The 144,179-nt window shown below is 37.9% G+C and overlaps 1 protein-coding gene and 1 pseudogene across 2 annotated transcripts; one reads left to right on the forward strand and one right to left on the reverse strand.

Annotated features, from left to right (window-relative positions):
- Window positions 1–1,835: 1,835 nt before the first annotated feature.
- LOC136156559 (small nucleolar RNA U3) lies at window positions 1,836–2,037 on the forward strand (annotated as a pseudogene).
- Window positions 2,038–25,210: 23,173 nt separating this feature from the next.
- CHD1 (chromodomain helicase DNA binding protein 1) lies at window positions 25,211–100,427 on the reverse strand. Of its 2 annotated transcripts, XM_065919493.1 has the most exons (37): window positions 100,287–100,427; window positions 97,104–97,303; window positions 73,890–74,091; window positions 72,775–72,897; window positions 71,716–71,780; window positions 69,434–69,583; window positions 69,019–69,296; window positions 67,792–68,017; window positions 67,524–67,624; window positions 67,134–67,312; window positions 66,156–66,283; window positions 65,066–65,282; window positions 64,307–64,396; window positions 63,223–63,413; window positions 62,356–62,544; window positions 60,901–61,063; window positions 59,881–60,033; window positions 57,912–57,983; window positions 56,946–57,095; window positions 53,642–53,790; window positions 53,168–53,264; window positions 52,961–53,056; window positions 51,264–51,440; window positions 47,195–47,355; window positions 45,835–45,876; window positions 45,017–45,147; window positions 43,767–43,905; window positions 43,400–43,550; window positions 42,001–42,123; window positions 41,320–41,448; window positions 40,616–40,879; window positions 40,124–40,264; window positions 38,138–38,316; window positions 31,034–31,130; window positions 29,145–29,196; window positions 28,185–28,395; window positions 25,211–26,768 (listed from the first exon to the last, which is right to left on the reverse strand). In XM_065919493.1, the coding sequence occupies exons 2-37, from the start codon at window positions 97,154–97,156 to the stop codon at window positions 26,423–26,425; spliced, it is 5,415 nt and encodes a 1,804-aa protein (XP_065775565.1). In that variant the 5' UTR covers window positions 97,157–97,303; window positions 100,287–100,427; the 3' UTR covers window positions 25,211–26,422. The 2 variants fall into 2 exon arrangements, with proteins under 2 accessions (XP_065775565.1, XP_065775605.1); XM_065919533.1 differs by lacking the exon at window positions 40,616–40,879 and having other exon boundaries at window positions 100,287–100,425.
- Window positions 100,428–144,179: the final 43,752 nt, after the last annotated feature.

A 144,179-nucleotide genomic window follows, 5' to 3' on the forward strand; every position in this document is an offset into this window, starting at 1 on the left:
TTTAGAAATGAGTTCAAGCATCTCTTATTTACCCATCAGTGGAGATTGTTGTAAAAGTCTCAGCATGATTCTGTAGCACTGCATGTAAAAGAAAAATATGAACAGTTTCCACCAAAAAACTAACATAAATTCATTTTTTAAACTGTCAGCAACTCTTCATGTTTGAATATGGTCATTAGATAGGCTTGGGAAACTCCAAAATATTCTCCCAATGCTTAAAAATGTCTGTGCTTCTGCACGTTTTAGGCTTCTTAAAAAGACAGTTTACCTAAGTAGGAGCTCAGCAAATCCCAGATGGTAAATACATAGGTTCTGGCATGCCAGGAAGAGCAACAAAGGTACTCAGTTCAGTTCAGTCACTCAGTCATGTGCGACTCTTCGTGAACCCATGGACCGCAGCACACCAGGCCTCCCTGTCCATCACCAACTCCCAGAACTTACTCAAACTCATGTCCATCAAGTCAGTGATACCATCCAACCATCTCATCCTCTGTTGTCCCCTTCTCCTCCTGCCCCCAATCCCTCCTAGCATCAGGGTCTTTTCCAATGAGTCAGTTCTTCGCATCAGGTGGCCAAAGTATTGGAGTTTCAGCTTCAACATCAGCCCTTCCAATGAACACCCAGGACTGATTTCCTTTAGGATGGACTGGTTGGATCTCTTTGCAGTCCAAGGGACTCTCAAGAGTCTTCTCCAACACCACAGTTCAAAAGCATCAATTTTTTGGCACTCAGCCTTCTTTATGGTCCAACTCTCACATCCATACATGACCACTGGAAAAACCATAGCCTTGACTAGACGGACCTTTTTTGGCAAAGTAATGTCTCTGCTTTTTAATATGCTGTCTAGGTTGGTCATAACTTTCCTTCCAAGGAGTAAGTGTCCTTTAATTTCCCAGCTGCAGTCACTGTCTGCAGGGACAAAGGTATTAGAAAGCTGCAGTTTTTCCTGACAGGAGCTTCCTCCTGACTCACTTTCCAGTTTGGTGGAGAGGTAGATTTCCTTCACATCACATTCTCCACGAGCAAAGATTCAGTCCTTTCCAGCTCCCGACCCCAGGGTGCGCCTTGCTGCCTCGCATCAGTAAGGACAGTCCCGATGATCCCCAGCTTCTCTGAATGATGAGGCTACAGAGCCACAGGAGGCTGCTTCAGTAGAGAGCACTTTGACTCGGTTTGTGATCTCGTGTTGTGAGGGTAGGTCCGTGAATTCTGGGAGTGGGCTCAGGTGGCTCTGTGAAGAAGGTTTCCTTCCCTGAGCTACCTTTGACCTCAGTTTAAGAAATGTATTTATAGTTGGAACCATGTCCTTTTAACCTGACCTTAAAGTGAATTGAACAAACCAACTGACAGTGCAGTGATCATCCACTATGAAGCCCCCCCCCCCCCTTTTTTTTTGTTACAGGAAAAATGATGCATTTAGATCTTTGGGAAGAACTGGATAGGGACCAAGGTGGTGGTGGACATGTGAGAAGAAATTTTCAGAATAAACAAAGATAAATGGTTCATGTTTTAGAGGAATAAGTAGGTCAATGTTCCAGGCACTCCATTCCATTAATCAGATTGGCAACAGTATCAACAAACTCAATTGCTAGCAAATGATTATCTGATTAAAATGGCATGAAGAATATGCCCAAATAGGTAAACTAAATTTTATAAGATTTAAAATACTCCTAATGCATTCTTTTCTGATGGTATCAGTAGTATGTTGGGTAACATTTTGCCAGAAAGAAAAAAATCTCAAGGATGTGCTTATTCTTTACAGATTATACACCCGCTTGTTGTCTTGTGAATTACACTGATCCACTAAAAAAAAAAAAAACAAAAAAAAAAAACCAAAAACTATACATTCATGGATCATTTCTATAGTTTGTTACTGAGGAAGTTTCTCTGTATGTGCAGAGCAGCAGAAACCACGAGGAGGACACGCAGCGTTCTCTGTCGAGCATGAAGCTGGCTTCTGCCGCTGCCGTTAGCCATTGATGATCATTCTTCTTTTCCTTCTGGAGAGTAACAGGGAAACAGTGTAGCCTGAGTGGTTTAAAAAAAAAAAAACTAAACAGACCTCAGATATCCTAAAAAATACACTAAAAATATACTTCCTAAGATTGTATGGTTTTTCCAGTAGTCATGTATGGATATGAGAGATGGACCATAAAGAAAGCTGAGTGCTGAAAAATGATGCTTTTGAACTGTGGTGTTGGAGAAGACTCCTGAGAGTCCCTTGGACTGCAAGGAGATCCAACCAGTCCATGCTAAGGAGATCAGCCCTGGGTGTTCATTGGAAGGACTGATGTTGAAGCTGAAACTCCAGTACTCTGGCCATCTGATGCGAAGAACTGACTCATTGGAAAAGACCCTGATGCTGGGAAAGATTGAAGGCAGGAGGAGAAGGAGACGACAGAGGATGAGATGGTTGGATGGCATCACTGACTTGATGGACATGAGTTTGAGCAAGTTCTGGGAGTTGGTGATGGACAGGGAAGCCTGGTGTGCTGCAGTCCATGGGGTCGCAAGGAGTTAGACACGACTGAACTGAAGATCGTATTGTGTTACATTATCCATGTATTTTGTTGTACCATTCCCAGATGTTTAGGGTAGATAATAAAATCACTAAATGAAAACTGGATGCAACTTGCTTAAATATCAGATAAGAAAGGAGTGTTCTTTTCACTCTACCCAGGGAGTATGAAAATGACCAAGAGATGCATTGACTAAGCCCCACCCTCTCGCTCCAGGGACAGGCACGTGAAGTTGCAGATGGACACAGATGAGTATCTGGGACATTCAAGCTCCAAGCCCTGGGCCTTCAATGCCTCTGTCTCCTGCACTTGAATGACTCACTGCTACAGTCTGGTTTTTCTGGTCCCCGTTCACCTGCAGCTCTTGCTTAACCAATCTATCATGTATCAGCAGATGGCTTTCCCAGCAACACTTCTGCAATCTCTTTCTCATGAATGTGTTTGCCAGTCAGCTCTCCCTTTGACACCTTAGTCAGCATAATACTGTTTCCTGTATAGATGAATGCTCCATTTGTCCCAAGAGCAGTTGTCTAGCAAACTCAACTATCCTGAACACAGGCCAGAGTAAATAGGAAGATAAAAAGACAATGAGCCACTAAGGGAAACTTACAGAATATGTGCACAAAATCTTGCTCATTTTGTTCAGAGAAGAATCTCTAACCATCAGTCAGGGCTTAGTTACTTCCGTTTTACATACAACTCAGACTTGCCATTCAACTAACTTCTTGTGTAGCATCACAAGAAAAGCGGCAAATATGCAGAGCGGAGAAAGATGGCTGGTGAAACAGGTACACTGGCAATAACCGGAAAAAATAAAACTGACAACTGCTTTGGATGCAAAAGTGAGAACTTCAAAATTGTACAACAGAATGAAGGAGCCATCACTGTGCATCAGAGTGTGAGAAACTCACAACATCCCCTGAGGCAGCACTGACGTGCTTCCCAGTGGAACGGAGTCATCCAGAAAAGGTTAAACTACTATTTTGAATTCCAGATAAGAAGGCAGAATGTGCATTGCCCATCGCATAGAGTTTTCCAATGAAAATGGCTGAAGTAAAGGATTTCATTCATTCCTTTATGAAATAGACATCGACTGCTTACCATGTGCCAAGGAGGCTTCATCCCCTGCCTTTTCTTTTTTTTTTAATTTAGATAACTGCAGCCTGGAAGATAAGCAATCTGCTCAATCCTAATGACCTTCTCAAAGTTGCTCCTAGACTAAGCCAGGCCACACAGATAGCGCGTCACCACCCCAGTGCACTTCCTTCTGCAGGTTTGCTGCAGCCCCAGATGGCTCTCAGGGGAGAGTGTGTGATGTGTCTGAAACCTGTGGCTTCATTAGCTGTGAGACACTTAGTGGGAACAACAGATGTTCAGACCTGGGACGCATTGTCTCTGTTCTTAATATAAAGAATAAGGCCATCTCTTGTTAAGTTCTGGGCTCTTGTGAGCCATAGAACTGACTGCCTTTGCCTTGGTACCAGAAGGCTCAAGCTGAGACTGTGATCCACTTCTCATCGGGGTGTTATTTTGCACGCTGTGTTCTGATTCCATACCTTTTGTTTTCCACTTGCCTCATCCATCTCACTAATTTTTAATATGTATCTTCTTGCTCTACAAGTGAAAGTGAAAGTGAAAGTCGCTCAGTCGTGTCCGACTCTTTGTGACCCCATAGACTATACAGTCCATGGAATTCTCCAGGCCAGGATACTGGAGTGGGTAGCCTTTCTCTTCTCCAGGGGATCTTCCCAATTCAGGGACTGAATCCAGGTCTCCCGCATTGCAGGTGGTTTCTTACTAGCTGAGCCTATAGTTTGTTTTATTTTATTATTTTTTAAACTTGTACAGAAGTCACTGTGTGCTGGATGCTATTCTAAGCCCTTTACAAATATTAACTCATTTCTTTCTCATAATTATGCATGCACTATCCATTTACAGATCATTAAAAGCTGGCACTGAGAGATTCCCTATCATATGTATCTCTTAATCTACAGAAAGTCTTTTTGGAAAATAAGAAAATACATTGCAATCCTTAAACAATTAGCTAGTAAAATTGACTGGAACATTTACTTAAATGCTCATCTTTATTTCCCAGCAGGGTCAGATATACCAGACATAGAAGTGTATATACTTATATTCAAGTGATTTGAAAGTGTTTCTAAGATTTTTGAGGTTCTTAAGACACATCATTATCTAACCGGGTCACTGGCAGCTAATAGATCATTAACAAAGAGCGATGAAAATGTAGTATGCACAATGCAACTAAGAATGAAAGTGGAAATACAGACAGCGAGCAGAACTCCAGGGTGAATATAGAATGTGAATCTGCATGGGTTAGAGGGAAATTAAACGTGTGATGATTTTGCACAAGCAGCCAATTAAGGAGCGTGTGATTAAGTACGATGAAGAATATAAGATAAATGAACTTTATTGGAAAATTGATCCACTGCCGCCAGTCCCAGTGCATTATCTGTTAAAACATTTGTCTATAGTGGCATATAACCCTAGAGGTTTTCTGGCACAATGACTGTCCTTATAAAATCAATCACAGTTTTACAGAGCTATGCCAAAGAATATTATTCATTACATAAACAGCTGAAATTTTTTTCCTAAGGGCAGATAAATGACCAATGTGACAGATTGATATTTGTTCATGTTTATATATCTCCTTCCCTTTATTGCTATGAAGACTTTAAAACCAAAAAAGGTCAATGTTGTGTGCTTTATTGGAGAGAAGGCGGAATAATTTTGAAGAAAAATGTGTTAAAACAGCCTGATCACTAGGTATCTATAACCAGTGGTCATGTATGGATGTGAGAGTTGGACTGTGAAGAAAGCTGAGTGCTGAAAAATTGATGCTTTTGAACTATGGTATTGGAGAAGATTCTTGAGAGTCCCTTGGACTGCAAGGATCCAACAAGTCCATCCTAGAGATCAGTCCTGGGTGTTCATTGGAAGGACTTATGCTAAAGTTGAAACTCCAGTACTTTGGCCACCTCATGCGAAGAGTTGATTCGTTGGAAAAGACCCTGATGCTGGGAGGGATTGGGGGCAGGAGGAGGAGGGGACGACAGAGGATGAGATGGCTGGATGGCATCACCCACGAGATGGACATGAGTTTGAGTAAACTCCAGGAGTTGGTGATGGACAGGGAGGCCCAGCGTGCTGCGGTTCATGGGGTCACAAAGAGTCAGACACGACTGAGCGACTGAACTGAACTGAACTGAACTGAACTGAAATGAAACAAAACAGTGTGAAACTGCCTCAGAATGGGAAAAATAAGTTAGGAAAACATAATAGAGGCCAGAAGTTGAACCAAGCATAAACAGGAAGTTGATATATAGTGGAATTTATCATTCAAATCAGTGGGAAAGGAATGAAATATTTAATAAAGTGTGTTTGAACTGCTGCTTATTCATATGTAAAAAAAAGACATTATAACCTTACCTAATTCTTTGTTGTTGTTTAGTGTTAAACCATGTCTGACTCTTTTGCAACTCCATGGACTATAGGCCACCAGGCTCCTCTGTCCTTGGAATTTCCCGGGCAAGAATACTGGAGTGGGTTGCCGGTTTCTTCTCTAGGAGGCAGAACCCACGTCTCCTGCATTGGCAGGCAGATTCTTTACCACTGCCACCAGAAAAGCCCTCATTCTGGAATTTATTTTCATCTACCTCACTCTAGATGAAAATAAATTCCAGATGATTTAAAGACATAAATGTCAAAAGAAAAAACTTTTTAAATTTGAGAAGAAAATATAGATAGATTGATTCATGACCTTAAATTAAGAATATCTTAAGCCATATACTAAAAGTACAAGAAGCAAACTACACACACAAAAAAGATTGATACATCTGAACTATTTAATTTTGATAGAAAATTTTAAAGCATATTTGTGTACAAAGATATTAAAAATGAATCATTATTAACTTGGGAGAGGCATGGAGGGAAAGATTCTGGGAAGGTATTCAGGAGATTTCAATTATAGCTATAATATTTTATCTTTCAATATATATAACTTAAGCATGTATGGCAAAATGCTGTGGTCTGACAAAATTGACTTACTGGTATGAGTTATATTGTTTTCTATAATTTTGTCTATTTTATGCTCAAAATAGTTTATAGTAAAAAATATATATATATATTAAAGAATGCTTAAGAGGCATGGCTGATAGACTGTGAGGTCCGTCATATGTAAAACCCAGTTCCAGAGGAAATGTTTGATACATTCAAAGAGATAAAGGCTGAAGATTTTCTAAAACTGACGAAAGAGGTGAATCAAGACTTAAATCAAGGCACACCGCTCATGAGTTCTCATGAATACACACTTTTCTTAAAGAGCAGTTACGTTTGAGCTGAGATATTTTTGGCTACAATTTACACCAAAAGAATAAAAGTGTGTGGCCTGAGATAGAACAAATGTATTATGAAACCTGAACGCCAACAATTGAATGTTTTTATGTGCCTGCCAGTGAACAAATGGCTACTGGTAAAATTCCTTATTCAGATGATGCTGTTAGATGTTATGTAATATAAATGGCACATAATGCGGGTGAGCAATCATTTTCTTCCGTGCGCTAGCTGATCATTTGCTTCATTGTTAATTGCCAGTGGTCAAAATATGGTTCAGATTTTGGCATCTATGCAGAACCTATAGGGTAGAAGTATTTGATGATTTACTGTTTATTTGCTTTTTACTGAAAACCCAGACTACCGAAGAACTGACTTTTTGTTAACTGGTTTCTCTTTGAGCTGTGATATGGACCAGGGGTTAGCATACTATCAGGTCAAGTCTGATTCATCTTCACCTGTTAGCCTCCAGCTAGCAGTACCTTTTATATTTTTAAATGGGAAAACAAAAACTTAAGAGTAAATTTCCTGATATGAAATTGTGTGAAATTAAAATTTCAGTGCTCATAAATAGAACTTTTTTTTTTTAACACAGGCACTTTCATCTTTATATTGTGAATGTTACTTTGATGCTACATTTAGACCTGCAAAACCTAAAATATTTTCTCTCTGGACATTTATAGAAACAGGTTGCCATACATTGACTATAAATGTATCTCAAAACACTCCAACTGATATGCAGGAGGGAAGACACATAAATCGCAAATAACTTATACATTAATGCCAATTTACACAATGCTTTATTTATAGATAGCAGTTATGTAGAAAATGTGACATGCAGTCATGATTCAGCACTAAATGAAGCTGTGAAAATTATTATTGTAATTAAATTGTGGTGATGACTATAACTGCTTTCCTCACGTTATGTGACAAAATAATAAGTAGATGACTCAGGTTTTACATATCACGGTAAACTAACTTTTATAGGAAAAGTTGCTCTCATGAGTTTTTTTAAAGAAGAGATGAAGTAAGACACTTCATCATGACAATGAAAATACCAGTAGCGGTAATATTTTTACTTTCATGTTGTATTATTACTCTATTGAATAGCCAGAATCTAATAAATCAGGACCAAAATTGCACAAGTTTTAAGGTTGAAATAAGCATTTGAATGAAAATAATGTTGAAGATAAATTTTCCTAAGACAAAATTTTTGTTCAAATCACTGCATTGCTGAGTTTGACTCTTTGTAAGCACTTGATTTTTTTTCATCCTTCAGAGAATGAAATTAATGAGCTATTATAGTGTAAACCTTATCACCACCTGAATGACACGACAGAGCTTGAAGAAATGTCCCAGAGCTAAATGAAACCTACAAGTTCATCTTTTATGTTCAAGCAGTCAACTTTATAGGTTTTCATTGTTACTGTTGTTATTTTCTGTGTAATAACTCATTTACAGTGTCCAGCAAAGTGATTTTCAGTGAGGAATCTCTCTAAACTTCAGTATTATACACAAACACAAACATGGAAAACTGATTATTATCAAATAGCTTCTCCCATTCTTAATGATACATGAATGTGGTTTTCTAATTCAATTAAAATAAAGATTAAGATAAGAAATACCCCGGATATGGAGCCTCACTGTGCTACTTTGTGAAGACTGTGCATACTGTCATTTTCCTCCATGGTTTGAAACAAAGATGATTAATGTTTTAAGTATTGTCCTCCTTTTATAAATGGTGATAAATTCTTATCTTTTGATCTATCTGAAAATTAGTGGCTAAACTTTGCATATAAAGTGGCCCACAGCCACTGTTGGGTTGCATAAAATGTTCAAAATGGAAGAAGTAATTTTTTTTTTTAAGAAGTAAATGGTGATAATGTCATAAAGAAAATCAGAAATTAAGTGAGAACTGAAGGACAGGTAAGGCTGCTCATAGATTTATTTCAGGGCCCAGAAAATATACATGCAAAGGTATGGAAAATGAGGTAAATTTTGGGTGGTGAGTAGACCAGTTTCTGAGAGTGAAAAATTAGTATACGGGAGGTGAAAAATGACTGCAAAGGTGACTTACAGGGAAATTTTTTGATTCCTCAGTGATGACTTAGAAAATTCCATTTATTTTTGAAGTTTTTGAGCTTTTTCTCATTCCAAAGGTAGAAGCATATATGACCTTAAAGAATTTCCAGGTCAGACTGTAAGTGTCTGGCACAAGGAGAAGAAGATATTCCAAATATGGACAAGGATTGGTAACCAACATGTTCTACTAAATCACTGGTTGGAAAAAATAAAAAATAAGTTCTAACTTACAGTTTTAAAACCTTCTCTAGTATTACATTGCAGATTTGGAAAAAGAAAAACAAATTTTTTTTAGAAATACATTTTCAAAACCTTAATTCTTATTTATTTATTTTTCGCAGAATGCTACTGGAGAGCATGCTCCACCAGAATAAGGGGATTGACCCAGAGGAACTCGGGGTTTTAGGAGCCAGGGGATCTATCGCAGGAAGGAAGCCAAAAGGATTCCTAAAGGAGGCCACAGTCACGCAGCCAGCTAGAGGCAGCTCCACCCCAAAGGGGAAAGGTGAGGCGGCTTTGGAAGAGACTTCTTCAAGACGGTGAACTTGTTTCAAGCCTAACACGTCTGAACATATTAACTGAGGATTTATAGAATTCAGGGAGTTTGGAACTGAGTTGAGTAGGTAGAAAGCTATTAAAAATTCCGAGGAAAATAAAATGTTGTGCTTGTCAGTCATCACAGCATAGTGCCTATGTGACTCAGACTGTTTACGTGATTCTCATAATGCGGGAACTGAACATGTTTCCCTTTAAACCTGTATCTGCTCAGGAACGATTGGGAACTCTGCGGGGCGCAGATGGAGGCAAAATCGAACTGAACTCTCATCTTTCATAATGGAAAATTATGATAGTTAATGCCTACAACTGTAAGATTGAGCAGTAGCAATACCCTCGGTGTATTTCAGTGTATGTCAGTTACAATTGTAAAATGGAGCAAGAGTTAAAAAAGGGAGCTAAATGATGCTGGAGGAAAGTGGGTAAGACCCAAACTGTTCTTCTTCATATTGGAGGTGTCTCTGTGTTTCTATCATGAGTTTTTAATTTTAATAAAAAGTGTATTTCAAGCAGTTAAAATGCAGAATGCAAAATCATATCTATGATGATAGGAACCAGAGTTAGAAGAAGGTGTAGACTTACAAACACTTTGATTTGGAGAAAGAAATTTCTTCATTGGGCTTTAAAAGAATATGTTTACTTAGATAAAAAGCAGATTCTGTGTGTGCTTCTCAGTTTTCATCACATTTTCTCAACTGATTTCAAATATCCAGACGTGAGAAAAGTTCTGTTTTTATTTTGCTTTAAGTTAGTAAGGACAATAATCTTCCAGCTGATGTATGTGAAAACTTTTCTAAGACATACATACACATGATTTCCAGTCCTCTTGTTTCATATGTAATATTTCTTGGAACTATTCTGCCCGAAACCCTCCCTTTAGTTGGAGATCATGTTGGTTTTTCTTGCCCACTGCCTCTTTGTCATCAGCCTTCTAGTGGACATGTGAAATGCATATCCCTCAACCATCCCTTGTCTTACCATGGAACAATACCCTGATTTGAAAAACCTCTGGAGCATCAAGCCAGGGCATAGCTCAAAATATTACTCAAGCAAGTGAATGACACTAGTGAAAAGATAACAGTCATTTTGCAAATCAAATAGCTTATTTTTGTTATGGAACTTTAATATTTTAATCTTATTAGAGTATAGTTGATTTACAATGTTATATTAGTTTCAGGTATACAACAAAATGATCAGTTATACATGTATTCATCTTTCTTAGATTCTTTTCTCATATAGGGTATCGCAGAATATGGATAGATTTCTGTGTGCTGTGCAGTGGGTCCTGGGTGGTCGTCTGTCCCACATGTGGTAATGGACGTGTGTTCATCCCAAGCCCCTGATACATTCCTCTCATCATGTTTCCTCTTTGGTGACATAAACTTGTTTCTGTTATCTATAAGTCTGCTTCTGTTTTGAAAATAAGTACATTTGTATCTTTTCATTTAAATTAGATTCCACATATGAGTGTATATGCATGTGTCTGACCTACTTTACTTAGTTTGGTAATCTCTGGGTCCATCCATGTGGCTGCACATGGCATTATTTCATTCTCTTCTGTGGCTGAGTAATAGTCTTTTGTATATAAATGTACTTCATCTTCCTTATCCATTCCTCTGTCAGTGGATTGCTTCCCTGTCTTGGCTATTGTAAATAGTACTGCATTCACCATCAGGGTGCAGTATCCTTTTAGATTATGGTTTTCTCCAGACAGAGCCCAGGAGTGGGTTCACTGGATCATCTGGTAGTTCTATTTTAAGGTTGTTAAGGAACTGCTGTAGTGTTCTTAACAGCGGCTGTACCAATTTACATTCCCACCAACAGCGTAGGAATGTTCTCTTTTCTCCACACCTTCTCCAATATTTATTATGTGTAGACTTTTTGTAACCATTCTGCCTGGTGTGAAGTAATACCATATTGTAGTTTTGATTTGCATTTCTCTAATAATTGGGCTGAGAATCTTTTCATGTACTTTTGGCCATCTGTATGTCTTCTGTGAAGAACTAGCTCTTTAGATCTTCTGCCCATTTGTTGATTGAGTTGTTGGCTTTTTTGACATAGAGCTGCACCAGCTGTTTGTACATTTTGGAGATTAATCCCTTATTAGTTGCACCATTTGCAGAAAGCAAATCAAATAGTTTTCATTTCTTTCTTACCACAAATTAGGAAGATCTAAATCAGTCATCAACTATTAGATCATTAAAACATTTCTGATGATCAGTAATATGTGACTTTCCTCACATAACCTGGGTGGATTCAAATAACTTTGTGACATTTCCAAAGCAAAAATTCTTCCTTTTCCACCTACTAGTTAATGATGTGATCGAGTTTGGCAGCATAATAAGAATAAAATTGATGCTGAATTCATTTTATTCTAAAATAGATATATCCTCATCCTTCTCATTAATATCTGCATTTAAAATACATTCTTACTTTTTAGTTTTAATAATTAGTTATCAACATTTATAATATATTTACTCTATTGTGATCAATTGTATGTTAGTAATAACTATAATTATGGTCACTTAAAATTTTTAAAAACTATATTTCAATTTATTTATGATTTTTGTTGCAGAGAAGTGTGAGGATGATGAAGAAAATCCTTCAAGTATATACATATTCTGATGGAAGTGGAATTTATATACAAGTTAAGAAGAAAAGAGAAAAATACATATTTTCTAATTGCTTAAGAAAGCATTTTCCATGTAAACTTTTTAGGGGTTAAAAAAAGAGAGCTATTGTTTAATTAATTAAATGCAAGGATAAGACCAGGCTGGGCAGGGGTAGAGGGGAACCACCCGGGGTCCTCCCTCCCCTCCACTCACTATTTAATTTTTAAATGGATGATGATATGTATCAAATTGCCTTGCTATTTTATTGCCTTTGGATATATGCAAAAGGTGATATAAATTTTTATCAATATTTCAAATATACCTGAAATTATATCCTTTATTATAACATACAAAAATTATGTCCTTATTTTGAAATTTACTAAATGTGACTTAATCTTTTTGAAGAGATTCTTAATTTTAAAAACGTTTTTAAAGAATCTCCAAGCAAAATTTTGCAGAACAGCAGTCGAGTCTTTTCTGCGGTTCCGTTTATTGGGTGGATTCATACTGCCCTCTGGTGGCGACGTAGCAGCACCGGCAGCCGCAGCTGGTGGTTAATGGTTGGAACACATGAAGTACATATTTGGACAAGTGGCATTTTAGAAACAGAAGCCCATTTACTTTTTGCTGAACAAATAGCCGTTTGTTGTAGAGATGACTACATCTCACATATTCTCACAATTTTTTTTAATGAAATGTGGCTCTCGTGACAGGATTTTGAAAATTAGGATTTGACACCCCAGTGAATCAAAAAAAATTACCTTACCCACCAAGCAAGATATTTTGCTTTCCAGAGACATCCAGATAATATTCAAGGGTCCCTAGATGTGATACAGACACTCCATTAGCTGAATGTAAAATCAGTCCATAAGTTCAGGGTTAAGAAAGAAATATTGTTTAATTAATTCAATGCAAATGGGGAGTTTTACCTTTAAGTCTCCCTGCAGCGTCCTCTCTGCTGGCCAGTCTATGCTCCGGGAGACTCCATACCCTACAGAGAAAGTATGGCATCATGCAAAGAGCAGGACATAGTGAAATTTGAAAGAACTGTATCTGGATTTTACACCCAGCCATCCCTAGCTGTGATCTTGAGAGAAGTGACTTCTCTTGGTCAGTTTCTACAACAGGAAAATGGTTAAACTACTGGGCTGATAGGTGCCATGAAAAACTAAAAGTATATATGTAAAGTGCTCAGTAACAGCAATCAACTGTTCTTATTCCTGTTTTATACATTTGAAAGACAAGCAAGTCTGTCCATTTAGGGGATTAAAAAAATAGTCACAGGGAGTCATTTGATGGGGTATTGGTCATTTTTAGTTAGTTACAGGAGTGCCGTTACATGTATCTTCCTTACGTGTTTTCTTTCCCTTGCAGAGAAATATTTCATTTTTCATCATAATTAAACTTCTCTCTTCTCCATTTCTTAGGTGTCTGAACTTGGTTTGTAGTAGTGAGAAAGTAAATGCAACCTCCAGAATTACCAGCCTGTGAGCAACCCCAGCCGCACATAACTCACTCTTCTTTTACTGTGGAAAGTAACTTTTAGGGACCAACTCCTTCCCCTGTGCTTTGAAGTTCTCTCTTCATAAACTCCCACCTTTATATAGGCATGATCCTTGCAGTTATCCCCTCCTCCGCATCATATTTTTTCTTTCTACTGCATCATTTCCATAAATGAAAAATATTCTCAAGTATCTGCCTCCCTTTCACCCAACCTCTGCTCCTAGGAAAAAAATCTTCCTCACATTTCATATAACCCTGTAAATAGTGGCCTCTTTCTCTGTTCCCCTTCACCACTGAATTTCTTGAAAATATCTGTGCATCACAGTTTCTATTTCCACACTTCACATGCTTTCTTCGTTTGCATTAATATCCTTCCACTTGGGTGAGATTTGTCAATGTCAGGAATTTAATTCTTTATTAGCAAATCAAATAAAAACTTCTCTAAACTTAACAGCTATTGACAGTTGACCACAGAAATGAGAAAAAACATGGTATGTGAAAATGGTATGTTAGGGATGACTTTGAGGTAAAAAATGTAAACTCAGTCAAAGTAACTGGATTTGTTTGGAAAAAGATCTAATATTTTCTTACAAAATAAGAGCAATAAATACAGCTGAAGCCCCATCAGATAATGCACTTGGCTGCTCTGGTGTCCCGTTTTTGCTGCTCTCTGCATGTCTGCCTCATTCTTCTGCTCCTTTGAAGGCAACCAGTGTATACCTTTCTAGGTCAAGGGATCAACAAAGACCCACAAGAGTCCCTAAGTCCCTCATAATGAGTTCCCATGAGAAACCTGATCAGTCCTGCTAAAAATGTCCTGCATCTTTTCTCAGTTAGCTATGGCCAAGGAGTGGCAGGATCACGGTGATGGTTAATTTCATGTGTCAGCTGAGCTAGGCTACCAAACTCAGTTGTTTGGTCACACACCAGTCTAGAGGCTGCTGGGAAGGTATTTTTTAGATGTGGTGGTGATGGTGGTTTAGTCGCTAAGTCATATATGACTCTTGCAACCCCATGGGCTGTAGCCTGCCAGGCTCCTCTGTCCATGGGATTTTCCAGGCAAAAATACCAGAGTGGGGTAACCATCTCCTTCTCCAGGGGATCTTCCTGATCCAGGGAATGAACCTACATCTCGTGCATTACAGGTGGCTTCTTTACCAACTGGACCATTGGGGAAGCCACACTTTTAGATGTGATTAACATTCGAATCAATATACTTTGAGGAAAGCCGATGACCCGCCCTCCACCAACCCCATCATGTGGGTGGGCTTCTTTCAGTCTGCTGTAGGCCTTAAGAGCAAAGACTGAGATTTCAAAAATAAGAAAGAATTTCACCTCCAGACTGCAACAGAGAAACCCAAACTCATTTCCGGGCTGTGGGCCTGCCATAGGAATTTTAGACTTGCCAGCCCCACAATCACGTAAGCCAATGCCTTAAAATAAGCCAATCTCCGAGAGACAGAGAGAGAGAGATGGGGGAAATATATTTTTCTTTTTCCTCTGGAGAACCCTGATTAATAATCATAAAGTACAAACTTGGCCATAGGAGTCCCCCCTTTGATTGGAGAGCAGGTTTAGAACACAAGATAAAGGCAGAGTGACCCAGCTGTATTATATTTAGGATTACCATACAGTCTCAGATTTATTTGTAACCAGTTATGTTTGCTCAAGTAGAAACTGACCAACAATAATGTTAAAATGGGCCTTCCTTGGAAGCTCAGCTGGTAAAGAATCCACCTGCAATGCAGGAGACCCAGCTTCAGTTCCTGGGTCTGGAAGATCCCCTGGAGAAGGAATAAGCTACCCACTTCAATATTCTTGGGCTGCCAAGGTGGCTCAGATGGTATAGAATGCACCTGCAATGCAGGAGACCTGAGTTCAATCCCTGGGTTGGGAAGATCCCTGGAGGAGGGTGTGGCAACACACTCCAGTATTCTTGCCTGGAGAATCCCATGGACAGAGGAGACTGGTGGGCTACAGTCCATGGGGTCACAGAGTCAGACACGACTGAGCGACTAAGCAGTAACAGCAGCAGTGTTAAAAATTAGCACGTGTTCTTTACTATTTATTGTGTCATCAACTCAAATAAATACAATTATTAGTTACATAATTTAATTTCAATCTCTAATCAGTGTTGACATGTTATCAGTTCAGTTCAGTCGCTCAGTCATGTCCAACTCTTTGTGACCCCATGACATGTTATAGCTAGAAATAAAATGGGAAAAATACTTCAGAACCCTCTGCATTCTTGGAGCAGGGAAGAGGGGACAGTTTCAAAAGATATGCTATGTACAAGAAAAGTTCATTGTAATGGAGCAAAAAGGTGAGAAGCCCAAGGAAAGGAATAGGAAGGAATCTGACCTAACTTTCTGACAGCAACTAGTCACTAGTAAACCATTTCCTTGCCCTCTTCCTTTCAGAATGGGAAAAGACTATCTTGAATTCCATACTAAATGTAAAAATACTTATACAGAAGCTAAAATGACTGAAGAAATATAGGTGAGGTGGTGTTTTGTTTTTGTCTGTCTTATTTTCACATCATTTATAATTAGGGTAAAACTTTCGTTAACTAGAGTTCTACTGACCAGAAAATAAGTTATGCAGGAGCTGAGGTGTGGAGAAACGGTGTGAGGAAGGAACACAGGTTGCTAAATTAAACAGTCTGGGGTGCTAGACAACTGTTCAGTTCAGTTCAGTCGCTCAGTCATGTTCGATTCTCTGTGACCCCATAGACTGCAGCACACCAGGCCTCCCTGTCCATCACCAACTCCTGGAGTCCACGCAAATTCACGTCCATTGCGTGGGTGATGCCATCCAGCCATCTCATCCTCTGTTGTCCCCTTCTCCTCCTGCCCCCAATATCTCCCAGCATCAGGGTCTTTTCCAACGAGTCAGCTCTTCACATCAGGTGGCCAAAGTATTGGAGTTTCAGCTTCAGCATCAGTCCTTCCAATGAACACCAAGGACCGATCTCCTTTAGGATGGACTGGTTGGATCTCCTTGCTGTCTAAGGGACTCTCAAGAGTCTTCTCCAACACCATTGTTCAAAAGCATCAATTCTTCAGCACTCAGCTTTCTTTATAGTCCAACTCTCATATCCATACATGACCACTGGAAAAACCATAGCCTTAACTAGGCAGACCTTTGTTGGCAAAGTAATGTCTCTGGCTTTTTAATATGCTAGGTCAAAACTTTCCTTCCAAGGAGTAAGCATCTTTTAATTTCATGACTGCAGTCACCATCTGCAGTGATTTTGGAGACCAGAAAAATAAATTCAGCCACTGTTTCCACTGTTTCTCCATCTATTTGCCATGAAATGATGGACCGGATGCATTGATCTTAGTTTTCTGAATGTTGAACTTTAAGCCAACTTTTTCACTCTCCTCTTTCACTTTCATCAAGAGGCTTTTTAGTTCTTCTTCACTTTCTGCCATAAGGGTGGTGTCATCTGCATATCTGAGGTTATTGATATTTCTCCCAGCAATCTTGATTCCAGCTTGTGCTTCTTCTAGTCCAGCGTTTCTCATGATGTACTCTGCATATAAGTTAAATAAGTAGGGTGACAACATAGAGCCTTGATGTACTCCTTTCCCTATTTGGAACCAGTCTGTTGTTCCATGTATTAGTCAAACACTGGAAACTCATTTGTGAGCTGATCAATACAGCCATACAGCAGAATTTTACAAAGCAGTAAGAAGGAACCGTGGATACATACAACATGAGTTAATCTCAAAAACACTATGTGGAACAGACAAAAGAGACAAAAGTTAGATTTGAGTGCATACACTGGATGATTTTATTAATTTAAGTATTAAACTCTAGCTGTTTCTTAGTCTCTAACTTGTGTCCAACTCTTTGTAAGCCCATGGACTTCAGCATGATAGGCTTCTCTCTCCTCCATCATCTCTCTGAGTTTGCTCAAATTCATGTCCATTGCATCGGTGATGCCATCCAGCCATCTCATCCTTTGTCACCTACTTCTCCTTCTGCCTTCAATCTTTCGCAGCATCAGGATCTTTTCCATTGTCAGCTCTTTGCATCAGCTGGCCAAAGTATTGGAGCTTCAGCATCAGTCCTTCCAATGAATATCTAGGGTCGATTTCCTTTAGGATTGACTGGCTGGATCTCCTTGCAATCCAAGGGACTCTGAAGAGTCTTCTCCAGCATCACAGTTTGAAAAGATCAATTCTTCAGTGCTCAGCCTTCTTTATGGTCCAACTCTCACATCTATACATGACTACTGGAAAAACCATAGCTTTGACTATACAGACCTTTGTCAGCAAAGTGGTGTCTCGGTTTTTTGGTATGCTGTCTAGTTTTGTCATAGCTTTCCTTCCAAGGAGCTAGCAACTTTTAATTTCACAGCTGCAGTCACCCTCCACAATGATTTTGGAGCTCAAGAAAATAAAATCTATCATCGCTCCCACTTTTTCCAGTCTATTTTTAGTGAAGTGATGGGAACAGATACCACGATCTTAGTTTTTTGCTTTTTTTTCTTTAATCTTAGTTTTTTGAATGTTGAGTTTCAAGCTAGCTTTTTCAGTCTCCTCTTTGACCCTCATCAAGAGGTTCTTTAGTTCCTCTTCACTTTCTGCCATTAGAGTGGCATCATCTACATATCTAAGGTTGTTGATATTTCTCCTGGAAATCTTGATTCCAGCTTGTGATTCACCCAGCCTGGCATTTCATATGATGTACTCTGCATGTAAGTTAAATAAGCAGGGTGACAATATTCAGCCTTGTCATATTCCTTTCCCAATTTTGAACCAGTCAGTTGTTCCATGTCGGGATCTAACTGTTGCTTCTTGAACAACATACAGGTTTCTCAGAGGGCAGATAAGGTGGTCTGGTAGTCCCATCTCTTTAAGAATTTTCCAGTTTGCTGTGATCTCTACAGTCAAAGATGCAGAAGCAGATGTTTTTCTGGCATTCTCTTGCTTTCTCCACGATCCAGATAATGTTGCAAATTTGATCTCTGGTTCCTCTGCCTTTTCTAAACCCATCTTGCACATCTGGAGTTCTCAGTTCACATACTGTTGAAGCCTCACTTAAAGGATTTTCAGCATAACCTTCCTAGCATGTGAAATGAGAACAATTGTACAGTAGTTTGAGTATTCTTTGGCATTGTCCTCCTTTGGGATTGGAATGAAAACTGACCTTTTCCAGTCCTTTGGCTAATGTTGAGTTTTCCAAATTTGTTGACACATTGAGTGCGGTATCATATTTTAGGATTTGAAATAGCTCAGCTGGAATTCCATCAGTTCCACTAGCTTTGTTCATAGTAATACTTCCTAAGGTCCACTTGACTTCACATTCCAGGATATCTTGCTGTAGGTGAGTGACTTTACCATCCTGGTTTTCTGGGTCATTAAGATCTTTTTTGTATAGTTCAGTGTTTTCTTGCCACCTCTTCTTAATCTGCCTCTGTTAGATCCTTATGATTTCTGTCCTTTATCATGCCCATCATTGCATAAAAAATATTTCCTTGCTATCTCCAATTTTCTTGAAGTGATCTCTAGTCTTTCCCATTCGATTGTTTTCCTCTGTTTGTATTGTTCGTTTAAGAAGGCCTTCTTAGCTTTCCTTGCTATTCTCTGGAATTCTGCATTCAGTTGGGCATGCATGCATGTGTGCTAAGTTCCTTTAGTTGTGTACAACTCTTTGCAACCCTATGAGATGTAGTCCACAAGGCTCCTCTGTCCATGGGGTCCTTCAGACAAGAATACTGGAGTGGGTTGCCATTTCCTCCTCCAGGGGATCTTCCCAACCCAGAAATCAAACCGGCCTCTCTTCAGTCTCCTGAATTGGCAGGCAGGTTCTTTACCACTTGGGTAAGCACCACTTGGGAAGCACTGTTAGATTTATCTTTTCCTTTCCCCCTTGCCTTTCACTTCTCCTTCCCTTAGCTATTTGTAAACCCATCTCAGATAACAACTTTGCCTTCTTGTATTTCTTTTTATTTGGGACGGTTTTGATCCTTCCTCCTGTACAATGTCACACACCTCTGTTCATAATTCTTTAGGCACTCTATCTAATCCCTTGAATCTCTCACCTCCACTGTATGATCATAAGGGGCTTGATTAGGTCATACCTGAATGGCTTCATGACTTTACCTACTTTCTTCAATGTAAGCCTGCATTTTGCAATATGGAGCTGATGATCTGAGCCACAGTCAACTCCAGATCATCATTTTGCTGACTTGTATAGAACTTATCCATCTTTGACTGCAAAGAACATAATCAATCTGATTTGGTATTGGCCATCAGGTGATGTCCTTATGTGGAGTCGTCTCATGGGTTGTTGGAAAAGGAGGTTTGCTATGATCACTGGTTCACTTGACTAAACTGTTAGCCTTTGCCCTGTTCTATTCATATTCCTGGACCAAACTTTCCTATTATTCCAGGTGTCTCTTGACTTCCTACTTCTGCATTCCAATCCTCTATGATGAAAAGGACTTCTCTTTTTTGCTGTTAGTTCTCGGTGTTATAGGTCCTCCTAGAACTGGTCAGCTTCAGCTTCTTCAGTATCAGTGGCTGGAGCGTAGACTTGGATTACTGTGATGCTGAATGACTTGCCCTGGAAATGAACCAAGAGTATCCTGTTGTTTTTGAGGTTGCACACAAGTACTGCATTTCGTGCTCTCTTGTTGACTATGAAGGCTACTCCATGTCTTTTAAGGGATTATTGCACATAGTAGTAGATACAATGGTCAGCTGAATTAAATTCTCCTATTCCCGTCCATTTTAGTTCGCTGATTCCTAAAATGTCACTGTTCACTCTTGCCATCTCTTGCTTGACCACATCCAATCTACCTCAATTCATGGACCTAACATTCCAGGTTTCTGTGCGATATTCTTTACAGCATTGGACTTTACTTTCACCACCAGACACATAACTGAGCATTGTCTCTGCTTTGGCCCAGCCACTTCATTTTTGCTGGAGCTATTAGTAATTGCCCCCTGCTCTTTCTCAGTGGCATGTGAAAGTGAAGGTGAAATCGCTCACTCGTGTCCAACTCTTTGTGACCCTCTGGACTGTAGCCCACCAGGCTCCTCTGTCCATGGGATTTTCCAGGCAAGAGTACTGCAGTGGGTTGCCATTTCCTCCTCCAGGGGATCTTCCTGACCCAGGGATTGAACTCAGGTCTCCTGCACTGCAGGCAGACTCTGGACCGTCTTCTTCCAGGGGAGCCCCCTCAGTAGCATACGGGACATCTTCTAACCTCTGGGACTCATCTTCCAGTGTCGTATCTTTCTGCCTTTTCATGCTGTTCATGGGGATGCTCTAGCAAGAATACTGGACTGGTTTGCTGTTCCCTCCTCCAGGGGACTACATTTTGTCAGAACTCTTCACTATGACCCGTCTCTCTTGGGTGGCCCTGCAAGGCATGGCTACATTACTTCACTGAGTTATGCAAGCCCCTTCCCCATTACAATGCTGTGATCCATGAAGGAGAGCAAGGTCACAAAGGTTAAATCCCCCAAACAATGAACACTTAAAAACTGAAATTAAAATAAAACACAATTGCAGAAAAATATGAGTTACTAAGGTGTAAATTTAACAATATTGGTCCACTGAAAAACCACAGCACCTGATGAAATTAAAACCTAACAAAGGAGATATATAAAGTGTAAATAAATTACAAGTCTCAATTATTGTTAAATGGTCAGTATTCTCCAAATTGATTATAGATTCAATATAATCTCAATAAAGATCCTAGTAGGCTTCCTGGTAGAAATTGACAAGTTAATCCTAAAATATACATAAAAAAGCAAAGGAATTTAGAATGCCAAATGATTTTGAAAAAGAACAAAATTTTAGAGTTCATACTATTTGATTTCATGATTTACTATAGTCATCAAGGTAGTGTGGTGTTAGCATAGAAATATAAACTAATAGACCAGTTTAGGGAATTACGATACTGGTAATTCCAGTACCAGTTTCTGGGTTCAGAAACAGACCCACACATAGAGGACAGTCTTTTTAACAAGTGGTACTAGAAAAATGGGATATACATATTCCAAAAACAAAGAACAAGAAAACTTACCCCCACACACAATTTTGATCCATACTCATACTATAATATATACAAAAATCAACTTGAATCATAGACTTAAAAGTATAATCCTCCTAGAAGAAAACATAGAAAAATCCTTGTGACCTCGAATTAGGCAAAGATTTCTATACACAATTAATGAACCATTAGGGAAAAAAGGTGGATAAACTGGACTTTATCAGAATTTTTTAAATTCTGCATTTCAAAAGAGATCATTAAGAAAACAAAGACATAAATCATACACTAGGAGGAAACCTTTGCAGCTTATCTAATAGATGACTGGTGTCAACAGTTGTTTTATAAAATTGGAACAAAAATTATGGAACATTTGGAAGTTTCTTTTCTAAACTGTCATTGGTGAAGAGTTGAAGCAAGTTTTACTATTTTAAAATTAGGTATCTACTAGTTATCTTTAGAATCCACCTGCCAATGAAGGAGACACAGGTTCTATCCTAGAGTTGGGAACATCCCCTGGAAGAGGAAATGGCAACTCACTCTAGTATCCTTGCCTGGAAAATTCCATAGACACAGGCGCCTGGTGGGTTACAGTCCATAAGGTCGCAAAGAGTTGGACATAACTGAGTAGACACACATTAGATATCTAAGTGGAGATGACTTCATGGGGAGTGGTTAAGTTGAAGATACTTAGCACAGAAATAGAGAGAGAAGGAAAAACAGTAAAGCTGTTGAGACAGGGAACTGAAGTTCAAAAATTATAGGCTAGAATACCATAGGAATTCCAGAAAGTAAAATCAACTGGGCAGAGGCAAGACCTGAGCAAATAAATTAAAAAAAACAAAAACAAACACACCTAGACTTAGCACAGTGAAACTACAACACCAGAGACAAATCTAAGATTTTAAAAGTAAAGAGGATAAAACAAGCAACAAGTGCCAGTTCAACTCCACAGCTCATTCTACAGACTGGAAATCTAACGGCAGCCTACAATGTTAAATTACAACTCAATGCACATTTCTGCATGTGAAGTGTTAATATGTGCCATCAATGCAGTCAGTGATCATTTAATAGGCTCATTATAAGCTAGGGAATTCCTTGAGACTGTTTATACCTCTTCAATTTAATATTTAGATCAAAACTCAAATGTACAGTAGAATATGGAATTACCATTAAACATTTCATTCATTTGGGAGTTTGATTTACCAATCCCATTTTAAGTAAAGGTTAGGTAAGTTTTTTTTTTTATTTTAACTGAAGGACAGGGTGGCTAATGGCCTTTTACAACAGAAAATCTGGCACATGAAGCCCCCCTGAAGATCTTGTATAGGGACCTGAAAACAATCTGAAAACTATTTTTTAAATTCTACTTTACCAAGTAATCTCATCTTCCATTATTTAACATAAGTATTATTTCCTAAATCTAGGTCTTTCTTTATAAGGAATCCAAAGATTATCTGTAATAAAATCAACCTATTAGGTAGGTGCTAAAATAAAGTAAAAAATTAGCAAAGCATTCTGCAAAATCACTATCAATATATAGACATTTCCAGGATAAAATATAATTTTAATTGAACTTTCTTATAAATGTCTAAAAGTAAATGCCTTAACAACTTTAGCACAGAAATTTTGCCATTTTTTCAAGATATTTTTGTTGGTGCACTATTATCTAGTTGCTTCCTTTTAAATGTGTTCCATCCATTAGTCTTGCGTAAAGTGCCACAATAATATGTAATAGTTTGCATTTTTAAATTGAACGTTGAATGTAAATAATCTGTTTAATAGAAGTATCTATGTTAATATGCTTAAATATATCAATTCAGAAACTTTAACAGTATAGTCACATTTACTAGTTCATACTGTTTCAGATGAGGCTGGGAAAGTCTACGGAAAAAAATCCTATATTTAAAGATTAGTTGCTTTCTCAAATCCCACCTTAAAAACATTCAAAGTTATTTATATTCCAACAATCATTTTCTAGTCAGAAACAGTAATGTGGTGCAGACAGTATTATGCCATCTACCCTTTGTGTATATTCTGGATAAATCTCAAGGAAATGAAATCTGGGTAAACCAACATATAATCTACACAAACCTTCCATTATTTAACCTCAAAGACAGATCTCAAGAGAAATTACATATGTGGTCTACATTTTATGCAACTTCAAAGGTTCTCATTTTATTAACCCACTCACTCTGAAATTAACAAACGAATCATTCACACTCGTTTTTCATAGCTTTCCAATCTGAAAATTATTTTCTAACATACCCTAAACAAAAAATATTTTCTTTATACGCAAACAGACCATTGCTTTTAATAAGAATCATTTATTGTATATTTTTAAGGTGGAGGGTTAATTAGTACAGTACTATGCATAACCTCATTCTTAAAAAATTAAACACAAACGGATAAAAATGGCAAATCAGAATGAGCATGTAAAAAGACAAAAATTAAGCATATTTTTAGAGAATGTTTCCTGTCATACCTAAGTACTGATGTTTTTCTCCATTTTGTCTTTAAAAATGTATGGCTTGTTCCTTTTCTACGTAATTGCTGATTCTTACAAATAATGAACATATTTGCCATCAATTAATAAATGTTACATACAGTTGTAGATTTTTCATTCAACTCAGCTGATTAGTTGCCTGAAATATTCAACTAAACACAGCACTGTTAAGAAAGTTGAGTCCATTCCATTTGTCTCAAAAATGTAGTATTGAGTTATGAAATTTTCACAATAGTATATAATGCGAATGTCCCAGCTATGAAGTGATAAATGGAAATGTCAACCCTGATCAGTTAGCTGTATTAATATTATGACTTTAATAAGCATTATAATTTTTTTATTAAATGTTATATTGTGGAATAAAGTAATCACTTATACTAATAGTGGAAAAAATGATAACTCTTACAAAAATGTATACCAGCATTAAGTTGTTTTATCACTTTTATAAAAATTGAGTTATTCCACAAGTTATCTGACATACCAGGAAATGACATTCAAGATAACTATCTAAACAGGAATCACTGCTGTTAAAAAAGGGTTGGGGGGATATAGAAGCTCTGTTTAGTACACATAGTGTAAATTTTAGACCTAACTGGATAAAAGGAAAATATTAAAAATATATCTATAGACAAATATCTGTACATCACTCCCACAGCTAATCTACAGACACATTTAAGAAGATTGTAGGAATATATCAATATACTTATATTTGTCAAAGTTAAGGTTCAAATGTGTTATATCACAGCACACATCCAAGAGTGTATGCCACAAGATTAAAAAATTCCCACTGAATATAACAAAATAAAAAAAAAAAATCTGTAAATAAATATAAGGCATTCTAAAATAATATCTGCAAAAATCAAGAGTCCAGCAAAGATTTCTATTATCTAAATTTTACTTCATATATTCATATATTCTTCAAAATAGATTTTTAATTGTAGTGCCACAAATTAACAATGTTCAACTGCTTACCAAAATACTCTTTTCTGGAAACTAAATGTTACTACTTAAAAAAAAAAAAAAGGTGCTTGAGGGAATAAGAATGCAGCAGAAAATTACAGGAGCCCACATATCCTTTTTCTTAAATTTAATTTGTCATATATAAGGTTTTTATATACAATCAGTGTGCATTGTAACAGTTTTTATTAAAAGTCAATCAAGTTTATCTAAAATGTTACCTGGCTGCATAGCACATTTGACATTATTGCCCACATGAAAAGGAAAACAAATGGATTTACAATAACTTTTGGCCTTTTGGATTCTGAAAGTGTTCATAGACCTACCCTTTTAAACCAAATGCATCTGAAACAAATGTTTCCAGAGCATGCAGTTTAGATTTTACAGATCATCTCACCATTCTGTTAGACAATATTGACTAAAAAAGGGAAAAGGAAAGAAATAACATGTATCTAATAAAATAGTCAATATAAAAAGGACTGTAATGGAATTAAGTGGCCCCTTTCCCCATTTTTTTACATTCTAAACAATGATTCCATCGAGACAAATCATTAAAAAGTGTTATTACACTGATATATATATATATATATATATATATATATATATATATTTAAACAATAAGAAGGCCTGAGTTGGTAGGGAAAGGGAACAGTCAAAAAAAGCCTGAGAAGGGGAAGGAAGTAAGGAAAGCTCATTTAATTCATTTACAATAATTTACAGTCATTGTTTGTGTGTGTGTAAAAAGGCATAATAATAGATCACAAACAGGAAATTCCTGGCTATTTTACAGATATAAGTACAGAATTTAAATATTCAAGCTTGTGATGAAAAGCGGCAAGGTGGTCGCAGTGTACAATGTAAACAAGTAGCTTTGGAAAGTGAATAAAGTCCTTGAGTGTGTTTTCTTTATTAAGAAAAGAACTCTCTTTCATTCCTTCCTGAAACATGATCACAGGTAAGAGTAAAGTTCATATACAAACATAATTTAAATGGACGTCAGTCTAAAATCACTGACTTAAAAACAGTTTTATCCAGCCTACATGGAAGGGCAGTGTTGAGGTCCCTGTAATAGTAAACATTTTCCATTTCTTTAAAAAAGAAAAAAAAAATAGTACTACAATATTTGTAGTACAGTGCAGCATAATCCTTAAATATAAAAATATTTTCTCTTCTGTTGGGATAATAGACCTTGCATCCTGGAAAGAAGTAACAATACTGCTACTGACAGAAGATCTGTTTATCTCTTTCAAGTCACGTAAGGCAATCACTGTGTTGGTTTATGATATATGGCTGAAAGAAAAGTCCAGAAAGACAACATCAGTTCTTGTTATGTTTTCCGACTAGTCCAGGCATGCTCAGGTGTACTTCTGTGTTCAGCTGAGTGTTCAAATGGGGATCTGGAGCCATAAGGTGACCTCTGGTCTAGTGGAGATCGAGGGCCACTACTGGGAGCTCTATGGTCCATCTGCCAATCTGAGTGATACCTATAATCCCTGGAAGATTTATGGTGTGTATATTCAGAACTTGATCGATGGTCTGAATGTAACCGGTGATCTGAATGAGAACGATGATCAGAATGAGTTCTGTCTTTTAAACTTCCTTCCAAATTTGATCTGTGGTCTCTACTCCTGTGATCATCCAGTTTTCTGTGTTTCTCTCTATCACTGTAATATCTAATAAAAGAGAAATTAGGAATTTTAAATTAGCAATGCTAATGAAATGTTTCCAAATAAATCTTATTAAAAATAAAACAAAAATAATGCATACTTCTAATTGTATACAAATTCAGTGTTTCATCACAAAATTTCCTAAGTGAGTTCATTAAAAATCACTGAAAAATTATCTCTGCATGTCTTTGGAAAAACTATTCCATTCATAAAACTAAAGTGAAACCATACAAAGCACTTCAGATGGCATCTAACTTCACATGGTCATTTAAGATTGGTTGCTACTTTTTCTTCTATGCATCATTTGCATTAATGCATCTTTATTGGAATTAATTAATTAGAATTAAGATAACTATATCCATCTAAAATACCCTTGAAATCAGAGCCTTTTGAGTCTGCAGCAGGTAAAATAAATAAAAATCTCTAAAATAGTCTATGATATATATATTTACAAAAGAGAACTTTTACTGGTTGGTGATGCCTATTAAAAGCTTCCTTTATCTCATTATTTATATAGGAAGATTTGATATATAAATCACTGTGAAATTTATTCCACACATAAATGTGTGGCAGTCTGCTAAAAATCTATGGGAGTTTAATGAAAAGTAATTTCTAAGATGTTTGCCTTTTCAAATAAAATACACCAAACATAACTTAATGGTTTTTTGTTCACAAAAGGTCCTTATTATAAGCAATATAAACTGTTATGCAAGTCTGTGAAATTATAAACATTTACCACTACAAATATGGCTTTTCTTTCTCGCTGTGTGCTTTTCTAAGTTTATAATGTGGCCGTGCTTCTTCAGAAGAAATTTCAGTGAGCACAACTAAAATAAAAACAAACCTTTTAATTTCTTAATTTCTGATCTTTTACTCTTCTGGGTATTTTTATTTGGCTTATTAAATGAAAATATTCCCTTATCAACAGGAGTAAAATGTATTCTGTTATTATATTCTAGTGTTTACTACTTAGACTTCAAAAAAACAGTAACTGGAGAAAACTTCCTGATTTCAGAACTATCTTCAGATTGCTTTGATTAAATTTAACCTCAATGAGTTGTTTTCACATAATTATTCAAACAAAAATTAGTTTTTTTTTAATGCAATGGAACGTAGAATTCACCATCACACTTCAGCCACAGTTCACCAGTCTTTTATTTTACCTCACTATATTTTGAAAAGTATTTTAGCTGATATTCTCCAAACCAACAATGAATCCCACGACTACAGAACTCCCTACACTAAATACTTTCTTACTGTATACTCTGACCTTAAATTTATAATTAAAAACCCATTTTTTCTTATTTAACCTTTATTTTACATCAGACGTGTTTTGATTACCTGAAAACTGAATTGGTCAAAAAAGTCAAACACAACAAATAAAGACATCAATATGCAAAATTGTAAAACTGTCAAGTTTACCTGCTGTCTTGCTTGTAGTGATCCCAATCACGATGATCTTTACCATTACTAAAAGAAGAATAAGGTCTCTTTCTAGAGTCACTCTTCTTGTACGAATCTCCCTGATGTCGGTCTTTATGATGATCATGATATTGAGATAAGTGTCTGTCAGATGAATAACTGTCCCTGCTGCTGTCATCATGATTTGTATTCTCTTTTAATCTTTCCACATCTATTAGATAAAAGTGTCCAACTTCCGTTAATGACTTAAAAAAATACATGATAAACAAAAGTAATTTAACTGCTAGATTATAAGAACTCCTGTTTCAGCTCCAACCAACAAAAGTGAGAAAGTCAAAGTGTTAGTCACTCACTCCAGTCCGACTCTTTGAGACCCCACGGACTGCAGCCAACCAGGCTCCTCTGTCCATGGGATTCTCCAGGCCAGGACACTGGAGTGGGTAGCCATTCCCTTCTCCAGGGGATCTTCCCAACACGGATTGAACCTGAGTCTCCTGTACTGCAGGCGGATTCTTGACTGTCTAGTTCCCAAATACAAGCAGTTCAAGCCCTTAGAAAATAGTTTATAGAAAGCCATACTAAGGCTTATGAATAGGTTTACTTTAATCTGAAATGTGAAGAATCACAATGAAAAATGTAAGGTCCATTTCCTTCTCAGACTATACGCTTATGACTCTTGCACAGAACAATTAATTACTCAATTAGATTAATATAATTAATCTATCAATATTAACTAATCTGTTAATATTCCAAATAATTTTTAAAAATATGCTCAACAATTCTATAATTTCTAGAAACTGGTACTAGTGATTTATGAGAAGTTAATAAGCTGAAAAGGATTATTAAGATACTACATTTAATGTGGGCATATATCATCTAAAACACCTCACCCTCCCAGCAAAAAAAAAAAAAGTCAGTTTTCAAACTGACTTTCCAAAACAATTAACAAGACTGACTTACCTGGATTTCTAGTCACTTGAGTATTCAAGCTGCTATTCTGGTCATTATTTTGCTAAAATAAATACACATATGTAAGCATCTTTTAAGTGGCTTCAAACAATGTTGTAAAACATGAAAAAGAAAATCCTGATGCTATAAGAAGTTCTCCCCTATTAGAATGTACAAATGTAACATGAGCAGATATTTTTCTTTTCATTTATTTTTATTAGTTGGAGGCTAATTACTTTACAATATTGTAGTGGTTTTTGTCATACATTGACATGAATCAGCCATGGATTTACACGTATTCCCCATCCCGACCCCCCTCCCACTTCCCTCTCCACCCGATTCCTCTGGGTCTTCCCAGTGCACCAGCCCCGAGCACTTGTCTCATGCATCCAGCCTGGGCTAGTGATCTGTTTCACCCTAGATAATATACATGTTTCGATGCTGTTATTTTTTAAAAGCAGAAACTATGGGTCCCATGACCTCTTTTTTAAAAAATTGAAGTAACATTCATACAGTTGAGTGTGGGAACAGGTGTCCTTTCTATTTTTCTTCTGTGTTTGCATCATTTCATTAAATTGTTTTTAAACTTAGTGGAAGGTTCAGGTTTTTCAAAAAGGAATCAATATTACAGATAGAATTGGAACCTTCTGCACACTCCACATTGGTTTTATTTCTGTTTTACTCTCCCCATCTGTAACAATCATCCTGAATTCACTGTTTAGCTTTCCTTTATGTGTTTTTATACTTAGCACATACATGTACCAATAAATAGATATATTTATATAGCTTTGTTTAAAAAAAAAAAAAAAAAGAAATTGAAGTAATTTTAGACTTGAGAGAAAAGCTGCAGAAATAGTACTGAGGGTTCCCACATGCTTTTCACCAGTTTCTCCTAATGTTAATGTTTCTTATAGAACCACAGTATACTAATCAAACCTAAAAATTTATATTTTAATACACTACTCTTAACTGAACCACAGACTTTATCCATATTTCTCGTTTCCCACTGAGGTTCATCTTCTCCAGAATCCAATCTGGGCTCAGGTGCTCCTCCAATCTGGGACAGTTTTTCTTGTCTTCCAAGACCCTGACACTTGATGAGTACTAGACAATTATAGAGTATTTCTCAACTGGGGTTTATTTGATATTTTCTCATGGTTTGATGTGTGATTCCTTTTTGCCAAGAATTCCACAAAGTGATATACCTTTTCAGTACACAGTACAGGGGGTTCATGATGTCAATATGTCTTATCACTGGTGATATTAATCTTAACGGCTTGTTTAAGGTGGCGAAGGCAGGTTTCTCCTCTACAAAGCTATGATTTTTCTCTTTGTTATACTGCAAGAAGATCCAACCAGTCCATCCTAAAGGAGATCAGTCCTTGGTGTTCACTGGAAGGACTGATGCTGAAGCTGAAACTCCAATACTTTGGCCACCTCATGCGAAGAGTTAACTCACTGGAAAAGACCCTGATGCTGGGAGGGATTGGGGGCAGGAGGAGAAGGGGACGACAGAGGATGAGATGGCTGGATGGCACCACCGACTTGATGGACATGGGTTTGTGTAGACTCTGGGAGTTGGTGATGGACAGGGAGGCCTGGCGTGCTGTGATTCATGGGGTCGCAAAGAGTTGGACACGACTGAGCGACTGAACTGAACTGAACTGAATCAATAAAGATCTTGGAGGAGATACTTTCAGACTATGCTAGTGTCTTGTTTTATTGCCCACTAATTTTAGCTTTCCTTGGAGGATCTTACCTGCAACAATTTTTACTGTGGTATTAATACTTTAATAGAGATTTTCTATTTCCCTTATTCCTTCTACATATATTAGCTGAATTCTTGTATAAAGAAGAATATCTGTTTTAATAACATAAAGAAAAATGATGCATTTACTTACCTGAGATTCCTGCCGTTTTTTAATAGCATGCTTATATAATTTATGTAATTTTCTTGCATCAAACTCAGTAAACTTAGATACAAAAATCCACAGGTTTCTAGAAGAATAAAAGGCAAATTAGTCTGGTGGAAAATACTTAGTTTCTAATGAAATCCCTTTAGTATACACAGAAACACACACATCTTAGCCCTCTCTGGAACAAAGTCTCAGGATGTTATTTCTAGCATTAAAAAAGAAAAAAAAAACAAAAACCTCCATAAGTGGATAAGATTCCCAATACAACTAGACAGTGTTAACTTTTACTTCTCTTTCAAATTCTTTCATTTTATAAACTTCAGATTTGAAAAGCAGTAATCAATCCTAATTTGAAACCACAGAGAAGTAAACTTACAAATCAGGACGGGATTCATATTATGGTTCAGATTAGATATAAAAGGAAGAAACTACGTTAGTAGTTCAAGTAAAATATCATCAGAAAACATGGATTAAGCTTGTGAAAGAGAAGTCCTGAATAATGCATTAAAAGGCTAGTGTCATTTTATAACTGTGATATAATGTAATGTCATAAGAGTAACGTGACCAGACACTGTAAGCCCAGGACAGTATTCCATGTTTATGCCTCTCTTCCCATCCCAACGCTGGGATTAGGATTAGTAATTGACCATGGTAGTCCTTCACAAGTTCAGATGCAGTCTTTGGATTCGTCCCAACACAGCTTCTTCAGAGCCACTGCTAATCAGTGACATGTGAGTTGAAGTCTGTTTGCCATCACTATAATAGTAATAATTTCATATATTTACAATTTTTCTTGACCCTCTAGCTTTCCAGTAGGTAACGTTAAAGATTTTGCATCTTGCTTACATAAACAGGGTAAAGAAATTACTAAATAGCCAATGATGAAGGTTTAGTGGATTACCCAACATCAATATCTTTACTGAGCTCAAGCAACCGATTTTAAGGGATCTTTTTTTTTTGGCTGTGCTGGATCCTTGTTGCTACGTGGGCTTTTCTCTAGTTACAGTGGATGGGGGCTGGTCTTCAGCTGTGACGTGTGGGCTCCCCAGTGCAGCGGGTTCCTTGTCGCAGAGCCATGGGCCTAGGTGTGCAGGCTTTGGCAGCTGTGGCGCACAGGCTCGCGAGTTGCGGGGCTCGGGCTCTGGAGCACAGGCGGTGGTGCACGGGCTGAGCTGCACCGAGGCATGCTGGGTCTTCCTGGGTCAGGGATTGAACGCATGTCTCCTGCACTGCCAGGTGGATTCTTTACCACTGAGGCACAAGTCCAGATTTATGTGATGTTTTAAAAATAGTAAAACCCTGTGTGTGCAAATAATGACTTCCCAAAAGAAAGTCATCCTTCAGTGATGGTAACAGAAGAAAGAAAGTCTAAAAAGGAAAAATCCTTAGCTAGAAAATAACTTTTCTCATTCCTTTATATGGGAGGAATAAAATTATATAACAAAAGCACTTAATTTGGGGATTTCTTAATAGTCAAGACATATTTCTCCCAACTACCAAGCATCAATTGCCCAGGACTACAAAACATAAACTGTTACAAAGTCTTGAATGAGATAACTGCATAAAGTACCTTACTTGTAACCATCCTTCAGGTAGGCAGTCAAATGTAGCAGAGAACTTTTAAAATAAACAAATAGGGTAATGAGACTAAGTGACTAGGTAAGGCCAGAAGACAATGTTCCTAATTGTTTTTCCACTAAGATCAAACATTCCCAGCCTTTTGATTTTGAACACAGATATGTGTGAAGAGCTGCTAGCTAGTAAACTACTAAACTGCTAGGTGTTAGTAAATTTTGGAAATCAGAAATCTGTGCATCATGCAATAACTACAAAACTATCCCAGCATATGTGCGTACAGAGATGGATATCTGGTGATTTCTAAAAGAATTCTTACCAGTGTTAAGTCAGTTGTGGCTTTCTCAAGGGCTTTCTTTTCTTTTTTAGTTTGTCACAGCTATTTGCTTAACTGCAGGATAAGATGTACCTATTCTTCATCAATATTTGGGTTTATAATTTTACAAAAACAATAAAAACTGTATTGTAGTTTAAAGAGCAGTCACTCAAACCCTTATACTTAATGTGTATATATATGTGTAATATTCTCGAAATTTGTTTCTCTTGTAATACTTCATATAGCCTGTAAATTTTGGCTACTTAAGTAAAATATGCAGCATATTAACAAGGCTTATCAAGTTATCAAGACTAATATTAGCAGGCTAATTTAAACTAATGGAACATTTTCATAATACACATGCATAATTATTTTGTTAATTTTTCAACATCATGAAAGTTTTCATACATCAAAGATACAAAAGAACTTTACAATGATCACCCATATACTTAACACCTAGATTCTCTTATTAGCATTTTACTCTGCCTACTTTATCACATATCATTCCATATAGTCATCCCTCTGTCACTCTCTCTAATTTCTGTTTGCATTTCAAAGAAAAAGTATAGGTATTAATATATCTCCCCCTAAACACTTCATGCATATCAATAAGTAGAGTTAATATTACTTAGTTTTTTTTATTTGAAACATTCTTTAGACAATACTATTCTCTGTAATCAATTATCAATAAAATGAAAGAAGGAATAGCTAATATCAAGTCATTAAAGCTATCAGATAGTGGTTGGGGAAATCAAATCATTCAACAACTTCAATACTAAATATATTAAAATCTTTGTAATTTATATATTAACTAGCCAAATCCCATTGTCATTCATTGTTTGACATTAAACTAAAACAGCTTCTTTTGAAATTAAAATATCAAAAAAAGCAACTGAGAAAAAAATGGGTAGAGAACCTGAGTATTTTTCTAAAGAAGACATACAGACGGCTGACAGGTACATGAAAAGATGCTCAATATCACTAATCATCAGGGAAATGCAAATCAGAGCCAAAACAAGATATATCACTTCACACCTAACAGTTATTATAAAAGAGGAAAAACAAGTGTTGGCCAGGATGTGGAGGAAATGGAACCCTCATGCACTGTTGCTGGGAATATAAATTGGTATGGTCACTATGGAAAACAGCATATTTAGTTCCTCAAAAAAATTAAAAATAGAACTACCTTATGATCCAACAATTCCACTCCTCTGTACTTCTCTGAAGGAAATGAAAACACTAATTCAGAAAGATATATGCACCGCCATGTTCACTGTAGCATCATTTTACAAAAGCCAAGACATAGAAGCAACCTAAGTGTCCATCCATAGATGGATGGATAAAGAAGTGGAATTCTCTCACTCACAGACACACACACACAAAGAAATATTACGCAGACATAAAAAGGAACACAACCTTGCCATTTGGGGCAACATGGATGGACCCGGTTGGGTAGAACATACAACAGAAACAGGCTCACAGAGAACAAACTAGTGGCTGCCAGAGGGCACGTGCACAGAGCCTGAGCGAGACAGGCCAAGGGCATTAAGAAGGACAAACCACCAGTTACAAAATCAACACATCACTGGGATGTAACACACAGCACCAGGAATAGAGTCAATCGTATAAAACTCTGTATGGTACGTAATGTATACAACTACCGAAGCACGACGTTGTATACCTGAAACTAACAGTGGAAGTTAACTATACTTTAATAAAGTAAAATGCAAGTTTTGTCTTGTTTAAGAATAAATGAAATTAAAATTGTGACTAATGTTATTGGGTTCTATTAATGTATAAAGTACTTGAGTTATTCGTTAAAGATAATGAGTACATTCTAGTTTTCACTTTGTTGTTTATTACAACAAAAGGCTAAAAAGAAACAGCATGTCTTTATGTGCCCCCCGCCCCACAAGTATCAGCATGTCTTTAAATTTTTAAGAATAAAGTGCTAGGGAAATGGTCATCAGAAGATGTTAAAATGTTCACTATAGGTATGACATTAACCTTGAAATAAAATTTATAAGCAAACTTCAGTTCAGTTCAGTTCGATCGCCCAGTAGTGTCTGACTCTTTGCGACCCCATGGACTGCAGCACATCAGGCTTCCCTGTCCATCACAGGGACAAACTTAGAAAATTAAATAATACCCGAGTGAAGTGAAATTCACAGCAGATGAGAAAATTCAACTAGTCCTTAATTTATAGACTATCGCCATTAAAAGAGTAAAGAGGTAGGGAATTAATAAACTGTGTTTTTGTTAGTAACTTCTCTTTAAAAATACCTTTTCCATAGAAAAAAATCTAGTTGAAATCAGATTCTGGTCCTAATTATATCACCTGCTAAACTGTGTGATCTTGGGCACAACTCCAGACCTGGAACAAGTGCAGCGTGAGTGCCGTGCTAAAGTTCGTGCACTACACGCCTCCTCTGCCATCCCCCAGGTCCTGGCCCTACAAGGGTGTTTACCTGAGTCCAGTTTGTTTTCTTCTGTAAAGTGGAACTAATAACTGTTAAGACTTCCTAAACAGAGCATTTTTAGAGCGATCTTAGAACGATGCATAGGAAAGTACAAGTGAAACACATTATTATGCTTATCACTAGATTACAAGTGATTTTTAAATAAAAAACTACATTTTCCCCCAATTTTTCTCCAAGACAGCACTGAGTAAAAACTAATTTGCTCTTGAAATATTCCTCAGTTAGGGTCTTTCTGTTCTCCTTTACCATTTAAAGGAATCTGGTATAATCAGAGACAGTGGCAGCAGGAATAAGTACCAAAGAATATGAAATCAAGGTAGATGAGAGTGGGAGGAAAAACAAAAGGTAAGTTGCCCAGCTATGTAGAAAGACGAATAAAACCTTGAAAGTTAAGGGTGAACACAAAAGTCTCTTGGCTATTTGGTCTCTCTTCTTTTAGAGGTTTTTTCCTCCCCCTTTCCTAGTAATTAAACCTGAAGTAACTACTTGTATTAGTCAACATGTAATTTCAACAAGATGCTGCACAGTTCTAATCTAAAAAGCCAGTAAAATCGATAACTCTGCCTTCTTCATAAGCTCAAAAATCTAAACTCTAATTACAAGAAGGTTTACAAACTGGTATGTAGTACACAAGTATTTTCAGAGAGAAACTAAGCTCCTTTTACACTAAAGGTGGGAAATAATTTTAATATAATCCTTTAATTAAATTCAGCTTTAAAGATAACTCACTGCATTTCTTTTATTTTCTAATTTTATCTCAAACAATCAAGAATATGTTCAGGAATCAATGACACAGAAAATTTAACTTTGGCTCTTAAATATGAAAAGACAGAGAATGTGGCTATATTCTCACTTAATCCTGGTATATATAGTTGAACTCCTACTGTATTCCTATCCTGTAGTTCTGTACTTTAGAGGTCACTGTATGAGTAGAAAAGAATTTGAAAAAATGGAATAATTCTCTTTTATGATATTTAAGAAAGCATTAAGCTCCAGTAGATATATTCCAACCATAAATAAACTATTAAACTAGACACTATGAATATAGTACTTGAGAATTATTGCCTCTCATTCCTCATAAAAGGGCTTCCCTGGTAGCTCATGTGGTAAAGAATCTGCCTGAAATGCAGAAGACCTGAGTTCTATACCCGGGTCAGGAAGACCCCTGGGAAGGGATAGGCTACCCACTACAGTATTCTTGCCTGCAGAATTCCATGCGCAGAGGAGCCTGGAAGGAAACAGTCCATGGGGTTGCAAACAGTCAGACATGAGTGAGCAACTAAGACACACACACTCTTCATAAAAATCTTTCATTTTTCTTCAACAACGGAAAAATATGCAGTCTTAACATTTTGCAGGTGATAATAATGGGGGGCTCATACATAGTGGTAACTGTTCAAGGTCATAAAGTCAAAAATTAGGCAAGTTGCAACTAAGTATGCATGTCGTGTGATGCCAATTTCAGTGATTATTCCATGTCATTACAGGCACATGGCTTTAGACTCTTCTTACCGTCCAGGCAAGGCTTCAGTTTCTTTAGACATGAGCTCAGCCTCACTTATTTACAAAAGCCTAGTGATCATGATCAATTTCCTATTTCCTCTTTCTGAAATGAGTCCTGGTTGAGTTTAAGATGGGGATAAGGATAGTTGTTTTTTTTTTTTTAATTTAGTGTAATCATCATGTCTCCTGCAGAAATGTGCAATAAAGTGTTTTGTTTTGATATACAGCTGCACTGCACATAGCAAAGAATTCAGTAGGTTAATAAATAGTTGTCCATAACTAGTTTATGCTCATTTTATTGTTTTCCTAGCCTGTCTAGTAGTCTGGCTTAACAGTGACCTGCATTTGGTAATCATTAAGTGATTATTACCACTTATCACATTATAGTATCACTTATCACATCATTTCATAGTTCAGATTTACAATTTTAAGATCAAATGTGTTGCTACTACTTCTAAAATGAAGGGGAAAATAGAGTCTGCATTTTACATTGCTTGAGGAATATAATAAAAATTGATTTATTTTTACAAGGCTTTATAGTCATATTGAGAAGATGAACTGCTAAATTTATGTAACACATTGGCACACCAACAGTTGAAGATATTACTGAGAATAATTTGGTAAATTGGGAAATTTTTAAGAATAAAATGCAATCTGAATGTTAATGAAACACCTTTCACTATTTATCTAAAGGCAGAGATGCTACCTGTGGTTTATCATTATGCATAATTAAGGAATCACTTATTTATAAAAAGTTTTAAAGGAAAAGAATGAAAACAATCAGCCTCCCCCGAAAACATTCTGTAACCTAAACTTCAGGAGGTGAAAAATAAACTGAAATACAAGAGACAAACAGTGAAGTGAAATTGCTCACTCATGTCCGACTCTTTGGAATTCTCCAGTCCAGAATACTGGAGTGAGTAGCCTTTCCTTCTCCAGGGTGTCTTCCTGACCCAGGGATCGAACTCAGGCCTCCCACATTACAGGAGGATTCTTAACCAGCTGAGTCACAAGGGAAGCCCAAGAATACTGGAGTGGGTAGCCTATCCCTTCTCTAGCAGATCTTCCTGACCCAGGAATCGAACCAGGGTCTCCTGCATTGTGGGAGCATTCTTTACCAGCTGAGCTATCAGGGAAGCCCTAGACACAAGTAAGAGACAAACAGACAGTTACACAATTACAAATTTAACATGTCCTGAAGAATCCATCACTTACTTTCTCCACTGCTTGATTTGTTCAGGATTCGTATACTCTTTCAGACACTCCGTGATATGGTCTCCGATTTTTATCAAGCACTGTCTAGTGTGTTCCAGCTGCTCTCTCTCCGAAAGGCCCCTCTCAGGCCGATCAAGCTGCTTCAGTGCTGCTTTGACCGGCCTCATCCTCTCTTTACACTGAAGTAGGAAAAGAAGAGCAGAACTGCGCATTAAAGGCATGGACTCAACACAGAGCCACTTCTTCAAGTGACACTTTTACAGGAGTAAATCTAACATGAAATGAGTATTAAACCGCACCTCACAGCTCTTAAACGTCAAGAGTTTTCCCCTCAGACTTTATTCAGAAAGCAAGGTTTTCCATTATAATTTAAAAATCAATCTTTGTGTAAGTAAAAGCCTTGGATTTTACTTACTTTTTAAAAAAACAGTTACTTTTTACACTGTAGCACACCATTCTGAACAGTTTTAATGTTAAAAGATAAAATATTTCAGAGTATAACTTAATATTCTATATTGGCTCTAATACAGAATAAAATGTAAAAGAAACTATATAATACACTGGAAAAGCTATAACTTCAATATAGCTACAAGTATAAACTGTCTCTTCTAATTCCTTAGAACGTAGCTAAAGATGAATTTTGCTGCTTTCTAGTCAGGGATGTCAGGGTATTTGATAGAAACCAATCTTTTTCCTTGGCCTACATATCACTAGAACGCTAGTAAAAGGACAACATACCAAAATCTGTACCATTCAATAAAGTCCGATTTATGTAATAAAAACTATTAACCTTATACCAAAACCAAGCTAAAAATATTGCTAAAAATCAAACTACAGAAAAATTCTATTGTATATAAATGCAAAAACAACTTTAAATTTTATAGTAATTACATCCATGAGTAGCAAGTAGGGTTACTTCTGGGTATGCAAGGATGGGTCAACTACAGATGATGTATTTAGTTGACCTAATGCCACCACTTATTTGAAAAAACAGAAATCCTCACATCCCTGCTGGGAAGGGCCTTTCTTATAATCAGGTGTCTACCTTATATGTGAAAATTTGTTTCTGAGTACTTTATTGTTTTATTGACCTATTTCTTCACATCAGTTGGGAAACTTTCCATCTTTTGTCAGGAATAATTTAAATAACACTGGAAACACTGGGAATTATGTATTCTTTAGTTAAAGTTAGAATTCAGCCAAGCCTGACTTTTTAAAAAAGGGAAAACATTTCTTATTTAATTTTTATGTTATTTATATTTGTTCTCTACATTTTCTATTTCTTGTTCAATTTTGGTAGCTTATATTCTGCTGTGGGTGCATGCTCAGTTGCATCCAACTCTGCAACGCTGCAGGCTATAGCCAGCCAGGCTCCTCTATCCCTGGGATCCAGGTAAGAATACTGGAGTGGGTTGCCATTTCCTTTTTCAGGGGATGTTTCCAAGCAGGGATTGAACCTGCATCTCTTGTGTCTCCTGCACTGGCAGGCAGATTCTTTACCACTGCGCCACTTGGGAAGCCCCTTGTAGGGTGAACACATACTATATTCTAGGCATTGTTCTAGACCCAGAAAATAGAGCAGTAAATAAAATGAAGACCCTGCTTTTATGGAACTTGTACTCCAGTAGAATAGAGCCAACAAATAAACAAGACATAGTGTTTAAAATGGTGACAACTATGATTTAAAAAAAAAAAAAGAAAGACAAGGCAGGGAGCTTTCTACCTTGTATAAGATTTCAGACAAGGATAATGTTTGAGCAGATATCTAAAGAAAATGAAGGTGTAAGCCATTTTAAACAAAGGGAAGAGCAAGTAAAAACATCCTGTAACTTGTCTGACATGTTCAAGAGAAAAGTAAGAACTCCAATACTATGAAGTGCAGTACTACCAAATTCAAATACATTTCTAAATTTAAAGTTTTAAAAGATCAATATAAACTCAAATGTTACAGGCATTTTTCCAATAACCAGAAACTTTACTACTTACAATGCTGAATGTCTTCTGATCCAGCTCTTCAGATTCTTCCGCTATGGGCACTGGTTCCCCACTTGCGGTGATGTGGACCGGAGCATCCGACACTGAGGATTTCTTAGATCTTTCCTTGCTTTCAGACTTGGATTCACTCAGCTGGTGAAAAGAGAGAACAAATACACAACAACAAAGGCAGAAGTGATCACACCTCCAGAAGACAACTTACTCTCACTGTAGTCTATAAAGTTTATTCACATTTAACATTTTGACTATTATTTTATCTTTTCTCCACTTGGGGAAACCAAAAATAAAGCTATCCTATGATATTACTTATTAGGTAAGGTATCTAAAAAAGGACTTACACCTGTTTTCTACTCTACTAGATATGCACATGTATTTCTAAAGAGCTGTTACTGAGATTAACTGGGCTGACAGGCAGCTTATTCTCCTAAAATGCAAATATGCTGATTGTGTCACTTTCTACATTTTATATTATGATTTGCATACCTTTTCTTCTTTTATGTCTTTTTCTTTCTGTATAGCTTCTTTTACTTTGTTTTCTCTTTTCTCTTTAAAATCCTTTTCCTTTATATCTTTCTTATCCTCTTTTTCTTTTATCTCCCTTTTAAGTTCTCTTTTATTTTCCTTTTCTTTTGCTTCCCTCTTTTCTTCTGGTTCCTTCTTTATACAAACATCTGGCTCAGTTTTTTCTTCACTGTCTCTTTCTGTTTTAACTTTTTTGTTTGGATGTTTCACAGAAGTGATTTCATCCTGAAAAGTGCAAGTATGGCCAATGTGTTACTAACCAAATCTTGACAAAGACTAATTCTTTTCTTTGCATGACTACTGATTGCATGTATGTGGATTCTGAGAGAAATAATCCAGAATCCCATTAGTAATGATACATGCAATAAAAATTAAGATAAGCCAATCCCATTCAAAATTCGTAACAAAATGAGACAATGTCTTCAAATGGCAAATGTTTGAAAAGGAAGGACCTTTGCTCTCTCCCTTTAGTGACATGATATTCTACTGGATGGTAGATTTCTATTCTATAAATGAGACTACACAACAAACTATAAAAAAGGACTTCAGTATCTAAAAGTAAAATTTTAAGCCTAAGTTCAAATTTCAAATGTAAAGCATACTGAAAACATACCATGTGCCCTTTTCTATATATAACAGGTTGCTTTTCTAAAACACATTCTTACCTTATCATCATCTTCATCAGACTTTTCTGAAGGCAAGGGAGAAGAATCACTCTTTATTTCCTCTTTCACTTTTATAGACTTCATTGCTTTATTCTTCTTACCTCTTGCTTTTCGCCTTTTTGAACCTCCCTAAAAATAATTATTTTTATTCTCACCAATCCCACAGATTCCATTAAAAAATCTTAAATACTAAATCTACTAAGCTAAAAGAATAGACATTCCTACCCAATCCTTAGTCTGTTGGTACTAAGTTACACCAATCTTACCTCTCTTTTACTGCCTTTTTCCTTCTTTTGTGGAGCACAATCAATAAATAAGCTTGGTGATCTTTAATACTTCCTATTCCTTAAGCTGCCTAATGCCTCCAAATCCAATTACTGCCCTGTCTCCAGTAACGGAGGCTTGACCTCTCAAAAAACACCGCATTTCACTCCAAAAGTTGCTCCCATACTAAATACTAGGAAAAAAGAGATTCTTCTTCTGAAAGACATGACTCAGTAGAGTTTTAACCTGAATGCTGAGATCAGTTGGCAAAATACTACCATATTCAAACAAAGCTACTTAATTATAGATAAACACACTGATGAACCCATGTTAACCACAGGAATCTAGGGTGATGGGGTAAACTAGGTTTATCTTATCCAAAAGTAAAGTGCTCTTAAGCATCGTATTTTAACTTACTGCACCAGAAAGCCTCTGAGCTTCTTTTTTTGCAAGATCTCTACTAAGTAATTTGATGAGGTAGTCTGCACGTGTCTGTAATTGCTTTGCTTGTGGCTTTTTATCAGGATCATCTGGAAGAATCTGAAAAGCAATTAATTTTTTCATCTTGTCTTTAATAAATAACATGAAAAATAATATTCATTTAAAAATGCCTTCTCATAAAAAACATGCATAATGTGCTAGCAAGTTATAACTCTTGAAAGAATAAACAACATTGAATGTAAAATACATTTTTTATACCTATGCCACAAAGATTTCTTTCTCTGGAAATGAATTCTAAATACACAAGAAAACTATCCCTCTATTTATAAAAAGACTACACAGTATGAGGTTAGAAATTTCTTTCAAATACATAATGGTATATTAGCAGTCAGTGTTATTAAAATCATAGTGTTCCTAGATTTCCTTCCTTCTAAACAGTGTATTTAACTGTGAAGTATACAAAAATCCCTAGAATATAAAGTATTGTCCACCTAGAAGAGGACCCAAAGCAGGCACTGTGAGAAACCTTTTACAATGAAAATATAAACTAATTTTGCTTCATAGTAGCAAATGACAAATAGCTGAAGGCTCCCCCTAGTCCATGAAGAAGTAAAATATAAAAAGATAAAGTATAAGAACTGGGCAGGCCTCCAGTGTCTCCCATTCCAGGCAAAGAAACGACTGTAACGAGTGTGTGCTGTGCCGCTCAGTCATGTCCAACTCTTCGCGACCCCACAGACTGTAGCCTGCCAGTCTCCTGTGTCTATGGGGATTTTCCAGGCAAGAATACTGGGGTGGGATTGCCATGCCCTCCTCCAAGGGATCCTCCCAACAGAGGGATTGAACCCGGGTCTCCCGTATTGCAGGCAGATTCTTTACCATCTGAGCCACCAAGGAAGCCCAAGAATACTGGAGTTTGTAGCCTATCTCTTCTAGGGGAACTTCCCGACCGAGGACTTGAACCAGGGTCTTCTCAATTGCAGGCAGATTCTTTACTAGCTGAGCTACCAGGGAAGCCCATAACGAGTGTGATAGCATCAAATCACCAAAAATCCTAAACACTGGTATTTAAATATACACAGACACACACTCACAAAACAATCCTTTTCTGCTCTTGATTAATACAGATAGTTAATGATTAAATGAGAGGCTTACTTTCTAACCTGATGCTGTGAAAATAACAGAAATGAAATTTCAGAGGTAAAGCAGATTCTAGACATCATTTAAATTCAACCTCTTCATGAAAACCAGATTCCAAAGAAGTCAAGATCACAAAGCTAACTTTCCTGACCCTGAGCTGACTTTATTTCTAACGTAATTTAAAAGCAAACTCCAATCTAACAAGAGTGGCCAACAGAGTCAAGTATTTCAGTACCTTGTGTGTCAGACTGAGGTCAGGATCCATTTTAATCATTTCCCAGCTTCCATATCCATATTCGTAGATACCAATTAACAAATTGGAATCATCTTCTTTGCCCCAGTCTATATCAAAATGAGCTGCCTTCGTGTGACATGGGATGATATACCTATCATTAAAGTTAACAACCACTGTCAAATTTATAATTGCCTCATTAAAAATTTTGAAAACCATATTTGGTCATTAGAACTTCAAAATACTGTACTTTATTTTATTTTTAAAAACATTTCATTCAAACTGGCTATGGAATAAAAACCACTTCTAACATACACTCATGTCCAAATTATTGAGTAACAAGTATTTTACAATGGAAAAAATAACTTACTGCTTTCTTTCTTCTGGATCTGAAGGAATGGATTTGTGCAGTGGTATTAATTCTTCTTCATGGGAGATGACCAGCTTGGCATTCACCTGTACCCCTGATATTCGGAATGTTGGGCCCTTTACTTTTCCAAGTCTACCACCTATATTTGGAAAAGAATATTAAAAAGCATAAAATATATAATTCTACAAAATACAAAGCAATGTATGTTATTACTTATATTAAAAAGTAGTAGTATTTATTTACCCATATTTTTAAGTACTACTTATTTGTATTAAGGGGAGAGGCTTGCTGGCAAACCTTAAATTTCACTCCAAGTCTTTTCACTACATACTAGTGATTACAATATAGCGCAAGAGGATTCACAGAAAGCATTTCACATACTACAGCCAACACATGTACTGTGCTGTGCTGAGTTACCAATCATGCCCAACTCTTGGACTGTAGCCCGCCAGGCTCCTTTGTGCATGAGAGATTTTTCAGGCAAGAATACTGGAGTGGGTTGCCATTTCCCCCTCCAGGGGATCTTTTCTGACCCAGGAATCTAACCTGCATCTCCTCAGTCTCCTGCATTGGCAGGCGGGTTCTTTACCACTGCACCACCTGGGATTAACATGTCAACCATTCTAAATGAGAGTTTCAGTATGATTTTTTTTCAGTACATCTAATTATTGAATCTTATCTAATTACTTTTATTTAGAAAGATAAATTACAAAGTATAATGAAGTAACTATGTTAAAACCAATATCACATGTTTATACTTCTAATATCTCATCTATACTATACTAAAAATACAGTAAAGAACCCACCTGCCAATGCAAGAGACATAAGAGACATGAGTTTGACTTCTGGGTCAGGAAGATCCCCTGGAGCAGGGCATGGCAACCCACTCCAGTACTGCTTGGAGAATCCCATGGACAGAGAAGCCTGGCGGGCTACAGTCCACAGGGTTGCAAAGAGTCGGACACAACTGAAATGACTTTGCATGCATACTAAAAATATAGTAGAACTAACAATTTCTGATGTTACCTCTCAGCAAGAAAATATACCAGGCAGAGAGTTTCTATTGCCTTCAATAATACAGTTCTGTTCCCCATTTTCTATTACCTGGAAATGGCCTTACTTTGTTCTGTAAAGCATCTTTTAAGATTAATAAATAGGTAACTTAACACACACTATCAACCAAATTCAATAAAAGCAGATTTTAACAATTTCATTTATCTCTCTTCAAATCACTTTCATTTTAATATCACCTGTTCGTTCTGTTCCTGAAGAGTTGTCCTTTAAAGCTTTAATGCAACCATTATGTACCAATTCTCCTAGTCGTCTGAGGTCTGTCTCTGACTTATCGACTAATTCAGCATCTCGAGCAATTGCATCTAATCTGTAATAAAATAATACAATTTTCAGGTAAATGCAGAGAAAATGAAGCCATTTAAGAGACATAAGGGTAAAGTTCTATAATTTTTTTATTATTACACAGTAAGCAGATAATATGAATAATGATAAATGTTCAAAACATTTTTCTCTTCATCTAAAATAATTATGTAAGTATTCCAGTGTAACTTCATACAGGTCCTCTCAAAATAAAATAGAAAATATCCCTATTTTAAGGAGGAGTTTGGGGGAGAAAAAGAGAATTAAACCAATTTGAGTCTCTGCAACTCTATACTTGAGATAGTAGTTACAGCAGTTATTGAGAATAACTGATAAAACTGGTCTCTGAAGTCAGAGGCTAGGTTAGCAATTTAGCTTCTCTCTGGATGAATCTGCTATTTTTATAAGATTGTAAGGAAAAGATAAGAAAAAGCATTTGAAAAGTACCTTACAATTATAAAAATGCAAATGTTTTATAGACCATGTATTTTATAGAAAACATTTGTTGATAAAATTTTAGAGACTAGAAAGAATTAAGGATAGTACTAAAACACTTTAAAAAATCTATTTGAAATTTGCTTTCTACAGGCTAATTTTGTAAAAACCTGTTGCAAAAAATTTAAGAATAGTATAAATAAAACTGACAGCATGTAACACATTCTGTAATTCCACTAAGAATGACAAATGTGTTTACCTTTCCAGAGGGCCACCAAATTTCTTGTAGCTCTTGATAAACCTAACAGAAAATAATTGGTTTAAATGTGGGCTTCACTATTTGTTACAAAACAGATATACAGAAATAATACTTGTTAGTGTAAATATTATCAATAATTCAAGGCACTATTACTAACAAAAATGAATAAGCTATGCTAGAATCAAAATGTTAAAAGGTTAGATACCAATAAAGATAAGACATATTTTAACACCCAGGATAATATTTAGAAACCAATATAAATAAAACAATAGAAGCTAAATTTTATTTTAGAAATTACTTTATTATTTTCACAAGACAAAAAAGGGTCAAGGCTATCAGAGGAAGTGTCTCCAGAATTCTCAATCATATTACACCTCCTCACATTTCAAGTGTTGATAAAAATTTACTGAATATAGTTTTAAATCAGATATATGGCATTCTACCAACAGTGGAAAAATAAGTATTACTTAGGAACAAAGCTACCCAAGTGGTTGATGGATGAGGGAAAATATCCAGGAAAAGTAGAAGTTGCATTGCTTCTTCAACTAAAGACAGAAAGTCCAGCAAATCAGGTGGCCATAAAAGTACCCTAAATAAAATCTAACAATATATTTAGTTTTCTGGTAGAAAAAAATGAGGAAGAACTTTATCAGACAGGTCTATGATTTAAAAGAAATGAGTTACAATAGTTTGAAAGAAACAACAAACTCTCAAAATACAACAATGAACAACCTTTCACAAATTTCATACACAAAAATATTACATAAACAAAATAAGCTATTATCCTATCCTCCGTAAATAAAGCTGTGTGTGTGTGTGTGTGTATATATATATATATATATATATATATATATATATAAATAAATACAATTTGAAATAAAACTACAATTTATCTGAAAGGCCAATCTTACCTCAGTTCCTATTTGGACATATCAAACACTTTTTAACATGGTTATTTTAAAAAAAACAATCACCCCAGCGTAAAAAAACTAGAAAAATATGGGACTAAATTACTCCCACATAAACAGTAATGTTGGGAGTCATATACAGTGAGAATTTTTAATAAATAATGTATTTAAGTATACATTCATTATTCAAAAGGACCACTATTCTGAACCACATTAATAAAACCAAAATAATTTAGCAGTCCAAATAGAGTAACAATAAATAACACAGCAAAGATTAGATGCCAAACTTGTTTTTGACTCATAGTTACAATGAACAACCAAAATCAGAACCACCCAATCCCCACACAATTATATCTGCCTCTTCTAAAACTTTATATTTTGTGGAATTTCTGTTTTAATTTCACCCACTACTAAAACCAAGCTGAAGTAAAAATGGTCTTATGTCATCTTACCGCCGAATTTCTGCATCACTAAATCCTTTAATATTTTCCCGAGGGATAGTTCGTGGTCTTCCACGTTTCTTTGGCCTTTTTCTTTCTGAAATTGAATCACTATCAGATCCAGAGTATCTCCTACTTCTACTGCGCCTCCCTTCACTTCCATTGAAACTAATCTGGAATTTGAAAACAAAATTTTGCCCAAGTTTAGGTAAAGCAGGCTTCTGTTTTAAGAGCAATGAAAGCATTATGATTGACAAAATTAACAAGTACATATCAAAAATATTCTATAAAAAAATTAAAAAGCCAAAAAAAAAAAAACCACCCAAAATACAGCAGATTAATGTCAAAGAGTTATATTAATAGTCTTAATGCTTAGAACATTCTAGTAAAACAGCAGGAAAATATTCATTTTCCTTTTGTAAAAATATGTGAAAAGTTATTAACAGTGATTAATCAAATAACAAACAGAATTATACAACCTCTTGGTATATTTTTCAAAATGTGAATTAAAGTAACAATGCAGTGTAATTAGTTAATCCATCAACTTGACCAATATTAACTTATTAATACTAGCCAATACTGGTACTGGTAAAGAAAAACAAGATAGTCAAACACCTCTGATGGGTATTTATACAACAGAGGGCAATTTGATATTGTATCAAACATCTTAAAAATAATCATTCTGCTAACCCGGCAACATCATTCCTAGACATTTTTTCTGATAGCAGAAATGAAAAGGAACACTTGCCAATAAAGTCATCTTTATCGCAAAGGTAAAAAAATCTAATCTACAAAACACTGACTTCTATTACACACATCAAATCACAAGGCAATCAATAGGATTAAAGTAAGGAAATACAGATTATAAGAGGTAGAACTCGAATACTGGCTTACTTGTGAAGAGGGTGAGTGGTAAACATCAAGTATCATACAAGAAGGTAAGAGAAAAGTCAGCTAACATTTGCTAAAGACTCAGCTACTGTGAGAAGAGAGGATTCCTGGGGACAAAAGACACAGGGAGAACCTGCACCCAATCGCAGGCACTTCTCCACAAACCTCCACTAACTTTCACCAGGTGCTCATGAGAAAGACTAGAAATGGGGCTGGAGATTAGAGAAAATTCTCCTTCAGGGTAAAGGCCTGGAGAAAGACAGAGTCATCTTTGAGGGGACAGCCAGGAAGCCTGGCCAGATCATTCTCACCTACAGAACTGAGGACACAGCAGACCTAATATGCTTGTAGGAAAAGAAAAACCAAAAACTGGCAGGGCACAGTCTGGGGTGTGTTCAGACGCAAAGTTTAAGGAGATAACAAAAAATTCAACAACCAAGACATAATCCTGAAATAAAACAGTATTCTAAAATAACAGAAGCTAATGCAAAGCCTCTAAAGTTTTTCCTCTTGCCACAGGACCCAATATAGCTTGGCATGGCACTGCTACCATTATTTAAAAATCTAACGCTCTGTTCATTTGAGCCATAAAATAAACACCAACGGATTTCTAAAAATTCATATCATACAAGTATGTTCTCTGACCATAAAAGAATTAAACGAGAAATCAACAATGAAGATACCTGGAAAAATCCCCCAAATATCTGAAAACGAAACAACACGCTTCTTAAAAAACCTATGCAAAAGCTTTTAAGTTTAATTAGGTCCCATTTGTTTATTTTTGCTTTTATTTTCAATATTCTGGGAGGTGGGTCATAGAGGATCCTGCTGTGATTTATGTCGGAGAGTGTTTTGCCTATGTTCTCCTCTAGGAGTTTTACAGTTTCTGGTCTTACATTTAGATCTTTAATCCAATTTGAGTTTATTTTTGTGTATGGTGTTAGAAGGTGTTCTAGTTTCATTCTTTGACAAGTGGTTGACCAGTTTTCCCAGCACCACTTGTTAAAGAGGTTGTCTTTTCTCCATTGTATATCCTTGCCTCCTTTGTCAAAGATAAGGTGTCCATAGGTTCATGGATTTATCTCTGGGCTTTCTATTCTGTTCCATTGATCTATATTTCTGTCTTTGTGCCAGTACCATACTGTCTTGATGACTGTGGCTTTGTAGTAGAGTCTGAAGTCAGGCAGGTTGATTCCTCCAGTTCCATTCTTCTTTCTCAAGATTGCTTTGGCTATTCGAGGTTTTTTGTATTTCCATACAAATTGTGAAATTATTTGTTCTAGTTCTGTAAAAAATACCATTGGTAGCTTGACAGGGATTGCATTGAATCTATAGATTGCTTTGTGTAGTATAGCCATTTTCACAATATTGAGTCTTCCAATCCATGAACACGGCATATTTCTCCATCTATTTGTGTCCTCTTTGATTTCTTTCATCAGTGTTTTATAGACAAGTGCTCAGGGCTGGTGCACTGGGAAGACCCAGAGGGATGGGATGGGGAGGGAGGTGGGAGGGGGGATCGGGAGGGGGAACATATGTAAATCCATGGCTAATTCATGTCAATGTATGGCAAAAACCACTACAATATTATAAAGTAATTAGCCTCCGACTAATAAAAATAAATTTAAAAAAAAGAAAGAAAAAAAACCTATGGGTTACAGAGGAAGTCACAAAAGATATCAGAAAGTATACTGAAATAAATGAAAATGAGATCACAACAAATTTCAAAATTTAGGAGATTCAGAAATGGCAGTGGTTAATGGAAGTTTGCAGCATTAAATGCTAATGTTGGGACTCCTTGGTAGTCCAGAGTTTATGTCTACCAATGCAGGGGGCACAGGTTCGAGTCCTGGTCCAAGATGATTCCACTTGCAATGGGCCAAGTGGCACAACTCCTGAAGCCCAAGCACCCTAGGAGCCTGTGGTCCACAAGAAAAGCCACCACAATGAGAAGCCCACGAACCACAACTGGGGGGAAGACAAGCCCGAGCAGCAACAAAGACCCAGCACAGCCATAAATAAATACATAAACTCACAAGGCATAGAAAAAGCAGGACCTTAAAAAAAATGCTAATATTAGAAAAGGAAAGTCTTAATGATCTAAGCTTTTATCTTTAGATACTTAAAAGGAGAGCAAAAGAAAAAAGAAAGAAAAAACACACAGAATGAAACACAACGAAACTTTAAACAGAAAATTAAAAAATAAAACCAAAAAGTGGCTCTTTGCAAAGATGAATAAAATTAACCTCTACTTAGAATGATCAAGAAAGAAAATGCCAATCAATTCAGTTCAGTCACTCAGTTGTGTCCAACTCTTTGCGACCCCATGGACGGCAGCATGCCAGGCCTCCCTGTCCACCACCAACTTCCGGAGTTTACTCAAACCCATGCCCATCGAATCGATGATGCCATCCAACCATCCCATCCTTTGTCGTCCCCTTCTCCTCCTGCCTTCAATCTTTCCTAGCATCAGGGTCTTTTCCAATGAGTCAGTTCTTCACATCAAGTGGCCAAAGTATTGGAGTTTCAACTTCAACCTCAGTCCTTCCAATGAATATTCAGGACTGATTTCCTCTAGGATGGACTGGTTGGATCTCCTTGCTGTCCAAGGGACTCTCAAGAGTCTTCTCCAACACCACAGTTCAACAGCATCAATTCTTCAGCACTCAGCTTTCTTCATAGTCCAACTCTCACATCCACACATGACTACTGAAAAAGCCATAGCCTTGACTAGACGGATCTTTGTTGGTAAAGTAATGTCTCCGCTTTTTAATATGCTGTCTAGGTTGGTTATAACTTTTCTTCCAAGGAGTGTAAGTGTCTTTTAATTTCATTAACAGAATGAAAAATAAGAGAAATCACTAAATATCCTATAAACACTAAAAGGATACTTAAGAGGGTATTATTATTAATAACTTTATGCCCATAAACTCAACAACTTGGATAAAATGAACAAATTTTTTGAAACAACCAAATACACTCATTCAAAAAATATATTGATAGTTGTATATTTATAAAATTTAGGTTATAGTTAAGAAGGAACACTTTCCAACTCATTTTATGAGACAAGCGTTATTAAATCCGATGAAGTCTTTAGAAGAAAAGAAGCACCAATATTTCTCATAAAAAAGATAGTCCAGGTGTAAATACTCTTTATAATACAGAAACAGCTTTTAAACTAAAAAGTCACCTGTTTTGCACAGTTTCTCATTCTGGGGAGCATATAAATTTCTTCAAGTTCCTTTTGTCTTTCTTCTTCTTCTAATCGTCTTCTTTGATCTTCAGGAATGATTTCTTCCCAGTTCTTTGAATTTCTTTCAGGCTCCAGCTCAATATCATCCTCATCCATATTTGAAAAGTTGGCAACCTGATAAATTCCAGAATTTTAGCAAAATAAAATTAAAGAACTATTCATCCTTAAATTATATTTTTTCTTTCTTAGCAGGAAGGACGAAGCATATCAGAATAAGATAACTTAAATAGTCCTAGGATAATGAATATGACTATGGGTTAAACCAAATATGATTGCTAAATTAAGTTTATTTCTTTATGAGGTCAAAGTAGATCAAACCAAATGACTTCTAAGAATTATCTTCCAGGAATGAGTCTCTTTTGCCCTGCTGATCAACAAAATTATTACTATAATAGAACTAGATGAAGTTAACAAAGTAACAACAAGTTTATAAAGTATCACACTAAATCACTTTCTGTAGTAATTACCACACCAGCCCATTAACCACAAAGTGTTGCAAAACAACTCAATATTCTTATTTTTACGATCATAAAAAAAGTACTTGAAGAGCTGATGACAAGACACAAGGAGCTCTGAGACCATAAACTTATTTACGTTCCCGAAGCGCTAGTTTCTTCATCTCTAAAAAAGGAGAGTTAGCAACAGCACACTAATTTTTGTGAGAATTAAATAACAATACATTTAAAGAAGTGTGCAGAAAAAAAAAAATATAAAGAAGTGTGCAGAGTTTGGTATACAGAAAGCACTCTTTAAGGTTAACTGCCAATACAGGTACATTAAAGCTTACAGGCAACTGGAAATACAAGAAAACTATGCTCTGTGTGTGCGGCACATTGCAGGTACTCAGTAAGTATTTGCTGAATGAAGGAACAACATTAATTGATCCTTAAACACCTAAGCTTGTTGAAAACGGCGAGGATGTGGAGCAATCTGGTTCTTTACACTAAACATCTGGGGCACACCTTACTCTAAGGACGGCTGACTTATGTTGCTTCAGGACTCCCTGCTACCTTGTTGGCCCTCACCTAACCTGGGATGTGCTTCACTGGGGGCTCAGCTGGTAAAGAAGCCGTCTGCAATGCAGGAGACCCACGTTCAATCCCTGGGTCGGGAAGATCCCCTGAAGAAGGGATGGAATGAATACCCACTCCAGTCTTCTTGCCAGTAAAATCCATAGACAGAGGAGGCTGGCAGGCTACAGTCCATGGGGTTGCAAGAGTCAGATGTGAGTTGGCAACTAAACCACCTAACCCAGGGGTATCTATCAATATTACTGTTTACTTTGTCTGATTTACTTGTGTTTTCTTAGTTAGGATAATGCTTAATCTAATGTCAAAAACTGCTGCAATAAAAATCAGCTAAAAGTCTTCAGTTATGAAAATTATCTGGTACGTTTCAAGTCATGTCACTAGAAGAAGAAAGAAGCTATTCCCTGATAGCTCAGTTGGTATAGAAGAAGAAAGAAAAATTTTTATATATCATTGCAGATTTTAAGACAAAGATGTTAACATTTTTTAAGATTACCCTGCTGATCCCACCTAAAAAAAAGATGAATAAAATACTAAGTGACAAAAGAAAAACCCCACCTTCTCCATTTATATAATTATGAAAAAAAAATTAAGAAGAAAATCTACCTTGAACTGAGAAAGTAATTCATCTCCTACAGTTAAAGGTCCTGCTTCATTTTCATGAGTTTCAGCCCTCTTCAAGATTTCATCTATATCCATTTCCTAGAAAAAGAAATCTTTACTTTAAATATGCTTTATTATGTTTTAAGATATATACATTTTACATTTATAGTTTTAAAAATGACATTTTGAGACAAGTTTTTTTTTCTTTACCTGGGGCTCTTGTTCTTCTCCTTCAGGCTCCTTAAAAAGTTCCTCAGCACCAAACTTTAAAATGGCTGATAACTCTTCTTTATTGAAAGGAGTAGAACTAAAATTAGGAAAAACAAAAATTACTTAACACTAACAGTCACAAATTTAACACTTACATAGCACTTTCATGAGTTATTGGCATAGTCACCTTTATAACAGTTAATATGACATAGTTAGATAAGTGAAAGATTACTAGTACACTTATTTTAAAACTAAAGAACTTGAAGCCTAGGGCCTTCCCCCAAGATTACAAAACCAGAATGGTGAAACCATGCACTCACATGCATTCCACTGACCGGGAATTAGCTCAGTGCTTTGAAAAATAAATAACACTAAACACAGTACTTCAGTGATCTGCTTACACTATGTAACATTTTGGGGAAATGAGCATAGTATGATTATGCAACAGCTTTTTTGTTAAAGGAAAGTAACTACCTTGAAGGGGCAGAACCTGTGTGTAGTACTGTCTTTCCAGTTGTGTCCATTCTTTGAATCACAAGATGATCTAAAACCATCTTCTTTTTGGCCCTTTCAAGAATATCCTCTTCAACTGATCCCTTTGTAACCAGACGATAAATATTCACCTGTAAAGATACACACGATGAAATTGAAAATACAGTAATAAGGATTTGTTCTGCTAATGTTAAATGCCCAAATACTGGTTACAGAGTCTGAAATTCAGCCAACGTGACATTTTCACTGGTCAAAAGCAAAAAAAGCTTCCTCGATTTAAAGATTATTTGAGACTATGTCCTTCCTTATATTTTGGTCAGTTTGCTTTTTCTTTTTTTAAAGCAATGACAGTAATTTTTTAAATTATATTTCACCTGGGAAAGGGGATGGTGGCAAACTTAGGACAAGCTTATACCAGTTCCCTTAATTCTGATTGTTTCATCATTCTATATGATCCAAAATTCCACAAGTCACTTTTCAAGTTAATGATGAAGCTCTGCAATTAACAACAAAAAGCTTTGCAAAAGACAAAACTGAACGTGTAGTGATTTTGCTTCGCTTCTCAAAGTCAGTGGTTCTATATCACACAAAATCACCATTCAGGGATATCTTGAAAATTTATGGAACCACTGTTAATTTTCACAGTGACTAGGGCTCACCAGCATTTAGAGCACTGGGACCTGGAATATTAGGTATTCTTCATTAAACTGGACATTCTGGCACAATGAAAAATTATTCTGTGCCCTTTAAGTCTTCCAAATGATTTTTTAAAACTGTTTTAAATTTATCTTGAGTCTAAATAGTTCCAGATAGGGAAAGGAGTACGTCAAGGGTGTATATTGTCACCCTGTTTATTTAACTTATATGCAGAGTACATCATGAGAAATGCTGGGCTGGAAGAAGCACAAGCTGGAATCAAGACTGCAGGGAGAAATATCAATATCGTCAGATATGCAGATGACACCACCCTTAATGGAGAACGCGGAGAACTAAAGAGCTTCTTGATGAAAGTGGAAGAGGAGAGTGAAAAAGTTGGCTTAAAAGTCAACATTCAGAAAACTAAGATTTTGACATCTGGTCCCAACACTTCATGGTAAATAGATGGAGAAACAGTGGAAACAGTGTCAGAGTTTATTTTTGGGGCTCCAAAGTCACTGCAGATGCTGACTGCAGCCATGAAATTAAAAGACGCTCACTCCTTGGAAGGAAAGTTATGACTAACCTAGATAGCATATTAAAAAGCAGAGAGAGACATTACTTTGCTGACAAAGGTTCATCTAGTCAAAGCTATGGTTTTTCCAGTGGTCATGTATGGATGTGAGAGTTGGACTATAAAGAAAACTGAGCACTGAAGAATTGATGTTTTTGAACTGTGGTGGTGCTGAAGAATCTTGAGAGTCCCTTGGACAGCAAGAAGATCCAACCAGTCCATTCTAAAGGAAATCAATCCTGAATATTCATTGGAAGGACTGGTGCTGAAGCTGAAACTCCAATACTTTGGCCACTTGATGCGAAGAACTGACTCATTAGAAAAGACCCTGATGCTGAGAAACACTGAACGTGGGAGGAGAAGGGGACAACAGAGGATGAAATGGTTGGATGAGGGGCTTCCCAGGTGGCCCCAGTGGTAAAGAACCTGCTCGTCAGTGCAGGAGATGGTTGGATGGAATCACTGACTCAATGGACATGAGTTTTGAGTAAACTCCGGGAGTTGGTGATGGACAGGGAGGCCTAGCGTGCTGCAGTCCACGGGGTCGCAAAGAGTTGGACGCAACTGAACTGAGTCTAAATGATACATATTTTAATATAAACATGAAGCTTTCTTACAAAGTTACAGTACACATTAATTTTTTCAGTAATAGAATTACTGTGTAAATCTGTAGATAACTGAATACTGTATTATTTAGATCTTTATCAAAAATTATTGCCAAATGTGCACAGTATTAGGTCACCAATAAAACTAATCTGCATTAGTAACCTACAACTACTCACTGTGTAGTTGCTGCATGAACATGTTTAAAAGGAGATCTTAGACTCCTTTGATCAGATTTAGAACCAACTACTACTAAAATAGCAAGTACATGTACCATAGGAATCTTACATGTCATCAATAATGAAATAAAGAATCCACCTCATTAATAATGAAAACATACTTCATACATATACTTAATAATGAAAACATACTTCATACATATACTTACATTAAAAAAATTTTTTTAACACAATGATAAGAAAGTTGATTGCATTATTTTGTGATCTTATTCAGGTATTCATCCCAGAGGTCTACCACACACCTTTCTATAGTATTTTCTCTTATTGGTTCTTTTCCTAATATGTCCTCTTTCTTCTACCCTGTATTAGAGGATGTGGTAGCCAAAGTCTTTAAGTAGTGCAGTGGTATGTTTTGTCTAGCCATGTGTTGAGGATTTCAACGTGGGAGGTATCTATCAGTGAAAGCAACACTTTCTCCCATTTCATTCATAACACAGAAATATGTTATCTCTTCACAAATACATTAGGCCCAGCTCACCTCTAAGAATATCCTATTTCCTCACTTTCTCGTTTTTTGACAGTCTGTAATTTGTTTCCGCTTCTTGTCATCCTTGTTTCAAGTTTCCCTCTCTTTTATGAGAATTATTTGGGCAAAACATTGTTTTAGTTTTATATTATGGATTTAGTTCTCAGTAGAAAATATGAATGTTTAAAAAGTAAATAAAATGTTCTAAGCCCCTTTGTGTTACTTGTTTATCACCTCCTGCTTTGAAGAAGTTTCAGGACACTATCCCAGATGAGGGTAAATGTAATTAAAATACAAGAACCAAGATATCAAAAAGATGACAGATGGTTTTTTTCAAGGGCTACTACAAGTGTTCCAGAGAGTTATACAAAAATTATGAGAATGGCTATTTTGCAAGGAGAATCTTATGGGTACATGATTAACAAAAAAGGAACAATGTATGATGCAAAATCCCTTTCAATAGTTAAAATAAGTATATGAAGATATTTTTAAATGTATATTTTTATATACTGAATGAAAAACATTATATTCTACAGTTGTGAACAAATTATGATCAAAAAAAAAGTACATGATCCTATTCAGGCATAGTTTTCTCAGTTCTCTCAATTTCCAGGTGATTCTGATAAATTCAAGCTCCTCAGCACTCTATGTATTCAATAACAATATGCCTGTTTCAACAATCTTACCCGAAGGATAAACCAAAATAAATTCTAAACACTGATGATAAAAAAGACTCTAAAACAGTAAAATAAGGAGGACAAAAAATACCTGTTTCTTTTGCCCAATTCGATGAGCTCTAGCCTGTGCCTGAAGATCATTTTGTGGATTCCAATCAGAATCAAATATAACAACAGTGTCAGCTGAGGCTAAGTTAATTCCTAAACCTCCAGCTCTTGTGGAAAGCAAAAAGCAGAAATCCTGTAAGGAAATATAAAGGCACAATTTTAAATTCTTAATTGTGATTGTGAATAATCAATGTGAGAATTTTATAACTGAATTCTTGAACTTAAAAAGTATTTTACCAGGCTCCCCTGTTGACTCAGTAGTAAAAAAAAATTCTGCCAACGCAGGAGACATGGGTTTGATCCCTGGAGTGGGAAGACCCCTCATACTGTGGGACCACTAATCCCTGCGCCACATCCACTGAGCCGGTGCTCTGGAGCCTGTGAGCCACAACTCCTGAGCTCTTGTGCGGGAGCTACTGAGCCCTGGGCCTCTGGAGCCCCAGTTCCGCAACAAGAAAAACCACTGCAAGGAGAAGCCTGCGAGCTGCAACGCGAGAGCGGCCCGTGCTTCCCGCAACTGAAGAAAGCCCATGTGGAGCAATGAAGGCCCGGCACTGCCCTAAATTATTACATTTTTTTAAAAGCTATTTTACCAATAAAAGTGAAACACAGCTTTAAAATTACTAATAAAATGTATCTGCTGCTGCTAGCAAAACCAAAAACCAAGACTCCCAAATACAAATATATATGGGAATAATAAACAACAATTCATAAAGAATTCTAAATCAAAATGGTCTAGTTTATTTAGACGCAAATTAACTGTCCTATATTGAAATAGTATTGATACAAAAAGGTAAAATTCCTCACGTTTAACAGATAATATGGATTTCAAAAACCTCACTTGTAAATCAAAACTGGCTACCACCAATTACACTTTTCTTAAAAAACTACAACTATGACTAAAATAATGACTGAAACAATTTATTTACAATTTTAAAAGCATTCATACCTCTGATCCTTCAGCATTAAAATGATCCAGAGCTTGTTTCCTCAGCTCCCCTTTGATTGATCCATCTAATCTCTGGAATAAAACATTAAAATACTGCATTGTAACAGAATAAAAACTTTTAAAAGGAATTAAAACCAAGTATGAAAAAGCAGCACTGCTTTTGATAAGACCAGGAGGTACTTACAGGTAGGAAAGCAATGACTAAGCAATCTGTCTCCAAAGCCTGTGTTCTTAACCACTAGAACTACTTTTGCTAATAGTAAATAATAGCACTGATCATCATTTTACCTGAGACCCACTATAAGAATATGTTTTACATGTGAATGAGTACACAGTATACACTCAAAGCAAGTTTCATGACACAGTGTACTGTGACATACCCTCATTATTTTATTATCTTATTTTTTAAAAAATGTTAGTACAACATTTAAACAACCCATTAAACTGATCCTCAGATCCATTAATGGGTTAGAGCCCACAGTTTTAAAAAACACTGATTGAGTCCAGCGTGGTTACGGACCCACACATCAGTGCCACCTGAGAACTTAGAAATGCAAATTACTGAGACCCATTTCAGACCTACTGAATCAGAAACTGTAAGAGGAATTCAGCAAAAGCCCTCTGTTTTAAAATATGAGAATCACTGATTCAAGGCCCCATGGGATCTAGTTGAATAGCCCACATTTGAGCATCTTTACCATTCACCAGTGCCTTGAGCAAGTAATTTGCCTTTTTCCTTGTCAGTTTCCTCTTCAGTAAATGAACACAGGAAGTACTACTTCCTTCATACAGTGAGAGAACACAGTAAAACACTTTGCACAGTGTTTGACAAATTCTATGTTGAGTGTTTACTAAACATTAGCTAAACAAGAGAAGTCCAAAATCAAAAGCTTTTTTAAAGTACCAAGTTTGTTTTTCATGAAAAATTAGAACTAGTAAAACCTTTCATTCTTTTTACTTTTCCTCCTAAATGACTAGATGTATCTCAATCATGTTGATATCACCCAACACCTGTTCTTCATAACACTTACCAGAGTCATAATATTACATTTATTTGTCATTGCCTGCTTTACGTCTGTCTCCCACATGGGACTGTCAGCTCCAGTAGAGCAGGGATTATGTGTGTTGAGGTTCATCATTCTAATTCTACTTCTATTTTACTGTCTGCACTAAATACAGGTCATTTATTAGCTGCATATGCTAGTTGCTATGTTCTAGGTATTATTCATAAAATTGCTCTAAGGATTAAATAAATCAGATGTAAAGTACTAAGACTGACTTTTTTAAACATTCATATTTGTTGTTGTTTAGTCAGTTGTGGGCAACTCTTTGCGATCCCAAGGACTGTAGCCTGCCAGGTCCATGGGATTTCCCCAGCAAGAATACTGAAGTGTTTTGCCATTTCCTTCTCCAGGGGATCTTCCCAACCCAGGGATTGAATCAGCATCTCCTGTACTGACAGGAGGATTCTTTACCACTGAGCCACCGGGCAAGCCCAAACATTCATATTAGCTGTAATTATATTGAATTAATTTCAAAATAAATATTGAAGAGATGGAATAGAAGCCCTTTTAGCTCTTTGGTATATTCTCTAAAGTCATGTATTTTTATTCAGCAAACTATGCATTAGAATAACTATGAGCATACAATCTTCAGAATCTGCAACAGTTCAGGTAACACCAGAAGTACTGCCCTCTCCTATCCTTCCTCAGACTAAAGCCTAATACATAAGGCTGCCCCTTTAATTTGAACATTTAAGAGAAACACAAAGAAAAACTGCTTTGCTGTTAAATGTAAAGTCAAGAAGAAAAAGAAAAGGAATAATGACAAAAATTTTTAAACAGATCTATCTTCTCAAAAAGAGTATGGGTTATATAAAATCTACTCTTCATTTACAAAAGAATTTCAAACATACCCAGCGATTAGACAAAATTTAAATCAACAAAAAAAGACAAAATGAAAAGCTTACTTGAAAGGGGAACTGACGATACTTCAAATATTCTGCAAGTATATCTAACATCCGCACCATTTGAGAAAAAATAAGAACTCTATTGCCTCGCTCTCTTAGGCGAATTAACAGTTTGTCAAGAAGAATTAGTTTTCCGCTACTACGGATTAAGTGCTATAAGGAAACAATAAATTACAATTGTTATAACATGTTAAATCTTAAACTGTATCAAATGAAACAAATGTCTCACAAGACCAGTTTCTTCATTTTAAATTAAGATTTTTAATTTTCATAATGTTGAAGCAGTTTATTTACGTTTTCAAAATTTTTTAGAACCTTGATCAATTTGTCCTACGACTTAAGCTAAATTTTCCTTGCCATTTAGCACCTAGGATTTGCTGCGTTTTCTGGAGACCCCCCCAAAAAAAGCACTGTTTTCACTCTATTTGTTAGATATCACACCATTTCTCCAAAAATCTTAGCTGAAACAACTAAGTGACAACTAATACACTGAAAGAAGAAACAAGTCATCAAAGGTTCTGAAAGAGTGAGAAATGCTTTCTAATTTATAGGCAGCGGTCACTGACAGCACTTCAAAGCGATACCACAGCTGAATGACAACTGTGCCTTCCTCACACTCTTCGTTTGTCTTCCAGAAGTGATAGGAAGAGGAAGATCCAAAGTTCAGATGCCCTTCTTAAGACTACCATTTGCCATGTCACAAATTCAGCACAATCACTATTATTGAAATTTTCCTCACAATGAAAAATACACAAAAGGATTTTTGCTGGATAAAGTGTGACAGACCAGTTACATCAGCTTTTAAAAAAATGATCAAAATGACTAAATGGATAAATTATAACTTTAAAATATTTTTATAAACACTAAAAAATAAGCAGCACCATTATTTAAATACACCATTAACCAAAAAGAACATCTAACCAATATATTGAAAGCACTGTGCTATTTTCACTTAAAACTGAAATAAACATTTTTAGACTTTTGCTTTACCATGAAGTAATAAAATTTTAAAATTCTTACTTGTAAGGCCTCCTGTTTATTATAGAATTCATTATTATCTGGTGGTTTAATGAGGTAGCAATGGTTACAACATTTCTTTAGCTCCATCATAATATTCAAAAAGCCTGAGGTGCTGCCCTTGGAACCTTTGCTGAGGGCTTTGTAATTCCTAGTTAATATCCACCTGTTCAAAAAAAAAGATTATGAAAATGATGTAGCAGAATAATTACCAGGATGAATTCTAAAACCATAAAAAAAATTAAGTACCAAACCAAAACTGCACCATTATGAAGTTCAACTCCAAAGAAAAAGGACTAAACTTTGTTCACAAAACTATATGAACCTCACTTGTAAGACTCATGAGAACACATAGTTATCTGAACTATTAACTATACACAGTAAAGGCTTAACATAACATAGTTAATTAATAGTGCATAATGCATTAATAGTGCATTAATCCTTTACTCCCAAATTTATTTTTAAAATGGTCAACTTTATAATCTATCTTAACTTTCCAACAAATTTTGCTATGCTGGGCAACTAAGGCAGACACCTCACACATCCTGAGGATACCTGGTTTAGCCAAACTGCCTTCTCTAGAACAGTTACACAATACACATGCAACTTAAGAGAGAAATTATAAGTGGCTATTTTATTACTGCAAATTATGCATAACATTTCCTCTCACCATGATTTACCTTGTCTAACATCTTTTATTTTCTTCCTTTGTACAAGGTTAGTTTTTGAAGGAACTTGAAACAATTTTATCTGATTTGTCTCAAAATGACAGAATAGGGGAAGTGAGGGTGCCTGGCTATGAGCTGAAGACCAAGCTTGAGTGATGGAGTTTATTATATTAACCTATTTTGTATATGGTCTGAAGTTTTCCATAACAAAAATGTAACATTTATGTAGTAAATGTATTTTTAAAGTGAATGGCACTTATAGATTTATCATAAAATGTGTTTCTGAGAGTTCAAATGCATGAAGCAGAGCTTTATGCAACTGAACATCTAAACAGAAACTAGGACGGATATTTCTTTTTGATTCTTTGAAGTGTTACTATACAGATCCAACATACATAAATTATACAAAATATGATTTATTAACATTTTTAAAAAAACAGAGGGGCCTAAAATTTTGTTCTAAGTTTGTTTCTCTGGCTTATACTTCCACTTGTCAATAACATAATTATCAGAATTACATAATAATACCTTGGAATCATGGCAATCCTAAAACTTAAAAAGAAACCTTCTATAATGTAACATAGTACAAAATAAAGAAACACAATTAATGATGTGCTATAAGATGAATTAGTCTTGTATCACCCGCGATCTTAGACATGCCATTAAATCTCTCTCTGCCTCACTATGCCATAGAATAAACCTATTCTAAAATTCAAGACTTGTTACTATTCTCTAAGACCCAATCGGGGCTGGGGGGCACCTCAGAACATTTGCTCTGTTTACAGCTTACTTGTAATATTGTTTCTGTAAAGCACTCATTTCCATTCTTAAAATCTGTTCAACCTTGGCAGGAAGAGATTTTTCCACATCTTTCTTAACCCTGCGCAACAGAAACGGCTCAAGCTCCTTGTGGAGGCTTGCATAACCATATTCTCTGCCTTTGCCATGTTCTTCTTCAAAATCTTCCCAGGAAGAAAACCTTAAAAATTTAAGCAAATGAAAGAATCAGTGAAAGAAATCAAATTGCATTTGATATTTAACAGCATAGTCAGACATAAACAAAATACAGATTTTTAGGGGGGGAAAAAGTAGTTAAAATTAATCATTTTTAATAACGATCCTTCCAAGAAATCTATTGTATATCTACAGATGGAAAATATAATAAGCTATTTTATGAAAAACTGTTTACTTTCCTTGAGTTAAATATAGAAATATTTTCAAGTATGAGAGTAATTATCACTAAAATATTTCTCAAAGAAAGTTATAAAACTACTGAAAGAAAATATGTGTATGACCTTGGGCAAGTTATTAGTCTGCTTTCCCTAAAATTACTAGAAAATGGAATTTTCGAACAATACCTTGTTATTGTTATTGCTACTGTTTAAGAATGATACTATTTCCATTTTTAAGGGATATTCTGAACAACAGGCAAAATCAACTGTTATAATTTATTATCCATGGCTCAAGCTTATTTATTTACAAAATTGAAAAATCAAAATATTATTTCAAATTCTATTCTGTCCCATTTCTTTTCTTAATAATCTCTGATTCAATGTTTGGGACAATAAAACCTTCTTTTGACCTTATTATCTACACTAATTATTTTCCTGCTAAACTTAGCAAATGAAACTAACATTAAAATTGTATCTTATCTTACTTTTCTGGCATAATGAAATGTAGCAAAGACCAGAGTTCTTTGAGGGAGTTTTGCAGAGGAGTTCCAGTGATAAGGAGACGGTGATTGGACTTGAAATCTATTAAAGTTTTATATAGAAGAGAGTCATCATTCTTTAATCGATGTGCTTCGTCCACACCTATAAATGCCCAATTCAGACCTCCAAGGAATGCCTTAAAATGAACAGAAGAACATAGTTAATATTTACAGAGAAAAATGGAATTCAAATCATTAAACTGAGGCAAGTTTAAAAACAAACTTATGTCCAATATTTCAAATAAAAATTATGTACTATTCTAAAATTTATTGGAATCTTCAAGTAACTCAGAATGAAAAACAAAAGTTCCTTCCATGACTAACTCAGCCATTAGAAAAACAGTATAATTATCGAGTGAAAGTTTTTACTAGCTTACATACTGAAAATAAAACCTATAGTGTCATTTTAAAATTTCACAATGCTTATAGCCTAAGTCCAGTAAAAACCTCATTAATGTTAATTTGTACAAAATAAATTTGGAACAGTATCTAACTCCAAGTGTAGTTACAATTTACTGCTATGATTTTTATGAATTGTTTATTTACAATATATACACAAAGGTCTCTGACTTATGGAGATGAGCCTGATTCTGCTACTTAAAAGTTGCATGACTTAGGCAAGTTGAACTTGAACTTAGGCAAGTTCATCAACCTCTTTGAGACTTTGACTTTTCTTCACAATAGGGACAGAAGTGTATTATAAAGTAATTATGAAGAATTAAAGAAGACAATAGCTATAAAGCATTTACCCAGTGGTAGTGTAATCCTTTCTCCTCTTTAAAGACCTTACAAATCAACAGACACTATACCAAGCTAGTTTCATATCCTTTGGTTTGTTTTTACAAGACTTAAAAATGTAAAAATCAACCTTACCTCAAAGATCATAAAAAAAATAAATGAACAGATAAGCCGGACTTGATCCACAGACTTTGAATCTGCTGATCACTGATTTATGTTTATCTTTTTATCCTATCCACAACGTAAAGGAAAAACTGATACACACCAAACAGAAAAACAGATTAATACATACCTTATCCTTCAACAAAATTTCATAAGTTGTTAACAGTATATTAAATTTTAACCGTTTGGTCTGGGGATGCATCCATTCATGAGTTCTTATCTATCAAGAAATTTCAAAGAAAATTTAAAAATAAACATCTTTTAAAAAGTATACTTTTACTTGAATATATGAAGCAAAATCCACTCAAAATACATAAAACCCATCTATATGTTTATATAATAAAATAACTTTAACAATTCTTTATACAGTATAAGCTACACTGATCTTACTTATAAGTAAAATATAAATACTCCAACATATCAAAACCTTCTATAAAAAAATAACCACATCTTTTTTTAATAGCCACATTTTTAATATATGCTTGTCACTGAAGGAACTGCTCATATGACCAAACAAAAGGGACTTCTCTTTTGTGGATAAAATCTGTCTGGGGTTTGCGTCACAATATAACTGTGAGGAAAGTCTCATGTAGAGGGACAGATGAAGCAGAGCAGGCAAGGGTTAAAGCTGCGTGACTGGATGTGAGGACGCGGGGACTTCATTGTGTTCTTCTGTGGGTTTCATGTGCATTTCAAACTTGTAACAAGGCAGGAAAAATATACATATAATAACACTAAAACAAAAAGTAATGTTTATTAAGCCAATCAAACGTGATGAATCTTACTGTGTAACAAGTTTAATGCTGGAAACTAAGACTTTATAAAGACCAAAGACTTGTCCTCAAAGATGAGTTTGTCTAAATTTCTAAATTTGTGGCAAACAACTTACCATGTTTCTGCTGTTGATGTCACCTAGATAAACCACAGCATTCATTTGAGAAGCCCATGTCTGAATCTCCCTTTGCCAGGAAGTGAGAGTGGAGAGTGGTACGACTAACAGAAAAGGTCCGTACAATTGGTGTTCATGAAACAAATAGTTCAGAAATGAGATCGTCTGTATTGTTTTTCCAAGGCCCATTTCATCAGCAAGTATGCAACTATTACCTCTGCAAAATGAAAAACAAAAATCATGTATGCAATAAAGGTTCAAATTTACAAGTAACCTTTATACACAATCCATGTACAAATTTATATGAAGTTAAATCAGATTAATCTGATAGGTATTATTTACAATATACATTTTTATTAACTGTAATAGTATAAGAGAGAGTTTATGATTTCAGAACATAAAAGCAGCTTGAAAATTAACAGAATTATTTACAGTCAGTTATGGAGATTAGGACACAATCCATCTACAAGTGGTAGAGTCCAGATAAAACTACAGCTACACTAAAGTTTAAAAAACAAAAAAACTGCACCCTAGTCACCCACACTGCCAAAAACAGAGTAGGGGACACAAGAGAGAGGAAGAGAAAAACAGAAGCCGAAATAGCTGTTAGAAATAACTGGAAGAGAACCAGTCCACACTGTGAAACAATGTATACATATTCTAATTTCAATTAAAACATATTTAAATACTGCAACAATCAAAAGCTTCTTTTTCTTCTTAATATAAGAAGTACTGTTTATACAGGGCTTCCCTGGTGGCTCAATGCTAAAGAACCCACTTGCCAAGACAGTAGAGACAGGTTCGATCCCTGGGAAGAGAAGATACCCTGGAGAAGCAAATGGCAACCCACTCTAGTATTCTTGCCTGGGATGTTCCACGGACAGAGGAGCCTGGCAGGCTATATAGTCCATGGGGTCACAAAGAATTAGACACGACCAAGCAACTAAACAACTGTTTATATAATACGAAATTCAAAGACCTATATATAAATACCAGAGGGTCTTATCCTCTATGCTGGTAGAAATCTTTTCCAAACCCCGTATTTGTAAAAATTTTATCCTCTTAAATAAACAATTCAAAATATACCTACTTGCACCAAGAGTGAGCAAGCCAATTTAAACCATTCAGTTGATAATCTCTTAATTCTAATCCTTCATGTCCTCCAATATAGGATGGCTGCTTCTTTAGGGCTACAAACCTTGGCCTTTGTTTTAATACCTTTTGTAGAAACAAATATTAACATAAATTATTAAACATAAGAAATCATATTAAAAGATGAAGATCTCAGCTTTTACCATAAATTTTAAAATTTCATCTCAAATCATCAGGCTCAGAAATTCCATGAAAATATATACATGAGGACTGAAAGAAGTCTGTTTTCTATAACAATGTACAGTGAAATATTCTGGTCTTTTTTGGGAACAAAAAGTGACAGAGCTAAGTGAGTTCTTGCTGAAATACTTGGATCTCACATACTTCACAAGTAAAAGCTATGTTAAATTTAGTCATTTAACCACAGTTCCAGCCCTGACCTAGAAATAAAACATAAAACTGGTTTAACTTTCCATTTGATTTCTCATTTCTAAATTACCCTTATGAATTTAATTAAATCTTGTAATAAGAAAACAAATTCTAGTAGTACACAGACCCAAAACTATCACTAGTAGTAACTTTTAAATATTAGGCAAGGCAGTCCTTGACACTTTCTTATGGGGACATCCCTCTTTTCCTTTCCTGTCATCAATGATATTCACTACCTTTTAAATCAAGCATATACATCTAGTTTCCAAGAAATTTTCCCTTTTTGATCTCCCTAACCCAGTCCCCACAACTGCCACCACCAATTTATTATCTTTCTGACACAGTTTCAGTCACCAAGTCTAGAAGACAGTGCCACATCTAAAATGGCACAGTAATTACAGGAATATAATTTCCTGTAGGACCTACCCTCCAAGTAGTTCTCTCCTGTAGCTTGTATGAAATCAGGATCCAACTCTCTATGTGGGCTTGTAGTATTTATGATGCATAAATACAGTTTCAATAATTAAAAATGGCAAACAATACTCACTTTGCAGTCTTTAAAAGGAGTGGTTTTTGATTGATTCCTGCTGAAATACTCATCTATGCATGCTTGAAACTTTTTGGAAATAAGAGCGCCATCTTCCCAGCTGCATTCTGAGTATGGAAGGCCCTGCCATTTGCAATAATAATCAGGATAGCCAGCAGCTGACTTCTGATTGGAATGAGCTGTGAGATAAATCAGACATATTTTATGCTGAATTTCATCCAAGGAATAATTCTTGGTAAAAACTATACAAGTAAAAATAAGCCATCTGGTTTACACTATTATTATTATAAGAGCAAGATACTGTATTTGATGTGCAAGCAAAACTTTAAGTTTTCAGATGACTTCAAGCGTGGAAAGATAAATGTTTAATTAGAATCATTTATTACTAACCAATTATTCGCTCCACTATTTGATACTGCTTATGGAGATCATCTGTAAGTTCTTGCTGGCAATTATAATATTCCACATCTTCTGGAGAAGCATTTTTCAACCTGAAAGATTATTAACCCAAGAACAAAGTTAAAAATCTCCCCTAAATCCCATCTGTAGCACAAAATCTCCCATCTTGTCACTCAAATGTGAAACAGTTTGAATAATGAAGAAATTGAAACAAATAAATTTAAGCATCACTAATTTTCAACTCCAACATAAAACATACCATCTTTTTGTTTCCTGATCTTTTTTCTTATAATTATCTAATTTTTTCATTCCTCTAACATTTTGCTGCTTAAGGGTTTCCTCTGTCTCCCAAGTATTGTGGATATGTGACCACCCTTTCCATTTAATTAAATACTGGGTCTCTCCTGGTTCCTTATTCTTTTCAAATCCTGCATTCGGGTCACCATCCGCTTCAACTGCATAGATGGTTGTAGTAGCACCAGTAGCTGAAAAAAAAAAAAGTACAATACTTCCATGTGATTCTGTCATAGAAGTATTTCAACTCAAAATTTCAAGAATATAAACAGAAAAATATGTGCTCTTTTAAATAAGTAACAAACAGGGTATAAGTTTATAGGAATCTACATCATACATTCATAAAAGAAACTCTGAATTTCAGAAGAGAAAGATTAACTAAGAATCACCTTAAAAACTACATGTCTGAAATCAGTGTGTGGAAGAGACAGCTGCACTCCCATGCTCACTGTTACATCACTTGTAACAGGTAACACATGGAAAGGCCCTGAGCATCCAGCAGATGACTGGGTAAAAAGAGACTGTACGAACGCATACAGTGGAATCTATTCAGCCATAAAAGGAGGAAATCTGCTGTCTGTAACAGCATGGATGGACCTCAGTAGCATCACATTAAGTAAAATACGTCAAGAGAAAGATAAACTGTATGTTCACAAATATATGGAAAAGTGAAGGAGGGAAGGGGGAATTCATTGAGAGATCAGATTCAAGCTTATCAGAGGTAGGACAAGTATGATGAAGTAGTCAAAATAGATTCTTTCCCACTGAGCCATCAGGGAAACCCTAAGCAAGGTGTGTGTGTGTGTGTGTGCAACCCTAAGCAAGGTGTGTGTGTGTGTGTGCGCGCGCGCGTGCCATCAGGGAAACCCTAAGCAAGGTGTATGTATGTGTATGTGTGTGTGTGTGGTGTGTGTGTGTGTGTGTGTTAGTCGCTCAGTCGTGCCCGACTGTGCAACCTATGAACTGTAGCCTGCTAGGGACCTCTGTCCATAGGAGTCTCCAGGCAAGAATACTGGAGTGGGTTGCCATTCCCTTCTCCAGAAGCAAGCTATATTTTATAGCAAATAAGTATAAAAGTAAAAACTCCACTCTCAGCTTTCAAAGTTGAAAAGTCTTTAGGAAAAAATTCACTCTAGTAAATATTACTGAAAAACAAAACCTAAAATGGTTTCTCTTCTTTTTCTTTAAATACCTCCTTTTCTTCCAATCCGACAATCCATAAACCGTTCTATTGTTTCAAATTCCTCTTCCTCAGGTTGAGGAACATCCTCTCCACAGACTTCTAGGAGGTCATCAGAATCTGTTTTCATTTCCTCATCTTCTTTATAGCTAACATTGACAGTTGCTTGGCGACGGGAGCTTCTTTTATCATTATCATATTCTTCTTCATCATCCTCCTCCTCCTCCTCAGATGAATCAATCTGTCTCTTTTTTTGTCCAATAATCTTTTTTCCATTTTTTGACTTAGATCTAGGGAAAACCGAAGAAAAGAGGTATTTTACAGAAATACTGGCATAAAACAAGATTTGAGAAACTCTAAGAAAAAGAACAAATACCTTCTATAACCAACAATTTTCAGAATCAAACCAAGAACATACTATACTTACCTATTTTGAGGTTTTCTACTTTTAACTTTATTTTTTGGCTCATAATCAGATTCTGTTTCCTCACAACTGCTTTTATCTCGTTCTTCTTCAGACTCTGAATCCGAACCAGACTGAGAGGGAGATCCCGATCCAGACATCTGCCAATCTTCACTGAATATAAAATATATAAAGGATGTTTACTTATACATGAGTGAGTGAAGTCGCTCAGTCGTGTCCGACTCTGCGACCCCGTGGACTGTAGCCTACCAGGCTCCTCCATCCATGGGATTCTCTAGGCAAGAGTACTGGAGTGGGTTGTCATTTCCCTCTCCAGGGGATCTTCCCAACCCAGGGATCGAACCAGGGTCTCCCCCGTTGCAGGCAGATGCTTTACCCTCTGAGACACCACAAATAAAACTTATACATATATAGCAAATTTTGTCTGACAAAATATAAAAATAATCAAGCTAAATTACATTCCAGCTAATATAAAAAATATCATTTTCACTCTTTATAAAAATACTCAAATATCTGTAGAATAAGAAAATGCTGGAAAATATTCTTCATAGATTTCTCCAACTCCAGAGCTTTTTGTTAATCATTTAATCATACCTCAAAATGTAACTCAAGTAAGTGTAGTTTAGGTGAAAACACAGTATGCTAATTTAGAGTCACAGTGCTTAATTTTGAAAATCCTGTCTAATTATATTTGCCATTTCAAAATAGATTCTATAATAATTCCTTTCATTTTAATTCTGTGGAGATTGTGATTTTTAAAAACATACCCTTTAAAAAATGATTTTTAAAATATTATACATTAAGAAACTTAAGGTATCAAAAAATTGAAGAAACAAATAAAAACATCCCATCTTAACCAACAGTCACTAACTACTCTACCCTTATTACTATCTTTAGTCTATTTAATTCCAAGTAACATGGAAAGAAAAAAAAAAGTTGGATTCACTGTTAACATTCTACTATAGTATTAACTTTAAATGAAAGATACATATACACTACATTCTGTATCAAAGGCACTGTTTCTACGCCAGGGCTCTGCACAGCTTACACCAATTACAACTATGTCATGTTAAGGGTTGCATAAGCAAGCCACATGATAAAATCTGGTTTATGATATTAAAAAAAAAGAAACATAATGGGAGAAGCTAATTTTTTTATCTTGAGATTTTTTTTTCAGTTTGCACATTAGATATAGCAATAGGCAGGATATATGAAAAAAAAATCTCCATTTTGTATTTTTATAGTAAGTATTATAATGATTTTTATATCCCAAAAAACCTATCCATCATCCTAAATTACTCATATTTTAAAAATATTCTTTGCTTGCCCTCATACTAAGTTTAGAAATTACTAATTCAGTGGAAAAGTTGAACAGTTGATAAGACACAGTAGCTGAAAACACACTTAGTAAAACAAAAGAGAGATGTAAATAAATCAGCCAGAATATAGCACAGCAATAAAAGGATAAAACATATGATAAAGTAAGACTCATGGAGGACTGGAAGGATGATCCAACAGATATATAAAAATAGGGATGATCCAAGACAGATAAAATATACATGTTAACTGTAGTAACAGAAATTTATAGAATGAAAAAAAGAAAATGCCAAGAGATACAATGACAGAATTTTTAGAAACTAGTAAAACTCATGAATCTTCATATTAAAGGTGCATAAAATAAAGTGCATAAAGTGGGATAAATAAATAACAAATCCAAAGCTGGATGCGCCAGTGTGAAAGTGCAGAATATCCAAGACAGAGAGATAAGACAACGGAACAATGTTTTTGAAGAAATGAGAGAGGAAACAACTCAGACCATCTAAAATATCAGAACTGAGACCTAAAGCATTTTTAACACTTCCTGGGTCAAGATCTTTGGGAAATTACAGTGAGTAGTAGCTAAATGAATTCTAAAGAGGAAGTAAATTTCACATGCAGATAAATAAAAGGAGAGTTATTTACATCAGAACTATCTGAAATCCATCATCTTTGGTCCCAACATTCCTATGTAAGTTTTTCAAGTTATTAAGATCTTCTGATATTGTGACTAAGAAGATCTCTGAAGTTTAAAAAAAATACGTGAGAGGTGTTATAGGAGATAAACAAGTGGCACAAAAAAACTCATGTTGTCACAGAAACATAAAAAAATTAATGGTTTAAATTAACCTAATGAAATGCCATGAACCAAGAAGTTCACTTCTGGCAACAACTGGTCATAAAGGAAGAAATATAAATCACTGGGATTTTCTTGATATAAAAGTAACCAGTTGAACAAAATGGCGTACTCTTTATGCTTTTTCCTTTTGACCTCACTGGATGAGTCATCGGAATCTTCACTGCTAGAGGAATCCTGTAGAGAAAAATATACAAAGTTAAGGTTGTTAATGATTAGAATTCAACTATAGTAACATTTTTCCTTATCATACTATTAAACATTCACTTTACTAATAAAACTGTAAAGACTTTTTTCCATGTCATGTTTATACCATAAATTAGCATATAAAGTAATTACATTTTTACTGCAAATATGTAATGGCCAGTGAAATTAGGTAAACATCACCACGTCAGCATTTTGTATAAAATCTTATAATCTACCATTTCTGGATACTACTACTGTTGCCTAGTAAGACCTCAAAAAGGAATCCTAATTGTTGGTATGTCAAATCCTCATTTAGTATTTTTCTTCCTCTGTAGGCAGTTTTTGATATACAGATAGCCCCCAATCTTTGAAAGTTAAATTTATACCACTACACTTTTACAAAAGAACCTACACTAGTCACTGTTTTCACTAACTGAAACAAATCTGAAGAGAATGTTGACTTTTACAAAACCCAGCAAAAAAAGCAACCAGCATTTGTTTCGCAGTAAGCTGTTACTGAGGTGGCAAGCATGCAGCGTGGCACCTTCAAGCTCCTTCCCTGGGAACTATCTCAGCACTGAGCTGCCAGGATTCTGAACTGTGCCTATGAACATCTGTGCTTACCTCACCTTCCCCATGACAATTACCAAGACGTGTCCTAAGCAAAGAGCCTCTTTACTTTTCTATACCACTTGGCTTAGGAAAAAGGACACTCCATTTTCAGATAGGTGGGGAAACCTATAGTTCTTCCTGAATGTTTTTGGGCAAACATACATGCATGCGTGCTCATGTGCACACAGGAACTACAGTGTTTATAGTAAAAATATGTCTATATTTCAAGGCTACTGATGCACACTTAAATGTAGTTATTTTCCTATCCTTCTAATACCCGTCCTCTTTCTAACAATTTCATAAATAGCCCCCAGTTAAATAATTAGGCATCAAGGCTACTTTTCAGATAATAGCTTTCCAAATGAATAGTCACCTCCTCTGATCCACTATTAGATGAAGCTTGATGCTGCTGCTGCTGCTGCTGCTGCTGTTGCTGCTGCTTCTTAAGCATTGCAGATCTCTGAACGGCCAAAATACTAGGGCTAGATTTCCAGAACTGTATAGAGATATGTACAAGTGAAGAACAAAGTTTTGAGAAAACTGGAAAAAGGATAATCTACTGAAAACCAATATCAACATTTTCACTGCCTCCAAATAATAAATAATAGTAAGACTATTTTCCTTACTCACATATATGTAAAACAATATTGCTGCAATATAATTAAAATAAATGCTGAGCTTTAGATGGATATAATTTATGGTGTGTTGAGTTTCACAGATAGACAGCTTTAATATATTCTTTTGGTGTTAGGGCTACTGTCAAAAACAACATGATAATACATGCCACCAGTGCTATTCAAAGTGTGGCTACCTATCTTTTTAACTGGTGTGAGGTGAAGACGAGGAGCTTGAGTCAGAATGCAAATTAACTAAGCAGTTTTAGTTCAACTGACTTCTTTGTTTCTGGCAGCAGAACTTCCTACATTAAGGAAGCTATGTGTATATTCTGGCCCAAGCATGTTATCATGACTGGTACTCTAAGTAACACTCTGTATACCATTCTGATGTATAGAAAGTTTTACTAAATCTTATAATTGCTTTTTTTAAACAGAATGGCCCTTGGCATATTCTACCACATATCTTCAAGGAAGCAGAATTCTATTAAATACTCCTATTGGCAATATATTATACCCTCTGAAGATCTTGAAAGTAGAGATAACACTGTAAAATTAACAAAAAGATCTCAAAATCCTTAAATTTTTATCCATGAGACACTGAGTATTTATGCAACAATTTCTGCTTCAAAAAGAGAAAGTTTCATGTGTGTTGATTTTATACTTGTCTTATACATCAACAGTTACAGACTGCCTCTCTTCCAAGCCAATTAGTCCACAGATGACACCAAGTTCGAGAATAATTTAAAGTGCATTTTAATACTTAAAATCAACATTTTCTAAAAGCTAGATCAAGAATGCTCTAAGCCAATGCTGTACATTTTCCCAAAGTAATACAGGAAATCTACCTGTCATTGGATACATTATTCATTACCTCAGCTCCATCAACTTTCGGTGGTTTTGCTTGAACTTTATTTTCTCGGGAATTGTCTGACTCAGACTCTGACTGACTGCCCGATTCGGATCCAGAGTCTGAGTCGCTGCTACCTGACTGGCTACTGCTTCCATCACTACTGCTTCCAGAACTCGAACCAGATCCAGAGCCTGAAGCTGACCCAGAATCATCATCCGACTGGCTACAATTTAAAAATAAATAGATTTCAAACAAAATTAATTCAAAATTTAGCTTTTCTTAACTCAGCAAAAAGCTCCACATCATTAAGCCTTGTTTGTTTAGTATGTCAACCTTCCATAGCCAAACAAATAGAAAAAGGAATTAATGTTAATTTACAGCAATAATTGACTTGATAAATTTAGTAGCTTGGGCTAAAACATAAGCAATTAGATCACAATCTTCCTCCAAGGGTAATGAACAAAACCTACCAAGTACAGAATCCTGGGCTAGAAACTTAGAATAACAAAATATTTAAGACACAGTCCCTATCCTTAAAAGGCTATTTGATATACAACTAAGCTATGATAAAGTACAATTTACTAAAAAATAAGATTACTGATTTCTTCTCTGAGAAAATTATTCAATCTTTTATGGTTCCATAGTAATAAGTCTGAAATAGTAAATTCTCATAATCTTTCCTAGCCTCTGTACACACACACACTTTTCAGCACTTATTTCCAGTCCAAAGTAGTCTAGAAATGATCTGTACCTAAATGACTGTGTTAATCAATGTTATCCGAAAGGCCATTTGTTAACTGGTGTTTACATTTGAAGTGCTGAAAACCAGGGCATTAGATTTTTTAAATGCATGGCAGACTCAGCTTTTGATGTAATTTTATCTGACTTTATGAGAAACAACAGGTAACGTCACACACACAAAGCAAAAAAACTCAAGCTTCTTAATTATCTTGCTGTAGTTTTCACAACAACCACTAGATGGAGGTATTACTCTACAAAGACTACAAGATCAAACAGTAACCCTTTCTAAAAGTAATTTTTGAGAGCAAGGCATTAATAGTTTCTACATGGAAACACAGACATAAAAGTTTACAAGAAGACATTTGATTCTAAAAGTTTTGCTTACAGTGTGAACAAACATACACCTATTTTTAAAATTTGGGATCCTAGTGGAATATGTTTTTCTTCATAGGAAGAGTAAACAAAAAGTTCCATCTTAAAGCCTACAGCAAGACCATTTCTGCCACAGTTTCTACCCTACAGACATATGGTTCAAGAATAGCATAGTGCCTTTTAATTAAAAAACAAAATTGACCATTCTGCATTCTATTTGGGCCCTTGAAATTTCAGTAAGAATATCAGAGAAGATATTTTTCCTGACACACAATTTCATTTTTCCTTTAACCCACTAGGTAAGCGACACTTTTCATCTATTACTTTAGCAAAAAACTATCATTTGCTAGGCACTGGGAAGACCAAGATGAGACAATTAGTCCTTATCATTATAAGAACTTCTAACCTAGTATGGAGAGACAGTCATGTCAACCAATAAATACCTCTCTGGGTTATATTTAAAATAATTCAACCAGGGGGTATGAAGAACACAAACAAGTCAGGCGCAGTAACTGGAGAACGTTTAGAAGAAAGTGAAGATGAACTAATCCTTTAGAAAGAAGAATTAAGTAGAAGGGGTATAATTTTAATTGCTTATAAGCTTCTTGAAGGTACTTTTTATTTTTTCCCAGAGTACCTTACACAACACAGGTGGACACTCAGTAAATACCTAAAAAGTAAACGGATGGATAATTGAATCTGGGAGCTAGCATGGGCCTATATTCTTAATTATATCCTGAGTAGTCATAAAATAGCTAGTCAAAATTCCTTCTTAATATATCAAGATTCCTTGTTAATGTATCAATATTCTTAAGTGAAAGCAGGAATCTTCCTTTCATACACTTTAGGTGAAAGCAGCTCTGGCTGATGATAAAAGCAAACAGCCTGAGCCTAGACTACTCTAAAGGCATAGGCTTATTATCAGAATGTCTTCACCTTAGGTATTAAAAGCATGAAGTATTTATTTCACTTAAATTGTTCATAGCAGAACTAAGAATATATACAGAATTAGTAAGGAATACCTTATATGCTGTCACAGAATGAGACACAGTTATGTAAAAAAGGCAAGATAAAAACTGGGTTTATAGTATGCTTCCTTTGTGTGTGACGGGAGAAATATTTACACATATTTGCTTACGCTTTTTTCAAAAGCAATAATGGTGTATAGAACAATTAAGTTAAAAATGGTTACCTACAAAGAGAGGGGAAAGAAGAAAGCAGAAGGAACAAGGATTGAAATGAACTGTCAATTTCTGAACCATGCAAATGTTTTACACAATTTATTTTAAAAGGAAATTCTAATACTTGAGAGATAAATATATATAGGTTTGGGGAAGGGGGAACAGTGAGACATAAAATTCTGAGGAAAAACAGGTAAAAAGCCTCTCCGTAATGAAGCAGTTCTATTTCAATCCACTGTTGTATATGCTCTTTCCAAAATAAAAATCAAACACGGCCTAACTGGATAAGTCTTTAGTGATTCTGTAACAAAAGTCAAACATCTATGAGGTGCAGGAATCTGTCTCTGCCAACCTATCTCCAGTCAGTTTCCCATCTACACCCTTGGTTTCAGTGATGGCATACTACTTGTAATTCTCAGAAAGTGAGTTTCTCTTTCCACTTTCTGCTTTTGCACAATTACTTCCTTTTTTTTATTTTTTCACTATATAATTTCTACTTGAGCCTCACTTCATGGATACTTCTCTGACAAATCTCTCCTGACTCCAAAATTAAATCACCGCAACATTAAAGCTTTCCTAGCAGAAGGGCTGCCCTAGTAGCTCAGACGGTAAAGCGTCTGCCTGCAATGCAGGAGACCGGGGTTTTATCCCTGGGTCAGGAAGATGCCTTAGAGAAGGAAATGGCAACCCCCTCCAGTATTATTGGCCTGGAGAATCCCATGGACAGAGGAGCCTGGTTGGCTACAGTCCATGGGGTCGCAAAGTCGGACATGACTAAGCAACTTGCGCGCGCGTGCACATTCACACACACACACACACACACACACACATACACACACACACAGCATTAAAGCAGGAATACTTACCACAGTATTCCCACAATATCCTGTACCTATTACTATCTTAGCTATAAGCACATTATGTAATATTCACTGTAGTTTCTCTTTTATTTTTTGGTATTCTACCGTATGTTTCTAGAGTGCTGGAATTTTTACTTGTTCTTTGTATGCTGAGCACTAAATGAAGGGCTCAATATATGTTTGGTGAGCAGATGGATATATACATAAGCAAACAAATCAAAGATGCTTATGGATTTAACATCTTATATAAAATTCACAAATAGAGTTGGACTATAAAAATATTTTTTAAATCACTTATTTTCTTAATGCTAAATATGAAATTATTATTAAATAATATTAAATACCCAGTTTAGTTTATCTCTTTAGTTGACTTCATTTCTTCACTGACTGAATGGAAATACAAACAAGGTTCGTATTCTGCGGCTGAATCACATATTTAAGCCTCTTTCATTAACCTGACAGTTTACTCTCCCTCTTTTTTTCCCCCTGCAATCTATTTTGTGGAATAAATTAGGCAGTTTTTCCTGCGGACACTTCCTGCTTTTCAGACTTTACTAACTGTCCTTCTGTGTATTGTCTGACATATCTTCCTGCCCCTTGTGTTTCTCATCAATGGTCAGACCTTGAGGCTCAGACCTAACTCAGTTTCCCCTGGCAAGAACATGTCTGAAAAGTCCCTGTGGACCGCTAGTAAAAAAAAAAAGAAAAGAAAAGAAAAACAACGTTTGGCTGTCTCTTTTTGTGAGAGGTTGTTTGATGTGCATGCTCATGTTATTTTCAGCCTTATCCCTCCATTACGTAGTTCCTCATAAGCCCTACACAAGCTCATCCACTATTTATTTAAAGGCAGTAAAATACTGATATTGTCATTCTTTACTTACCCATTATATCATTTCTCCACTAACAGGTGGAATATTTATATAATGAGCAATTTTCCCCCATTATATTTGTTAACTTTGAGGTACAGTTCACACAGAAAAGGCATTTTCACTTAATTTTCTTCTTTTTCAGCTTTCAAAATGAGCTAAATTGCTAGCAACCTTTCAAGATAAGACAACCAGTAATGTTCTAAGTCTCACTGAAATTATTTGAAATGTTTTAACAATCCATTATCATCATTAATACCCAAACTGTCCCCTCTTTAGCGAACAGGAAACCCTTTATTACTTCCTGAATCCTTTTCACAAGACCTCAAGTTGTCTTTGACAGCTTCCTCACTTTCTGGTTTGACAACATGAACCAGGATCATCTTGTGTATTTCTTGTCTCAAACTGTAACTAGGGCATTTCATCAAAAAGCCTTGCTTCTGTTTATGCTGGAAATTAAATTGCAACCTGAGTGGATTGGTTATTTATTGGATTTTTTTTTTAATGAGTTAGGATATGTGTATTTTTAGAGACAATGTATTAAGGATTAATACCAATATTTTCCATTTAAATGTGTACGTTTTCTACTTCTTTGATTTTTCTATTTATACATACCATCACTTGGGTTGAGTTTCTTGGTTCCAAATGACAACAGTAAAATCATTTATTTGCTTTATCTTAAAATACACGTAACAGTTTCAAAATAGTAATACCATTATTATATGGTTACTAAAAGTTAACATTTCTTCACAATTCTTTTTCGCCTTCAGGAATACTCACCCTTACTGTCAAACTAAAATTGTTTATTTCTGTATGGTCACTAATTTTGTTTAATTAGGGTCATTTGCTTTTACTTCAGTTTTAGGAACTGCTTTTATTCACTTTGATTTAATGTTGCTTTATTAATTTACTTAGCTTCAACTTGAAAGATACAAAAGTTATAATCCAAAATCTAGCTTTTATCTTTTATCTTTTCTACATCATGACCTTCCTCCCACTACAGTAATTATTTTTTAAGTTTCATTTATTTTTCCTTTCTCAATATAAGCAAATTATAAATAATAGTATCTTTATATTCCTCTTTCACAAATGATTGCTAACACATTTATAACCTTAAACAATTGACGCCACATTGTATATACATTGTATCCTGGAGATCACTGCACAACAGGGTACAGGAGATATATTCCCCTTTCCTTTATGCAACTACATATTCTCCATTCTGTAGATAACAGCATAGTTTCAACCTGTCCCTCAAAGATGAATGAATCTTTGATACCACAATGATACAAAAAAAAAAAACCCCTATGTATCATTTTGCATTTATGACAGTGTACCTTATTCGCTACTTATCAATCAATGTAAACACACCACCTTTGAAGTTTTAAATTTATAATCAGCTAGCACCCAGATCTTGATTCCAAAATACAAATCCCACTTTAGTAAACTATGTGTCCTTCAGGAAATGGCAGATTCTAAGGCTGGGAACGCTTTACCCTCTGAGCCACCAGGAAGATAGGAAGGTACCAGATGAACCAAAATAAGCTTGCTGTGCCAAAAAGCAAAATCCTAAAAACAAAGAGAACAACAAAAAAAACAGGATATAGGAGCCAACCTGAAGGGCTTCCACTGGCTAAATCTGATTTGTGCATCAAAACAAACAGTAAAAGATAATTACTTAGTAAATAAAACGGGAATCCTCAAGTTCAGGCTGACGACAGGTAGACAGGGAGATGAAAGACAGATGGCAGGGGAGGGCTGACAGAATCCTGAATGCCAGCTGGTGATGTGGACGGGGGGTAGTGCTGGAGTTACCATTTTGCAGTCATCATAGAAAACCCTGATTTGGGCAAAAGCACCAAAGCTGCTAAACATGGGGTGGGGCAGGCTGTGGTGAGATGTTTACACAGTCTCAGAGTGCCTTCTTACAGACTGTTTATTAGCTGTATTAATGGATAAATCAGAAACTAAAGAGGGAAAAAAAGAAGACACTACCCTGTCCTGGTAATCTAAACTAGTATTACCAATAGGGACAGACATACATTATGAGCCTACAGATCTGGTACCTTTGTGAAGGCCATATTGTCACTCACACAGTCCTCCAGCCAGAGGATGCAAAGCGTAGGGGAGGCCCAGAGCAGGGGAGCCAATCAAATCATAAGTAAACAGGTAAAATCTAAACTGTGAGATACAGTCTATAAAATAACCAGCCTCTATGTAGCCTTCAAAATGCTTATGTCAAGAAAGACAAAGAAGAACTGTTCTAGATTAAAGGAGATTAAAGAGACATAACAACCAAATCCAATTTTAGACAGAACCCTGTACTGACAGATGACTGGGATGACCAACAAAACTGGAATACACATTAAACATTAAAGTATATTAACATAAATTTTCCTGGATTTAATTAGTATACGGGGTTTATGTAAGGAAATTCCTTGGCTCTTATATATATATATTTAGATAGATAGATAGATAGATATACTGAGGTATTAATGCATAAATGGATATAATTTTTGCAACCTACTCTCAAACTATTCAGGAAAAATATGCATTACATATAAACATGCATGTATGAGGGTGAGGATAAAAGGGAATTGTGGAAAAGCTAACAATCAGTACATGCAGACAGAGAGTACACAAAAGTTCTCAGCACTATTCTTGCATCGTTTCCATAATTTGAAATTAATTCAAAGTTAAAATGTTAATAAACAAAAAAAAATTTCTCCAACGCCACAAGTTTTGATCACTAATATTCAATATTGTGAAATCTCATATTCAAATAATAAAAGGTACAAAGGTGAGGAAGTTTTAAAGCTGCAGAAGTCAAATGCATATGAAACAGGCAAGTAAGTAAACATTCAGCGGCATGAAAAAGAAGTATCAAAAATTCAGTCAATAAAGCGGCTAAGCTGTACAGGTAGAAATATAAAAACTGCCTAAAGCTTTTCCTTAGGAGATATGAAAAGGTAAAAATACCAAGGAGGGGAGATTAAAGATAACTGCCTACAACAGCTGCCTCAGAAACTGCTAATCACCTAACTCAGCATGTCTTCTTTTCCTTACTAACAGAAATCTCAAGGTTAAGGCCCACCCAGTATAAAAAGGGTATAGCACAAGCTCCTTGCAGCAAAGTATGTCTACTAGCTAAAAGTTTCAACAAATGAGATATAAGCAGAAATGTTGGGTTGTACTTCCCAGAAGGCTACTCAAGCAGGCTGACTCAGCTAGGAAATGCTCCCTTTTCTTGGCCCTTCTGTTTGCCTTCAAAATTTCCAGCTGTCTGACAGTAGGGAAACTGCTCTAAATTCACATCTGCACAGATTCTTTTCATATAAAAGTGAACATTCTTTTCCCATACTCCCAAGGTTATGATAAGTCAGTGTTCTTAATGACTTGAGTGACCACAAAAAATTAGTACTCTGTTCAGTAAGACATTAAATCCATTTTTAAACTGTTTTTTCAAGTTAAATTTTTAAGAGCTTTAGCACACTATCATCAACAGTGTACTTCCTCATGGGTTCCACATAACTAAAATGTTATGATTCTGTATCTATGGATTAGCTTTGAGAAATGCTTTCCAAACTAACAAACATCAAAATGAACATCCCTCTCTGACTTTGCAATTATGCCTTGGTTCCATCTCATAGGCTTTGGTCACACCTTGAGGGGTTTTAATGGCTCACCTTTGTTCTTGGGATAAAATGATTAAAATCTGATCTCTGCCTACCTTTCCAATTTATCTCCCAAACATCTCTATTCTGCACTCTAGGCTCACTAACTTCCTTCAGTTTTGGAATCTGCCACGCCTTCTCACCTCACAGGTCTGGTATAAATCAGCTCTCCCTACCTGGGAAACTTGTTAATCCCCGTCCTACCTTCCTCCCTAGTTCGGAGACCTCTCCCCTCAGGAGTGCATTAGACACCCAGCATGGTACCTGGCACTGAGCGCTGAACATAAGCTAGTGTGAGCACAGCGGTGTTACACTGAACAACTGTACCCCTACCTTCCGGCACTCTACCTACATATACTCTGGAGATATATTTGTGAGTTAACAAATGGTTAATACCACTTTCTCATTACTTCTTCAATAATAGCATAAGTCTAAGTCTTCCACAGAAACTTTCTTGTTCTTACTTTTGGTTTCTCTGTCTCTACTTTTCTCTTTTGGGTTTTTTCTTCCTCCAAGTCATATAATTTAAAAGTGTTTGGGGGAAAATAATTTTAGGAAGAAACTTTTGTTTAAGAATCAGATGATCTGAAAACACTAGGTCCACTTCCCACATGGTCACAACTGTCTATATCTAAGTAGCACTGGTTCCTTTTGATGGAGGATTTGACCTCCAATTTGGCCAGTTGCCTCCCCTAAACAAATGTCTTATACTTGGACAGTTTCATACATTTACGCTATCTGTTTGGCCCTTTGGCTGTTTCTCATTTATGCTCCAATTAAGACAAAATTTTTAATACCTTTTTATAGCTTTCAAAATATTTTGGTACTGAAACCCATTTTATCCTCACAATAAGAACAAAATGTCCTTAAAGGCACATAGTTTTTATAGACCATTTTTAGAGGAGACAACCCTTCTGAGAACCCAGCAATAAGGAGACTTAACTCTGTAGTCAAATACTAAGTTCTGAACCCAACTCCAGCATCCTGTCTGGAGAGCTTGTATCCTTCCAAAAATCCTGTGCTGCCATGTTTGCTCAGAATTTACTGCTCCAAGTCCCCTTCTGTGCCTGGCGAACCAAAGCTTTCTCTAAAGTTCAGCAGCACATATACTTTTTCCCCTTTGCCCTGTATTATTTAGCATTTTCATGTGTCTGTGGGTAGAAGTGCTTTGGCGTGCAAGTCCATGTTAGCTTAGCCCCGCCTGTGACAGAATAGCAATACCTCCTTTTCTCTATACTCAACTTTATACTCTTATCAGTCCTGTGAACTGAAGAAAATACTAACACCTATACTGGGTACTTAAGAATGATGTATTCTCAAGTGAATAAACAAAGACTCTTTTGTGTTACAAAGAAAAGTTAGCTTTTTTATCACGGATATTGGAAAGGAGTCTGTAATGGAACATAAAGGAAGAATGAATAAAAGAATGACCTGCTAAGAAAGGGACGGCAGTAGACACTGCTTCCCTATCACCAGAGAACCAACAGAAGGAAGAGCCCTGCTAAATCCTGGAGCAGACAGAAAAATCAAAAGTAAAGCTGGGACTTCCCTGGTGGTCCAGGGGTTACGACTCAATGCTGTCAATGCAGGGGTCATGGGATCAACCCCTGGTCAGGGAACGAAGATCCCATGTGCTGCAGAACGACTAAGCCCACACCCCACTGTCCCTGGGCCCACGTGCTCCAGAGCCCACGCGCCACAATAAGAGGCCCTGTACCACAGCGAAAGATCCCACATGCCACACGAAGACTTGATGCAGCCAAACAAATAAACGTTCATAACAAATAAACAAAAACAGTAGCACTGATGAAGAAGAAAAAAGACTATATTCAAACATCCTATGCTTCCCTGGTGGCTCAGAGGGTAAAGCGTCTGCCTGCAATACAGGAGACCTGGGTTCGATCCCTGGGTCGGGAAGATCCCCTGGAGAAGAAAATGGCAACACACTCCAGTACTCTTACCTGGAAAATTCCATGGATGGAGCAGCCTGGTAGGCTACAGCCCATGGGGTGGCAAAGAGTCAGACACGACTGAGCAACTTCACTTTACTTACGTAAGTTAGACTACCTGTATCAAAGTCTTAGGATCAATGATTTCATTTTAAGAACGCATCCATTTATTTACGTCTTTCTCTCCTAATAAACATTTGCTTTCTAATACATATCCCATTTCCATCCTTTTTTTTTTTTTTTTTTTAAACTGGTAGAATTTAGATAAATTAAGACTCGGGGGAGGAGGGGAAGAAAAGTTACAGGACACACCAACAGAAGGTAATGGATTTTAGACAGATTATTATAATAGAGGATTGTGTGCCTGACATTTACAGTAATAATTTATGTATTAAATTATAATAAGTAGAACTGTATTTACAATCCAAGAACTGTATTTACGAAAGAACAAGCACCCTGCACTAAATTCTCACTTTATTCCTTCCTCCCGCCCCCCCCCCCTTAACTACTGCTTAACATCAAAAACATTCAATAGAACATCTTTGAGAGAGTTTTTGAAAGAATTTTTTGACAGACATTTGTGAGGAAATTTGAGACTAACTTGACAGTATTCTGAAATTCAACTTATTTTCTTCTAGCCTCCTAGCCCTTTTGTCTCATTATATTTATATATGTACACCCGCATTTTTTCTGCTGGGAAAAACTGATGGCAAGAGAAGGGGGTGATAAGAGGATGAGATGGTTGGACAGCATCACTGAGTCAATGGACATGAGTTTGAGCAAACTCATGGAGATAGTGAAGGACAGGGAGGCCTGGCGTGCCACAGTTCATGGGGTAGCAAAGAATCAGACACGACTTAGCGACTGAATACCACCACCCCTTAGATAAGCCTCAGGTTTCTACCACACGGAAGTAATAAACATACTTACTGATTACTGTGAAGATCTTAAAAAAATGTAAAGCATAATATCTGACCTATACCAGGAGCTCAAAGCTGCTGCTGCTAAGTTGCTTCAGTCGTGTCCGACTCTGTGCGACCCCATAGACGGCAGCCCACCAGGCTCCCCCGTCCCTGGGATTCTCCAGGCAAGAACACTGGAGTGGGTTGCCATTTCCCTCTCCAATGCATGAAAGTGAAAAGTGAAAGCAAAGTCGTTCAGTCCTGTCTGACTCTTAGCGACCCCGTGGACTGCAGCGCACCAGGCTCCTCCATCCATGGGATTTTCCAGGCAAGAGCACTGGAGTGGGCTGCCACTGCCTTCTCCAGGAGCTCAATATTAAAAGCTATTTTAGAATTAAAAAAATGATTTTTTTTTTTGGAGTTCAAGATCAGAATCATTACTTCAAAATTTGTTTCAGGTGTTCTTTGCACTGTCATAATTTTAAGTATAAATACATAAACTGTCTATGAGTAAAGCCTGTAGAAATACTAACATTTTCAAAACAAACTGATTTTTTTTTTAAAAGGGGAGGGGGGGAGACATGGTCATTACTAACTGGTGCTATGTACCAAACACTGGGTTCTTGTCTCATCCTTTCCTTTTCAAATAACAAAGAAGCTGAGGTTCAGAGACGCCTAAGTGAAGAAACAACTACTAATATTATGAAGAACTGAGAGAAAATTCAGAAAAATGAAAGCCACTAAATTCTTAGGATGATACAAATTGTTTTAAAATAAAAATCCTTTGTGTGCCATATGTATGCTGTCTGCTTGCCCCTATCACTTACCTAGCGTCCACTGTGCTTGCCCTTTGGTATTACATAACTGGCACTCCACTGTAAAACGGCACATGTCCACTCAGCTAAAGAGTTCCCAGTATCTCTTTCAGCTAGGTGTGGCCATGTGAACAGGTTTTGGCCAAGGGATTACAGCTAGAAGTGACGTGAAATTTCTATACCTTAGCCTTAAGCATTAACTGGCTTGCCTTATACCCTCCCCACTCCCAACCATCTTCTTGTTGGCAATCACTGGGGCAAGATAAGCCATATGTTACATATAACAAAGCTGTCCCACTAGCCAGAGCACCTGAATAATCTCAAGGGGTAGAGCTTAGTCAGTTGATAATAATTTAATTATTGGAAAAAAAAAAAAGTAACTATTTTTGAGACCCTGGACTCTGAAAACTCTAGTATATATCACCTTAAATGGTTCTCTAATTTGCTACAATGTTTTTGCAATAAGCACTTTCAAAATAAGATCTGTACACAGATAAGGTGAATTCATTTGTTCATCTCTTCAACTAACAAGTATTGAGCAAGAGTCTCTAGTAAAGGACAAAATGCCATGGGAAAAGTAAAACCTGTGAGAATCAGAGATATGAGGACAAAGTTGGGGAGGGGGCCAGGATAATATCGGCTCCTGATGGAGGGACTGGAGGTAGGGCAACTGAGACTAAGGGCAAGGCTTCAGGGAGGGGGCAACCTTAGAGCTGGCTATTGGTGTGTTCCCATACTCTCCCTCTAGAAAACACTTCCTCTCTGAAGCAACTGATAAAATTTCTCACTCTTTAAGATTACTCAAAAATATCCTATCCTTCATGTGAAAGTGAAAAGTGAAAGTGAAGTCACTCAGTCGTGTCTGACTCCTTGCAATCCTGTGTACTGTAGCCTAATGGGCTTCTCAGGCAAGCATACCGGAGTGGGTTACCATTTCCTTCTCCAGGGGATCTTCCCAACACAGGGATCGAACCCGGGTCTCCCGTATTGAAGGCAGACCCTCTCCAATTTCTCCAGGGATAAGTCATTGCTCCAGCCCATGTGTTCACAATATTTTGCTTATATGTTACTAATAATTCCTTCACAATATTACAATTATGCTTATACATGTATCTCTCTTCTAGCTACATCCTGGAATTCATTAAGTTGGGGCCTGTAGTTATTTTTATAGACCATTATCCACTTCAACAGGCCTAGAGAAACAATATGGAAATTAGCAGATACTGAGTACTTAAAAAAAATTTTTTTTTTTTTAAATTAGAGGTCAAAGACTTTCAAACTTTTGGGGGCATGACTTACATGATACATTTTATATAATGATGCAGCACACACATGTAACATAACAAAAGTTTGATGAAATAATATTCTACAAAAAAACACTATTATATTATCTTTCATTTAAAAACCCAACTATGATACTCTAATGTGCTTCAACTCACTATTTAAAATATATTAGCCTAGAAGAAGTCACTTAAAAATGAGAAGGGTTCACCTAGATGCTAACTAAGATCAGACCACCTTTAAATTCTATAAAATTACATTGTATTAAAATGTTATCCTCCATATCCTTTAGTACAGGCCTTAAAATAATTATCAAAATTTGAGAAAATCTGTGAAGCATTCATCCCCATGGGTCTGAAAACCAGTTAACGCCTTTGTTAGGGACTAAAGGACAAATACAACAGCTCCTTTTAGCATTCTACATTACCAACCCAAAACAAAATTCTATCAGAAAGTAAACTCAAAGTACAGTATTATTCTTAAAGTCTCTAACTGAAAAAATGAGAATAAAACTGCCAGAAATAAATGCTAAGAAAGATAACATTTAGCAAGACTACTACAAAGATGACCAAGTTTAGTTATGCTAAATCTGAGATAAAGACAGTAAACTCAAAAGTTTCTCTAGTAAGCATTCAGGAATCAGATGAGAAATAAAGATTATGTGTACATAGATGTCAAAGTTACTAAACAACAGTTTCACAAAACACATATGAAATGTGTTACAATATCAATATGATAAAACCCTCCTATTATTTATAACTATAACCAGTAGGCAAAACTTAATGACATTTACTGGAGAAGGAAATGGCAACCCACTCCAGTATTCTTTCTTGGGAAATCCCAGGAACAGAGGAGCCTGGTGGGCTACAGTCCATGGGGTCACAGAGAGTCAAGCAAGGACAGAGCCACACAGAGCACAAACACAAGAACTGTCTTTTCTCAGGGAATTTAGATTCATTTAACTCTTTCCCATCAGCCCCGTTCCTTCACATGAAAGTTCTTCAGCTTAATGTATTGCCTTGTAACACTGTCTTTCTTGGGTATAAAAAATTACTCTTTGCTTTCCGCCAAAGTCTGTCAAAACATCTTTACCACCATAAAAGTCACATTACAAAGACTTTTAACATGCATAAAATTTAAATCTACCAGGGTTTCAAATGACAACTCAAAAACAAACAAAACCCACAAAAGTTCATTCTGATACTGGGCTTGATGACATACAGATTAACCATTTGTTTTATGATCAAACTTCCCTGTCTCCTACCTTTGAAGAGCTGCAAACTCTCCTTGTATTTACCATACCCAACTCAAACATTCAAGGCTTAGATCTGTCTCTTTCTCAACTTTAAGCTTTAGAAAAGAATCTCAAATTTTAGCATCTTTTGGTATCCATCACATGGTAGTAGTTGCTCAATAGTCCAAACTAAATAACTATCTGAGTAGAGAACTGTATTTCTAAAAGCAGTAACAGGAGAGATGTGAAATAGCTAATAGGAATGGTTTTCATCAGAAAAGAGCTCTCCACTACATTTGTGCCTTATGCCACAGCTCTGGTACTGTAAACAGTGGATCCCATAAGCCAGTACTGCTTAGCCAGAACTATGTGTCTGCATTTTAACCTCAATCACTGAGATCTCAACCTATCCACACTGAAGAAACTTTCAAATTCAGTTAAACATTTATTTAAAGTTGACTTCCAAGCAGTCACCTCATATCACAATGATAGATAATATATTCGTAATAATAAACAGCAATTTTCTCAGTCATTAAAACTTAAGAACTTAATTCTGCTACAAGAGATACCTAGAGTCTCTCTGAAACCAGTAGGTCTACCCAGTTCATTCACGTGGAAAATACAGTCCCTCCTCATGGATGTCTCTTAATACATGTACTGTTTATTCAGCAAGGCTTCCTTTTATCCTCCTTCTTCCACTTGGGACTAAACTATACAAAAAATTCAGTGAGACAATAAACAAACCTCAGGGTAAAGAACTGAAAGCTAAGATGTCCAACACATTCTCTGTTCTAGGGAACTTGCACTTTATTGTGGGGACCCTGACCCTTGTGAAAACCTTCCTCTCCATCTCGCTTAATATACACCATTTGTTCTTGCCTTTTCAAATCACAGCATTTCTTGTCACTGTTAAGATTACAGAAGTTTCAAAACTCCATAAAAACTTCCCATACAGCCCCATCTCCTCACTCCAGTAATTTGCCCAATTTCTTTTTCTTTCACCTCACTTGCATGCCTATACAACACCATGAGTCTGAGTCTTGATTGTGTATTTAAACTTGGCTACTGGGCTTCCCTGATGGCCAGTTGGTAAAGAATCCACCTGCAATGCAGGAGACCTGGGTTCGACCCCTGGGTTGAGGAAATCCCCTGGTGAAGGGAAGTCTGCCCACTTCAGGATTCTGACCTGGAGAATTCTGTGGACTGTATAGTCCATGGGGTCACTAAGAGTCGGCCACGACTGAGTGACTTTCACTTCACTTCACTTCATTCCATTATTACCTCTAAATCAAAATAATCTTTCTTCAACTTAATTTATAATTTCAAAACATGGCAAGATACTAAATGACTAAATATAAAGTTTCATATCTTTGCATAAAAATTTGATATGCCTATACAACTTCACTGGTGGCTTAGACAGTAAAGCATTTACCTACAATGCAGGAGACCGGGGTTCAATCCCTGGGTCGGGAAGATCTCCTGGAGAAGGAAATGGCAACCCACCCCAGTACTCTTGCCTGGAAAATCCCATGGACGGAGAAGCCTAGTAGGCTACAGTCCATGGGGTCGCAAAGAGTCGGACACAACTGAGTGACTTCATTCCATTTTTTCATACATCTCCTTGGGAATTTTGTTTAATCAAAATTTCTGATTCAGTAGACCTCAGACACACAGGACAACTTTTATGGTGAAGGTATCATTCTGTTTAGTACTGGGGTGGAGGATAAATGATTCTGTGCATTTGTCAAAACCCATAAAACCGTACATCACAGAGTAAATGTAACATATACAAGTTTAAAACAGAAACCCATGTAATTGAGGATGAAATGTAAACTGATAAATCTAACTTTATTACAAATTTATGACATAACCACACTAAAGGGGATGAAAGTGAAAGTTGCTCAGTTGTGTCAGACTCTGCGACCCCACGGACTATACAGTTCACAGAATTCTCCAGGCCAGAATCCTGGAGTGGGTAGCCTTTCCCTTCTCCAGGGGATCTTCCCAACCCAGGGATCGAACCCAGGTGTCCTGCATTGCAGTTGAATTCTTTACCAGCTGAGCCACACGAGAAGCCCACTGAAGGGGATAAACAAGAACAACGTTAACTTGAATAGTAAGTTTGGAAACAGTGTTCTGACTTGAAACCATAAGGCTATTTACAACAGGAACTGTACACAAGACACTGTATTTTGCTGGTAAATTTGCTTCTTTTGGGGGTACAGCCTAAAACTACTAGTCAGTACTTCATTCGTATACTAAGGTTGGAGTGTATGCATGGTGGATGGTAGACAGTGGGAGCAAGGTTTTTACTACAGATGGAAGTTATAAAGGTACAAAAAAGGAGGGTTAGGAAGAATCCTGTGTATAGGATCAGAGTTGGAGACAACAGTCCTAATTCACGTTTATCTTACTATGCACACAGATGGACAGATATAGAAGCAACTATAGACACACATGGTTTAACATATATAAACATACATGGATTGATATAACCTAGCTCTGTCTGCTCTGTCCATTGAGAGGGCCTAGAAGCAGTGACACCTGAGAAGCAACCCAGCACTCAAATCGTGGTTTCTAACATCCTCTTCTCCAATAAAAAGGGACCAGGGCTCTTTGGGGAAATGGCTGATTCTAGGACAAAAGAATGGGAGGGTATAAAATGAATATAGAGGACAACTTGAAAGAGTTCCCAAAGAGCAAGGCGAAAACAATTTGGACAGTAAAATACTTACTGGATTATAATTCAAAGTATAAAACATACATGTCCACAGTTATATAAGTGGATAACAGAATTAATGAGGGAAAAATGACTTCTTTATAGAATTCCATTTAATATTAGGTAGATAGTAGACACTCCCCTCCTTGGTGGCTTAGACAGTAAAGAATCTGCCTGCAAGGTGGGAGACCTGGGTTGGATCCCTGGGTGGGGAAGATCCCCTGGATGAGGCATGGCAACCCCCTCCAGTGTTCTGGCCTGGAGAACCCCATGGACAGAGGAGGCTAGTGGGCTACACCCACGGGGTCAGACGTGACTAAGCACAAGAGACACTCCCTTCCCATAGGAGGCAGGACTTAATTCTCACCCACCTGACCAACCACCACACCCCTTGAGAGTGGGCTAGACATACTGACTGACTTCCAAAGAATACAGAATGGAAAGGGAAAAACAGTAACTTTATAGTGAAGAAACCTGGCAAACACTATCTTGGCCAAGTGATAAAGGTTAATTAACATCGTCAGTAATAACAAGTGGATAGTATGCTCCCCACATAATGTGACAAGCAGAGCATTTCATCTCCACTGACACTCTCTCTAAAAACTGGTAACTGATAACCCTATTTTAACCTTTTAACCTAATAAAAAAATTAGGGAAATTCAAATTGGGGGACATTCTAAAGGATACCTGGCCAGTAGTTCTCAAAAATGATAGAAAAAATTAAAGAAAGGCTTAGAAACTTTCACAGATGAGAGAACATTGGGGAAAGTTAACAACTAAATGCAACATGGTATCCTGGATTGAATCCTGGAATAAAAAGAAGGCATTAATTGAAAAACCAATAAAATCCAACTAAAGTCCGGAATTCAGTTAATAGTTTCTAGGTTTTGTTTTGTTTTGAAGACTTTAAAGTGGCTATAAATCTGGTTCCCCCTTCTGGAGAGTGGGAATCACAGTACTGCATACATTACAGGAGTTCTGGAAGGATGAGTTAGGATAAACTCATGTAATGCACTATGCACATACACCATGGCTCAGTCAGAGTAAGAGCTCAATAATTATCAGTTGCCATTATTATTGCGTCTAGAGAAATGAAATGTACCCTGCTTCTTGCTTGCATGCCTTATGACACAGCTATCTGGGGGTTCTGAGAAAACAAAAAGCATGTGTAGTAACATCAATAATAACAAGTAACAAGGTGGTAAATGACTCCATGCAAACAGCTTCATACATAATACATATTTAATATAAATACATATATAATAATAAATAAGTAATAAATAATATATAACTTAATATAAATACAAATCACCACGGAATCTTGTTAAAAAGAAAATTCTGATTCAGTACGTCTGGGATGGGGCCCAAGGTTGAGCATTAAAAACAAGCTCCCAGGTGATGCCAATGCTGCCAGACCAAGAACCACAACTGGAACTACAACTTTTTTACTTCTGTAATGTTTTAAACTTTTTCATAAAAAATGTAAAAAAAGTTTTCTCCAACAATTCTTTATATCGTCACCACAAATACTCATATTTTTCAACAGAGAACTGTACCAACTATAATCCACAAGTCACCAATATCTTAAATAAGCAAAGACTTAAGCAGCATAAAAAAGGAGCAACTACACGTCAGTATTTGCCCCTACATGATTTCACACCAATGAGGATAAAAGTAACATCACTGAAAATCAAATCACATACAATTCTCTTATCTTTGCAAATTAAAAATTAGTCTAAATATATTAAAGTAACATAGATTAACCACAATCTTACAAGTTCTGTCAATTCTGTTTGAAGAGAGAGAAACATATTATCAAAGCTCCTAACAGTTTGAATTTTCAAAGCCTACGAAATGGCCTGAGATGATCTGAGATTCAGAAGCATGTATTAACAACTAATGCAACATGGCACCCTGGATTTCCCTTATACCAGATACATGAGGGGGAAAAAAAACTAGTAGGAAAAGATGGGGGGGAAAAAAACTATATATATATATATATATATATATATACACTGAATCAAGAAATAGGGATTAGCAAAAAAAAGAGAGAGAGACATAAAAAAGTCATACTTTCCTACAATTAATGTTGTTTAGTTGCTAAATCACGTCCAATTCTTTTGTGATCCCATGGACTGCAGCCCGCCAGGCTCCTCTGTCCATGTGATTTCCCAGGCAAGAATTCTGGAGTGGGTTGCCATTTCCTCCTCCAGGGGATCTTCCTGACCCAAGGATCGAACCAGGGTCTCCTGCATTGGCAAGTGGATTCTTTACCACTGAGCCACTAGAGAAGCCCAATTAATGATGTCATAGTTAATTTCAAAAACCGGTTTAACGCAATGACTGCAAACCATTCTGGTTTTGTGACTGCACATTTTCCTGTCTTCCTTAAAATGCTTCTTTGCACGAACTTTTGAAATTTAAGAATAAACTGATCCTTTTTTAAAAAATGCTGAGATAACTTCAAACTAAGTTTAGGAAACACCATTTTATTGCCTTTAAAAAGTATTCAAATTCATTTACAAGAACTTATTTTCATGGCAAGAAATCTTTCTGGTATGTGTATACATAAAAGCAATACTTACAAAAATGGCATCACATAGTAGTCTTTAATAAGACACTAACAGATATTTGGTGAGATATGTGGCCTTGTGTTCAAATTAATTGACTTGATGCTCTTTAAATTTAACAGGTCATTTAGACTAACCTGGCTTTTTTCTCAAAGCCTCTAAAATGTCTTTGAGAGACTCTGAATTTCTAAAACTGAGATTTTCACTTAAAATATTTCCATTGATTGTATTTCCTACTGAGGAAACACTTTAAAAGTTGAGATCCAAAGATTCCTGAAGCATAATACAATGAAAATATTTTGAATAAGCCAAGGATATTTAATTATAACAGAGTTCCTCTAATGTAAAGTGTACACATATACATTTAAAACTTATTTATAAGTATAGTAAATCAAACACTGAGAATGCTATAAAAAGGTATACTGTATCAAGGAAACGAATTCTTGGACTTCCCCGGTGGTCCAATGGTTAAGAATACACCTACAAATGCAGGAGATGCGGGTTCGATCCCTGGTCAGGGAAGATTCCACACACTGAGGGGCAACTAAGCCTATGTACCACAGCTACCAAGCCCAAGCTCCACGACTGCTGAAGCCTCACGTCCTAGAGCCCATACCCCCTAAGAGAAGCCGGCACAGCGAGAAGCCTGCACACAGGGTCAAAGAGCAGCCCCTATTCGCCACAACTAGAGAAAGCCTGCACACAGCACCAAAGACCCAGGGCAGCCAAAAATAACAAATAAATACAATTTAAAAAAAAAATTCTTTTAGAATCAGGTCAACATCACAAAGCTCAACTATCAGCTCTGGATCAATTCTAAGTAGTTAAGACCATCATAACACATCACCAAAATTTCCTTCACTCTGTAATAATTTTTCATGAGCACACTATATAAAGTGATTAAGATAAATCCTCAATTTTACATGAACTTTACATTATTGAAAATCTAATCTGTAGGCAAGCATCTTCTGAGTATTAAACATTTATCAGTCATTCAAAAATCAGCAAAATATAACTATATATTTCTGGTCTTTACCCACAAATCTATCTGTGGAGCAAATCATCATTATAGATAACCTTAAGATTAAAAAATGTCTAACCAGGATTTGAAATATTTCATTCTAAATAACGACAAATTCACATAGCAGAGAACTGATTCTTTGAAATCTTTCAATAGTTATCTTCAGAAAGCTTAACTTCAGTTATACAACAAACATTGCCATAACTTGAAACTGAGGTACAGGTGCATCCTGACCCACATTTCTTAGTAAATAAGTTTCAAAGCTGTCAGTTATAACATAGCTAAACAGACATTCCCCTGTGTATTCTTCTTCCTTTCTGTCAATGGTTACAGAAAGGTTTTCACATGAAAAGAAGCAAACACTTCTGAGTAGAAAATTATACCAACTAAAAATGCCAAACAACTTTCTGCCTAATTCTACTTCATTTCATAAATTTCCACAAAGGAAAAGAGGAACTCTGAAGCAAAAATGCATGTGAAAACTTCTAGCCAATAACAATCAAATTGTTTAACATATATTGATTTTAAAAGCAAAAATATTTCTCCCTTCATCATTTTATATTAATATTCATAGTTACAGTAACTTTTGTTTTTTGCAAGAAACTCCCTGTATCTATAAAGTTCACCTCATTACTCTTAACTAGGCACAATCTCTCTCCTCTGTACTGCCTTGTTATGAAAACTTCTGGTGTGGGGGCGCTGAGGCTTAGTAACAGTAAAGCAAAGCAAAGTGACATAACAGCAGTAAGGAAGAAAATGAAAGGAAAACATAGGCAGGTCTCCCTTCTGCTGATAAACACCATGGCAGTTAGTTGCACACACAACTAGATAACTTGACAACCACAATTCTCAGAAGTACATAAAACTTATATGGTAGAAATAACGACTCAGAATAATTAGAGAATATACTTTGTGATTATTTAAAATGAGTACACACTGCAAAAATTCCTTTAAGTAAATTTGACTTTACAGGGTTTAACTTTTTTCATCTCTACAATATCAAATTTTATTTACAACTCCCCCTTTGCTTTGCATACAGCAGCAAAATACACAGAAAATTATTGGAAGAGGCAAGGGTTCAGTATGTGTTATGTGATCTATATACTCAACTAGAAAATTTACTCTCAAGAGTCTTATTTCCTATTTCATGGGTAGTTAGGCTCCTGTAGTTTCTCTAGATACTTCTACCTATTAACCATTTCATTGTTCACTAATGAACAAGAGAATGTGGACGTGACTCTCCTATTCACTCAATTTACCTGTAGAGATTTGAATCAAAGCTGAATTTCAAAGGTCTTCTATTTTAACCCCTCAACTCCGGTGCTTCCAGTTATATTACACTGTTAAATACTTTGTATATTAAGTAGCAGAATGGTACTTCAACATTATTCCATTTCACTCTCCTTATTTTGCAATTCAGAAATCATTCAGAGAACTTAAGCTAGCACAGAGACGGGGTCAACTCAGGGTGTGTTAATTCCTAAGACCAATACTTGTCCTACTAAATAATAATTCTTTCCATAACTGCTCCTTTTTTTTCCTATGACATTCCTGTTATTCAAACAGTTTGCCTTTCAAACTGATAAAGTACACCTAGCATAACCAGAAAACCCCAAGTGAAGTGAAGTCGCTCAGTTGTGTCTGACTCTTTGCAACCCAACAGGCTCCTCCGTCCATGGGATTTTTCAAGCAAGAGTGCTGGAGTGGGTTGCCATTTCCTTCTCCAGGGGATCTTCCTGACCCAGGGATTGAACCCGGGTCTCCCACATTGTAGGCAGAGGCTTTACCCTCTGAGCAACCCCAAGCCTCAAGTCAAATACATATACCATTGCTTTATTTTCTATCCAACATTTTTCTGAGGCCCTCTTAACTGCCAAGGCTTTCCTGTTCCTTGTCCTTCACATTTCTCCATTAAATAATGTTTCAGTTATGTATTATTCTATGTTATAAAAAATGTGATGCTGATATAGAGTGTTCTTTATATCAGGAAATATTTTAAGACCTTTAAATACAGCATCTCACTTAATCTTCAACTTTAAATAAGAAAAATAATACTATAATGCCTATTAGGTACAAAAACCAAAGCTTCAGAGAGGTTAAAAAATTTGTCATTATTCACAAAGCTAATAAGTACAACTGGGTAAGTAATCAGGCAGTCTGACCCCCAATGTCCATATTCTTGATCTCCCTATATGGTAAGTCTATATAACTACATGGATTGCACTATGAACACAGACAGTAACTTAAAATTTGGGTGCTACAGAAGAATTTTAAAGGTTTTTGCATTTGAAGAGGTTTCTTACACATTAAAATAGCTTAAGGTAGCTTACTCTGATAAATCCTATCTTCTTTGTAAGACATGGCCCAAATAAGAACTCTTAGCTCAATCATATATAATTAAAACTCAAATTTGAAAAACTAATTGGGGAGGAGGGCTGCAGCACCACTTTAACAAATATATAGATCAGAAATGTTCAAAAGAACCTTTGCAGTGATAGGAATGTCTTCTATTCTGGTCTCTCCATCTCAGTAGCCACTAGCCACGTGTGACTGTTCAGCACTTGAAATGTGTCTAATGTGACAGAGTACTGAATTTTGAAATATTTTGTAATTTTCAAATTTAAATAGCCACGTATGGGTACTGACTATTACAGTGGATAGCACACACATGGAAGACAAAATGCCAGAAAAAAATAGGTAAAGAAATTCTTATTGCTTTTATTTGGAGAGTGCAATTAATAGTCATATCAATTTAAATGTCTTCTTTTACTTGCTTTAGTTTCAATCATTACACCAAATAATATAAACCTTCAAAGAGATTTAAGTACCCCAATCTTTCTACACCTAAACTTTCCTTTGTGTATCTCAATGGAAAAAATAGTTAAAATTTGTATTTTCAACAAAGCATCATTTATTGGAAACTTTTTTACTGTGTGGGAAGTTAACAGTGAATCTGAATCTGAAAACTCTGCCACCTATTAGAAAAGCTAAAAATTACAGTCACATAAGTTTTAAGTTGTTTTCATAATACTTGGTAATAACATGCTTACCTGGATTCTCCACTACTGTTTTTAACACTTTCTTCATCACTGTGTCCATTCATTGTAAATATCAAGAAGTTTTAAAATAAAATATAAATCTTCCCAGTTTAAAAGATGAGTATAAATACTGACTCCTCTTTGAATGTTAAAAATTCACAGATGAATTTTCTTCAATATTCACAGGTTTCCTAGGACCCTTTTTGACTCACCTAAAAAAAAAAAAAAAAAAAAAAAAATCAGTGAGAAGAAAATTGCCTGTAGAGAAAAACACTGAAGAAGCCTATTTAGAATTTACACAAATTTACCTAGGCCAATTAGATTAGATGTGGCAAGGAAGGGGTAGGGATCTTTTTCTCAAAATACCTAGGCTTCTATTAACTACATTCTTGACTACTTATTAGAATTTAGCACACCACTGCTTATTTTTGACAGAAGACATGAAAATGCTTGTGGAGTGACAGAACTTTCAGACCAACTGCAACTGTGTGTGTATAGTATACACCACACATTATGGCCAGATAACTAAAGCAGAGTGGTAGTACGTAACATCTACCTAAATTCCAAAAACAGAAAAAAAGGAATCTTAATAGATATTTGGTCAAACAAATAAGGGGGGGGGGGGTTTACTGTTAATCCAGCACTGATTCCTATCACCAAGGGCTTCATACACTAGAGTGAGGGGAAAGTTTTGAAATTGCTCACATAAGAATAGGAGAGTAAAAGTGTATCACATAATCTGTGCAAAAAAAAAAGTACAAAGTATCAAAATAAATATGTCTTCCACATTTACCGGTTAGTTAAATAGCGGAGTTTTATGTTTCAATAATACAATATGTATCCAGTTCGGACGTGCAGGGATTTTACTGGAGGGAAAAAAAAAAAGGTATAGGATAAACACTATGTTTTTTTTGTTTTTTTTTTTTTTTTAAGTAAAAGGTTACGGGGCAGAAATCGCAGACTCAAGAGCCAACATTTCCACCTTTCAAAATACCAGCACAACACTGGAGAGTCACCTACAAGCCAACCACGAATAAACAAAGGAGATCTCTGGCAGGGGAGGGAGAGGAAGAAGCGGGGGGAAGGAGACGTCAGATCCTTCCCCAGCCAGAAAGTACCGACGGAGACGGGCGACTGGGAGCAGAGCTGTCCCTCCGACATCAGCACACAGAACTGACTCCTACGATTATTTCCATTCCGCAAGGAAGAAAAAAGAGGGGGAAACAGGCTGCTGCCAACTTGATCACCGCAAACTCTGCAACGAGATCGCGGTTTTTCATTCCCCAGGGACTACAGTCCCGTCGACTTCGCAGCAGCAAACTGTTAACCCCGCGCCCCACCAAAAAAAAAAAAAAAAAAAATTATTTCACGCAACACTCGTTCCTCAGGTTAAAGATGAAGGCCACCAGGCCAGAGAGCTTCCCTATTAAAACGATCAGGTCTTTAAAAGAAAGAAAAAAAAAATCTGGGCACTCTGGCAGTTTGCCTCTTTCCCGAAAGTCTCTCTTCGCTGAGGAAAAACAAAAGTTCACTTTTCCTTCTTTCCTTTTCACCTTTCACGTTTGTCCCCCTCAAAATGGCTTTTCTCCGGTACTTTCTAACTTCCTTTTTCCTCCCCGTCTTCCTTTCTGCGCGGTCGAGTCCTCATGCCGAGACCCTCCACGCTCCGTGAGGCTCCCCGGGCGCCCGCGCCCCCCGCCGGCTCTCCACACCGCGCGACGCCGCCGCTTCCCCTCAGCCCGTCGCCCTCGCCGCGGCGCCCGTCCTCCGCCACGGCCTCTCCACGGACGCTTTCCTCCGGCTAAGTTTTCCAAGCGGGACTCGAGCGGAGCCTGGAAACCTCCCTCCCTGCGCCGTCCGCAGCCGCTCGGCTCCCTTCAGCCTGCGCCCCCCGATCCCGGGGCGCACCCCCACAAGCCCCCCACCCCTCATGCCGGTCCCGGGGTCTCCCCCTTCCCGCCTCAAACTTCCCACACGCCCGGTCCGCGTCCTCCCCGGCGCGCTCGGGCCGGGTCCCCTCCCCCCGCCGGGCCCGCTCCCCACGTGCCGGGAAGGAGCCCCGGTGGTGGCGGCGGGACCCGCGGCCCGGCCGGCCCTGCGCCGACGGAGGCCGGGGCTCGACCGCCAGCTGCACACGCCCGACCGCCCGGCTGGCCGGCCGGCCCGGAGGATGCGCGCTCTGCGGCGCCGGCCTGCGCTCGCCGCTCACACGCCCCCCTGCGCGCCCGGCCCGCTCCGCCAGCCCTCGCGGGCGCCCCCCGGGCCTGTGCCCACGGCGTCCCGGCCCGCTGGGCCTCCTCCGCCCGCCCCCCCCCCCCCCCCGCGCCGAGCCTCGGCCCTCCGCCGGGCCAGCTCCCGTCCCTCCCTGCCACATCCCGACCCGCCCGCCACCCCCTTTCTTACCGGTAGGGCGTGCAGGCTTGGCGGGGCGGAAGGAGCCGACTGGGGAGGCGGCCTCCTCAGCGCCCGGGCCCCGCGGTCGGCGTCCTCGGGGCTCCGGGGCGTGTGTGGGCTGTGGGGGGGGTGCGGCGGTAAAGCAGCAGTCCGCGAGGAGGGGAGAAGGGGAAGGGGAAGGACGCGGAGGGGAAGGGAAAGCCCCAGCGGCCGGCTCCGACGCGCCGCGATCCCCCTGCAGAGCGGCTCCAACAATCAATTCATTATCGAAGCACCGAACAACTGCGAGAGCCAGCGAAAGCGACAAGTAAGCAGCGACCGTCTTCCCCGCGGCCACGCGCGCGCGCCCACTCCCGCTGCTTATCGGCTCCCGGCTGCCGCCATGACGCCGAGAGAGCGAGCGCAACCGTCTCCGTCGTAGCCGCCGCCGCCGCCGCCGCCGCCACCGAGGTCGCCGTCGCCTCCGCCTCCCCGCGACGTAAGCGACTCTGCTCACTCCCCTTCCCCACCGGGCGCGAGGCGGGCTGGCGGGCGGGCACGCGCACGCCGAACTCCACCGGCCGGCTGGCTGGCGCGTGCGCGCGCGCGGAGATAGGCGGGGCTACGTCCTGGAGCCTTGGGGGTGGGGGGGGGGCGGTCCGGGGTCGGGGGGAGGCTTAGGAAGAAGCCGATTGGTCTGTGACTGGGGCGGAGAGCGGAGGGCGCGCGCGCCGTGCTGGGAGCGCGCGCGCCGGGCGTGCAGAGGCTGCCGGACTCTGGCGAGCGCGGTGGGCCGCAGATTCTGGGCTTGGGGCTTCCTACCTCAGCGGCCCTGGAGTTGAATTCCGGGAAGTGGGAGCTGCAGGCTCGCTCCCCACGGGTATGGACGCTCCTGTCACTCCAGACGGTTGCGTGAGGACGCCAGGAAACAAGAGGCCGAGAAAGAACTAGGGAAACGTGGTGGGGGTGAGGGGGGAAGGTGGGCAGATGCTGAAGACGGAGCGGGCTGGCGGAGTCGCGGGGGCGGGGAGAGGCGTGGGGTCCGGTCGCCCGGGCCTCAGCCGGCCGCCGGTTCTGAGCGCCCGCCCTGAGGGCGGAGGTGGGGGCGCTGCGTCACACGAGGCAGCCTGGGAACCCAACTGTTGGGCAACTGTGGTCTCCTCCCGCCGCTCCCTAGGCTTAGTTACCCTGAGACAAAGGCTCCCTCCAGGGCGGGGGTGGAGGGGAAACCAGGCACCTGAGGAGGCTGAGGGAAACAGACCGAGTTTTCCACCCCCTGTGACAGTTCTGGAATCGTTCGTAGTGTAAACTATATGCCTTATTCAGAAAAGAAACTTGCAGGTTGGCTCCCTGGAGGGCGGGGTAGTGAAGGGTGCGCCGCCGAATCGCTACATTAAAAAAAAAAAAAATGCAACAAGAGCGACGTTGGCAACTGTCTCAGGTTAACGTAACTGCAATTTAGTTGACGGTTTCTTTCGTAACTGTAACTGCGGGCCTCCGTTACGCACCCCTCCCCCACCTCCTTTATAGATCTGCCCAAAGAAACACTTACCTTTTCAAACCCGGTAGTAGTGTTTCGCTCCAGCTCTTTTAAAGTTGGACTTCTTTTACGCTTTATTATTTTTCTCGCCCACAGATCAGTCTTGAGTCAGTGCAGATTAATGATAATTTTTGAAACTTTCTAATATCCCATTCTTCAGTTACTTGAGTTGATGTAAAGGCCTGCCCTTCAAGTCAGATGAGCGAATTGGCGGTATCTGCTTCCCAAAAATAATTGTTTTCATAGGTAGGATGTACTGCCATTTTCGTCTGATGTTTAAACAGTTTGGTTCAAAAACTTCAAGAAGATATCCAAACATAACACTAAATGCGTATTTATTATGTGGAAAGGTATATTTACCCTTGCAGAGTATAGGAAGGCAAACAGGTGCAGAGTCTACTCGGGGGAAAAAAATGTGTGGTCAATGAATAGTGTGACAAAATGAAGCACCACTACAGATTGCAAAATGATCTGTGCTTAGTTTCTTCCTTTTTTTTGTTTGCTAGTTGTTAAATTGCCGTAATGCTGTAATGTTACGGGGAATAAGAAGATCGTGCAAATCTCCATCTCCTAATTCCCTGGAAATAGGAACCAAGTGCTAATTTTTAATACCATGCTTTAAAAATATTATAAAGGGGCCTTAATAGGAACTTTCAGTTTCTGAGACTAATTTCTTTCTTGGATTACTAGAGTGGTAAGTAAAAAATAAAAGCCTGAGAAAACATGGTAGAATTTTGTAATGAGTGTGGTTCAGATAATAAAGTCTTCGATTTTAACCATACTGCATTTTATTGTTGTCTTACAAAAAGTGATTACTGTATGGAGTTTTATATGTTTGTTGAAAGTACATGTCAAACCTTTTTAAACTACTGAGTTGCCATTTGAATATGATATGCTTGATATAATTTCAAGGGACCTTTTTTGCAGGGAACCTTGCCAAATTTGTAATAAAATACTGAACCTTGGAGATTTATATTTGTGGTAAAATCATAATAAACTTTATGACCCCACAGAATTTTACAATGACTGTTGAGACTGTGGAGAAATACAAGGTAAGTGAAAACTGAAAGTTTTTTAAAAGCCAGTTGGTAAATAAGACAAAAGTATATTTTTTTCTGTAGAGTTAAGTTCTAAGTTTTACTTTGTTTAAGCAAAGTGTGTGTCTACCTTTTGGTACTAAAAACAGTAGGCAACAGTAAATAATCTGAGCACTTGACTGGCAAGAATCCCTGAAAATTAGTATCAACCAGAAGGTCTTTGGCTTCCCTGGTGGTTCAGACGGCAAAGAATCTGTCTGCAATGCAGGAGACCCAGGTTCGATCCCTGGGTTGAGAAGATTCCCTGGAAAAGGGAATGACTACCCACTCCAGTATTCTTGCCTGGAGAATTCTATAGACAGATGAGCCTGGCGGGCTACAGTCCGTGGCGTTGCAAAGAGTCCAACACGATTGAGGAACTAACACTAACAGAAGGTCATTGTTATTGTCTGATCTTCCATTTGGGAAATTGCATATTCTTTGGAAAGTATTACTTTTACACAATCTAGGACGGCACTTTGTAGGTTCTTAATTCTATTATGCTCTGGTAGGACTAGTTACCAGTGGGTATCTTTAGATGGGAATAGATTGAAAACCACTTACCAGAGTTATGAGATGCACAGCAAAAAGACAATGACCACTCTTGCTTTTCAGTTAATGTCTTGCATGCCAGATTTGTTCTTGTTGCTTAGAAGATTCGTGTACAAGAAGCTGCTAAAACAATCAGGACAGTATTAAAATACCCTACAATTTCAATCTATGACATTGTTCCCCAGGTTCTTGCCAAACAGAAAGAGCCCTCCAAATGTGATAACTTAAATTTACAACGTCCTCCATAAACAGAACCCATGAAGTCCCAAACCACCTCATAATGAAAATTTACTGGACATTTTCTGTTTGCTTGATCATAAAAATCAGAGGAGAGGAGCCATGGTTCCCAGTTGGGCGGGGACAGGAGTCAGTCACCTTGGAAAGTTTTTCTTAATTACACGTGCCAAACTGTCCCTTTCTGAAATGCACGATTTCTAGGTTCTAAGTATTTGGAAAAACTAGATTGTTTTGATAACCACCAACAGCTCGTCCACCTTGTTGATGACCACTGTATTTGGAGGTTTTACTAATAAATTTTTAAAATCATAGTTAAATTTCAGATCTGAAATTCTTGAAGATAACACTAAGAAGCAACTGTGTATAAAATCTAATAGGTATTGAAGTGGATGCAATGATTCTACTTAAAAATTTAAGTGTGCAGAGGTGGTGGTACGTAAAAATTTAAGTGTGCAGGGAGTCTAGCCTCACCAATACAAAATCGTAATTAGCCTCCAATTAAAATAAATATATTTATATTAAAAGTAGCTAGCCTCAGAATATCAAATTAGTGCCTTGATAAGGTATCATTCCTTCCTCTCCCCCAAATCCTTTGTATAGTGCCCATTTAATTCATATATGTTGTTCTTCAGCCTTTCTGCTTAATCCCCACTACTTTGTTTACTTGGGTTCTATTCCTTACACCTTCCCCTCCAACTCACCCTCGGCTTCCTTTGGATTTGAAATCTAATGAAGTCACACCCCTGCTTTAAATACATAAGTATACCACATGTATTTGCATACATAATATTTTAATTACTTCCTTCACAGTCTGATTCCAGCATTGCATCCCATTATACCTGGGAGACACTTAATATTCTAGCCACACATTTCTTCAGATTATTGGGAAGGTAATCTGTCTCATAAGTGGATGTAGTCCCTCTGAATCATTTTATTTTAGGTGTAAATAAATCAGTAGCTGTTGAGTGCCCTGTCACAATTGTGCCAGTACCCTATGGGACATGTAATGCAGCTCTCTCACCTCCCTTTTAGGACATTAAAATTTTATATTCTGTAGGTACACCATATCATATTGAAATAAACAGTTGCTTCCATATTACAGTGTGAACTCCTGTCCCCATCACATTATATTGACATTCATTCACTGTGTTGCATACCAGGCATTCTGCAGGAACGGGGAAGGAAGGTTATAATAGAGCAAAACCAGACACTCAGGAGTTAAAGTCTAGTGCAAGAAACTGTCAGGCTTGGAGATCATAACTGAGAAAAATGGTATGAAGAAACAGGGCCATGAGAATTCATAATGCAGAACCCTAGTCTGAAAAGGAAGTGACATGGTTTGAGAACTTAAGTATTTAATGTGATTAGGTAAAAGGGAAGTGAAGAACTTCATAACAGGTAAAGGTAACATGGCAAATATTCTAGGGCCAGAGAGAGGGTTTCTACTTATCCCAGTCTGTCAAAGATCAGTTCAGCTGCTCAGTCATGTCCAACTTCTTGTGACCTCATGGACTGCAGCACACCAGGCCTCCCTGTCCATAACCAACTCCCGAATCTTGCTCAAAGTCATGTCCACTTAGTCAGTGATGCCATCCAATCAGCTCATCCTCTGTCCCCTTCTGCTGCCTTCAATCTTTACCAGCATCAGAGTCTTTTCCAATTAGTACTTTGCATCAGGTAGTGAAAGTAATGGAGCTTCAGCATCAATCCTTCCAGTGAATATTCAGGACTGATTTCCCCTAGGATTGACTGGTTGGATCTTGCAGTCTGAGGAACTCTCAAGAGTCTTCACCACCACAGTTCAAAAGCATCAATTCTTCAGCACTCAGCTTTCCTTATAGTCCAAACTCACATCCATCCATGATTCCTGGAAAAAAACAGCTTTGATGAAATGGACCTTTGTTGTCAGAGTAATGTCTCTGCTTTTTAGTATGCTGTCTAGGTTGGTCATAGCTTTTCTTCCAAGGAGCAAGTGTCTTAACTTCATAGCTGCAATCACCATCTGCAGTGATTTTGGAGCCCAAGAAAATAAAGTCTGTCCCTGTTTCCATTGTTTCCATATCTATTTGCCATAAAGTGATGGGACCAGATGCCATGGTCTTAGTTTTCTGAATGTTGAATTTTAAGCCAACTTTTTCACTCCTCTCTCATCAAGAGGCTCTTTAGTTCTCTTTCTACCATAAGGGTGGTGTCATCTGCATATCTGAGATTACTGATATTTCTCGCAGCAATCTTGGTTCCAACTTGTGCTTCATCCAGGTTGACATTTCACATGATGTGTTCTGCATTTAGGTTAAATAAGCAGGGTGACAATATACAACCTTGACAATTGTACCTTTACCGATGTGGAACCAATCTGTTGTTGCGTGTCCAGTTCTAACTGTTGCTTCTTGACCTGCTTACAGATTTCTCAGTAGGCAGGTCAGGTGGTCAGATATTCACATCGCTTGAAGAATTTTCCACAGTTTGTTGTGCTCCACACAGTCAAAGGCTTTGGCATCGTCAATAAAGCAGATGTTTTTCTGAAACTCTTGCTTTTTCGCTGATCAAATGTTGGCAATTTGATCTCTGGCTCCTCTACCTTTTCTAAATCCAACTTGAACTTCTGAAGTTCACTGTTCACGTACTGTTGAAGCCTAAATTGGAAACATTACTAGCATGTGAGATGAGTGCAATTGTGTGGTTGTTTGAACATTCTTTGGCATTGCCTTTCTTTGGGATTGAAGTGAAAACTGACCTTTTCTAGTCCTGTGGCCACTGCTGAGTTTTCGAAATTTGCTGGCAGATTGACTGCAGCATTTTCACAGCATCATCTTTTAGGATTTGAAATAGCTCAACTGGAATTCCATCACTTCCACTAGCTTTGTTCATAGTGATACTTCCTAAGGCCCACTTGACTTTTCATTCCAGGATGTCCGGCTCTAGGTGAGTGACCACACCATCGTAATTATCTGGGTCATGAAGATCTTTTTCGTACAATTCTGTGTATTCTTGCCACCTCTTCTTAGTATCTTCTGTTTCTGTTAGGTCCACACCATTTCTGTCCTTTATTGTGCCCATCTTTACATGAAATGTTCCCTTGGTATCTCTTAATTTTCTTGAGATCTCTAGCCTTTTCCATTCTATTGTTTCCTTCTATTTCTTTGCATTGATTACTGAGGAAGGCTTTCTTGTCTCTCCTTGCTATTCTTTGGAACTCTTCATTCAGATGGGTATATCTTTTCTTTTCTCCTTTGCCTTTTGCTTCTTTTCTTTTCTCAGCTATTTGTAAGGCCTCCTCCAATAACCATTTTGCCTTTTTTCATTTCTTTTCTTTGGGGATGATCTTGATCACTGCCTCCTGTACAATGTCATGAACCTCCGTCTGTAGTTCTTCACGCACTCTATCAGATCTAATCCCTTGAATCTGTCACTTCCACTGTATAATTGTAAGGGATTTGATTTAGGTCATGCTGGAATGGTCTAGTGGTTTTCCCTACTTTAAGTCTGAATTTGGCAATAAGGAGTTCATGATCTGAGCCACAGTCAGCTCCCAGTCTTGTTTTTGCTGACTGTACAGAGCTTCCCCATCTTTGACTGCAAAGAATACAGTCACTCTGATTTCAGTACTGATCATCTGGTGATGTCCACGTGTAGAGTTTTCTCTTGTGTTGTTGGAAGAGGGTGTTTGCTATGACCAGTGCGTCCTTTTGGCAAAACTCCATTAGCCTTTGCCATGCTTCATTTTGTACCCCAAGGCAAAATTTGCCTGTTACTCCAGGTATCTTATCTCTTGATTTCCTGCTTTTCATTCCAGTCCCCAATAATGAAAAGGACATCTCTTTTCGGTGTTAATTCTAGAAGGTCTTTATAGGTCTTCATTGAACCATTCAGCTTTTAGCTTCTTCAGCATTACTGGTTGGGGCATAGACTTGGATTACTGTGTTGAATGGTTTGCGTCGGAAACAGAGACCTTTCTCTCATTTTTGAGATTGCATCCAAATACTGCATTTTGGATTCTCTTGTTGACTATGATGGCTACTCCATTTCTTTTAATGGATTCTTGCCCACAGTAGTAGATATAATGGTCATCTGGGTTAAATTCACACATTCCAGTCCATTTTAGTTCATTGATTCCTAAAATGTCGATGTTCACTCTTGCCATCTCCTGTTTGACCACTTCCAATTTTCCTTGATTCATGGACCTAGCATTCCAGGTTCCTATGCAATATTGCTGTTTACAGCATCGGGCTTTACTTCCATCACCAGTCACATCCACAACTGGGTGTTGTTTTTGCTTCGGCTCTGTCACTTCTTTCTTTCTAGAGTTATTTCTCCACTGATCTCCAGTAGCATACTGGGCACCTACCAAGCTGAGGAGTTCATCTTTCAGTGTCCTATCTTTTTGCCTTTTCTTACTGTTCATGGATTTCTCAAGGCAAGAGTACTGAAGTGGTTTGCCATTCCCTTCTCCAGTGGACCATGTTTTGTCTGAACTCTCCACCATGACCAATTCGTCTTGGGTGGCCCCACATGGCCTGGCACATAGTTTCATTGAGTTAGGCAAGGTTGTGATCCATGTGATCAGTTTGATTAGTTTTCTGTGATTGTGGTTTTCATTCTGTCTGTCCTCTGATCGCTAAGGATAAGAAGCTTATGGAAACTTCCTGATGGGAGAGACTGATTGAGAGGGAAACTGGGTCTTGTTCTGTTGCCTTGTTGCCAAGGATAGACCTTTTTTTACTTTCAGAAGTATCCTGATTTGAATGACACGTTGTTGTTCTAGGGGTCTACAAGAAATACGGTACTGCTGGAGCGATAATTGAGGAAGATGAAGCTCATGGGGGCTAGGGCATTTAAGTACCCAAAGACTGGGGAAAGAAGTAAATTCGTTCCCTGGAATAAACATTTGAAGGGTTGTAAACTGGGTGGTACTGATGGGATTTGCAAATTGAAAAATTTAACTGTAAATTCAAAAAACACATTAAAGGCAGATCAAAGCAGACACAATATTCTCGAATTAATCTAAAAGATTAGAAATAACTTTAATGAACCAGAGTAATAGTGTGGAAGTAGAGAAAGTAGATTTGGGAGAAAGTGTCCATAGGATTTGTTGATGCATTTGGGATTCAGTGTTGGGCAAGGAGAGAAGCTGTACATACAGTGGAATGGAGTTGAATAGCAGTATGTTTAGAAATGGGTATGTGTGGAGATGATTTAGTTCAGAATTGAGTTTCTCCTGTCTTTTTAAGTCATCCAAGAAGCTTTTGAATAGAAGTCTGGACCTGAGGAGGAGATCTGGACTGAAAATAGAAACCGTTAGGTGTGTAAGGGGTAGATAAAATCTTTAATGTACGTGAACTTGGCTTGGAAGACAGCCTTGGAGTGTATAATGAAGAACTTCAGTTAATTTTTGGCTAGGTAGAGGAATATTGGCTGGATAAGGAGTTGCAGATGTCAGAAGGGTGTGCAGTGGAGGACAAAGGCCTAAGTGCTTCAGGGAAGGAGTGGTAAATAGTGTCCAATGCTGTTGAGATATGATTGAAATAAGACCAGAACAATATCCACTGGATTTATAACCATGGTAGTCATCAGTTACCTTAGCAAGAACTATTAACATTTTATTGGAATAATAAGCCTAGAAGCCAGATTGGAGTAGAATATGATAAGTGCAAAAGTGGGCCTCAATTTCTCTTTTAGGTGATTTGACTTTGGCTTGCAAGGGAATATGATTTTTTTCTTTTCCTGGTTTTCATGAATTTTTTTCTTTTTAGATGAAAGACTTAGAGTGTTTCAGACACAACAGAAAATGTCCTCATGAGAGAAAGATTGAATATATGAGTTAGCTACAAGAATTACCTGGAAGGATTACCACATAATCATTCAGAAAGAGATTATTTTAAAAGTGGTTCAGGAGAAGGAATTTTTTTTCAATCAGAAACAACATTAGATACCACTGTTTATGGTTATAGGCTACCTGTCACCTAATTGCTAGGATTTGAGAGTTTCTGTGAACCTCCTCAAATACATGCCTCGTGCTCTACTAGTGTTTGAAAAGTTGGTGGAAATCTATTTTAAACCATATATTCATGGGGAGAGTAATCTGTTAAGAAAGTGGTTCTCAACTGTGCCAAAATTTATAATCACCTTAGGAGATTCATGACAAAATTACTCAAGCCCTACTTCAAGGGATTCCATTCCATTGTTCTGAGGAAAGGGCTAGGCATATGCATTCTTTAAAAGTTTACTTTTTAGGAGTGTGGGTGAAGCTTCGGTTAGAAGTCAATTCTCATTAAAGAGCAGAGGACACACAAAAAAAAAAAAAAAAAAAAAAAGTTTACTTTTTAAAATGTTAATCTAGTATGTCACTGGCATTTAAAAACACATCATCTTGTTAATATTGCATTGACTCAACATGTATTTTAGATGAAGTGCAGAGAGGCCAGTCGCTTGTTTTCAGAACAGTGATCATTAATAGGGAGAGAGATTTTGCCTCTCTGGGGACATTTGGCAAAATATGGGAGCATTTTTGGTAGTCACACGGAATGGGGAAGGAAGGGATGTGGTGCTGCCGACATACAGTGGGTAGAGGCCAGCAATGCTGCTGAAGATACTGCAATGCGCTGGACAACCCCCACATCAAAAATTAACTGGCCCCAAATGACGATAGTATCATTGTCGAAAAACCCTGCTATAAAATAGGATAGCAGGCTACGTAGTTATTTTTTTAGTGCATTAAGTCCCCTACATGAGAACTTTCCAAGTTGTGAACTTTCAAAGCTGCGAACGTGCACTCCGTCAACATCCGGCATGAGTGAAATCGCAGCTCCCCCTCCATCTGTTGGTGCTGTTGATCCTTCAGCTCTCCCGTCTCCCACCTCCTTTCTCCCTCCTGCAGTGGCTCTTCTTGCCTGTTCACGTGATACCTGTCCCTGCATGCCAGCTGGTGTTCTGTACTACTTTTCAAGGTACCGTGCTGTAAGGTTCAAAGCTTTTTATTTTTTGCTTGTTTTAATGTGTGTGTGTGTGTGTGTGTGTGTGTGTGAAAACTTATAAACATATTAGTACAGTACTCTATAGCCAGTTGTGTTAGTTGGGTACCTAGGCTAACTTTGTTGGATTTATTGAACAAATTGGACTTAAAATACACACTCTCAAAACTTGTTCCTATATAGAAGACTTACTGTAAAATCTTAACAGGTGGGGCCTGTGGTTTATTAAGAATGGTAATGAATAAGGATCTACCTGACAACTTAGCTGTATGTAACAGCTTCGCCTTGCTTATAAACAGCAACAAAAGAGCCTCAAATAAAATACATTTGTAGAACTGAGCAGTGTGACTAGCATAATAGATTGATAGCATTATTTTGTTAAAAAAAAAAAAAAGTCCAGCTGAAACTCATTGCTGTTGGTGTATAAGCTGGTTGTAGTCACTTTGGGAAATTGATATATTTTATGAATATTGTAACTATTTGTTACAATTGAATTTAGGACTATAATTCAGCAATTTCCCTTCTGAGTGTATACCCAAGAAAATGAGTGCAGGTTTTTACTTACATAGTGATGTTCATAGTGGTTTGATTCATTATGGCCTCAAACAAGGACAAAGAGAAGTGTGTTTGTGCAATGGATTACTCCCCAGCAATAAAAAAGAATAAACTGCTACACACCATAACATGGATGGACCTCATAGGTATCTGTTAAATGAAATAGACAAAACCCAATTCATATTGTATAATTCCATTTTCATGAAATTCAAGGACAAACAAAACTAATTCATGATGATGGAAGTCAAGATAGGAGGTACTTCTCTGGGCACGGGTATTGACTTAGAAGGGGCACAAGCGAGCCTTGTGAAGTGATGGAAATGTTCTGGGTCTTCATCTTACTGGTTGCTAAATGATAGCATACATGTGAAGTTCATCAAGCTGAATATTTAAATTTTGTGAACTTTACATGTGATGTACCCCATTTTTTAAAAATTAGTTAATTATGGAAAAAAAAATAAGGAAACCTAATTTTGAACTACTTGAAGTGTTATTATCTTAAACACTTGGTTAAACACAGGGTCGTTACCTAACAAGTTCTCAATAGGTACAAACAACTCTAGTGCACTGTTAATGAAAATAAATTTTGGATTTGGCATCAGACCTAGTTTTGAAGCACAGCTTGATTATTACTATATGACTTAAGGCAAGTCCCTTACATTGGGAATTTTTGTGACTGTGGAAGAACAGAGGATGAGTTTTGAGAAGTATAAAAGAAATTGTTTAAAAGTTTAGGCTTGGTTCATGATCCCCTACTACTGAGAAATAGCCACAGACATTCAGGGTGGGCCTCAGCGGCTATATCCATGTACAGGAATCCCCTGCTTTCCGAAAGTTCACTTGACGCCATTTCACTTTTATGAAAAATGTACCTTGATACCTGTTTTCATTAAACAAGAAATCCAAAGAGGATTTTTGTTTTTACAAAGTAACACAAAAGGTGAAAATAGCATTCAGCATTTGTTTTGCAGTGAGCTGTTAAAGCAGGTGGCGTGTACCCTGAGCAGTGAGAGTGGCACATCTAAACTCCTTCCTTGGGAAAGACACTCAGCCTGTCAGCATCAAGTCATCATACTTTGAACTGTGTCTCTGAGCATCTGTGCTTTATCTCCACTAATTTTGTGCATCCCTTAGCAAGTTGTATCCTAAGGTAATTGCTTCTTACCTTTATATCACTTAGGTTTGCAAAATGTTTCATTGTAACACTATCCTAGCTTTAGCTAGGGTGAACAGCTGAACCCTGTCTGAACCAATCAGATTGTTCTGAGAATTTAAAATTGGGACTGAGAAAGTATCAGACAGCTGATCTTTTCCTGAAAAACATAAAATTTGGCCAGGGCTACTCTGAGAGCTGCACGTGAAGAATCAGAGTTATGTTCTCTACAGGTAAGGAAACTGAGAAGTAAATGAAATATCTTTATTTCCTTTTCTCTCTCTCTCTCTTTTAATTTTTTTTTTTTTTTTTGAAGCTAAAATAAAACTTGGGCAGTTTGATTCCAATCTGTTTTCATGAAGTAGTGCTGACATGTCAGACCAAATAGCTGCTTTGATTCCTAATAATTTTCCAGTTCCTGATCTTAGTCCCTTGTGAAGAGGAATCTGCTTCTTACCTTTGAGTTATTTATCATCATTTATTCTTATAATAAAATTTCATGTTTGCCCAAGTGGAGCAGCCAATTGCAACTGAAAGAATCCTGCTCTAGTTTGACTGGGAATGGGAATGCAAATAATAAAGTTAAGAGAAAACGAAACTGAGTGAATCAAGGTAGGGCTACAGGCAATAGAGATTTTCCTGCCTTAAGATGGTAAACTGTTAGCTTCTGTTACACAGCATTGAATCTTTTAGCCGGGCTTTCTCTGGTATTGTCTTAGAACTCAGACTAATATAGTCACTGCTGTGGGACACGGAGATCTTGGTAGCCACATATAAAACATATTGGTGCATTGCTTTCTATGTGTGGAGTTTCGAAAAGTATATTTGAAAAGAATTCCCAAAAAAGTGCCTAGATGAAAGTAGATTGGAGTGATTTGTGCCAAATTTAGCAGATTATTAGAAGTCAATTTGCCTTAGGTCTGAGAATATACAACCAGGTCAAGAAGTGACTGAAGGGGCTTATTGAATTACAACGTAATTTATTCCCACCTATTTCTAACACTAAAGTTTTGACACTGAGTACCAGAAAATGAAATTTTAGGAATAGGACTCTCATGGAAGAATGAGTGCTATTAAGGACTCCAGTTCCTCAGCTTTCTCCAAAGCATTTTCCAGTTCCCATCCCCTGTCAGGCCTCACAAAAGTGTGGTGATCCTTCACATTGTCTATCAATAGCTGCTAGGATTGGATTGCAGTATGTGTCTGGGTATAGTACTAAGTGGCAGACTGCAAACTGCCTTGCCTGTTTTCTTGTTTGCTTTGAGGCTAAAGCAGAGAACAGTGGGGATGGACAGTCTCAACTGTTGCTAAGAAACAGAAGTTCAGAAGAATTGACAAGGAGAAACCAGACCCACTAAAGACTTCCACATTAGCTAAATGCGAAAGGAATCTCCACAAAAGAAAATCAGCAGGCACTCCTCCACAGTAGAGCAGTTGCATGCCATAGAATCCCAGAGGAGACCCAGACCACAGACTGTGCAGTGCTTAGTTGCTCAGTTGTGTCCCACTCTGTGCAACCCCAGGGACTCTAGCCCACGAGACTCCTCTGTCCATGGGGATTCTCCAGGCAGAAATACTGGGGAGGGTTTCCATGTCCTCCTCCAGGGGATCTTCCCAACTCAGAAACTGAACCCAGGTCTCCCACACTGCAGGTGTAGTCTTTACTCTGTGAGCCACCAGGGGGCCGCAGGACGACCTCAAGCCCTCAGACACCTGTGTTCCAGTACAAAAGATTCTGCACCAACTAGAAGTGGGTATCCTTACACCAAATGAAGAGTCATAGTGTCCTTGTCAAGAGTGGTCCTGGAGGGCTCAGTACAAGAGAATTCAAATTGGGTACAGACAGATTTTCAAATATCTGACTTGGCAGTGGGTCAGTTAACTCATGCCTTATAAAATTTCAAGGGCCTCTTGTTTACAAGGACTTCTCTGGTGATGGTGTTCAGTCACTGAGTTGTGTTCAGCTCTTTGCAACCCAATGGACTGCAGCACATTAGTGTTGCCTGTCCTTTACCATCTCCTGGAGTTTGCTCAAACTCAGGTCCATTGAGTGGGTAATGCCATCCAACCATCTCCTCCTCTGTCATCCCCTTTTCCTCCTGCCTTCAATGTTTCCCAGCATCAGGATCTTTTCCTATGAGTCAGCTCTTCACATCAGGTGGCCAAAGTAAGGAGCTTCAGCTTTAGCATTAGTCCTTCCAATGAACATGCAGGGTTGATTTCCTTTAGGGTTGACTGGTTTGATATCCTTGCTGTCCAAGGGACCCTCAAAGTCTGCAGCCCTGCAGTTCTAAAGCATCCAATTTTCAGCACTCAGCCTTCTTTATATGTTCCAATTCTCACATCTTTACATGACTCAGCAGAAAAGAAACCATCTGCCAATGCAGGAGACATGGGTTAGATCCCTGGGTCAGGAAGATCCCCTGGAGAAGGAAATGGCACCCCACTCCAGTACTCTTCTTGTGAAGCCCCACGGGCATGGGAGCCTGGAGAACTACAGCCCATGGGTTCACAAAGAGGCAAACACAGCTTAGTGACTAAACAGCAGTTTTCTGTCTCACTCCTACTGGGTGCAATATATGCTTTAGCAAGCTAGTTAAATTTATATTTAGTCTACAAACTCCAGAATTAATTGAAGTATTTCTTGTATGATCTTTATATACCTATCCTAGGGCTAGTTATATGGAAAATAGTGTCAAGATGAACAAAGGGTTTCTTACTTGGAATTGACATTCTAGTTTGGGAAAGGGGGAGAAGAGAGAGATGAGTGAGGAAATAAGCTCACAAATTGGGATGGATTTTATAAAGGAGAAATAGTGTAATACCAGAGCAAAGAAAGGCATGCTTAGATGGAAAGAGCAATGGGTGGTCAGAGAAGGCTCTTCAAGCTATAACTGAAAGAGTAAGGTGGGGTGTACTATGGCAAGAACTGAGAAGAGTAGGAAGGAGAACAAGTGCAAAGACCCTAAGGTAAGGAAGAGTTTGTTACATGTGAAGAACTGAAGGAGGTGAGTATAACTGAAGCTTAGTGAGAAGCTGAGTTGACCCTGAGACTGAAGAGACCAGTCAAGGAACCTCCATTGATCTAGAGCCTTGTAGACATGGAAAGCATTTGAGTTTTAATTCCAAACATGACAGAATGTCATTGAAAGTTTTTTACACCAGAGAATAACATAATCTGTTTTACTTTCAACAAGATTGTTCTAGTTGCTTTGTAGAAAATGGATAGTAGTAGTAGCAGGAGTGACTCTCCACACACTAGCTATCCACTTAGAAACCTACTCTAAGTATAATGGCTGTTAAAATTAGAGGATTAGCTTTGGAGATGTAGACAAGATGGAAACAACATAAACTGGGAGTGTTAACATTTGAGATCCTCATTTACCATTCGTTACTATCTAAATATGTTCATTGATAAATAGCAAAACAAGCATGTTATTTGGAAATAAGACATATATAAAAGTGCTAGAAATATTGAAGATAGTTGAGAAGTGGGAGAGAGGAATGCTATTTTTTGTTGTGGGAGAGAAGAATGCTATTTTTTGTTCTAAAAATTGTGTATATGTATAAATGTGTGTATGTGTAACCTTTGTTGTGAAAAGGTCAGAGGTGTGATGGATGGAGGAAGTCATAGAATAAATTTTTTTTTTTAAGTAGGACATACGTACATTGGCAGATTGGCATGAATAATAAGCAGAGAAGGAAAATTTGATGATGTGCAGTAGTCAAATGGAATAACTGAAGAAGCAAAATATTGAGAAGAAAAGAAACTATAGGTATTAAGAGGTAGAACTGCCCATAATAGGAAAAATGGTACTCTTTCAATTTTGAACGGAAAAGAAGGCTAAGAAGCTGAGTACAGATACAGAGAGGTACGAGTATTTATTGGAATGAATATGAAGTAAATCCTCTCATGGTTTCTGTGTTCATAATGAATTATGAAGTAGGATCATCAACTGCAAATAGGCAGAGTAAAGGAGTTTGACATAATAACAGAGGAAAAAATGACATTTTTACCTTAGAAAATGTGAACATGAACTTCCTAGGGAAGCACAGTAGGATTGCCAGGTTATCTTGAGTGCTAATTTGCAGTCTGTGGTTATGAATTAAAAGAGAAGTCATTCAGCTAATTGTATTGTTTCTTTAAATTGCTTGGTTTTCTGCACAAAGAACCAAATTGAGTTCAAGCATGTTTGGGGTTTTGTTAAGTGAATTCAACAAACAGAGGTATGGGAGCCAAGGCAGTTATTGTGCTTGAAAAAGAATGAATATAATGATGAACCAATAAATCCAAGCTGGGTAAACTTGGGAGTAAACACAGATAATTAAAAAGTAGTGGGAGTGGGAGGTGGAGCGTCAATGGACTGGACATCTCTAAGAGGCCGAGGCCAAAGACTTAATGCCAGAGTAAAGTGAGGCGGTGGACCGAGTAAGATGCCCCAAACTGACATTTCACGGGTAGTGCAGTTATCAGGGCTTACATGGTCTAGGGTTAGCCTAAGATATGAATTGAATCTATGTAAAAGTCTTTGGAGGCGAGGAAGTTAAAGAATTACATTTGTTTCTGGTTCTGCGTGTATAGAGCTTACAAGTTTTCACTTTGTCTTAACGGAGTAAAAAATCAACTTTTCTTGGATCCGTAAGTGTGGGCAGAGGACTGAGGACAGATCTCTGTCCCCAGATTGGAGAGACAGGAGAATTTTGGTAGTTACAGTTTACCTAAGCAGAGATGAGCATAAACCACTGTGGGAACCATCCAGGAGAAGAAAATCTGAACTATAATTGTGAATTGCTGGAAGCTCAGTGCAGACAACTCTTAAAGAGTTAAAACTTCAGAGAACTCAGTCATGGAGGGTAGGGAAGACAAAATCCTAAAATTTACCTCCAGGAGCTCCCACAGTAAATATCTGACAAAAAATCTTCCTGAGCTTCCAGCAGGAAGAAAACGACCCATTCTGAAATATCTCAGAGCACTCTGGTCTAAAGAATGCCTGCCCTTGGGGGAAACTAGTTAACCAGAGCCCAGTCTCCTAGGATATTATCAGAGCCTAACTGACCTAGAGTGAGGAAAATACCAAACTCCAGAGCACTCTAGCCATCCTGTCCCACCTAAGAAGGCAGAAAAAGAAAAACCTGAGAAACACTATGAAGTACACAGTCTGGAGGCGTAGACTCACTAAAAGACTGATACCTAACCATAGGACTAGAATGCTTCCCCTCCCCACCCCCACATCACTGCCACATTGCTAAAGATCTATTTACTGCAGTTTCTTTTACCTAATACAACAACATATCCAGCTATCAGTGAAAAATTACCAGTTATATCAAGAGGCAAAAAACGTAATTTGAAGAGAAAGATCATCAAACCCAGACATGCCAAAGATGTTGGAATTATTGGAATGGAAATTTAAAACAACTATGTTTAGTATACTAAGGGCTCTGACTGGTAAAGTAGACATCATGGAAGAACATGTGGATAATGGAAGCAGAGAGTGGAAATCCTAAGAAAGAACCAAAAAGAAGTGCTAGAGATAAAGCAAAAACAAAACAAAAAAAGCCACTGACACAAAATTGAGTATGCTGTTGGATGGATCATCTACGTGTATTTTTTTGAAGTCAATGAAAATGACCGTATATTGTCTTGAAAAGGGAAAACAGGAAAATAGTAAAGAGGAACTAAAGTTGATAGTAAAAGAGAGCAGCTGAAATGAGCTAGAGAGGACTGACCTCTGGTAGAGCTGATAACATTAGCTTCAAAGGAGCATGTATTTTTGGAGACAAGGAGGACAGTGGCACCAGGTCCTAACCCTGAAATTCATCATATAGGAGCAAAGAAAGTCTTCACTTTAAAATGATACAACTGAATCATTATGAGTTTAAGACGACCTAGATTCGATTAATGTTAAGAATGCAGGGCTTAGTTTGAAAAGGACACACTATTATTCAACACCTATGTGTTGAACATCTGTGTTTTTTGTACTCTGTTTTAAGTGTTTGAGATATGGCAATCAACAACAACCAAAAATAGCCCCCACAATGTTTGGAGCTTATATTCCTGTGAGGGGAGCCAGAAAATAAACCTATGGTATACCTAATAGTGATATATGCTATGAAGAAAAAAAAAAAAAAAAAAAAAAAAAAAATATATATATATATATACATTATATATATATACAGAGAGAGAGAGGGATAGAGGGTGATGGAGATGGTAGTTTAAACAGAGTGACAGAGCACTTCTCTGATACAGTAATAGACATGTGAGCCAGCATCTGAAGTAAAGAAAGACTTGCAGATAGGTTTCAGGGGCAGAGTTATTCCACCATGTAAAACAGTGAGGAAGAAAATCATAAGGCTAGAGTATACTTATTCTGTTTGCTGAACAGCAAGGAATCTGATGTGATTTTAGGAGTACAAACTTTTAAAAGGAGAACTTTAAAAAAGTGTTTATTTTCATTTATACTAATTTTTGTAATAAATTCTAAATTTGAGAAAGAATGCTTTATTTAGCTAGAAGTTTCTCTCTTCATACTTTAAATTCTCCATAGATTTTAATTTTTCAACATGAAATTTGAAGTGTTTGGAGACTTGATGTATTATAATAAAGGTTGTTGTTTTTTTTAAATTAGAAATCAATTTGATTCTGTGGTTTCTTGGTATTACTTGTTACTGTGGTTCACCTATTTTTTTCCTCTGAGCAGTTAATACCCCTTTAATTAGACAAATGTAGGTAAAAATTGCAGGAGAAGGAAACAGCAACCCACTCCAGTATTCTTGCCTAGAAAATCCCATGGACGGAGGAGCTTGGTTCAGGCTCACATGCGGTCACAAAGAGTTGGGCACGACTGAGCGACTTCCCCTTCCCCATCAATTCATATGTATCACTAGCAAAACTTTCAGAAAAAGTGAGCCTACATGATTTGTCTGAAATAATTAGCAAAGGCTCATAGACGTATTTGAACAGAAGGAAAAATAAGTGTGAGTGCTTCAAGTTTGATGTCCTACAGTTCTTCATAGTTAAATAAACCTTTAATTTTAGATGACAGTACATTAAAATTTTAATAAAGGTGAATACACATTTTCAAAACTGTTCAAACTTCTTTTTAAAAAACTGTATCTATAGAACAAAAAGCACACTCCAGTAGAATCACTACGAGAAAGAGTGGCCACAGTATCCTGCTTGTTTTTCCTACTTGCACTGCTGCCTTACCCTGCCACCATCCTTCCGTCCACTCTCAGTATAGCAAGCAGAGGGTTCTTTAAGAACATAAAACAAACCATATCACTCTACTGTTTAACACCCTTTCAGAAAAGGCCAACCTCCCTTCCGTGGTCTTCCAAGAGCTTGCATGATCTCACTTCAGTCTAACTCTCCAGAGTCTGACCCCCCGTTTTTCTCCCCTGTACTCATTACGTTCCAGTCACTTGGCCTCCTTTCTGTCCTCAGTGCCTGCCAAATTCTTTTCCGCTCACAGGCTCTGGCTCTGGTTGTTTCTAGGCCTGTTCTGCTTCTTTCAGCTATTCTCATGCAGGCCATGCATTATCCTTTAGGTCTTTCACTTCCTTAAGAGAGGTTTTCTAAACAACATACTCCAAAGGAGACTTCCTCAGTGACTTTTCTAGTTGCCTTGTTTGCTTTTTTCATAGCAATGATCATGATTTACAATTTCTTCATTTTACTTGTCTTACTTGCCTTTTCCTTTCTCCCCTACTAGAAGGTAAAGTTCCCTAATACTCTGCTACAGTGAAACATTTGGAAAAGTAAAGGATATGTGCAAGGTAAGTTTTGCACAATTTTTTTTAAAGAAACTAAAAAGTTACAGTTAAAGTCTAAAAGTTATACAGAAAGGAAGTAAAATCCTGGTACTCTTATTGCCATTTTTTCCAGAATCATCATAAAGTTAACACTGTTACTATTTTAAATAAATATGATGCTGTAATTCAGTGTGTTTGGGGTAGGAGTGGCATGTGAATACTAAATGCCTACAGTGAAAGTCAGCGTTGTCCTTCAACATCCCTTCCACCTTTCCCCCATTGCATAGTGGTCATGTAATTCAACTTTAAAAGTGGATCTGGTTAATCCTAATTGACTCATGTAACCCAATTCCCCTTGCCACTCTAATAAATTTATAGATGGGCAGGTGTTAGCCAATACATTCACGACATTCCCTAGGCCACAGGGGATTGTTCAGGAATGAGCTGTGACCCAGTTTGTAGTACTAATGTAAAATCATCTTATCTGTACTCAGTCGCTCAGTCATGTCCCACTCTTTGCAACCCCATGAACTGTAGCCTGCCAGGCTCCTCTGTCCATGGGACTCTCCGGACAAGAATACTGGAGTGGTTTGCCATGCCCTCCTTCAGGGGACCTTCCCAAGCCAGGGATCAAACCCAGATCTCTCACACTGGGGACAGATTCTTTATCATCTGAGCCATCAGGGAAGCCCGAAACTGTCCAGGAGTTCAGAAAAAAAAAAAAAAAAAGAGAGAGAGATTTCCTTATTCTAATGTGAAAGATTAGAGAACGAACCTCTTTCTTCCTCTGGACTTTGGGTGTGTCAGTGTGAAAACCAGGAACTGTTAACAGGGTTTTTGCCACCATGGGAGAAGCTGTCTAAGGATGGAGACATCACCCAGAGGAAAATGGAACTGAGGGAATCACCCAGCATGGAGCTGGAGCCACTGAATGAATCGGACTCAGGTTCACTACAAACCCTGGACTTCTAATTGTGGAAATCTGTGTACTTCTTAATTCTTAAACCTGGGGGGACTGGTATTACTATAAGTTGAGGCATCCTCACTGATGAAATCTAACTCTTAACAACAAGTCAAGAGATGTTTATGTAAACAATATATAAACTTCCCTGGTGGCTCAGACAGTAAAGAGTCTGCTTACAATGTGGGAGACCCGGGTTCAGTCCCTGGGTAGGGAAGATCTCCTGGAGAAGGAAATGGCAACCCGCTCCAGTATTCTTGCCTGGAAAATCCATGGAGGGAGGAGCCTGTAGGCTACAGTCTATTGGGTGGCAAAGAGTCAGACGCGACTGAGTGACTTCACTTTCACTTTGGGTTTTCCTGATAACTCACCTGGTAAAGAATCCGCCTGCACTGCAGGAGACCCCGATTCAATTCCTGGGTCCAGAAGATGCGCTGGAGAAGGGATAGGCTACCCACTCCAGTGTTGTCGAGTTTCCCTGGTGGCACAGATGGTAAAGAATCTGCCTGCAATGCGGGAGATATGGCTTCGATCCCTGGGTGGGGAAGATCCCCTGGAGAAGGGAAAGGCTACCCACTCCAGGATTCTGGCCTGGAGAATCCCATGAACTGTATGGAAAGAAATCCAAGTAAGATGGTATGCACTGAGAGAGGGCATCAAAGGGCAGACAGACTGAAACTACAATCACAGACAACTAGCCAATCTGATCACACAGACCACAGCTTGTCTTAATGAAACGAAGCCATGCCCTGTAGGGCCACGCAAGATGGACAGGTCATGGTGGAGAGGTCTGACAGAATGTAGTCCACTGGAGAAGGGAATGGCAAACCACTTCAGTATTCTTGCCTTCAGAATCCCATGAACAGTATGAAAAGAAAAAAAACTAGGACACTGAAAGATAAACTCCTCAGGTCGGTAGGTGCCCAATATGCTACTGGAGATCAGTAGAGAAATAACTCCAGGGAGAATGAAGGGATGGAGTTAAAGCAAAAACAATACCCAGTTGTGGATGGGACTGGTGATAAAAGCAAGGTTCAATGCTGTAAAGAGCAATATTGCATAGGAACCTGGAGTGTCAGGTCCATGAATCAAGGCAAATTGGAAGTGGTCAAACATGAGATGGCAAGAGTGAACATTGACATTTTAGGAATCAGCGAACTAAAATGGACTGGAATTGGTGAATTTAACTTAGATGACTGTTATATCTACTACTGTGGGCAGGAATCCCATAGAAGAATTGGAGTAGCCATCATAGTCAGAGAAAGAGTCTGAAATGCAGTACTTGGATGCAATCTCAAAAATGACAGAATGATCTCTGTTCGTTTCCAAGGCAAACCATTCAATATCACGGGCATCCAAGTCTGTACCCTGACCAGTAATGCTGAAGAAGCTGAAGTTGAACAGATTTATGAAGACCTTTTAGAACTAACACCCAAAAAAGATGTCCTTTACATTATAGGGGACTGGAATGCAAAAGTAGGAAGTCAAGAAACACCTGGAGTAACAGGCAAATTTGGCCTTGGAGTACAGAATGAAGCAGGGCAAAGGCTAATAGAGTTTTGCCAAGAGAATGCACTGGTCATAGCAAGCACCCTCTTCCAACAACACAAGAGAAGACTCTACACATGGACATCACCAGATGGTCAACACTGAAATCAGATTGATTATATTCTTTGAAGCCAAAGATGAAAAGGCTCTATACAGTCAGCAAAAACAAGACCAGGGGCTGACTGTGGCTCAGATCGTGAATTCCTTATTGCCAAATTCAGACTTAAATTGAAGAAAGTAGGGAAAACCACTAGACCATTCAGGTATGACATAAATCCCTTATGACTATACAGTGGAACTGAGAAATAGATTTAAGGGACTAAATCTGATAGAGTACCTGATGAACTATGGATGGAGTTTGTGACATTGTACAGGAGCAGGAATCAAGACCATCCCCAAGAAAAAGAAATGCAAAAAAGCAAAATCGCTGTCTGAGGAGGCCTTACAAATAGCTGTGAAAATAAGAGAACGGAAAAAGCAAAGGAGAAAAGTTAAGATATACCCATTTGAATGCAGAGTTTCAAAGAATAGCAAGGAGAGATAAGAAAGCCTCCCTCAGCTATCAATGCAAAGAAATAGAGGAAAACAATAGAATGGGAAAGGCTAGAGATCTCTTCAAGAAAATTAGAGATACCAAGGGAACATTTCATGCAAAGATGGGCTCAATAAAGGACAGAAATGGTATGGACCTAACAAGCAGAAGATATTAAGAAGAGGAGGCAAGAATACACAGAAGAACTGTACAAAAAAGATCTTCACATCCCAGATAATCACAATGGTGTGGTTACTCACACTCATGGAGAGCCAGACATCCTAGAATGTGAAGTCAAGTGGGCCTTAAGAAGCATCACTACAAACAAAGCTAGTGGAGGTGATGGAATTACAGTTGAAGTGAAGTGAAATCACTCATTCATGTCCAACTTTTTGCAACCCCATGGATTGCAGCCTAAGAGGCTCCTTTGTCCATGGGGTTTTCCAGGCGAAAATACTGGAGTGGGTTGCCATTTCCTTCTCCAGGAGATCTTCCCAACCCAGGGATCGAACCCAGGTCTCCTGCATTGTAGGCAGACACTTTACCATCTGAGCCACCAGGGAAGCTATTCCAGTTGAGCTATCTCAAATCCTAAAAGATGATGCTATGAAAGTGCTGCTTTCAATATCCCAGCACATTTGGAAAACTCAGCAGTGGCCACAGCACTGGAAAAGATCAGTTTCCATTGAATCCCAAAGAAAGGCAATGCCAAAGAATGCTCAAACTAACAGACAATTGCACTCATCTCACATGCTAGTAAAGTAATGCTCAAAATTCTCCAGGCCAGGCTTTAGCAATATGTGAACTGTGAACTTCCAGATGTTCAAGCTGGTTTTAGAAAAGGCAGAGGAACCAGAGATCAAATTGCCAACATCTGCTGGATCATCAAAAAAGCAAGAGAGTTCCAGAAAAACATCTATTTCTACTTTATTGAATATGCCAAAGCCTTTGACTGTGTGGATCACAATAAATTGTGGAAAATTCTGAAGGAGATGGGAATACCAGACCAGCTGACCTACCTCTTGAGAAACCTGTATGCAGGTCAGGAAGCAACAGTTAGAACTGGACATGGAACAACAGACTGGTTCCAAATAGGAAAAGGAGTACGTCAAGGCTATATATTGTTACCCTGCTTATTTAACTTATATGCAGTGTACATCATGAGAAACGCTGGGCTGGAGGAAGCACAAGCTGGAATCAAGATTGCCGGGAGAAATGTCAATAACCTCAGATATGCAGATGACACCACCCTTATGGCAGAAAGTGAAGAAGAACTAAAGAGCCTCTTGATGAAAGTGAAAGTGGAGAGTGCAAAAGTTGGCTTCAAGCTCAACATTCAGAAAACAAGATCATGGCATCCGGTCCCATCACTTTATGGCAAATAGATTGAGAAAAGGTGGAACAGTGGCTGACTTTATTTTGGGGGGGCTCTAAGGTCACTGCAGATGGTGATTGCAGCCATGAAATTAAAAGACACTCCTTGGAAGGAAAGTTATGACCAACCTAGACAGCGTATTAAAAAGCAGAGACATTACTTTGTCATCAGAAGTCTGTCTAATCAAGGCTGTGGTTTTTCCAGTGGTCATGTATGGATGGGAGAGCTGGACTGTGAAGAAAGCTGAGGGCCAAAGAATTGATGGTTTTGAACTGGGGTGTTGGAGAAGACTCTTGAGAGTCCCTTGGACTGCAAGGAAATCCAACCAGTCCATCCTAAAGGAGATCAGTCCTGGGTGTTCATTGGAAGGACTGATGTTGAAGCTGAAACTCCAATACTTTGGCCACCTGATGCAAAGAATCAACTCATTGGGAAAGACCCTGCTTTTGGGAAAGATTGAAGGCGGGAGGAAAAGGGGACGACAGAGGATGAGATGGTTGGATGGCATCACTGACTCAATGGACATGAATTTGAGTAAGCTCCGGGAGTTGGTGATGGACAGGGAAGCCTGACATGCTGCAGTTCATGGGGTCGCAAAGAGTTGGACATGACTGAGCAACTGAGTTGAAATGATATACATACACATTAATATGTATTATTTAGAAAAGTGGTGATTGCTAATAGAGGAAATAGCTTTACATAGTTGAATTGTTTGCTTCTTGGAAACAGGGATGAGAGATGGAGGGAAGGGATATGAAGCCCAGGCTATTATTTTTCATTGTTAGCCTTTCAAAACTATTTGATTTCTTAAACATGTAGCTTGATTATTTAGATTTTTTTTTTTAAGAAAGAACCTAATGAAGTTTAGAATTTTTAATTTAATCCATTAAAAATTATTTCTTTAAATTACTTTTTTGGGGGACATGCCACGTGTCTTTCAGGATTTTAGTTCCCTGACCAGGGATTGAACCTGGGCCCTTGGCCTTGAAAGCTTCCAGAAAATTCCCTTTAATTGTTATTTAATATAAGCAATTTAAAGATTAAAATAGCTCATGTTCTAAATGTAAAAAGGTTAAGAAGTTTGAAGATATCTTTTTTAAGTGACTAATGGCTAATAACTTTAAATGTATATACGGTGCTGTGAAAGTGTTGAATAACCAAGGACTGAATGCTTGTTTGTTAATGATCGATTTCTTAGAATGAAATGAATATTTTATATGTCTGGTTAACATAGTCTATTTCTAATCAGTAAGAATATGAGCTTTTTTTTTTTCTTTGTTGTTGTTCAGTCGCTAAGTCCTGTCCAATTCTTTGCTACCCCATGAACTGCAGCACACCAGGCTTCTCTGTCCGTCACTATCTCTCTGAGTTTGCTCAAAGTCAGGTCCAATGAGTCAGTGATGCCATCTTACCACCTCATCCTCTGTCATCCCCTTCTCTTCCTGCCTTCAATCTTTCCCAGCATCAGGGTCTTTTCCAATGAGTCAGCTCTTCACATCAAGTGGCCAACGTATTGGAGTTTCAGCTTCAGCATCAATCGTTCCAATGAATATTCAGGGTTGATTTTCTTTAGGATTGACTGGTTTGGTCTCCATGCTGTCCAAGGGACTCAGTAGTCTTCTGCATACCACAGTTCAAAAGTGTCAGTTCTTTGGCACTCAGTCTTCTTCATGGTCCGACTCTCACATCCATCCATGCCTACTGGGAAAACCATAGCTTTGACTATACAGACCTTTGTTGGCAAAGTGATGTCTCTGCTTTTTAATACACTGTCTAGGTTTGTCGTAACTATTCTCAGGAATAAGCATGTTTTCATTTCATGGCTGCAGTCACTGTCTGCATTGATTTTGGAGCCCAGGAAAATGAAATCTGATACTGTTTCTGCTTTTCCTCCATCTATTTGCATTAAGTGATAGGACCAGATGCCATGATCTTTTCTGAATGTTTTCTGAATGTTGAGTATTAAACCTGCTTTTTCACTCTCCTCTTTCACCTTCATCAAGAGGCTCTTTCATTCCTCTTCACTTTCTGCCGTTAAAGTGATATCATCTGCATATCTGAGGTTGTTGATATTTTTCCTGGCAATCTTGACTCCAGCTTGTGATTCATCCAACCCAGCATTTCTCATGATGTACTCTGCATATAAGTTAAATAAGCTGGGTGGCAATATACAGCCTTGATGTACTCCTGTGCCAATTTTGAACCAGTCAGTTCTTCCATGTCTGGTTCTAACTGTTGCTTCTTGTTCTATGTACAGGTTTCTCAAAAAGCAAGTAAGGTGGTCTGGTATTCCCATCTCTTTAAGAATATTCCGCAGTTTATTGTGATCCACACAGTCAAAGGCTTTAGCATAGTCAATGTAGCAGAAGTAAATGTTTTTCTGGAACTCTTTTGCTTTTTTGATGATCCAGTGTATGTTGGCAATTTGATCTCTGGTTCCTCTGCCTTTTCTTAATCCAGCTTATACATCTGGAAGTTCTCATTTCGTGGACTGCTGAAGCCTAGCTTGAAGGATTTTAAGAATAATCTTGCTGGCATGTGAAATGAGTGCAAATATATGGTAATTTGACCATTCTGTGTGATTGGAATGAAAACTGACCTTTTCCAGTTCTGTGGCCACTGGTGAGTTTTCCAAATTTGCTAGCACAGTGAGTGCAGCACTTTAATAGCATCATCTTTTAGGATTTGAAATAGCTCAACTGGAATTCCATCACCTCCACTAGGTTTTTTGGTAGTTATGTTTCCTAAGGCCCACTTGACTTCACACTCCAGGATGTCTGGTGGACAGTGGCTCCCTGATGGTGGATCCACTCCACAGTGTACAGCGACTCCTGGGGAGTGGATCAGCTCCAGGGGCAGCCAACCACAGCCATGAGACCAGGATGCTCTCCACTCCTGGGTGTCATCCACCCTCAGCTTCAGCCTTTCCCAGACCCCCTTCCCAGCCACTCCACTTTGCCTTGACCCCTGGCCACACATTGACTGACACCTGATGGTCAGTGAAGATTTAAACACTCAACGAGGACCAGCAATGGCATAGCTAGGGCACCAGGCATGTCATCCATCTATGTTGAGTGGCTGAAGAGCATGTCCCTGCTAGTTAGAATCTGACAAACATGGTTCACTGGAGAAGGGAATGGCAAAAATCTTCAGTAGTCTTCCCCTGAACAATATGAAAAAGCAAAAAGATATGACACTGAAGGTGAACCCCACAGGTTGGTAGGTGCCCAATATTCTACTGGGTTGGAGCAGAGAAATAACTACAGAAAGAATGAGGAGGCTGATTCAAAGCAGAAATGATGCCCAGTTGTGGTTGTATTTGGTAGTGAAAGTAAAGTCTGCTGATGTAAAGAACAATACTGATAGGAACCTGAAATGTTAGGTCCATGAATCAAGATAAATTGGGTTTGGTCAAACAGGAGATGGCAAGAGTGAACATCGACATTTTAGGAATCAGTGAACTAAAATATACGGGAATGGGAGACTTTATTTCACATGACCATTATATCTACTACTGTGGGCAAGAATTCCTTAGAAGGAATGAAGTAGCCCTCATTGTCAACAGGAGAGTCCGAAATGCAGTGTTTGGATGCAATCTCAAAAGCAACATAATGATCTCTCTTCATTTCCAAGGCAAACCATTCAATATCACAGTAATCCAAGTCTATGCCCCAACCACTATTGCTGAAGAAGTCGAAGTTGAATTAGTCTATGAAGACCTACAAGACCTCCAGAACTAACACACACACACACACACAAAGATGTCCTTTTCATCACAGGGGACTAGAATGCAAAAGTAGGAAGTCAAGAGATACCTGGAATAACAGGCAAGTTTGGCCTTGGAGTACAAAATGAAGCAGGGCAAAGGCTAACAGTTTTGCCAAGAAAATTCACTGATCATAGCAAACACCCTCTTCCAACAACACAAGAGATGACTCTACCCATGGACATCATCAGATGGTCAGTACTGCAATCAGATTGATTATATTCTTTGCAGCCAAAGATGGAGAGACTCTTATCAGTTCAGTTCAGTCACTCAGTCATGTGCGACTCTTTGTGACCCCATGAGTTGCAGCACGCCAGACTTTCCTGTCCATCACTAGCTCCTGGAGCTTGCTGAAACTCATGTCCTTCAACTTGGTGATGCAATCCAACCACCTCATTCTCTGTCATCCTCTTCTCCTCCTGCCTTTAATCTTTCCTAGCATCAGGGTCTTCTGCAATGAGTCAGTTCTTTGCATCAGATGGCCAAAGTATTGGAGCTTCAGCTTCAGTAACAGTCGTTCCAATGAAAATTCAGGGCTGATTTCCTTTTGGATTGACTGGTTTGATCTCCTTGCAGTCCAAGGGACTCCTATACAAGGGAGAGGCTATATATAGTCAGCAAAAGCAAGACTGGGAGCTGACTGTTACTCAGATCCTTGCAAAACTCATGCTCAAATTGAAGACATTAGGGAAAACCACTAGGTCATTCAGGTATGACCTAAATCAAACCCCTTATGATTATACAGTGGGGGTGATGAATAGATTCAAGGCATTAGATCTGGTAGACAGAGTACCAAAAGAACTATGGATGGAGTATGTTGATAATACACTTGCTCTAAATAATATAATGGCCCATGTTCCCCTTGTGAAATGCTTTTCTTTTTCTATGTGAAGCAAATTTATTACTCCACAGTAGATGTTTACAGTGCTCTCATGTTCACTCCACATAAAATTTCAGATAATGTTTGATACTTTCCTCCTCTTACTATAGATTCACTGTGTCTTTTCTCATCCAGATTTCAAATGTTATCTGACATATATATTGTTGGAGTGTTTTCAGTACCTTCCACAACCACTTAATTTTTATATATTCTAGATACACACATTGACTAATTTTTTCACGACAGAGTAGTGTCCACATGAGGGGAAAATAGTGGCTGAAATCCAACCTGTGTCCACTCACTGTGTAGTCTGGATTTTGCTTCCAAGAAGAAAGGGCACATTTTGTCATTCATACAAGGTTGCAGTATGTATTCTTGGTGGACAAGATTGGAGAGGGAAATAAAAACAGCACTCAGTTCAGTAAAAACAGCCCTAGAAGAAGGTTATAGAATATTAATATATAATCAATTTCAAATAAGATTTTTGGAGCACACACTGAGTGTCAGGCACTGAGATCACAGGAATGAAGTAATCGGTGGGCCCGTAATGAGTAGGAGAACCACAGGCCTGTGCATAGGGCTACCCCAGTTCATATCTGTTTTCTCATCATCCCATCTGATTAGTGTCTACTTTCACTCTCAAGTGTATAATAATTTGGACAGCAAATTATGTAGTCACCTAACAAAAGGGGAAAAATCCACTCTAGACTGAGCGGCAAAGTCCTGAGTAAGTGAGAAAGTGTGATCTTTTCTGGTTTGGCATGACAGGGAAGTTGGTGGGGCGTAAATGGCACGAGGTAGAAATATGACTGAAATGATAGGGAGTCTGAGTCTGTGACGGGCCTGATAAACTACTTTTAAAGAGTTTGTGTGTCTTGAAGGCAGTGGGGACTCGTGCTATCAGTCAGTTCAGTTGCTCAGTCATGTCCGACTCCCTGCAATCCCATGGTCTGCAGCACGCCAGGCCTCCCTGTCCATCACCAACTCCCGGAGCTTGCTCAAACTCATGTCCATCAAGTCGGTGAGGCCATCCAACCATCTCATTCTCTGTTGTCCCCTTCTCCTCATGTCTTCAGTCTTTCCCAGCATCAAGGTCTTTTCCATTGAGTCAGTTCTTCACATCAGGTGGCCAAACCACTGGAGCTTCAGCTTCAACATCCGTCCTTCCAATGAACACTCAGGATTAATCTCCTTTAGGATGGACTGGTTGGATCTCCTTGCAGTCCAAGGGACTCTCAAGAGTCTTCTCCAACACCACAGTTCAAAAGCATCAATTCTTCAGTGCTAAGCTTTCTTTATAGTCCAACTCTCACATCCATACATGACTACTGGAAAAACCATAGCTTTGACTGTGGTGGTTTGGAAGCAGACAAATGATAAGATCAGATCTGTTCAGTGTTGAAAGAGCAAAAGTACATTTCCCGACCAACTATTCTCCATGTTCCGCCCCCACATGCAGGGTGAGAGAGAAAGAGATGATCCTTTCTGAATGTAAACACACTCATAACTGAGCTCCACTTAATCTTTAAAGCCACTCTGACTCCTTGGAATGAATAACAGACCCTCTGCTTTCTGTCTGTAAGAACGCTGCTGTCACTGGCATGTTGAATCGCTAAATGCTCACAGGTGGTAAAACTACTCTAATACAACATGCATTTCTGCTCCTATAAGTTGAATTGTGTGTTTTAGAGATTACATGTTTGTTCTTAAGCCTATTGATGCCACTTGTACTAGTTATCACAATTATGTAATTGAAAAAAATTGTGTAAACTGATGATCTAAGAAGGCAAATCGTTTCCATGAAATTTTTGTGGAATGCTTTTTGAAAACTGAAGGCAGCTGACTAAAAATATTCAGATAAGTGAGGCATAGAGGAAACAACTTAAAAAAAAAAAATAACATAAGCATTCAGAAGGTTCTGTGCTCAGTTAGCTTTTCGACATACGGTATACCTGAAGCCATGTTAATATACTCTAGTAAAGAGACAGTTTGAGGCTGGTACCTGTAGTTAGGGCTGGCTACTTGGTTGGGCTTGCTGCTCATTCTCCAGGATTCATCCAGGTTTTGCAGGAGACAGACAGGTGAATTAAGTAGAGTTATGACAGGAACCACTTCCCAGGTGGATCTGAGTCAAGACTCCACCTGCCAATGTAGGAGACATAGGTTTGATCACTGGGTTGGGAAGATCCTATGGAGAAGGAAATGGGCAACCCACTCCAGTATTCTTGTCTAGAGAATCCCATGGACAGGGGAACTTGGTGGGTTACAGTCTATAACGTCGCAAGAGGGTCGGACATGACTGAGCACACACGCCTGCTAGAGACCATGTATTAGTCAGGATTCTCCAGAGAAACACAACCAACAGCATATCTACACACAGAGATTTCTTATAAGGAATTGGCTCATGCAGTTGTAAAGACTGAGGTGTGCCAAGACCTGCAGTTGGCAAGCTGGAGACCCAGGATGGCCCTTGGTATAGCTCCAGTTCATGACCCAAGACCTGATAACCAGGAATGCTGGTGGTGTAAGTGCTAATTCGAGTCTGAGTCTGAAGGCAGGAGAAGACTGATGTCCCAGCTCAAAGACAGTCTGACCGAGAGAGCAAATTCCCCCTTACTCAGCCTATGTGCTCTATCACGATTTGTGCTCATCAAACTTCAACAAACTGGATGAGGCTCACCCACATTATGCGGGCTTCCCTGGCAGCTCAGACAGTAAACAGGCCGCCTACGATGCAGGAGATTCGAGTTCACCTCCTGGATCAGGAATACCCCATGGAGAAGGGAATTGCAACCCACACCAGTATTCTTGCCGGGAGAATTCCATGGACAGAGGAGCTTCCCGGGCTACAGTCCATGGCATCACATAGAGTTGGACACGACTGAGCAACTAACACACACACACACACATTGGGAAGGCATTTTGCTCAGTCAACCAATTCAAATGCTAATCTTGTTCAGAAACACTCTCATAGACACACAGAGTATTTAACCGAATATTTGGGCACCCTGTGACCCAGTCAAGTTGACACATAAAATTAAGCATCACAGACAACCCTTGTTTTTAAGAGTAGGACTCATCTTAGCCATCCCCACCTAAAATATGATATGTTGCTTTCAGTTTATTTTGTCTCAAGTGGGCTGGGTATCAGTTTCCCAGACTTCTGCTTGGCCTTCTCCCACTGTAATAGCTCTTACTTCAGGAGCTAAAACCCAATGTGGGGATTCTGCTAACTGCCAAGTGTGTCAATCACAACTGTAACCTTCAGGGATGGAGGAAATGACCACTAGCTGTTTCTATGGACCCAGATACCCACTATGAGCCAGGATTTGGCCAGGACTACATTTAGTACCTGACCTCTAAGTGTTTCTTAATGGGGAGGTCAAGGCCAGAAATACTCTGGATCTCTAAGTCTCAATATTCCCTTTTCCTCGGGATGCAATCACCAAAAAAAAAAAAAAAAGAGGCCTAGATGCCTTTAGGGAAGGACCAGAAGAATCATTACAATATACACTTGCCATAATGTGTGGGGTGTTTTCCTCCAGTACCTGCCACCTCCACCGTCAACAGGTTCTGGGTCTGAAAATTGGCTCAGATCTGGGAGCTGGGCAAGAGGTTGTGGCATTTTTTATTTTTGTGACCGCGCTCACTCTCATCACCCACTCTTACTGTCTTTCATTATGTATGGTAGACATAATCTTGCTGCCTGCCCATCTGTTTTTCTCTTAGTAACTCTGGGTTCTATAAAACTCCTCAACCAGTTCCAGGTCAAGCTCCCTTACCTGTCACTCCAGTTTGACTAGTCATTAGGAGGGTTTCCCAGGTGGCGCTAGTGGTCAAGAATCTCATTCTTGCCAGGAGAACTCTGTGGGTAGGGAGGCACCTGGCAGGCTATGGTCCATGGGGTCACAAAAGAGTTGGACACTACTGAAGTGACTCAGCATGCATGCACACATGATGATTGTGACTATCCTGATTCTTGGCATTTTGTTCTGCCTCCTGGTCTACTATGCTTCTAGGCTCCATCATTCCCATTGCAACTGAATACACCAAGCCTGTGAATAGCATCCCCTGCTGTGAGCCTTGGCCCTCAGAGGTGAGCTGTCACTGAGCCTCCTAGTGAGGGAGTAACGCTCTTAGGAGGGTACTCCTGATGACCTTGGTGAATGGTGTACCCTCTGGCCCTTCTCATGGGATATAGTCTTTCCTGTGGGCTCCTGGCCTCCCATGATCTATGCACTCCAATCTGCCCACTTCCCTAAACTCTTTAATCCCACCATCTGTTGTCTGCAATTCAGGTATTTCAGCATCTCAGCACAGTTACTTTCTCCAGACTTCTAGAAACCACCTTAATGGGAAGTTGACCCTATCCTTTGGTGCCAGGGTATTAAACCCTTTATCCCCCAAATGCCTCCAAGTCAATATGTTCACCCTTATCCAGTCTCACCTAGCTCTCTTGATCAAGGACCCTCAAAATCCAGTCCCCAATGCTCCCCTGTTTCCTGCCAGTATAAGCTGACAAATTCTTGCTGCTGTTTCAGAGTGTGGATCAGACCTAGCACATGGCCATGTGTCTTGTGCTGTGGCTTGCCACTAGTTGTCGGTACAGCAGCCCTGAGAGGAGGTGAGATAGGTTTCTGGGGGGCTTTGTGTTGTTTTGCTCAGAAGCACTCACTGCAGTGGCTTAGGGGGAGTGCTCGCTTTTAATAAGGACTGTGAGTGACCTTTGCAGATACCAGTGTTCCGAGGAGTCTCAGGAGCAGAATCTTTGAGGATGCCTGCACAGCTGTCCCCATTCCCTGTGTCAGGATCTCAAGTTTTCTGACAAGTTATCTATCCTTGGCTTTAATGACGTTTAAAGCATCTAGATGATTAAACTCTGAGTTCGGTGTTCAAGCTGTTTCTGTTTTCCCAGAGATAAGGAAATGGGCTTCTTTGGAAGCTACTAAAGAAGCCATTTGGCAATGAGTTTTCACTTGTTTATTAAGCACTTTCAGGTTTTTCATTAACTTTCTGTAGGCTTCAGTGCAAGTTAGTAATGGCCAGCCAATAATAGCTTGTATCCATTGTTCCATACACATACACAAACTTTTGAATTGCCTGCATTTTTACCCGCCCAAAGCATTCCTCTGTATCAGAATGGTCTCACATGTCATAAATGGTGAGAGTTTTAGTAATCAGGCCTCCACATTCTGCTAGGGACTATCTCTGCCCCAAATACTATACGGGATGAGGTTCATTGATAGCGGGGTGGTTCTGGTCTAGTCCAACCCCTGTCTTACTGCTTGATTTTCTTGGAGTACTCCTTTTACCCACAATGTCACTTTGGGTGTTCCAAGAGACCAAAGATGACGTGAAGTTAGGAGTAGAAGTCTCTTGGGAGAAAAAAAAGAGGGAGACAGCAGGAATGGGGAAAAGCTTCAGATTGTGAAACAGAAATGACAAAAGCTCAGTCAACACGGTGTGGGGCTCTGGAGCAAATATTCCCTGTCATGGAAATCCTACGCTGGGCAGAAATGGCTCAGCCTCAGGACCACTGCCCTGCTCAGTCATTGGCCGAGAGCCTGCTAAGCAGGAGATCGCCTCAGCTGGAAGGCTCTGGCCGATGTTAAAAGTGTTGCAGGTGGAGGCAGTCAGCTTATTAGCATTCATTGAAGCGGAATGGCGAAGTCACGTCTTGAAGGGAGATCTGCGTAGTTCATGCCCATGGCTGCCCTAGCCTGAGAAGGCTCAGGGGTACCAGTAACTGTAGCAGGAGAACTTGAGCAGGGGAATGGGCCTTCAGTGAGGCTGCTTAGAAGCTGCTAAAGAAGCAATGAAATAATGCTAGATCTCCTCATCTCCTTATCAGTTGGCAACGGTCAGCTGCAGACTGAAGTTTCCTTGGAACATAGCCATGCCCATGTGTTTATACATTATTTATTGCTGCTTGCTTGTGATGACAGAGTTGAACAAATCGAAAATATTTATCACCTGGCCACACACAGAAAAGTTTGCTGACTCCTGACCTCTGTTCTTAAGTTTATTTACATCTGTGTATTCCTGTGGTAGAAATACTATAAAAAGCTGTGTTGTTGCCTATCTCTTCCCAACTCTGCACTCATAGGGATCACACTGGTAGCTTGACCCTGGCTGAGACAGGAGACTTTTAAACCAAAGAAATAAATATATCCTACAATTCAGAGCATTTTCTTTCTTTCTTTTTTTTTTTTTTTTCCTGTGAGCTGCTTGTTAAACATTTATCAGCAGCAATTTTTGCTGCACGGTGAGTACTGTGGACTCGACTGTGTCCTGTCAAAATTCATATCCTGAAGTCGTGATGCCAGGGACCTCAGAATGTGGCTACATTTGCAGATAAGATCTTTAAAGATGTAATTCATTTAAAGTGAGATCATCAGTGTAGGCCCTATTCCAAAATAACTGGTATCCTTAAAAGAAGACACTTAGAAACAGACAGGTACAGAGGTAAGAGCATGTGAAGACACCTAGGAGAGAGGTTTCAGAAGAAATCATGCCTGCTGACACCTAGATCTCGAGCTCCTAGAATCAGAGGACTCTGAGAAAATAAATTTCTTTTGTCTAAGCCACCCAGTCTGTGGCCCTGTCTGTGGCACATTTATTACCTGGCCTCTAAATGTGTCTACTCTTACTCGGGAGAGTAAGATGATACTCTGGATCTCCAAGTGTAGATGTCAACTCAGCCCTAAAATATGGTAAGTGATCCAAGAAAGCATCAAAGTACCTACAGAAGTAATTTATTGAAATGACTTTCAAAGAGCTTTGATCTAGTGAGTGTCTACACCCCACTCTTTTTACTCCCAACACATTTTGGTGACGCTTAAATATATTGGGTACTCTAGCACCAAGGCAGCCTTTCATACTCCTTGAAGGTCAGTTACCTTAGGGAAGAAGAAAATATTTGCTATACTAGTAGTAGTACACAGTACTAAAATATATATTTGAATAGCCTCTTTAGAAAAGCATCTTTATTACTTCTTTAGTCATTATTTGACTTAAAACGTTTTATAAGTACTTTATTTTTAAGAATGAAGTACTCAAGGGAAAGTGCTATTCTATTTTCAATTCAGATCAATATTACAGAAACTATAGTCAGAAATACATTTTTGAATGTAGACAGATTTGCATTCAGTTAATAGTCGTCTACCCGTATGCGGGGTTTTTTCTTTTTCCTGTCATTTCAGTACCTGAACTTGAGATCAGTAAATAGAAAATGCTTTCTTTTGGGGGACTTCAAGCATGTTCTATATATTTTAAAAATTCTACTGGCATGAAAAAGGAACAGTTCCTAAAACATAATACCATGTGCTAAGCCTTCCCTGCTGGCTCAGATGGTAAAGAATCTGCCTGCAATGCAGGAGACTGGAGTTCAATCCATGGGTCAGGAAGATCCCCTGGAGAAGGGAATGGCAACCCTCTCCAGTATTCTTACCTGGGAAATCCCATGGACAGAGGAGTTTGGCGGGCTACAGTCCATGGGGTCACAAAGAGTCAGACATGACTGAGGGACTAAAACTAGGAAACCAGTGAACTGTTTAGGTGTTGATGAGCAGTTTTCGAGGCAGAATGTTTAAACTGTGTTTGCAGTGTTAAGTACATACCTTCTCTGGACACTGGAGTAGTTTAGCAAATTCCAAAAATTTTATTAATAGATGTCTTTATTTTTTTTTTTAGCAGTGAAACTACTTTAAAATGAAAATTTGGTTAGAATCCTAAAAGTCAAAGACATTAAGACATTAGAGTAAGTTAGGGAGAGATACAGAGGCTCTTCTCATCTACCCCTCCATCATCCTAGAAGCGTTGTAGGTTTCTCCAAAAATCCTGGAGAAATACAGTTTGCAAATTATTGTAGAGGAAGAAGCAGTAAGTAAGAATCTTAAAGCTTTTCTCTGAGTTTGTGACTTTAAGTTGAACACTAACTCTCTTATGGTCTTTGTTCTCCTGATTTGTACAATGGAGATTTAAAATATAAATGATCTCTAAGGCATCACCCAATTCTAAAATTCTATGATCTCCTGTTCTCCCTAGTAACAAATCATTTCTTATCTGTCTAGCCAATACCAGAGGTTCAATCTATATTTATAAACTGGTGAGGCTATGCAAAGGTGAAACAGTTTTTGACTCTGTACATTGTATTGGTTTTAATTTTGGAAGCATATTCCATTTTCCACATTGGCTGTATTCATCTCTGGTCAGGAACCAATGATTATTCCAACATTGCCTGGTTTATCCTGCATGGCCTTGAAATGAAATAATTTGAAAATTGTGACTTCTAGTACATGAATATAAAATTAAACAAGGACTTGATAAATAGTAGGCTTTCAGCTTGATACATAGCTGCTATCCCTTGGGGCTAAAAACCACTGAATTGTATACACTTTTAAAGAGTGAATTTTATGGTATGTGAGTTATACCTCATTTTTTTTTAAGTTGTTGAATTAATAAAATAGTTGTATTTTTGAATGTAGATGTAAGAGAATTCATTGCAGTTTTTAAATGCTGTTTTCTGATTGTTGAAATAAAACAACAGCAATGACTAAAACAAACAAATAAAACAAAGTAAAAGCAAAGAAAATTTAAGTCTGATTTCTAAATAGCACAGTTAGTTGTCAGGAGATAGTAAAGATACTTGGTATGGATCCTTGAATTTTGAGATTTCGTCAGCATATATATAATAGAAATTTCTTTGCTGCTTTTTCAGAGGCAAAGTTGTGACTAGATCAACTCTGCTCCTTTTTTGGCATAAAAATATGTGTAACTTACATTTTCTGACATGAATTTGTGATGCCTAACATGTTGCATATTATTTTCTTGGGTAAATTTAATGTATTAATAGCCATGGAGTTTCTCATTAACTATAAAATTTTACAATCAAACTCACCTGAATGTTTATTTTAATGTATTTGTTTTCTGAGTAAATGAGTATTTGTCATAAGGGGTGGTGCGAATCTTTTAAGTTAGTTTTAAAGTAAAACACTGTGTGTTTGGTTTATCTCTTATCTTCACCATGAAATTAACAGAAGAGGGCAGTCATAGACTGCTTTCAAGAATTCCATAGCTTACATCTATTTCAGGGGTAAAATCCTGTACTTCTGCTTTCAAAACACTTCCTTCAGCAAGGAAGGACCTTCAGATCCTACTTGCTATCTAAACTCATTGCTGACAGACCATTTATACCTTGAATGTATTTCTTAGACATGAAAGGTCTTTAGTAATTTTCTAATTCTCATTTTTTAAAGATTGAAGTATAGTTGGACTACAGTACTGTGTTAGTTTCAGGTATATAGCAAAGCGATTCAATCACACACACACACACAGACACATACATACATTTTCAGATTCTTTTCCATCATAGGCTATTACAAGAAACTGAATATAGTCTTCTGTGCTATACAGTAGATTCTTGTTGGCTATCTATTTTATATTATATAGCGGTGTGTATCTGTTTACTTTATACCCCTAAGTTATCCCTCCCTCTGTCACCTACCCTCCACCACTTCTGCCTTTTGTAATCACAAGTTTGTTTTCTATGTCTGTGGGTCTGCTTTATAAATAAATTCATTTGCCTTATTTTTTAGATGATACATATAAGTGATATCATATAAAATTTATCTTTGTCTGACTTACTTCACTCAGCTGATAGTCTCTAGGTCTGTCCATGTTGCTGCTCATGGCGAAATTTCATTTTTTATGGCTGAGTAATATTCTATTACATATGTATACATACATATCATGTCTTCTTTATCCATTCATCTATTGATGGGCACTTAGGTTGCTTTCTTGTATTCCTATTGTAAATAGTTCTGCTATGAACACTGAAGTGCACATATCTTTTCAAATTAGAGATTTTTGTCTTTTCTAGATATATGCCTAAGAATAGGATTGCTGGGTCATATGATAGTTCTATTTTTAGTTTTTTAAGGAATCTTCCTACTGTTCTTCATAGTGGCTGCACCAATTTACATTTTTACCAACACTATAGGAGGGTTCCCTCTTCTCCACATCCTCTTCAGCATTTATTATTTGTAGACTTTTTGATGATGGTTATTCTGACTGTTTGGAGGTGTGGTTTTTATTTGCATTTCTCTGATCATTAGCAGTGTTGAGCATCTTTTCATATATCTGTTGGCCATCTGTGTATCTTCTTCAGAAAAATGTCTATTCAAGTCTTCTGCACACTTTTTATTTTATTTTATTTATTTATTTTTTCTGTCTTTTTTTTTCTGCACACTTTTTAATTGTTTTTTTTTATTGAGTTGGATGAGCTATTTATATATTTTGGATATTGACCTCTTATGGGTCAGATCATTTGCAAATATTTTATCCCACATCATCTACTTCGGTAGGTTGACTTTTCACTTTGTCAGTGGTTTCCTTTGCCATGCAAAAGCTTTTAAATTTAATTAGATGCCATTTGTTTATTTTTACTTTTGTTTCCTTTCCCGGAAAAGACAGATCCAAAGAAAATATTACTACGATTTATGTCAAAGCATATTCTGCCTATGTTCTCTTCTAGGATTTTTATGGTTTCTGGTCTTAGGTTAAGTCTTTAATCCAATTTGAGTTTATTTTTATATATGATGTGAGAAAATGTTCTAATTTCACTCTTTTACATGTAGCTATCCAGTTTCCCCAGCAACTCTACTGAAGAGACTGTCTTTTCCCTATTGTATATGCTTGCCTCCATTATTATAGATTAATTGACCATACGTGTGTGGGCTTACTTCTGGTCTCTTTAATCTGTTCTGTCACTCCATGTGTCTATTTTTGTGCCAATACTGTTTTGACTATTGTAGCCTTGTAGTGTAGTCTGAAGTCAGGGAATCTGATACCGCCAGCTCTGTTCTTCCTTCTCAAGATTGTTTTGGCCAACACTAACCTTTCTCTGAGATCTAGATGAAAATTTTGAAAGATTTTTTGACATCTCAAATTTTGAATTTGTCTGAATTTCTACAGACACTTCAAATTCATTTTGTTCAAAATTAAGCTTATAATGGTACTGAGTTTATGGAGGAACAAAACTCCTCATAGAGTGTCTCTTTGTATACAATCACTATCTTCCCAGCTCCCTAAGTAAATTCCCTTAATCATTGCTATTCTTCCTTCATATCATACTAACAATTAGTCACAAAGTCTTTTTTTTAATTAAAGTATAGTTTCTATACAATATGTAAGTTACAGTTGTACGATATAGTGGTTCACAATTTTTAAAGATTATTCTCCATATAGTTATTATAATATATTGGCTGTATTCCTTGTGCTGTACAGGTCACCAAGTCTTGAAAATTCTAATCAGAGGAATATCTAAAATCTAACTTTTCCTCTGTTTTATTCAGGTCCTCACTTTTTTTCTTTCATGGCCCCAAACCACACCCACATATCCAATCTTATTTCTTTAATCATCCTCTATTTTCTCATTCAAACTTGCATCTCTTATAAAAGAAACTACCCACTGGTATTTGCAGAAACCATTCTGGCCCCCACTCCCTGATTCTGGCCCATCTCTTATATGTCCTATGATCCCTCATTCCATCTCTTCTACTTGCTAACCTTGGCATTTATGTGTAAGTCCTGGCCCTTAAGGTTTGAATTTGGGACTCCGAGTTGGCTTCCTCTATTCTGGACCTTTGCAGGTAATTTAGTGACCATAATCATGCTTATGACCAGTGGTCTGCAGCCCAGGCAAGCCTAACTCCCAGTCCCTGTGTGGAGACACTGCATATTTTGCTGCTGTTGATTCTAGAAACATAGTTTTGTGTGTTTTTTTTTAAGAGAGGTGCAAGAATACACTTTAAACCAGCAACTTCTTCTGCAAATATTTTTGAGTCCACACTGTATGCTAGCTGCTATTCTGGTTACAAATGATATAGCAGTCAACAAAAATCCTTACATTCTAGTGGGATCAGTGCATCTGTTGAAGTTCAAGTATGAGGGAGGGGAATGCTGACCACGTAGTTATACAAACCCACTTGGATTAGAAAGAGAAACTGCTTGTCTTACAGGTGTCAGCATCTCTTCCCATAGTTGTCTAAGGGGTCTGCAAGCCATCACTGCTTTATTTATTCAAATATGACTTGGAGTCACTGAAGAAAACTGCCTTCCTTTTTTTTTTTTTTGTCTGTGGTACACAGCTGGGAGGATCTTAGTTCCCCCAACAGCTTGAAGTCCTAGTCAATGGGCCACAGGGGAATTCCCCAAACTCTTTCTTACATGCGTATGCATTCTAAGTCACTTCAGTCGGATCCAACTCTTTGCGACCCTATAGACTGGGACGTGCAGCATTCCTCTGTCCATGGGACTCTTACTTAAGCAATTGCAAGTCTATTTGGAAACCCAAGACTTTTAATTATCATGTTTAATAGGATGATATTTTATAATATTATACTAATAAAGCTTAGTGCTCATTGCAGCCTTCCACCAGCCTGGGTTTGAGTCTTATTACACAAAAGGAGTCCAAGGCCATTACATAAGGAAAGCTATACCGAAAAGGACATGGATGAGCTTTAAACTCAAAAGCTGGCTTTCCTGACCTCTCTAGGAAGATAGTTGTCTTGCAAACCTGAAAAGTGAAAAGGTTTCCCCAGACTCCTTTTACTTGCATTTAGCATTTCAAAAGCTAGGCCTAATAGCTACCAGTCTTTCAAGGCACCACTAGCCATAATAGGATACATTGTGTTTACATGACCCAGTTCACATGTGTGTATAATATTCAGTGTATATACCTGCCACAGAAAAACAATGTTTCACAGAAACAACTTACTTTTATTACTTGCAATGTATTTTGATATAATTTATCAATTTATAATTTCCTTTCCTTTTAATCCACTATTCACAATACATAAAAAACTTGCCCAGGGCTTTTTGAAAGGGAGAATTCAAAAAGACAGAAAAGGAGAGAGTCAGCTTCTGGAGGGGATAAAGGGGTTGGGGGCCAGGGCTGAGGGAGAGGATCTTTAGGGATCTGGAGCATTTAAATTCCTGGTGTTGAGTAGAACTGATCAGAGGGACAACATCTTATGTTGGAGGATGGAAGTAAAGTGATGTAGGTTGTATGAAGACTGTATGAAGCCCCTGAATTCAGAGAGAATTGTAAGGTCATCAAGACACTGTGAGAAAGAGATAAGGATGATTCAACTGCAAAATGTTTACATTCTTATTATGATAAGCACAGGATGAGCTACAACTGCAACTGGAGTCTGACCAAAGAAGGACAAATTGTAACTGATGTTATGCTGTATAGATCCCACTCCTGATGGCCTGGGCCATAAACCCCCTCTTCTTGATACTGATATTTTAATAAGAAAATTATTTGTTAAAATTGTGGTCTATTCAGCGTCTCCTTAGAGAAAAACTAGGGAGTATTTTTGGACTGAGGGGGAAGGAAACTGTATAAGAAAGATGAGAACGTAAAAATTATAAAACTAGGGTAAGCATAAAAATGTATAGACTTGCATACTTAGAATATACCTGGGTGCCTTAGACCTATTATAATTAAGTGACAAGGTTGTATTCACTATAGCGGTAGAAGTTGTGTCTCTGTGTTGCCTCAGGTGTGTGCCTTATCTAATACTTTTGCGGCAACAAGTAGAGTAGGGTGAGATTTTCCTTGGTAGGATTAAATTTAGATTTTCTTCTTCTTTGCTTCCTAAAATAGTAGAGTTTCACAAGTAGGATCAGATAGAAGAGGCAAAGACCTCATTGTCATACATCTGAGTATAGTGAGTAAATGTGTAACCCATTTCAAATGACTTTTGTTCAAATATCATTCAGCAGGCCTTCTTTGACCACTCTATTTATAACTGTACTCCGACTACTCATTCTCCTATTCTGCTTTACTTTCTTATATTGCATTTATCAAAAACGAACATTTGTGTGTGTGCATGCACACATGTGTTAATGACATAATGAATCCCCATGTTCCCAATACCAAGCTTCATAATTACGAATATTTTACCAGTTTTATTAAAGCTGTACCCCAACTAGGCTTTCCAGGTGACTCAGTGGTAAAGGATCTGTCTTCCAATGTGGAAGACGCAGGTTTGATTCCTGAGTTGGGAAGATACCCTGGAGGATAATATGGCAACCCACTCCAGTATTCTTGCCTGGAGAATCCCATGGACAGAGGATCCTGGAGGGCTACAGTCCATGGGGTTGCAAAGAGTCCAACATGACTGAGCAACAACAAAAATAACCCAACTCCTTTTTTTTTTCCACTGTATTTTGAAGCAAATCTCAGATATTTTGGCATTTCCTCCCTGTGTTTTGCTTATTTTGTTTACTGTCTGTTTTATCTTACAAGAATAAGAACCAGATGAGGGCAGTGGTTTTATTTATTTTTCAACTGAAGGATAATTGCTTCACAGAATTTTGTTGTTTTCTGTCAACCCTCAGCATGCATCAGCCATAGTTGTACAAATTTCCCCTCCCTCCTGAACCTTCCTCCCCCTCCCTCCCCTCTCCCTCCCCCTCCCTCCCTTCTCCCTCCCCCTCCCTCCCTTCTCCCTCCCCCTCCCTCCCCTCTCCCTCCCCTCTCCACTGCTCTAGGTCAATGCAGAGCCCCTGCTTGAGTTCCCTGAGACATACAGCAAATTCCCATTGGCTATCTATTTTACTTATGATAATACAAGTTTCCATGTTAATCTCTCCATACATCTCACTCTCTCCTCCCCTCTCCCCATGTCCATAAGTCTGTTCTCAATGTTTTTTTCTCCATTGCTGCCCTGCAAATAAATTCTTTGGTACCATTTTTCTAGATTGCATATATATGTGTTAGTATATGATATTTATATTTCTCTTTCTGACTTACTTCATGGCTCTAGGTTCATCCACCTCATTAGAACTGACTCAAATGTGTTCCTTTTTATGGCTGAGTAATATTCCATTGTGTGTATGTACCACAACTTCTTTATCCATTCATCTGTCAGTGGAGATCTAGATTGCTTCCATGTTCTAGCTATTATAAATAGTGCTGCACTGAACATTGGGGTGCATGTGTATTTTTCATTTATGGTTTCCTCAGGGTATATGCCTACGAGTGGGGTTGCTAGGTCATAGGTAGTTTTATTCCTATTTTTTTTTTTAATACTCCTAGTTTTTTAAGGAATCTCCATACTGTCTTCCATAGTGGCTTTATCAATTTATTTTCCCACCAACAGTGCAATAGTGTTCCCTTTTCTCCACACCCTCTCCAGCATTTATTGTTTGTAGACTTTTTGATGATGGCCATTCTGACTGGTGTGAGGTGACATCTAATTGTAGTTGTGATTTGCATTTCTCTAATAATGAGTGATGTTGAGTATCTTTTCATGTGTTTGTTAGCCATATGTATGTCTTCTTTGGAGAAATGTCTGTTTAGGTCTTTTCCCCACTTTTTGATTGGGTTGTTTGTTTTTCTGGTATTAAGTTGTATGAGCTGCTTGTATATTTTGCAAATTATTCCTTTGTCAGTTGTTTCATTTGCTATTATTGTCTCCGCTTCTGAGGGTTGTCTTTTCACCTTGCTTATAGTTTCATTTGCTGTGCACAAGCTTTTAAGTTTAATCAGGTCCCACTTGTTACTTTTGTTTTTATTTCCATTTCTCTAGGAGGTGAGTCATTGAGGATCTTGCTTTGATTTATGTCATCAAGTATGTCATCAAAACAAATGCCTTTGTTTTCCTCTAAGAATTTTACAGTTTCTGGTCTTACATTTAGGCCTTTATCCATTTTGAGTTTATCTTTGTATATGGTGTTAGGAAGTGTTCTAATTTCATTCTTTTACATGTAGCTGTCCAGTTTTCCCAGAACAACTTTTTGAAGA

This window comes from Muntiacus reevesi, chromosome 1 (assembly GCF_963930625.1).
Source record: "Muntiacus reevesi chromosome 1, mMunRee1.1, whole genome shotgun sequence".
In the NCBI taxonomy this organism is placed as follows: Eukaryota; Metazoa; Chordata; class Mammalia; order Artiodactyla; family Cervidae; genus Muntiacus; species Muntiacus reevesi.

Coding starts and splice junctions, on each gene's coding strand:
- CHD1 (XM_065919493.1), bottom strand. CDS start 97,156: ATGAATGGACACAGTGATGAAGAAAGTGTTAAAAACAGTAGTGGAGAA. Junction 72,898..73,889: donor CGAAAGTTGATGGAGCTGAG/GTAATGAATAAT, acceptor ATCTCTATACAG/TTCTGGAAATCTAGCCCTAG. Junction 57,096..57,911: donor TTAATGCTGAAGGATCAGAG/GTATGAATGCTT, acceptor ATTTCCTTACAG/GATTTCTGCTTTTTGCTTTC.